General features: G+C 39.1%; 2 protein-coding genes across 5 annotated transcripts; one reads left to right on the top strand and one right to left on the bottom strand.

Moving 5' to 3' along the window:
* Positions 1–6785: 6785 nt before the first annotated feature.
* LOC309665299 (spermatogenesis-associated protein 31E1-like) lies at positions 6786–13471 on the top strand (the record flags this gene model as incomplete). Its single annotated transcript, XM_082478937.1, has 3 exons — positions 6786–8365; positions 8949–9009; positions 9286–13471. The coding sequence occupies exons 1-3, from the start codon at positions 8344–8346 to the stop codon at positions 13469–13471; spliced, it is 4269 nt and encodes a 1422-aa protein (XP_082335063.1). The 5' UTR covers positions 6786–8343.
* A 1231-nt stretch (positions 13472–14702) lies between these two features.
* LOC309665292 (serine palmitoyltransferase 1-like) lies at positions 14703–112493 on the bottom strand. 4 transcript variants are annotated; one of them, XR_014266304.1, is made up of 9 exons: positions 112319–112493; positions 109531–109638; positions 106460–106554; positions 99228–99321; positions 98571–98643; positions 89968–90100; positions 22529–22592; positions 18764–18837; positions 14703–14773 (listed from the first exon to the last, which is right to left on the bottom strand). XR_014266304.1 is itself a non-coding variant. In XM_082478924.1 (8 exons), exons 1-7 carry the CDS (start codon positions 112373–112375, stop codon positions 22541–22543), a joined length of 612 nt encoding a protein of 203 aa, XP_082335050.1. In that variant the 5' UTR covers positions 112376–112493; the 3' UTR covers positions 18422–18837; positions 22529–22540. The 4 variants fall into 4 exon arrangements, 3 of the variants coding, with proteins under 3 accessions (XP_082335050.1, XP_082335051.1, XP_082335052.1); XM_082478924.1 differs by lacking the exon at positions 14703–14773 and having other exon boundaries at positions 18422–18837; XM_082478925.1 differs by lacking the exons at positions 14703–14773; positions 18764–18837 and adding an exon at positions 19587–19678.
* Between the last annotated feature and the right edge of the window lie 31686 nt (positions 112494–144179).

Consider the following 144179-nt stretch of genomic DNA (forward strand, 5'->3'; position numbering starts at 1 on the left):
CAACATTGCAAATCAACTATAACCCAATAAAAATTAATTAAAAAAAAAGACACTCCTATCACCCAGGAAATCACAAGAGCTTCAGGAGCTCTGTGCCAGGCACTGGTGGCAGAGACCAATATATATTTTCCATTATCTCACAGAATCATATTGGAAGGTGATTCCTTGCATGCCCAAGCCTGATTTTCTAGGTCAAGATGAGACTCACATTTCAGTCATAAGTCCCCCTGCAAATGAAGCAGAAATCAGGACCCACCATGATCTCCATTGATTCTAGTTGTCTAAATTAGGGACCTCCATGCTCCTCAGGTGCCCTAGTCGTTCACACTGAGGACTGTCATGCCCCAGTGACAATATCATAAAGGGTGAAGAGACTGTAATAAAAGCAACAGTAGATGCTAGAGACATGTTCTTGAACATGTACATTCATGACAGTATAGCCAAATAAATATTTCACATATTAAGAAAAATTAACCAGCTAGTGATTAAAAAGTACAATCCCTAAGTGAATACCCAATTCCACCTGCCAAAAGGGATGTCCAATGATGTCATAGGGGATTTCCTATAAGACTCAAAGTGCCCTCTCTATAAGGTACAGGCAAGACTCGAAGCTCCAGGGTCTGGAGAGGGTAGGGTAGGAGGGGGAAGGCAAGGTGTATTCTGAAAAAGAGAATATGTGTAGAACACACTAGGGATATCAGAAAAGGCTACTGTAGATGACTTTAACCCAGGCCTTGGTCCTCCAGTCCCAGTGTCTACTCTAAAGATGAGAACCTAAGCTCACCTAACCCATTTCTGACTTCTGGGTGTTCCACACATGTTTCTAAACTCTGGAGAATGGAGACTGTCTATTTTGGGCAGAGTGAGAAGAAATGTGGTCAAGACAATATACAAAAGATTTAGAGAAAATGAGGACATGCTTAATTTTTGGATTTGAATATACTGCATTGGTCCGTCAAAATGTGTGTGTGTGTACAGTTTTTGCGAAGCTTTTCTAACTTCAGAAGTATAAAATGTTACTAACACAAAACATATCATTTAGAGGTTAAATTACTTATCTTTTTGTTATACTTGGTTTTGTAAATTTGAAATAATCATCATTAGTTTGAATTTTTGTGTTAATTATTCTGAGTGAAGTCGGCAAAGGTGGATGGAAACTATAACAAATTAAATATTCAAAATTAAATAAGTATAAAAAAAATTCTATTTCTGGGTTGATGAAAGTAAAAAACTTATTATATGGGAAAAGTGGTGTTCATATTTGCAACAATGTGGATGAATCTAGAGGACATCATGCTAAGTGAAAGCCAGACAGAGAAAGGAAAATACTGCCTATTATCAATTATATACAGAATCTACACAGAAAAAAGTCAAACTCATAGAAACAGAGGAGTGTTTGCCAAGGGCTAGGGTTGGGGGAAATAAGGAGAGGGTGGCAACAGGGTACAAACTTTGTATGAGATGAAAGTCTTAGGATCTAATGTACAACATGGTGACCAGAGTTGATAATACTGTATTGTATAACTGAAATTTGCTGAGAAAGTATTGATACAACTTAAATGTAAATATGCGAGATGAAAAAACGATGGAATTGTGAACAAAGGAGATTCTGAGAGTTAAAATCGTTGGGAAACAGCCAAAATCCTGGGAGAATTTCAGAGCTTCAAAGGCTATGAAAATGGTGGGTTCCAGCCGAGATCCCCAAGAGATCTGAGGAACCAGGAAAAATGTGATTTCCAGGTGGAATGGATAGAAAATTGACTAAGGTCTAGAAGACCCATGAGGGTCGAGGGATAGAGCTGTGGGGCGGATGGTGGGGAGGGGCCGTGGTCCAGCCTCCTCCTCTATTACTCCCTCCCCAACCCTCAGGAGCCCTTTGTGACCAGACCACAGCTCTATTATGTAGGCCTAGGACATCAGTCCCCAAGTACACATCCTGTGCTCAGTTGCCTGAAGCCAGCAATGTGATTCAGATGATGGAGGATCCTCTCTTTTCTCTGAAAAGCACTTTTGATACTTGGCTGTACTCCAGTCGCACTTCCTGGGCGAGTGCCACCATCCTTGGCTTTCTGTGTGGACTGGGGCTCTATTTCCTGTTACTCTCCTACCCCCAGAATAATCTATCTTCACCACCTCCTAGGAAACATGGAAACATCACGAAGGTAAGGAACCCTTGGGCCAGACCCACAAGCACATGCTTCTCCCTTCTTTTCTATTATTATTTCCACTTTTCTGAATCACCTACAGAGACTCCTGAAATGGGAAAGAATTGTTGATTTCCAGTTTTTCCAGATTTTCCTTATCGTAAGGATAGGAGTGATGACTTCTGGAAACTGCTTCTCTTAATGTTAACATCTTATATAACCATAGTACAGTTGTTAATACTAAGAAATTAACATTGGTACTACACTACTAAGTAAACTGCAGACTTCATTCTACTTTCACCAAGTCTTTCCATTAATGTCCTTTGTCTGTTCCAGATCCAAATAAGAATAACATGTTGCATTTAGTTACCTATCTGCCTAGTCATCCTCAATCTGTGAGAGCTTCTCAGTCTTTTCTTGACTTTCATGACTTTTTCAAGTTTGAATATCTCTCATTTTGCTTTTTTCTGATATTTTCTCATGATTAGACTTGGGTTATGGGTTTGGGGGAAGCATAGTACAGAGGTGAATGCTTTTCTTATGCATCATATCAGAGGGTACATGATTTCAAGATGACTTATAATTGAGGATGTTATCAGGACCACTAGACTTAGGTGGTACCTGCCAGGTTTATTCACTGTAAAGTTATTCTTTTTCTCTCTCAAATCTCTGTTAGCTAGAAACCCAACACTAAACCCAATACATGATCAAAATAAAACTCCACTTCTTGGAGGCAGGAATATCTAAATATCTTTATATATTATTTGTAATTTTTCTGTAATTTATTTTTCTGGTCAATGATTTATTTATATAAGTATGGACTCATGGACATTTATTTTATTCTTTGGTTTATAATCTGGTATTTGGTTGTTTGTTTTGTTGCTCAATTTGTTAAAATTGTCTAGTTTAATCTCTGGGCTTATAATTCATTCAGTCTGTGTCTGTTTTAAGTAAATGAATGTCAAGTTGCTGTTTCTCCCTGCAGGTGCCTGTCACTCTCTAGAGTTCCTGTTGGTTGCTTGTGCTGCAACCTCAGTTTTAGGAAGGGTTTGAAAAAAGTCATTAATTTCCAACAACACTCTTTCCAGCTCTCTACATCTCTGAAGTCAATTGTAAAATGTTGATATCTGCCTTTCCTGCCTATCAGGAACACCTTTCCATTTATTCAGAAAAATGTTTCAGAAAAATACCTGGTAAAACATGATCTAAGAACTCACATGAAAATCATGGATGTATAATTACAATATAATTTTTGACTCATTGGTTCTATGTGCTTTGAAGTCTTTTCATCCAGGCTGGTGACATTGAAGAAAATAAAAATGGAGAGATTATTTCTTAGTTTCATTTCCATTCTCTCTCTTTGCATCACTTCCATTTGTCCCTCACTTGATGGAACCTATTACACACATGAGGACCACGACTCTTGGCTTGTTTTACACCCACCTTATCAATCATGCTTTTTTGCCTTACAGCAATATGCTCACTCCCTGCTTTGTCCACAGTGGAGAACATAGTAAATTTTCTAAAACAGAAAGCTCACATTACTCCCATAAAGCACAGAAAACAAGCAGGGGGAATGTTCATGTAACATCCCCATCAAGCAGCCCTCGCAGAGAGGTATAACAGTAAATATCAATGGCGAGAAAAAGTGAAGGCTTTTCAAATGGCCACACCTCCCAGGATCTTAGAAAGAAATGCGACGTGCATTTAGGACTCGAAGAGGTTTAAAGGTCAATACAGGTCAGAGAGAGTAGACCTAAAACCATCTTATAGATTTGAGCAATTACCTGAGGAAAAAACCCATTTCCTAATATACCTGACAGATGCTGAGGAAGTAGTAGGGAAATGTACCATCTTGTATGATAAAACACAATAAAAACGTATTCTGACAGGAGACCAATGACATTTAAATTGTAAAAAGCTGTTTTCATCTTTCTCTCCAGACAACATTAATTAGAAAGAGATCCATACCTATGGAGGGTATTATCCAAATGAACTGGATAATCCGCAGATCACTTGAATTAATAAAAAAAAAAAAACTTTTGTTTGTTGAGGGCTCAAATTATTTGTCAAAAAACAGAAAACTTAAGTTTCTCAATTGAATATTATCACAACATTAAATGATGATTCCAGAATCACTAAAATTGGAAAGGGAAGCAAAAAGTGTACTGTATATTAATGGCCTTCCTATTGTATCTTCAGCTTCTGCTGAAATAAGTAATGATTCAATACGAGAGAAAGGGAATCTTTCAAAATCCCCAAGAGATCTGAGGAACCAGGAAAAATGTGATTTCCAGGTGGAATGAATAGAAAATTGACTAAGGTCTAGAAGACCCATGAGGGTGGAGGGATAGAGCTGTGGGGCGGATGGTGGGGAGGGGCCGTGGTCCAGCCTCCTCCTCTATTACTCCCTCCTCCACCCTCAAGAGCCCTTTGTGACCAGACCACAGCTCTATGATGTAGGCCTAGGACTTCAGTCCCCAAGTACACATCCTGTGCTCAGTTGCCTGAAGCCAGCAATGTGATTCAGATGATGGAGGATCCTCTCTTTTCTCTGAAAAGCACTTTTGATACTTGGCTGTACTCCAGTCGCACTTCCTGGGCGAGTGCCACCATCCTTGGCTTTCTGTGTGGACTGGGGCTCTATTTCCTGTTACTCTCCTACCCCCAGAATAATCTATCTTCACCACCTCCTAGGAAACATGGAAACATCACGAAGGTAAGGAACCCTTGGGCCAGACCCACAAGCACATGCTTCTCCCTTCTTTTCTATTATTATTTCCACTTTTCTGAATCACCTACAGAGACTCCTGAAATGGGAAAGAATTGTTGATTTCCAGTTTTTCCAGATTTTCCTTATCGTAAGGATAGGAGTGATGACTTCTGGAAACTGCTTCTCTTAATGTTAACATCTTATATAACCATAGTACAGTTGTTAATACTAAGAAATTAACATTGGTACTACACTACTAAGTAAACTGCAGACTTCATTCTACTTTCACCAAGTCTTTCCATTAATGTCCTTTGTCTGTTCCAGATCCAAATAAGAATAACATGTTGCATTTAGTTACCTATCTGCCTAGTCATCCTCAATCTGTGAGAGCTTCTCAGTCTTTTCTTGATTTTCATGACTTTTTCAAGTTTGAATATCTCTCATTTTGCTTTTTTCTGATATTTTCTCATGATTAGACTTGGGTTATGGGTTTGGGGGAAGCATAGTACAGAGGTGAATGCTTTTCTTATGCATCATATCAGAGGGTACATGATTTCAAGATGACTTATAATTGAGGATGTTATCAGGACCACTAGACTTAGGTGGTACCTGCCAGGTTTATTCACTGTAAAGTTATTCTTTTTCTCTCTCAAATCTCTGTTAGCTAGAAACCCAACACTAAACCCAATACATGATCAAAATAAAACTCCACTTCTTGGAGGCAGGAATATCTAAATATCTTTATATATTATTTGTAATTTTTCTGTAATTTATTTTTCTGGTCAATGATTTATTTATATAAGTATGGACTCATGGACATTTATTTTATTCTTTGGTTTATAATCTGGTATTTGGTTGTTTGTTTTGTTGCTCAATTTGTTAAAATTGTCTAGTTTAATCTCTGGGCTTATAATTCATTCAGTCTGTGTCTGTTTTAAGTAAATGAATGTCAAGTTGCTGTTTCTCCCTGCAGGTGCCTGTCACTCTCTAGAGTTCCTGTTGGTTGCTTGTGCTGCAACCTCAGTTTTAGGAAGGGTTTGAAAAAAGTCATTAATTTCCAACAACACTCTTTCCAGCTCTCTACATCTCTGAAGTCAATTGTAAAATGTTGATATCTGCCTTTCCTGCCTATCAGGAACACCTTTCCATTTATTCAGAAAAATGTTTCAGAAAAATACCTGGTAAAACATGATCTAAGAACTCACATGAAAATCATGGATGTATAATTACAATATAATTTTTGACTCATTGGTTCTATGTGCTTTGAAGTCTTTTCATCCAGACTGATAACATTAAAGAAAATAAAAATGGAGAGATTATTTCTTAGTTTCATTTCCATTCTCTCTCTTTGCATCACTTCCATTTGTCCCTCACTTGATGGAACCTATTACGCACATGAGGACCAGGACTCTTGGCTTGTTTTACACCCACCTTGTCAATCATGCTTTTTTGCCTTACAGCAATATGCTCACTCCCTGCTTTGTCCACAGTGGAGAACATAGTAAATTATCTAAAACAGAAAGCTCACATTACTCCCATAAAGCACAGAAAACAAGCAGGGGGAATGTTCATGTAACATCCCCATCAAGCAGCCCTCGCAGAGAGGTATAACAGTAAATATCAATGGCGAGAAAAAGTGAAGGCTTTTCAAATGGCCACACCTCCCAGGATCTTAGAAAGAAATGCAACGTGCATTTAGGACTCGAAGAGGTTTAAAGGTCAAAACAGGTCAGAGAGAGTAGACCTAAAACCATCTTACAGATTTGAGCAATTACCTGAGGAAAAAACCCATTTCCTAATATACCTGACAGATGCTGAGGAAGTAGTAGGGAAATGTACCATTTTGTATGATAAAACACAATAAAAACGTATTCTGACAGGAGACCAATGACATTTAAATTGTGAAAAGCTGTTTTCATCTTTCTCTCCAGACAACATTAATTAGAAAGAGATCCATACCTATGGAGGGTATTATCCAAATGAACTGGATAATCCGCAGATCACTTGAATTAATAAAAAAAAAAAAAACTTTTGTTTGTTGAGGGCTCAAATTATTTGTCAAAAAACAGAAAACTTAAGTTTCTCAATTGAATATTATCACAACATTAAATGATGATTCCAGAATCACTAAAATTGGAAAGGGAAGCAAAAAGTGTACTGTATATTAATGGCCTTCCTATTGTATCTTCAGCTTCTGCTGAAATAAGTAATGATTCAATACGAGAGAAAGGGAATCTTTCAAAATCCCCAAGAGATCTGAGGAACCAGGAAAAATGTGATTTCCAGGTGGAATGAATAGAAAATTGACTAAGGTCTAGAAGACCCATGAGGGTGGAGGGATAGAGCTGTGGGGCGGATGGTGGGGAGGGGCCGTGGTCCAGCCTCCTCCTCTATTACTCCCTCCTCCACCCTCAAGAGCCCTTTGTGACCAGACCACAGCTCTATGATGTAGGCCTAGGACTTCAGTCCCCAAGTACACATCCTGTGCTCAGTTGCCTGAAGCCAGCAATGTGATTCAGATGATGGAGAATCCTCTCTTTTCTCTGAAAAGCACTTTTGATACTTGGCTGTACTCCAGTCGCACTTCCTGGGCGAGTGCCACCATCCTTGGCTTTCTGTGTGGACTGGGGCTCTATTTCCTGTTACTCTCCTACCTCCAGAATAATCTATCTTCACCACCTCCTAGGAAACATGGAAACATCACGAAGGTAAAGAACCCTTGGGCCAGACCCACAAGCACATGCTTCTCCCTTCTTTTCTATTATTATTTCCACTTTTCTGAATCAACTTCAGAGACTCCTGAAATGGGAAAGAATAGGACATCTACTCCTAAGAATAGGACATCATCCCTCTAAGGGCAAGCCAGCCTGGGCAGGGGATAGAGTGAACACTAGGATTTGTATCCAAAGATCTCAGACCAGTTGTCCAGGTGTGGTAGAGGGCTCCAGGGCAAGTCTCACACACAGTGACCGGAGGTCGAGGACTGGATACTGAGTTCAGTCTCAGCCAGAGGACAGGCCCATGAGCAATGGATCACCAGCTGTGAACACGTGTCTCGGATGAGGGCTGATCTGCTGGCAGTGCTGAGGCCCTGAGAGCCTCAGAGCGGGGGTTGGAGTGGCCCTGGCCTCGGGAAGCAGAGACCCACCTGTTGGAGCTCAGATGAACCCGTAGTTCAGAGAATGTGTGTGTTTCTTGAGCAGAGGAACAGTGACAAAAGAAATCCAGGGTGAATCTCACATTGAAAATCCTTCTTTATGTTCTTCAGAGAAGGAAAACAGAAAATATTTTTATCCTCTTTAAAAATGAGTGAAAGGAAAGAAAAACCACAGAGCTCTGTTAGTTAAATGTAAAAAGTCATATTATGTATGAACACTGAGTGTCTGATGCTTGTCTAGAGAGGGGAGAGTGAGAATTGGGTCCCAGGTCCTCGTTTTTTCTGTCTCTCAGCATCAGACGGAGTGGAGGGGGAAACACAAGGTTAAGATGAAAAACAGAGCTTTGAAAGGTAAGTTGTGCCATTCAGCCCTGTGTGCCCCGAGGGTTAGGCCCCATCTCTCCCAGCCCTGAGGGCCCACTCCACAGGCTCCGAGGAGGCCAGTGGCAGGGCCTGTGCCTCAAGAAACAGAACCCTCAGGGAGGTTCCTGGGAAGGAGGGCAGAACCCAGATACTTCCCAGATTCCATGTGCACAACGAAGCAGTAAGGGGCCCGGAAAAGGGTGTGGCCCAGCAGGGGTGTGTGGCCTACAGTGGACCAATAGCGCCTGGATTGGGAGGCGGGACCTCCAGGTCCGACCGTGGACAAGTTGTTTAACTTTGCTCAGATTCCTCTGTGATGTGACCCCTGCCCATTGTCCCCCACAGGGAGGATGGGAGGGCAGCAAGGGGTAATGGATATGGAAGTACTTTGTAAATGATAAACCCTTTCATGAGCTTCGCCATCACTGTCAGGGATCATGTGGCCCTGGACGCTGGTGCTTGGGCTCCAATCTCCCAATGGTGTCCCCTTAAAGGGACACAGCACTCAGCCTCCTGTAAGACCCCCTAAGCCCTTGCCTTCACCACCATGACCCAGTCTGCTGTTTTCCAGTTTTCAGAGATTGCCTGCAAGAGCTGGAAGAGGTTCGGGCCCTGACTTCACTTCTACAAAGGTAAAGAACCTTCCCCTTCTCTCCTGGGTTCTTCTTCCACCCAAAGCCTATGGTGTGACACCTGGGCTGCAGGCAGCCTGGGGCTGAGCTGGGAGGGGGAGCGCTGAGGGTGGGGTATGGCCAAAGCCCTGGGGTGAGGGACAGCAGGAGCACTGTGAAGTCAGCATGGGGGCTGTGGAGGGCTGTGGGCCACAGGTGCCCACCCCTGCCTGGCCTGCCCAGCCCTCCTGGCCCTGGGGGCTCCTGGCTGCAGCTTGTGCCTCATGTCTCCTGAAGCCACCTGGGGAGGCTCCCTGACAAGGGCAGCTCTCATCAGCTCTCCTATCAAGACCCCCCTGGTGAAGTGTGCAGAGCAGCGTCTGCTGGAGCCCACCAGCCCTGCAGGGAACCTTCAGAAAAGGCTGTTCCTGCCACGTGCCCATCAGCTGCCCTGGCTCCTCTGACCCAGGGCTCTTTACCTGTGGCCTCCACCCTGTCAAAAGAACCTCAAGACCAATCCAACTTGAAGAGAATCACCCTTGGCACTGTTGCAAAGAGCTCACCTCCAGGTAACTCTTTTTTGGCATCTACCATCGCAGCCATCTTGAGTCTTGGCCTTGCATGCTATCCCATTTTGTTCCTGTCCTTCTGGTGGAAGACTACCAAGGCCTTGTTCTTCCCCACCTCATCACAGAGTGAGTCCCGGCAAGAACACCTGTCCCACCAGCCACCAGGGGCCCCATTCCAGGAAGAGCCCACAGACAAGCAGGTAGAGACTGGTAGCCCCTCACTTGTCAACCCTGAAGTCCAGAAGCTGCTGGAGATTCTAATCACCAAGAAAGTAGAACTAAAGATTCATAAGGGGAAAGAAAAGGATGGGTCATTCTCGGAACAAATGAGCTCAGACTACCACCTGAACACTTTAGGGAATGTGTGGAAATCACTGGGTGCTGAGCAGGACAACACAACCCCTCAATCTTTCTGGAACAGGAAAGACAAAACAGAGCAGCTACCCGGTCCTCGGCAGCTCTTACACTCCGAGGTCTTGAGGGACCACTTGGAACTGACATACACCCACCTCTACTGTGGTCACCCCTCTCTGCACAGCGAGTCCCTGGTGCCTACTAGGAGCTCTACTCAACAGCAGGCACCCTTTGTTTTATTCAGTGGAGTTTCTAATGGCTTTCCAGTTTCAATTCAACCTAGAATACCTTTAGGTCCTTCCCAGGCCGCAGTCTTGCCCTGCCCAGGGGTCCCACCCCAGCCTTTCACTCAAACCTTGCCTCTGTGCCAGTCCTCACCTCTGGCTCAGATCCAGGCCCAGCCCTACCTCCCATCTTCTCTCCCATTCAGACCACCTTATTCTCCACCCCAGATGAGTACCTGTGGACTAGATTGTCCTACATTTCAGAACAAGACACCATATTTTATCCCAACTGAAACTCAATGTCTGAAATGCCCCTTGTTGCAGAAGCAACTGAAAAGTGGGAAGCCTTCATCCTCTGTGGTCAAAAGATCTCAGAAAGGCTTTAGCCAACTCAATCTCAACCTTCCCCAAGAGAGGGGGCGCTCTCAGGCCCAAAGGTCAGTTTCTATTCATCATGAGGACTTAATTGGCCCTGATCTCCAGAAGCAACATCTTCAAAAGAGGCTCATCAAAGATCAAACCAAGAGGGGCCTGTGCCTCAGTATCCACCTGTCTCTGTCTCTGGAATTGAGTTCCTCTCAGTGCCAATTTTTAAGGACTTATCAGGCACAGGGCAAGCAGGGACCCTGGCAGCCCTCTGCTTTTACAGGCAAAAGGAGACTGGACCCACAGAAGATAAGGTCCAGGCACCCTAGGAGATCCCATAGGAAGGGTCAAATGCAATTTCAACCAGGGAAGGATTTCTGCAAGGGTCTAAGGCCATGTCTGAGGAGGATCTCAAAAGCTTCCTCCGGGGCCAGGCTCCCAGGGAAGTTTCTGCAAAGAAACTCTGAAAAGGAGTCAGAAAGATACCTGATGAGGCCCTTGATGAGTGACTCTGGAAACTCTTTACCCAGTAGCCCAGAGAAGAAACATCTAGAAAAAATCTTGAAAGCCCATTTGAGCACAAAGTCGACGCAGATTAATCAAGGTTTGATCCCTGTGATTGTGCGTCAATCCTGGCTTGCTGCCAACTGTGTTTTTTCTAAGCCCCACCCTCACGAGGAAATCAGAAATCTAGCACCCTTGAAGTCTTGGAAACCCTGTGTAAACTCCTCCCGTATGCTTTCCTTCCTCAGTCCAAGCATTCAGCAGATGCTGGAAGCACATATTATAAGGTGGCGGGTAAGGCACAGGTGGGGCCTACCCAAACAGGCCTTTGAGCCCATAAATCTCAAGCCATGTGGGGCTCAACCCTTGTCCTCTCCAAGGTCCACCTTTTCCCCCTCTGCCACCTGGCAATCTGGGGCACACTCAAAAGCCAACTTTGCTAATAAGTTCTTGGGAAAACCTCAGCCCCATCAGGGAATGAAAGTGATAACAAAAGCAACAGTTCCCACCCTGGTGAGTCCCCTCCCTGTTCCCTCACCTGAGCATACAGAAATCCAGAGGGCCCTGGGAAAGACTTCACCTGCTGACAGGTATGGGCCCTCAGAGGCCCCTCTGACTGGACAGGAGGGCAGACTGCCTTATCAGATGCCCACAGTCAACCTCATGGGCAGAAGCTGGGAGAATGGGACTGTCTTGGGGTTTCCAGCCGCTAGCAAAACCCTGTCACTACCAACAAAGTCAGTTGCCCAACATCCAAAGGAGCCATGCCTTAAAACACAGGTGGCTCAAGGCCGTGCCACTGGTGAGCTCCTTCAAGACTCTCACACTGATGTGCTCCTTCCTGCAGACATCTTGGCTTCTCATAGGTCTCTTTCCAGTTCCCAGAGGGAACATGCTAGTGAGGACGCGCCAGCTTTCCAGGTGGTGCCATATGACCTCAACGTGAGTGAACAGAGCAGCCAGGGGCAGCAGAAATTCAGAAAACCAAAACTTAAGGACTCATTTAAGAGCCAGAGTGAGATGTCTGTCCCAACTGAGGAGTGGAGGGGCTTTAAGAGGCTCCAACCTGGAAAGCATGAAGAAATGAGGAGCAGCCAGGGACAAGAGGAACCCAGAAAACCAAAAATTAGGGACCCGTGTAAGGGCCAGTTTGCCTCAGCTGATGAGGGGGTGGTCTGTGAGAGGCTCGAACTAGAAGAGGATGAAGAAATGAACAGCCAGAGCAAGATGTCTGCCCCAACTGAGGAGTGGAGGGACTTTAAGGGGCCCCAACCAAAAGAGCATGAAGAAATGAAGGGCCAGAGGGAGGTGCTCGCATCAGCTGAGGAGTGGAGGGGTTTCACGAAGCCCCAACCAGGACAGCATGAAGAAACAAGAAGCCAGAGCGAGACGCTTGCCCCAGCTGAGGAGTGCAGGAGCGTTAGGAGACTGCAACCAGGAGAACATGAAGAAACGAGAAGCAACCAGGGACAACAGGAACCCTGGAAAGCAAAGGTTAGGGACCCGTGTAAGGGCCAGTTTGCCTCAACTGATGATGGGGAGGTCTGTGAGAGGCTCAAACCAGAAGAGGATGAAGAAATGAACAGCCAGAGCAAGATGTTTGCCCCAACTGATGAGAGGGAGGACGATTGGAGGCCCAAACCGGGAGAGTATGAAGAAAGGTCTTCAGGACTAAAGGCTTCTCAAGCAAGTGGGATGAGCCACGCTTCTCAGGTCAGGGAAAGAGGAGAGTCCCTTGGGAGCAAACACCCCCAGCTCTCGCCAGAGAAGAGAGAGCTTTCACCAGAAAGCCAAAAATGGACAAGGCACTTTCTGCAGTATCTTAGGCACTTTCTGCAGTATCTTAGCCACAATAAAAAAGGCAAAGGAACAGAAAAATCCCTTCAAAAAGGCAAGCCTGTATCAGCCACTGCTCACCACCAGGAACCAATCAAAGGCAAATCTGTTGTAGAGAGCAGGGCTATTGATCCTCGGGCGATTGGAACAGCTGTTGGACAGGTCCTAGTAGACAAACTGGGGCTTCACCAAGGACTCTGTGCCTCAGAGTTAAATCAGCACCCAGAACAGCTCCAGGCCCCAGCAGAGGGGCATTCGCACTACCACAGGGTTCTCTCCTCTTCAGAACAGAGAAGAGTGTTGAAAGATACAGCCTACAGTCACCAAGCCACCCCCAAGGACCACAGCTACCTTAACAACAGCAGGCATACCAGAGGCAGAGGCGACAAGTTGGCCTTCCCACCCAGGGAACTGGAGTCCCCAGTCAGACCCTGCCAGCGTAGACCAAGGGTGGCAGGTGACTCAGGCCACCTGCGCCATCATCCAACATGTCCTCAAAAATGTGTTCCCTCTGGTCAACCAGAGTGTGCTTCTCATGCCTCTCCTGGTAGGAAAGCAGTGCAAGGAAAAGTGCAGGTCATGCAAAGAAAACCTGTTTCTTCTCATGTTAACACATTGTCTATGTGTTAATGGCTTCTTCCTACCACAATTTTTGTTTCCCAAAATAAATGTTTCTTCTCATGAGAGGTGGTGGCCTCTGTCTGTGCCCTGCTGGGGGGAAGGGAAGGGATCAGGGTCCACTCTTCCCAGGTGCCTGCTTTGGCTTCCAGATGGGATGGGGCCATGGAGGGAGGTTGATCCCAGCGTGGAATACCCATCCTCACCTCAATTCCCTCACTGCATTTAAGTTTCCATAATAGCAGCATTACAGAAACAAGCAACAGCATTCAGGACGTGTCAAGGTGAACTAAACCTAAAGACCTCCCCCTTCTCAGGAACCGGCTCAGTCCTCTCCTGCTCTCTCTCTACCTTGAACTTGTGGGACTGTAGGGGAGGGGTCTGCAGAGGCTGAAATTCCCCTCAGGCTCCAGAAAGTGTCAGAGACAAGTTCACATGTCAGAATAAGGAGAGGAGTTTGGGGGCAGTGCTAGCCCAGAGTCCAGACGTGGCAGAAACCTTGCCCCCATGTCTTGGTGGGGATAGATGATGCCTGCCCTGGAAGCTCCTCCTCTCCCCGATGGAGCTGGGATTGAGGTGGGCCGGGAGCGTCACGCGTCCTCTGTCCTTCTCACACTCTGGAGCAGCGGTGAGGAGGAGGACCGCGCACTCCCAGGTCTGAGGGTGTGAGGTGACGAGCATGGAGGCCGCCGAGGGCCGTCCACCCCTGCCCCGGAGGAGAGGACAGCCCTACTCACAGTGCTCCCCGCCCCCTGGGGAACGAGCAGGGGTGTGACTGTGTGTGCAGTCACCTCACTGTCTGTCATGTGCCCCGAGGGTGGGATGCAGGGGAAGGAGGCAAGTGGCAGAGGCGCCCATAAATGGCGCAGTGACCAGGGAGCCCCTGGCGTCCCACCACCGTGTACAGGCCCAGAGAAAAGAAGTCAGGGGCCAGCGGCTTATGGTGGCCCCAGCCCAGACTCTCCCCCTACTCCAGCTCCCAGAGCCCAGACAGAGGGAAGGCCCCTGGAGCTCCTCCACAGAGGGCCAGGCTCCCAGAGGCCGTGGAGCCCCCAAGCAGGGAAGGTTCACTTCCCCACAATGTATTTAATCAACTTTCACAGGACTGGGAGCTCACGACAGACTCGCGGTCTGTGACCTTTACCTACACGCGTGGCCCAAGGAGGCCCCCAGGGGATAAGTGGGACTTAACAGGCTCAGGGACTGTGCTGGGGTCGTAGCAAGTCTCACCTGCTGTCAGCCTTGCTCACCCCACAGCCTGGAGGGGGAAGAGGCCAGCAGACAGGATGTGTCACCCAGCGGGCGGGAAGTGACCTGCGGAGAACGAGGGTGCCGTCAGCTTTCCTCCCCGGCCCGTCCACACGGGAAACCAGGGAGACAGGAGCAATTCTACAGAGCAATCGGGGGCTCTGTGTCACAGTCACTCCCGTGCTGCAGAGTTCTGCTCCAGAGGGTCCCCTGATCCAGGTGACAGCTTGAATGGCCCTGCCCTACGCCTGTCAGGACCCCAACATGCGGGACCAGGACCTGCTGAGGGGGAGCGGCCACAGGCCTGCTTGTGCTGTGGTTTCTCCCTGGAGCCAGGTCTCACCTCTGGGCCCCCTCCTCCGGGGCAGACACAGCACTGGGGGCACAGCCAGGGGCCCTGGGAGGGGCTGGGACCCAGAGCACAGAACAACTTCCAGAGCTCAGGAGAGGCTGGCACAGAGCGGGGCCCCTGAGCCTGACTGCTGCCGGGTCCTCTCAGGGGCACCAAGAGGTGAGTGCTGGGTTTGAGGGTGCTGGACGCCCAAGGCACCTGTCGGGAGAAGTGACACAGAGGGACAGTGACAAACAGCAAGAAACAAGAAGCTGCAAGTCCCTTTGCCCTTCTCCTTCTGTGCGGTGCAGAAAGGCCAGCAATGGAGGGCCCCCCACTAAGAGTCCCCACAGGGGGACCCACACTGACCCCACACGGGGACCCACACTGACCCCACACGGGGACCCACACTCACACGGGGACCCACACTGACCCCACACGGGGACCCACACTCACCCCACACGGGGACCCACACTGATTCCACACGGGGACCCACACTCACCCCACACGGGGACCCACACTGATTCCACACGGGGACCCACACTGGTTCCACACGGGGACCCACACTCACCCCACACAGGGACCTCTCAGAGATAATACATAGACTTCACAGAGACCTCTCACAGGAGCCTTATACAGAGCCCTCGTTGAGAAGAGAAATCTCAAGGCACCTGCACACAGTTCCATGCAGTCCACACACAGGCGCCCAGCGCCCCAGCAAGACCACAGAGACCCTTCAAACAGTGGCCTGACACCCACTCAAATGAGCCTGAGCCACCAGCCGGCTCTGAATGGATCCCAAGCCATGTAGCAAACTGAAGGTGCAGGAGGAGATCAGTACCAGTGCCCCCAGAGAAAATTCTTGTGTAGTTTTTAATTACTTCTGAAAAAGAAGAATTACAGATTCCCCATGAAAACCCGCAAAATCCTTTCCTTCACAGGTTTTAGTTTGCTTGAGCTCTGACTCACAGTTGAAAGAATGACAGACTTTGAAAAGAAGCAAAACTCTGCCAGCATCTAATGAGGGAAAAATCTTTGTCCAATTTTAAATATCGTTCAGTCAAATGGCATCAGGGGGTCACATGCTTTGTTTTGCTGGGGACAAGTTCCTGCACTCAAAGTGACTTCTCTCCTTTGGAAACATGATGTAGAGAGGCCTACAGCAAGTGGGATCCATGGTGAAATGAACCAGCAAAGAGGCATCTAACCCCTACTTCCTAGCTGTGCAAATGGCGTGGGATTTCGCACAGAATAGCTTGTGTCAGGTTTGTGAGGTTTGCTTTATTTTTCAATGAAGTGAGCCACCTTATCAGACACACGAAGCTTATTCACAAATGTGACAGATTTTTGGCAATATCTCTATTACATTATCTGGCATATTTGTACTTAACTGCCTAATATTAAATGATATTGTTTATTTTACTCCTTTTAAAATACAGTAGTACAGTCAAGATGGTTGTATGGTATGCGTGTCTCTAGAACGTGAAAAAATCCTAATGTTCACCTGTGATAACTTAAACTTCTGAACCATTTAGAAGAATTCATATTTTATATAATTATAAGAAACGTGCATTTTCCAAGACTCAGGAAATTTATATTTTATTTATTTATTATAGGGCTACAAAAAGGATACATTGCTTAAAAGAATTTTGAAATCTTAGAAAATATGTCACTTAATTGGTGCTTGAAATATATATTACCTCATATCGCTTGGGAATTGGCATTTTAACATCTGTTAAAGAAAGTATATCTTTAATCAGCATTTCTATTATAATAATAATAGAGGTCTCACTGTCTGCCTAATACTTTCCAAATTGTGCACTCAGTTGAGACTACATATTTCTCATTGGTCATAAATTCTGTTGCCCTTTACATGGTAAAAACTGGATAATGTACAGATGTCAAGTATTATGTCCGGTTAAGTCTCTCAGGTCACTCTGTGGGGTAACAGTGTCATGGTCCTTTCTCTCAAAAGAGAGGAGTGAGCTGATGTGAGGGCCCTGTGTATTTTCTTTAATTAAGAAAAACAAATATTCAGGCTGTAAAATATTTTACAAAATCATAGCTATTAATTTTTTGAAATGTGCTCCCTTTGTGACATTTTCTTATGTTACTGAATCACAGAACTTTGGAAAGTAGCCACAGATGTCCTCTAATAGCCAATCAACAGTATTTACTAACTAGACTAGCTCGTCGTTTTCCTATAGATACCCACAACTACAACATCTCACATTCATGAAAATGACACTCTCTTCTTGGAAGTTTAAGCCAATATTTCTAAACCATGTGTTTGAGATAAAACTAAATTCTAGTAAGAGGCATTATAAAATAATGTAATTCCCAACAAAATACATGAGGATTTAGGAAATACTGTCATCTTTCACAGGAAAACACAGTTGTCTCATCTCATCCTGATAACAAGAAATTTGAGTGACACAGCTCTTTGGTCTAAGCATTTGTGTGTGTGTGTGTGTGTGTGCTTTAGCTGGTCCTCTGGATGGGATGCATTAACATTCTTTTTTTAAGATTTGTGGGCTAGAATATTTTTACATAAGTGATGCATAGGATATGCGGTTTATAAATTAGGCTCTATGGCCATTCTCATCCCTCATGGAATGGAACATGAGGGTAAACAGAACAACCGGCACAAAGTTTCTGGAAAAACCATTACATTTCCTTGAATTTTCCCAGTAGAAGAAAAAAAGGTGGGGACTTCAGGTAGGCAGCTGAGATACATTTGCCCCACAAATAAGTACATAAATTTTAGTCTATTAAAACTGGAAGGACTCCCCCAAAGCTATCTGATGAAAGGATTTGCAAAGAGTAGATCAAGAAGGACAGGCAGGTCTAGGGTCTGCTGGCCACGGCCAGGATACCACCTAAAAGATTTGTCCATAATTGAAGGAGGAACTACAACTTGGCCAAAGTGATGGGTGCTGCTCCTTCCCTCTAGTTACTCCTAGATGACCCTGCCTTTCACCACCCTACATCCTATAGCCCTCCTGCGTTGTCTGTCTGGGGACTTACTGCGGACTTTAGATGAAGGAGATTAGGCGAGGAAGAAGAAGAGGAGAAGGAGGAGAGCAGGAGTGGGGAGGGAACAGGAGAAGGAGGATGATGAAGGAAAGTCATTACCAAAAAATGACTGTGGCCTCTTCTGTAGTCTGGTCACCTAATGAACAAATGGGGACCCTGAGACAGAGAGGGATTCCCCAAACCATACAGATACTCGCTTTCCACAACTGACGCAGACCAAATGCTTCCTCTGCTACATCATATAACCTGTGTGAAAGAATCCTTTTCATAGATCATCCAGATGATAAACCTAGTGTAAATTATTTCCACCACCACGAGGTTATGGCACGTATTACTGTTTTAGCAAAAAAAAAAAAAAAAAAAAAATTCATTGTGCCACTTAAAGTATTTAAGAGTATACTACCCTTCTTTGATAACAGTCTGTTATTTTTCATCATAACATGGCTTAAAAGGAAAAGAATAACAAGAGAAAGAAACTTCCAGGAAAAACAATGCAATGTAGTGTGATCCACATCCACTTCTCTGGATAGAACTCCATCATGAAAAACATTAACTCTCTGAATCTTGAATCCACCTGCAATTCAAGGTCATCCATGCAGATTTTGAGAGTTGAAGGCAAAAGTACACAAAATCCAGTTCCTGGAAATACCATCCCTGCTTTGCCCCCATGTCCCCACACACCCCCTCACCTGAGCAGCATGGAGTTTCACTAAGAGACTTCTTGATGGGGAAGCCCGCCAGTCAGAGTGGACAAGACAGTATGCTAGGAGGCAGGAAGAAAATGTTAGAACTTCCATTTGCATTCCTCCTCATCTCATTCTTTTAAAATTCCTATATCTGTATAATCTTTGTCTTGCATATAAATTACGGAACCATAGAACATGCATTTAATTTGCAAATGCATAAATATACACACTGGATCTTCATGCTCAGAAAACTTTTTACTGAGTAGGAGAAGGATAGAAATGTTGGAGAACACTGACATGAACCAGATTCCTGGCCTTTTCTAAGGAATCAAACCAGAATCCAAAACAGCCATGGGCTCTGGGCTCTGTCAGGCAAAGCACATGTGTGTGGCCTGTCCAGGGAGAAGGAGAACCATGAATAAACTCTAGAATATCTGTTTCACCAAACTCTGAAACTCAAAGGGACCCCGTCAGCCCTGAGTTTCACCTTGTAGGCAGAGGGCAGATAACACAGGTAAGTGAACCATTCTCCCCCCACTTGCCTGCAAACACCATGCAGCTGTGGATTGGTAGGGACCCCAAGTCTGTAGTAAGAGCACAGATCCAGTTAGAATACAGTGCAGGAACTTCCAGACCTTCCAGCAGCATCAGAGCTGCAGGGGGAATGTGTGAGGGTGTAGAAGCAAGGGGGACCTCAGGCAGCATCTAGCAGAGATTGGTGAACAGCAGCACACACCATACCCAGGAGAATGGCTTTTAGTTAAGAATGCAGTGGTTTGCGTTTACATTAGATTGTTGAAAGCATCCTGTTGCTTTCGAGGCAAAATTCTGAAGGCAGTAGTTTTATTTACTAATTTAAAAAACAGGTTTTACATATAGAAAATCCACTGGAAGGTGTTTTGGATCAGGTAAACAGTTCTGAAGAAAGAAAAGAAAAATGGACTCATTAAGTCAAATTTATGGATATAGTGACTTGACTAGTAAGCAGGAGAGTAAAAATATTAGACAAACTTAAACATCAGATCAATATACCTAGGGTGCACAAACACTGATCACACTCACAAGCTGGCATATTGAGAAAGGGTCTCAGCTATTAGGCCAAGCAACTGCTGTGATCCAGCTTAAGCACAGGCAGATCGGATACACTTTCTCCCAATTCAGGGGTTTTAAGCTAAGATGAGGGGAGTTTAGTCAGTAATGAAGTTTTAGTGAAAGCAGCATCGGTAGTTGTCAGCACTTGCCATTGGAAGATAATGTGTGAACAGCAAGTTGAGAAAGAGAAGTATTTCAGTTTTGATGCCAAAACCAATCACTTGAACACATTACTAGATGTAGAAAATGGACTTAAGAGTCTATACTGGTCGATCCACTGCACACTGTCTACATTACCCAGTAATCTTCAGTAGTTGTCAGTATTTCACACACTCTGATCTCTAACACAGCGGGAAGGTCAGATATACTTGTCAAGGTCAAGCTGGATGTCAGTGAAGGACTCAGTGAAAGTGTGAAAATCTTGCAACTTGCTCTCAGATAGATGACCATCAAATGAAACATTTCATGATATGATATATAATAAATGATATATACTATGACATGACATGATTAATGTATCAATACACAAAGGAATGGTAAAAAATACTGATTGATATGATATGATATGACATATAATACAAAATATATGATATGATATGACATGATTGATTTATCAATACAAAAAGGAATGGTAAAAAAAATACTATACATTACAAACTTGAAAAAAGTGTTGCCTGATAATCTCTGGAGACATACTCTATTTTTAATTTCATCCCACATGGCTTCATGGGCTATCATGTCTACACTCTTTTTATTAGGGTAACATTTTTGCTTTTACTCAGTATATGGATAATTTAGCAGTGGTTAAATTTTTTTTATTAAAACACTTTGTATTCAAATTACGAGCAGACTTTATATACAGTTTATTTGTGCGTGTGGATGTCTTCTTTGTTTTATGTCATCCCACTCTGATATCATTTCACCAGTTTCCTACTGAATAGAGTTGGGGAGGTGTACTGATAAAAGAGATTTAAATCCTAAGCAAAGGGAATCAACGTGCCCAGGCTGAGAAAGTATTTAAGGGAAGATGGATGAACTGAAATCTTACTGGTGGTTTTCACATTTATGAATTTTTACTATATCAAAATATAACAAGTATAAAAAATGGGACTAGGGGAGCTAAGCAAATCTTAGAAAATAAATTCAAGCTACCAATGCACTTACTCTGTTAATCTGTTTGTCCTTCATACAAACAGATGTATGGGTTTGGCTAGAAGACCTGTACTTTTCCACTGATTTCTAAAATTCTAGAACGATGCCTTCCAATTGAAGCTAAATGCTTCCCCCATGCTTCATTTGTCTTGTGAGAGAAAAAAAAAAGAAGCAAAAACAACAACAGCCCTGATGATATCCAGAGGTAAGCCTGGACATAAATACCAAAAGGTATCACAGAATACCAATGCCAAGCAAGATTACTCTGAGATAATGATGAAGTGAGATAAAGTGAAGGCAATTCACAACTGTTTTCTAAGTACAGAAAAAGAAGTCACTGTGCCATCCCCCCAAAATACCAAACACTCCATTCTCTTGGTTAAAATGAGTGACATCTACTTTGTTTCCAGTAATGGCTTTATTTTGACTATAGTCTTCCCTCTTGTAGCTAAAATTTATTGAGATGAATTATAGAATTGCCTTGGCTTTCAGCATCCAATTTAAAGTGGCCCATCACTTTCAGACCCTCTCCCAAGTCACCCAACTAAAGCCCAAATCTTGTAGTAGCTCTTTTCTAACACCCTCTTACTGAGACACCCCAGGATTCCCCATGGTGTGTGTCTTCCCTCACTGCCATGAGTAATAAATCCAACTTGTTCTAGACTAAACTGGTTCCCAGGTGTGTTCCTGGTTGTTTTGGCTGGAGAACATAGACGTTGGAATGATCTCATCCTAACCAGCTAACTCTGGCACCCCGTGGAGAACACCCCCATTCTTCAGCCCTTTCACTAAACACTGCTTACTCCAGAAAGCCTTCTCTACTGCCCCAATGAGGACTGGTCCCCTGTGCTGTGTTGCCTAGACCACTTTGCACTTCTCCCCTGTGACAACTACTGCATATCTTTTTTTTTTTTTAACATCTTTATTGGAGTATAATTGCTTTACAATGGTGTGTTAGTTTCTGCTTTATAACAAAGTGTATCAGTTATACATATACATATGTTCCCATATCTCTTCCCTCTTGTGTCTCCCTCCCTCTCACCCTCCCTATCCCACCCCTCTATGTGGTCACAAAGCACCGAGCTGATCTCCCTGTGCTATGCGGCTGCTTCCCACTAGCTATCTATTTTACATTTGGTATTGTATATATGTCCATGCCACTCTCTCACTTTGTCACAGCTTACCCTTCCCCCTCCCCATATCCTCAAGTCCATTCTCTAGTAGGTCTGTGTCTTTATTCCCGTCCTGCCCCTAAGTTCTTCATGACCTTTTTTTTTTTTTTTTCTTAGATTCCATATATACGTGTTAGCATACGGTATTTGTTTTTCTCTTTCTGACTTACTTCACTCTGTATGACAGACTCTAGGTCCATCCACCTCACTACACTGAAAGCTCCTTGCAGGCAAGAGAGAGGAGTGAAGCATGTCTGACCACATTGCCAGTACTTACTCTAGTCCCTGATGAAAAGTGTTTATTAAAAGTTTGTTAATTAATGGACACAAGAATTAAAGTTTTCTAACTTACCTTCTGTATAAATCACAGGAGTGTAATGACATCTCTCAAGTAGCCAATATATTTTGAGAAGAATCTGTAAGAATAAAACAGCATTAAAAATTGATGTTTAATAGGGCAAAGAAAATTCCCAATTATTGAATTTATCATTTATTTTATATTTCAAATATGGATATCCTTGTAGGTTTTGAAATTTTTCATTGTGAAATTTAGGTGTTCACAGAATATGGATTAAAAAGCAAATTTACTTCGAGGTATTGTTTCTATTTTGACACAAAGTCATAAAAAAAAAACTATTACCAAAGAAGATGTTTAAAATAATTTAAATATGTGACTTGTAACAGCTACATATATTGTAAATCTACTGTTCTAAAAATAAGGAGCAATTAGCCCTTGTTTACTTTAACATTTAATATGCTGAACAGTCTGGAGAACCATTTATTTACTAACAAATATATGTAAAATAGGGTAGTGAAAAACAACTCCGTGTGCTTTTTTGACTGTTTGAAAATTATATTTGAATTATTGAAAAAACTGAAAATGTTTCAAAACATCATTTGAAAGATGTGTAAGAGAGAGGATAGGAAAATATGCCTGCATATTTATTGCCTAACAATTTAAATTACAAATATGGAGAGTACAAACTTTCAGTTATAAGATGAGTAGTTCTAGAAATTTCATGTACAGCATGGTGACTATAGTTAATAATAATGTACTGTATACTTGAAGTTTTCTAGAAGAATAGATCTCAAGTGTTCTCACCACACACACAGACACACAGGCACACACGCACACAAAAGATAACTATGGGAAATAATGAATATGTAAATTAGCTTGATTATGGTATGATTTCCTGATTTCACTTTGTGAAATGATTGTGGAATCATTTTCACAATGTGTATGTAGATCAAAACATTATATTGTACAACCTAAAAATATACAATTTTTATTTGTCAATCATACTTCAATAAAGCTGGAAAAAATACACAGACGTATATATAGATATATACATGTATACATATATATGTTTTGTGTATGTATATATGCACATACATATGTGTGCGTTTTAGCATCCTTAAATTTGCATTACCTATTCCAGTTTTTGCTGGAAAATACTATTTTTATTGTTCCACAAAACATAGCACACCAAGGTTGATCAGCAGATTTGAATCCCAAGTAACTGTCCTCTCTCTCCAGCAGTTTCTGACAGGTTTGCCTGTCTTTGGGTTTGGTGAATTCCCTCCCTGCTCTCACCTCCACTGGCAGAATCCCCAGCTTACCCCGACCCTCTAGTTACAGCCCTAATCCTCCAAAAATTTCATGAACATAAAGAAAGGTTTCTCCTCAGGAAAACACTGCATGGCTCTACTGTTGACCAACTATGGGTTTATAATATGATCAATTCATGTGATTTGTCTATAAACCTGGAAGGGCAAATTGAATACATTTTATTTTTTCTCAGAATAAGTGAAGGTACACATCAATCTACAATTGAAAATAAAATTTCATTAAAATGTACTTAAAAAAGAACTCCTTGCCTAGCCCTAGATCCCAGAGGTTTTCTCCCAGGATTTCTTCTAAAAGTTTTATAGTATTATATTTTATATTTAATTTTGTGATCCATTTTTGAGTTAATTAGTGTGAAAGGGGTGAAGTTTGGGTTGAGTTTTTTTAGCCTGTGGACATCCGTTTTCTCCAGCATCATTTGTTAAAAAGACTAGGCTTCCTCTCTCAGAACGAAATTAGTAAAGTGAAAAAAAAAATGAAACATAAAACTGAAAGTGAAGATTTTTATTCTTTGTAAAAAAGTTTTAATATCTCTCCGTTAATAAACAAATAACAATTTATGGATAGAGTTATGTTAAACAATAATTTTTCAATTGAATCATGCTCAAAATCAACCCACCAAGTTTGAGAAAAAGACCTCGTTAACTGAACCGCTATGGAGACCAGCACAACTCCCAGGTATATTGGTGAATTTGAGAGAGAACTTGATAGCACATGGCCGCAGTTTACTTGGCTGAGTGCCACCTGCATAGGCACAAATGACCCAGTTCTGAAACTCATCTGGCTCCTGAGCAAACGAAATGTAAAGGACTATGTATTAGTTTCCTGTTGATGCATAACAGATTACCACAAGCTAAGTGGCTTCAAATAACACCCATTTATTAACGTATAGTTTACAGCAGGCTGGATTCAATGGTCAGGGTATCATAAGGCTGAGAGGAAGGTGTTAGCAAGGCAGATTCCTTGTCTGGAGGCTCTAGGAAGACATCTGCCTCTAGGCTCATTTAGGTTGTTATACGGTTCCTTGCTGTTGGAAGTGTTAGGTCCCTTATTTTCTGGCTGTCACCCAGAGTCCTTTCTCAGCATCTTAAGACCACCCACATTCCTTTTCATGTGTTTTCCTCTGCCTTCAAGCCAGCAATGATCTATCAAGTCACCTTGTACATCAAATCTCTCTGACCTTCTCTTCTGCTGCCAGATGGAGCAAACTCTGTACGCAAAGTGCTTACCTGATTGGGTCCAGTCCACCTGGATAAACTCTATGTATTAAGATCAATCCATTCAGTTTTAACTACAACTGCAAATTCTCTTCACAGCAGTATCCAGATTAGTGTTTGAATGAAGAATCAGAGAACAGGAATCTTGGAAGACCAGGTTTAGAAATCTTCCTACTATAAGCCTGTAATGAGTTAAGTGCATTTAAGCCCTTCTGGGATTTCCCAGAGGGGTCTTGTAGTTGATGATGAAACATTCTAGTTAGTTACCATGTGATATTTACACATTAATCCTCTACATCTTCCTGGAACCTGCGATGTCCTCCAGCTCTTCCACATTCATCAGGTTCCATAAAGTTCCTCAAAGGCACTACAATCCTCACCTGGTGTGGCCGAAAATTCCACCAGTGGCAAAGCAGATTCCTTGAGGCGCCCCTTGATGAGGGGCAGGAGAGAGGACATGGTCTTCTTTTCTGCTTTGGTTTACAAAATTTAAAGACGTATCAAAATTTCAGAGCTTTTGTTGACAGTTTTTTTGTTTTCACGTCTAACTCTTTGTCCTCTCCTCCATGGGACTCAGGCATCAATGAATGGACCTGGTCCAGGTGATGAATCTAACTAACAGGAACAACCAGGATTTGACCCGGACCAGACCTCCTCTAAGATGTCTAAGTTTTGGTCTCACTTTAACTCACGACCAATAACTTCACAAGGGCCCTCATTGTTGCCCAACAATTCTAACATATTCCTTTGTCCGTTCACTCTCTCATGCTCCTAAATTATTTCATACTTCACATCTTCTCTTTCTGAAAACTTCCCAAGTCTCCTCCTCAGTGACCACCCTCAGCTGATGACTTGCTTCTGCTGACTAAAAACAATTGCACAGCGTGAGAGTTGTGAGTTAAGTTTTATCTGGGGCAAAATGAGGACTATAGCCTGGGAAACAGCATATCGAATAGCTCTGAGAAAGTGCTCCAAAGAGGAAGTGGAGAAGGTCAGTATATATGTGATTTTGGTGAAGGGGGAGTACATGCAATCAAGCAGATATTTTTTGCAGAAGGTTCTGCTAGTTTCGTGAAGGTTACTGCTAGTCATGAGGAGCAGACATCACCATGAAGAATTTTTTAGTGCTTTTCTAAATATGAGGAGATGCAAGAATTGGGCTCATAAAATCATCTCCTGAAAATATCTAACTGTCTAAGGACCTGTTCTGCCAGTTTTTTCCAGAGCACAGAGTGCCTCATTTCTGATCTCCACCCTGAATTCCTTTCAGGGGGTGTTGAAGGTCAGCAGATGCAGTGGCTCATAATTTAATTTTTGTAGAGGTAGATGGCAAGTGCCAATTTGTATGTGACATTTCCATAGGCCTGAGAAGACAGAAGCAATCGGAAGGCAACTTCCCTATTTTCCCCACATCTGCCCACCTACAGGCCATTGTGTCCATGCACCCTGCCTTCCCTCCTGACACAGTGGATTCACCGTCCATGCCCCGTTCAGAGACCAAACCTTCCACTTTGCACCAGAATCTATCTACTCTCTCCAACAAAAAGATACAAGGCAGTATACTGCCCCAGATATTCAACACCACCACCTCATGAATAAACAATAAAAATTTTATTTAATCATTACAATCAGCATACAATGGTACCATACTTTTTGCATCTTAAAAAATAAATACATAATACCTCTTTTGACCTCCATATCCACCTCTAAATACTCTCCATTTCTCTTCTCCAACTTACATATATACTTGAAATTTTCTTTTTTTAAATTGAGGTACAATTGACATAGAACATTATATTAGTTTTAAGTATACAACATAATGATTCAATATTTACATATATTGCAAAATGATCACCACAACAGATCTAGTTAGCATCCATCACCATACACAAGAATTTTTTCTTGTGATGAGAACTTTTTTTTTTTTAATTTATTTTCTTTTGGCTGTGCTGGGTCTTTGTTGCTGCATGTGGGCTTTCTCTAGTTGCAGCAGGCAGGGGCTTCTCATTGCGGTGGCTTCTCTTGTTGTGGAGCACGGGCTCTAGGCACGTGGGCTTCAGTAGTTGCAGCATGTGGGCTCAGTGGTTGTGGCACATGGGCCCTAGAGCGCGCAGGCTTCAGTAGTTGCAGCACGTGGGCTCTAGGGCACACGGGCTCAGTAGTTGTGGCTCACTGGCTTAGTTGCTCCAAGGCACGTGGGATCTTCCCGGACCAGGGATTGAACCCATGTCCCCTGCATTGACAGGCGGATTCTTAACCACTGCGCCACCAGGGAAGTCCTGATGAGAACTTTTAAGATCTACTCTCTTAGCAACTTTCAAATACGCAGTACAGTATTATTAACTGTAGTCACCATGCTGTACATTACATCCCTATGACTTAATTATTTTATAGCTGAAAATAAATTTTATTTTAAATGAATTTTATTTTATAGCAGATGCAAACTATTATATACAGGATGGATAAACAACAAGGTCCTACTGTATAGCACAGGGAACTATACCCAAGCACAGGGAACTATATCCAATCTCCTGGGATAAACCATCATGGAAAATAATATTTTTAAAAATGTCTCTATGTGTATAACTGAGTCACTTTGCTGTACAACAGAGATTGGCACAACATTGTACATCAACTAGACCACAATTAAATAAATAAATAAATAAATAAATAGGATGGCAAAGAGTAGAAATCAATCAGTCTCCTTCCTTTATTTTTAAAAGTAAGCATGCTGTTATGTTAAACAAAATTCAAAATTGAAATTATGTAAAAATTTCTACAGAATTCATTCTGCAGAAGCGGCTGAGGAAATAACAAGCATGGCAGCCATAGCAATACAATAAAATATGAGTCCTATGGGACCACAGAGCTCTTGCTATCATTAGCAGTTGAATAGAAGTGGAGAGTCAACATCAAATAGCAGCTACCTGGATCTGTAATAGCTAAAATAATACTCATATGATTATAAATATAAATATCACAGGGGAGAGAAATGGGCGTGGGTTTAATAAATTGAAATTCAAGTATAATTCCAGAATGAAAACCAATTCCTTAGGACTGATTATGGCAAGATAGTTGTACTTTATATACTTTATCTTTTGGTACATTATTAGAAACTTGTGCAAACATCAGAGCACCTTATTACTTTTCCAGCACAAGAATTATTGATTATAAGAGACACCATTAATACTTTAAGAGGACTAAAAGAGGAAAAGTAAATACTAGATTAAATATGCACTTTAATTTTAAAATTCATACTGACTAGTAAGTATGAAATAGTAAGTATGAAGAACATGTCTAACCACTGAAGGATCACAGCAACAGTCTCAACATACTGATTAGTAATTAGACTATTTTAGTAGCTTCAGTCAGGGTGAATACCACATTACAAAAGGCACATTAATGAACAAATGTAGCTCTAGAGGAAAACAAACAGGAGATGAGGATTCTGAAAATTTTTCCTTAGAACTCAATGGCCATGTCTAAGATTGGCTGAGAGTATAAGACCTAAAGGAGGAGTAGTAACATATGGAAGTAAGATCCAACTAGCTAAGAAAAGATAGGTGAATACCACGGACATTGGTTTTCAAAGAGGGATGTTTGTAATGAACCCAGACTCTCCTGGTCTGCCTGGAGCCCTCTCAGCAGAGTTGGACAACACTTGCAGGATGCTATACAAAACAACATCTGTGGCACAGAAAGTTTAACTAGAGGACTGACATGTGTGTGACCAGAGGACATGCATTTAAGAGGGACTTTAAGGATATCTAGTGTGACTCCACAATTCCACGGATGAGTTAACCAAGGCCCAAGGAAGAGAATAATAATGCAGTTGATAAGTAGCTGGGCTTGGTCTAATCCAACTTTGCAAATTTAGTGATAAGACTAAAATTCTAGAGGGTCACCACTTTTCATTCTGAGAGCCTTGAATTTCAAACTCAGAGCTGTTTTTTCTCAGGAGATGGGTTCTCAGGCAGCTGCTTCCTGAAGAACATACACTGCTAATAAAAGACTAATACACAATTAAACATTCTAGCAGTCCTCATTTATTTGGCTTACATCCTCATATTCCCCTTTAATATTTTTAGACACTATCAAGGTTTACAATCCTAATCCAGTATAAACTGTAAACACACACATATACATACACAGACAGGAAGTTTCTTTCAGAAGTTTCGTAATTTTCTACGGTCTTTATTACAAAACTGTATCCCATGAAGTGCACAGCTTGGGAAGTCAACGGCATTTCCTTTCTAAATCCCTCTTTGTTAAGTCATGCCTTTAAGTGCACTTATAGCACCAAACTCAGGGCTATTAAAGGCAAATTGATAATTTTTCACGCTGAAATCTATCTATACTTACCCACCCATTTTTACCATGGTGGTACTCTCCAAAACTTTGAAGTCACTCAAGCTGATTTTTCCCAGAAGGAACTCATTCTATTAGTAAATGTTAATGCCAAGAATATAGATAATCACAACAAAAAGAATAAAATACCTAGGAATAAACCTACCTAAGGAGGCAAAAGACCTGTACTCAGGAAACTGTAAGATACTGATGAAATAAATCAAAGATGACACAAACAGATGGAGAGATGTACCATGTTCTTGGATTGGAAGAAGAAATATTGTGAAAATGACTATACTACCCAAAGCAATCTACAGATTCAATGCAATCCCTATCAAATTACCAATGGCATTTTTTACAGAACTAGAACAAAAAATCTTAAAATTTGTATGGAGACAAAAAAGACCCCAAATAGCCAAAGCAGTCTTGAGGGAAAAATACGGAGCTGGAGGAATCAGACTCTCTGACTTCAGACTATACTACAAAGCTACAGTCATCAAGACAATATGATACTGGCACAAAAACAGAAATACAGATCAATGGAACAAGATAGGAAGCCCAGAGATAAACCCACGCACCTATGGTCAACTAGTCTATGACAAAGGAGGCAAGGATATACAGTGGAGAAAAGACAGCCTCTTCAATAAGTGGTGTTGGGAAAACTGGACAGCTACATGTAAAAGAATGAAATTACAACACTTCCTAACACCATACACAAAAATAAACTCAAAATGGATTAAAGACCTAAATGTAAAACCAGACACTATAAAACCCTTAGAGGAAAACATAAGCAGAACACTTTTTGACATAAATCGCAGCAAGATCTTTTTTGATCCACCTCCTAGAGTTATGAAAATAAAAACAAAAATAAACAAATGGGACCTAATGAAACTTAAAAGCTTTTGCACAGCAAAGGAAACCATAAACAAAACAAAAGGACAACCCTCAGAATGGGAGAAAATATTTGCAAATGAAGCAATTGACAAGGGATTAATCTCCAAAATATACAAACAGCTCATGCAGCTCAATATCAAAAAAACAAATAACTCAATCAAAAAATGGGCAGAAGACCTAAACAGACATTTCTCCAAATAAGACATACAGATGGCCAAAAAGCACATAAAAAGATGCTCAACATCACTAATTATTAGAGAAATGCAAATCACAACTACAAAGAGGTATCACCTCACACTGGCCAGAATGGCTGTCATCAAAAACCTACAAACAATAAATGCTGGAGAGGGTGTGGAGAAAACGGAACCCTCCTACACTGTTGGTAGGAATGTAAACTGGTACAGCCACTATAGAAAACAGTATGGAGGTTCCTTAAAACACTAAAAATAGAGCTACAATATAATCCATCAATCCCCCTCCTGGGCATATACCCAGAGAAAACCATAATTTGAAAAGATATGTGCACCCCAATGTTTTTTGCAGCACTATTTACAATAGCCAGGACATGGAAGCAACCTAAATGTCCATCAACAAAGGAATGGATAAAGAAGATGTGATATATACACAATGGAATATTACTCAGCCATAAAAAAGAACAAAATAATGTCATTTGCAACAACATGGATGGACCTAGAGATTGTCATACTGAGTGAAGTAAGCCAGACACAGAAAGACAAATATCATATGATATCACTCACATGTGGAATCTAAATAAATGATACAAATGAGCTTATTTACAAAATATAAGTAGAGTCACAGATGTAGAAAACAAACTTGTGGTTACCAGGGGATAAGGGGGGGGGAGGAATAAATTGGGAGACTGGTATTGACATATACACACTATTATATATAAAAGAGATAACTAATAAGAACCTGCTGTGTAGCACATGGAATGCTACTCAATACTCTGTAATGGCCTATATGGGAAAAGAATCTTAAAAAAAAAAAAAAAGTGATACATGTATATATATAACTGATTCCCTTTGTTGTACACCTGAAACTAACACAACATTGTAAATCAACTATATTCCAATAAAAGATTTTAAAAAAGAACATAGGTAAATTGCTCTCCTCAAGAACCTTTATACTTTTTAAATTATTTCATACTGCATGACAGTTAGTAATAGCAAAGAAAAGTGATTTCAGTTACCCCACAAATTGGTACTATAGTGCCGTGAAGACACTTGATTGACTAGGATGTTAGTGCACTGTAATTTTCTGATTAATTAAAATATCTAGGTTTCTTAAAGTTATATATTTAATGTAGCCAATAAACGGGTGATAGACACTAAATTTAATAAAAGAGGAGAAAATCAGGATCTCCAATACAGGGAAACCAAAATGGTTTAAAAAGTTACCATGCATTACTATTAAGATTCAACCTCAAGGGAATGAAGTCAGGGAAGATAGTGAAGTTGGAAGCACCAAGAATTCATCTCTCTACCTGGACAGCAACTGTACTAGGAGAAACTATCAGAGGTGGATATTTTGGAACTTTGGAGTTTATTTGAACACTTGTAACTTCAAGGGGATAGCTTGGCTAGGACATTTTCATTAATTTTGGTTTATTTCAACCATTAGGGTGGTTGCAGCTACTCAGCCCCCTACCCCAGCCCCATACCAGACAGCTGTGAAGAACGTAACCCAAATTTCTGGAGCAGCTTCCTCTGGAGCCAGGGTGGCCAATAAGATCCTTGTCATCCACATGTAGGTTCTTCGTTCTAACTGTGAATTACTGCTCTCACTGCTGAAGTGTGGATATGGAGGCTGGCCACCAATGTTCCAACTTCCACCAGCTGAAGTAATTTCCAGGAGATTTAAAAGAGCCACCTGTTTTTTTGTTTGCTTGCTTTTTGTTTGTTTGTTTGTTTTTGATATTCAAAAGCAACTATGTATATGGGGGAATTTAGAAAGCCACCATGCATACCTAGGGAAATATGGAGCTCAGAAAAGACATGCAGAAGATCTTAAGCTTTTACTCCAATACAGAGACACCTTATAGCAACTTTTTAAAGTACCAAACTCTGAGGAAAAGGGAAAATCTGATTTCCCCAGTTTCCATGTTATCAAATTCAAAAGTCCAATTTTCAATAAAAAAACAACAAGGCATACAAAGAAACAAGAATGTATAGCTGATTCAAAGAAGCAAAATAAAGCAACAGAAAATGTACCTGAGGAAGCATAGATGTCAAAATTACTAGACAAAGATTTTAAAACAACTGTTTTAAAGACACTCAAAGAGCTAAAGGAAGACATGGACAAAGGAAAATAATATATTAAAAAATATCAATGAAGAGATTAAATTATTTTCAAATAGAACCAAAAAGAAATTTTGATGCTGAAAAGTACAATAACTGAAATGAAAAATACCTCAAAAGGGTTAAAAAGCAGATTTGTGCAAGTGGAAGAATAAGTGAACATAAAGAAAGAACAACTGAAATTATCAAGTCTAAGGAACAGAAAGAAAAAAGAATGAAGAAAATTGAACAGAGCCTAAGAGACCTGTGAAACACCATCAAGTGGACCAACATAGGCGTTGTGGGAATGCCATCAGGAGAAGAGAGAGAGAAAGGAACGAAATGTATAACGCCTGAAAACCCCCCAAATTTAAAGGACTGAAATTGCAATAAATGCATCTACAAATCCAAGAAGCTCAAAAACTCCAAATAGAATAAACTCAAAAATACTCACACTGAGATACATTATAATCAAAATGTTGAAAGACAGAGACAAAGAGACAATCTTGAAAGCAGCAAGAGAGAAGTGACTCATCACATACAAGTGATCCGCAATGAGGTTATCTGTCAATTTCTCATCAGAAAGCTTGAAGGCCAGAAGTCAGTGGGTTGATATACTCAATATGCTTAAAGGAAAAAAAACTGTCGATGGGCAACTTTATATCCAATAAAGCTACTCTTCAAAAATGAGGGAGAAATGACACCCCTAGATTTTAAAAAGCTGAGGGAGGTCATTACCACCAGACCTTCCCTCCAAGAAATGTTAAAGGGAGTGCTTCAGGTTGAAATGAAAGGAAGATAGTAACTTGAAGCCATATAAAGAAATTAGGGTAAAGGTAAATGCATGGGCAACTGTAAAAGCTACTATTACTATAATTTTGGTTGAGCCTGACTTTTATTTTCTAAAGGGTTTAAAATACAAATGCATAAAAATTATTAATCTATTTTATTGTATACAAAATGTGTAATGATGTAATCTATGACATTACTAACAGAAACTGAGGGTGGTGTGGTATAGTAGTAGAGCTTTTTTATGTCACTGAAGTTAAGTTGGCATCAATTCAAATTAGATTATTATAACTTTGGGATATTAAATATAATACCCATGGTAACCACCAAGAAAATATCTATAGGATATACGTATAAAGAATTGAGAAGAGAATTGAAATATTTCACTATAAAAAGTTAACTAAAAATAAAGCAGGAATGGAGAAAATGAGGGACATAAAAACCTATAGGCATATAGAAAACATATTTGTTTTCTGAAAAATGGCAGAAGTAAATCCCTCCTTATCAGTAACTACCTTAAGTGTAAATGGATTAAACTCTCCAATAAAAATACAGAGATTGGCAAAATGAATAAATATTTATAATTCAACTATGTGGTCTCTATCAGAGACTCACATTACTTCTAAAGACAAATAGGTTGAATGTAAAATGACAGAAAAAATATTTCATACAAATGATGATGAAAATAGGGCTGGAGTGGCTATACTAATATCAAACAAAATAGACTTTAACTTTAAAAAGTTTACAAGAGACAAAGAAGATGTATCTTAATAAAAGTCTCAAGAAATAATTTAAGTATTCATCAACAGATAAATGGATAAAGATGTGGTATATATATACTATGAATATTACTCAGCCATAAAAAAGAATAAAATTCTGCCATTTGCAACAAAGTGAATGGACCTAGAGAGTACTATGCTTAGTGAAATAAGTCAGACAGAAAAAGACAAATACTCTATGTTATCACATATGTGGTATCTGAAAAAATAAAACAAAGGTATATACCAAATTAGAAACAGACTCACAGATATGGAAAACAAACTAGTGGTTACCAGTGGGGAGAGGGAAGGGGAGAAGGGCAAAATAGGGGTATGGGATTAAGAGATACAAACTACTATATACAAAATAGACAAGCAACAAGGATATATTGTACAGCATAGGGAATATAGCCATTATTTTGTAATAACTTTACATGGAGTATAACCTATAAAAATATTGAATCACTATGTGTACACCTGAAACTAATAAAATGTTGTAAATCAACTATACTTCAATAAAAAATTAAATTAAAAAAGGTTCGATATCACAATGAAAATAGAAATTATAAACATTTATGCACCTAATAAAATACCTCAAAATATATGAAGCAAAATATTGATAGAACAGAAGGTGAGAAATAGAGAGCTCTATAATAATAGTGGTGATTTCAATGCCCTGCTTTCAGTAATGGATAGATCAGTCAGACATAAGAGATGTAAGAAAATAGAGGACTTGAAAAATGCAATAAACCAACTAGATATAAAAGATATATAGAACACTACCCCAAAATAGCAGAATACAGTTTTTTTTCAAGTGCACATGGGACATTCTACAGGACAGATCACATGTTAAACCACAAAATAAGTCTGAATAGATTAAAAGACAGATATCATACTAAGTACCTTCTCCAATCACAACAGGATGAAGTTAAAAATCAGTAACAAAGAAAACAGGAAAATTCACAGATTTGTGGAAACTCAACAACATACTCTTAAAGAAGCCATCACAAGATAAATTAGAAAATACTTAGAAACAAATAAAAACACAACATACCAAATTTATGGGATGCAGTGGAAGTAGTGCTCAGAGGGAAATCTATAGATGTAAATGTTTACATTGTAAAAAAATGTAAGATCTCAAATCAACAGCTTCATACCATAAGGAACTAGAAAAGGAAAATAAAGCCAAACTCAAAGCTAGCAGATGGAAAGAAACAATAAAGTTTAGAGCAAAGTTAACAAAATAGAGAAATAAAACAATAGAAAAATATTAATGAAACCAAAAATTGGTTCTTTGAAAAAAATAAACAAAATTGACAAACCTTTAGCTAGACTGACAAAATAAAAAAGAGAAGACACAAATAACTAAAATCAGAATAACAGTGGAAGTATTACTACAAACCTTATAGAGGCAAAAAGGAATTATAGAAGAATACTATGAACAACTGTAAGCCAACAAATTAGATAACCATTAGAGAAATGGGCAAACTTCTTGAAACACACAAATGCCCTAAACCAACTCACAAAGAAATAGAAAATCTCAACAGACCTATAACAGGTAAAGAGATTGAATTATTAATCTAAAACTTACCAGCAAAGAGAAGTCCTGGACCAGGTGGCTTCACAAAAGAATTCTACCAAACATTTAAAGAAGAATTAATATCAATCCTTCTCAAGCTCTTCCAAATCATTGACAAGGAGGGAACACTTCCTACCTCATTTTATGAGTCCAGCACTAATTTATATCAAAGCCAGAAAAAAAAACAAATACCACAAGAAAAGTAAATCACAGATCAATAGCCCTTATGAAGATAGATGCAAAAATCCTCAACAAAATATTAGTAAATTGAATCCAATAGCATTTTAAAATAATTACTTACCATGACCAAGCAGCATTTTTTCCTGAAATGTAAGAGTCGTTCAACATAAGAATATTAATCAATGTAATGTGTCACATTAATAGAACAAGGAAAAAAACCACATGATTATCCCAATTGATGCAGAAAAGGCATTTGACAAAATCAAACACACTTTCATGATAAAAAACTTCCAGAAGTCTGGAAATAGAGGGAAAATCCCTCAACATATTAAAAAATATTTACAAAAACCCACAGCTAACATTATAATCAATGGTAAGGGACTGAAAACTGTCCACCTAAGATAAGGAACAAAAACAAGAATACCCACTTTCACTGCTGCTATTCAACATTCTACTGGAAGTTCTAACCAGAGCTATCAGAAAAGAAAAGTGAATAAAAGGCATCCAAAATAGAAAGAGCTAAAACTATTGCAGATGACACCATCCAGTATATAGAATACACCAAGTAGAAACTAATAAATTCAGCGAAGTTGCAGAGTACAAGATCAACACGCAAAAATCAGATGTGTTTCTAAATACCAGCAATAAAAAAGGCCAAAAAAAATTTAGGAAAGCAATCCTACTGATAATAGCACCTAAAAGAATTAAATACTTTGTAGTAAATCTAACCAAGCAGGTGAAAGAGTTGTACCCTCAGAACTACAAAATAATGCTGAAAGAAACTGAAGAAGGGACTTCCCTGGTGGCGCAGTGATTAAGAATCCACCTGCCAATGCAGGGGACAGGGGTTTGATCCCTGGTCCGGGAAGATCCCACATGCTGCAGAGCAACTAAGCCCATGCACCACAACTACTGAGCCTGCATTCTACAGCCCACGTGCCACAACTACTGAGCCCACGTGCCTAGGGCCCCTGCTCTGCAACAAGAGAAACCACCGCAATGAGAAGCCCGCGCACTGCAACAAAGAGTAGCCCCCACTCACCGCAACTAGAGAAAGCCCGCTCGCAGCAACGAAGACCCAACGCAGCCAAAAAAATAAATGAATAACTAAATAAGAAACTAAAGAAGACAAAAATAAATGGAAAGATATTTATATTCATGGCTAGGAAGACTTAATATTTTTATGATGTTAATACCACCCAAAGCAAGCTACAGGTTCAATGTAATCCCTATCAAAATACCAATAGTTCTTTTCACAAAAATGGAATTTTAGGGGGCCTTAAATAGCTAAAACAGTCCTAAAAAAAGAAAGAAAACTGGAAGACTCACACTTCCTGACTTTGAAACTTACTGCAAAGCTGTAGTAACCAATACAGAATGGTATTGGCATAAGGACAGACATATAGACCACTGGCATAGAATAGAGAGCTCAGAAATAAACTCTCACATATATGGTAAATTGGTTTTTGACAAAGGTGCCAAGACCATTCAATGGGAAAAAGAAAGTCTTTTCAACAAATGGTGCTGGGAAAGCTGGATATCCACATGCAAAAGAAGTTGGACCCTTACCTCATATTAAATGCAAAAGTCAATTCAAAATGGATCAAAGATCTAAATTTTAGATCTAAATTTAAGAGCTCAAACTGTAAAACTCAGGGAAAAAAATTTTTAAGTCTTCATTACATTGGATTTGGCAACGACTTAATGACTATGACACCAGAGCACAGGTAACAAAAGAAACAAATGATAAATTGGACTTGATCAAATTAATGTTTGTGCACCAAAGGATACTATCAAAATATATAAATAAATAATAAATAAATAATGGGGTAAAATATTTGCAAATAACATCTGATAGGGGATTAATATCCGGAATATATAAAGAGCTCCCACAACTCCATAACACCAAATAACCCAATTCAAAAAATGGGCAAAGGACTTGAATAGACATTTCTCAAAGGAGATATGCAAATGGCTAATAAGCACATGAAAATGTGCTCAATATCATTAGTCATTAGGGAAATGCAAATCACAGCTACAATGAGATAGCATTTTATACCTACTAGGATGGGTTAAAAAAAAAAAAGAAAACAAGTGATGACAAGGATGTAGAGAAATTGGAACTCTTGTGCATTGCTGGTGGGAATGTAAAATGGTACAGCTGCTGTTGAAAACAGTTTGTTGTTTTTTCAAAAGACTAAACATGAAACTACCATATGACCCGCAATTTCATTCCTAGGTATACATTCAAAAGAATTAAAAGCAGGGACTTGAACATATATATGTACACCAATGTTCATAGCCAAGTTATTCTCAATAGCCAAAAGGTGTAAATAACATGTGTCCTTGAGCAAAGGAATGTCTAAACAAATTGTGATATATACATACAAAGGAATATTATTCAGCCATAAAAAGAAGTGAAATTTTTATATATGCTGCAACATGGATGTATCTTGAAAACATTATGCTAAGTGAAATTGTCCAGATACAAAACAACAATCATTTGGTGATTCATAGAGACAGAAAGTAGAATAGAGTTAAAGGGGAAAGAGGAATTATTGTTTAATTGATACAAAGTTTTTGTTGGGGATGACCAAAAAGTTTTAGATATAGTGGTGATGATTACACAACATTGCAAATGTTATTTGATGCTACTGAATTACACACTTTGGAACAGTTAAAATGATAAATATTACGTTATGCATATTTTACCACTATAAAGAAAAGATCCTCAATTTCTTTGAAGTTAAGATAAACAGGTGAGAATACTGATTTTTAGGAAAAAAACTACAAATATATGTTAATTGAGAGAAAGTTTTTTTGGCAATAAATTTTAAAGGAAGTGTTTAAATTGGACCTATACAGTAAAAAATGATAAACATAATAGATAAAAATCCTTGATAGAAGTTTCATAAGTCACAGAAGTACTTTTTAAAGTTACAGTTTTTAAGGTCACTATGCTTCTCCTTACTTATTTTCATTTTGACTTTATGTCAACCTGAGAAAAAATAACCAGATATGTCCAACAGTAACTCCAGAAAATTAAACAACACAATGCTGGAAAGGTAGAATCCAAGGCACATAAGTACAGTTGCTATACTGTTCTGAATGAATTACTGAAGTTTTAACAGAAGTATTCTTTTAAAAAGCATTTGACTGAAATGACCACTGGACATCAACTCAAGGTAGAAGAGGCATATATAGGATTTACCATCTCTGATTGTTTCCAGAATTTCATGGTGTATATAATGTAATATCCCAACTCTAGAAAGAAGACCACATTGACCAAGAGAAAGGCTGCTTTCTTAATCTTAGTTTCTGATCCAAAATTTTCAGTGGTTTTTCACAGTCTAAAAGACAAACCCAAATTCCTTAATGCGACATTATCTGGGGCTCAAAATATAATATTGCCAATCACTCCCCCAAGTTCTGAAATCCTCCTAGAGTCAAATTGCTTCTGTCAAGCATTCATCACAGATGTGATTCTGCTCAGATGTGTGATTATTTAATTTCTCCCACTGTATTAGACTGAATTTTTGCTCAGCACATATCCCCAGTGCTCAGCAGTAATTAATTAATTAGTTAAGACTATTAGAGCCATCTGTCTATGCATCATCCTTCCTATAAATCCCCTTCTCACCTTTCACCTCCTACCAGGCCTTCTCACCTCTAGCCTCTTACTACTCATCCCATATGAAAACCACCTTCTGATGAGTTTGCTAAAACCCAGTTACATCACATCCTTGTTCCTCAATAAGTTGTATTCAGATCTAAACTTTCTTGGTTCTCCAGATCTCAACTTTCTTGGTTCCTGCCTTATATTTTGCTCCACTCATCTGGCAAACTGGACTATTCACATTAGTCCCAAACATTCCTCCACACATTAGCTAATGCCATGCTCTCTGTCACAAGAGCCCCTGTGCTTCTCTGCCCATTAAAATAATACCCAAATTTCAAAGTTGGCCTAAATGTCACTTCTTCCAGGTAGCTTTCCTCTTATTGCCCTACCTGAAAATGAGATTCTTGTTTTTAACTTCTCTGGCATTGGAGACATACCTCTTTCAAGGCACGCATTATATGGCATACTTACTTCTCTTAAAATTCTCTTGAAATCATGGATTGGACTGGGTTTACCTCTCTGTCTATGGCACCCTGCAGAGAGTCGATGCAGGCTCAGAGTGCTGGACAAGCTGGAGAAAAGGCCCCTGAACTGCACCAGAGAGCAGGTGAAAGATCTAAGAGAAAGTGTGAGAGCCCTCTGACCCAGGCATTCTAGGCAGATCTTCAACTAACAAGTTGACCTCAAGTCATTGTCACTGCTCATCATTTATCATTGGTGCGCTTAAAGAAATGTATCCATACCATCTCAATGGGCAAATGGCGCTAGGGAAATGCATATTTAGCTGATAAATTTGAGTTTTTACTTAAGATACAAGGATCACACATATTACACACACTTCTCTTTTTTTCATTTCTAACACACATGAATATTAAAGAGAGATACACTTTATTAGTGCTTGTTGTCACCAAAGAAAGTGGTGGGCAAAAGCAAAAACAGCAGAGATGCTCTGAGTGTCCTTATTCTAGACTTTATTGAATTTTAAAAGATTCTAAGGCTCAAACTAGTCCAGTAGAGGCCAAGACATATGCAACTAAAAATCTCATTGGGTACATATTCTATTGTGTAAGCATGGCAAGTGGTGAAAATACACCACCTTACATTCATTTGGAGGTCAATCCAGTACCATCATATGAATTCTTTAGCAATTTGGAACATTTGGGTCAGGATGTTTATTTGCTGCATTTGAAAATAGGAAAAGAGAGGATCTGGACAGAGAAAAGATCTTGATTAGAATATGTTGGAAGTCCTTTCAAGTCCAAGTTTTGAAATTCCCATTTGAATGATTGGAAGAATAGCTTATTTTCATGATAGAGCTCTTTTCTTGGAACCAAATTCCACAGCTCGGGTACAGGGCAGAAAGAAACAGCCCAGCCCCACCCACTTTATAGCTTGGTGGTGGTGGTCTGGTCTCTGATTAGCAAAGAAGCTGAGGCAACAGGCTACAGTTATGGCAACACTTGGCTTCCTGCAGGTTTCCACAGATGAAGGAAGAAAACAGGGGTGATAGTGCGCACGGGCTGCTGTGTATGGATGGCTGTGCATGCTTTTCATTGTACAGTCTGTGCATCGAATATTGCAGCAGCCCTGGACAGAGCTGGGTAAAGGAATACTTACTCGTTTCTTCATCATCATGCATCCTCCGACCTGGAGAATGTGAAGCAAATTTTCAAGAGGTAAAAGTTTACTACATCCAAAGAACAAGTGAATAATGTTATCAGAAATTGTACCCAGATGAAGAAGAGGTGGAATTATTGTACAGTGCTCCTACTGAGTGGTGTATTAAACTGACGACATATTTTAGTCTCTTTGGTGGAAAATCATGACCCATTAGGATTTCTGCTCATAAATATTACTTCTTTTGTGCTTTTCTTTATATTTTTCTGTTTTGTTTATTTATTTACTTATTTACTTATTTATTTTTGGCTGTGTTGGGTCTTCATTGCTGCGTGCAGGCTTTCTCTAGTTGCGGCGAGAGGGGGCTACTCTTCGTTGCTGTGTGCGGGCTTCTCATTGCAGTGTCTCCTCTTGTTGCAGAGCATGGGCTCTAGGTGCGTGGGCTTCAGTAGTTGTGGCATATGGGTTCAGCAGTTGTGGCGCACGGGCTTAGTTGCTCCGTGGCACGTGGGATCTTCGCAGACCAGGGATCAAACCCGTGTCCCCTGAATTGGCAGGCAGATTCTTAACCACTGCGCCACCAGGGAAGTCCCTTTTTGTGCTTTTTTTTAGCCTAGTTCACTATAAAATTAGACAGATGTTCAGAGAGAAAATTAAGCACTGATATCGGATTGAAGCATTTAGTGTATTTCAAATGAAATACATAGATAATCCTGCCTATTCATGTATGTCCAAGTTGAAAAACAAGTGATTTGAAGGAGTTTAGCCCCATTTTATGCTGGAGAAATTCTACAACCTAAAACAAATTCAGCTCTATTTATTCTGATTCAAACAGAAAACATTTAGGTATCTACAAACACTCATATATGTAAGGTGGTCAAGCAAGTCCTTAGGTGTATTCATCCAATGTAGAAAAAGTTCTGGAGATCACATTCATATCCAGAGACCATACATAATGTAACCCACAAGAAAGATCTTCAGCCACATACCTATTCTTCCCACCAGATATTAAATTATATCTTTATACAAACTAAAAGTTATTTTTTCATGATTTATGTAAATAAGTTAAGCATGGAAATGGTATTCAAAATATATTTATACATATGCATAATAGAAAATTTTAAATTGAAAATGGCTAATCAATTTTATAAGGAAAATTAAATATGATAAAACTAAGAATATAGTATAATTTTTGAAGCAAAATATTGTTGTCTATACCATTTTTATTTTAGATATTTTTAGTTTTTATTGAAGTCACTATAGTTTGTCAATGACTTTTGGGAAATTAGAAAATATTTTAATATATTTACAATCACTATGCCACCATTACTCAGGTATCTCTAAAGGGAAAGAAAATCTGTATTTTAATTCTGGGAGGAGGAATAAGACCTTGGTCAAGGCTGAAGTTGGTAATTCAGAGTTCCCCTTTTTGCATAACCGACATTTCGTAGCTCCTATTTCTGAGTGATCAGGTTATATAGATTCTCATACTTCTCCCAGTCCCTCCTTATTTCTGTCATCAACCATTTCCCCTCCCTTATTGTTTATCTTAAATTGCATGGCCTCTACCAGGCTGCTGGCCTTTCCAGTGGACCTTAGTCCCTGGGCTTCATTCTCCCCCTCCATGTCTCTCCTCACATTTCACACTGCAGGGCACAGGTGCAGATTCACACCCAGACACACCTTCGCACCACACTCACACTTCAAAAATTAAAAAAAAACAGGACATTAAAAAAAATTACCATTGGTATTTTACAGGCTCAAAAAAAACAGGTTTATTTTACCATTTATTTATATATTTCCTCTATGGTGAAGTTTCTATACAAATATTTTGCCAATTTCCTTACTGGATTTTTTTCTTCTATTGCTGAGCTGCAAGTCTTCTTTACATATCCTGAATATAAATCCTATGTCCAGTATATGTTTTACAAGTATTTGCTTTCAGTCTGTGACTTGTCTTTTTAATTCCTTAACAGAGTATTTTGAAGAGCAAAAGCTTTTAAATTTAACAAAATCTAGTTTATTAGTATGTTGTGTCCCATATATCAATAAAAATTTTTATGAGTCTGTATAGAAACTCAGAACTACAAATATCTTCTTATATTTTTTCTACAAGTTTTATAGTTTTAGCTCTTCCATTTAGGTCTATGATCCATTCTGAGTTAATCTTCATATATGCTTTGAGGTAAGAGTCAAAGATCATTTTATTGAATATGTATATCTAATTGCTCTAGCACCATTTATTGAAAATATGTCTTTCCCCTTTGAATCACTTTGGCACATTTGTTGAAAATCAACAGACCATCCCTTTATGTGTGGATTTAATTCTGGACTCTATTCTCTTTCAGTGATTTACATATCCATCTTTACACGTCTCATACTGACATGATTATAGTAAGTCAAAATCAGTTGGGGTAACATTCCCAACTTTGTTCTTATTTATCACAATTGTTTTGAACTAACATCTTAAAAATATTGTTTTCTTGGCTATTTTGGCCCTATTTCTGCCATATACATTTTGGAATATTCTTGCCAGCTAGGTAGGTACCACCTTTGGGATTTTTATTAGAATTGTATTTAGACACATTTGAGGAAAATTGATATTCCTTTAATAATGTCTTGGGACTTATCCAATGTTTTTCAATAAAATTTGAAAATGTTCTTCCATAAAGCACATATTCTTTTAGATTTATTCTTGGGCATTATATATTTCTGTAAATGATGTCTTCATGTTTCCTAATAATTTGTTGCTGTGATATCTAACTGCAATCGATTTTTAGGGTAATATTCTTATATCCTGCAAACATGCTGAACTGTCTTTGAAATTCAAAAATTTGTTTAGAGTTTTGTTTCCATGTTGACAACTATTTTATCTACTGCTAATAATGATTTTGTTTCCTCCTTTATATTTCTTATACATGATAGTTTCATTTCTTGTCTTACTACCTTAGCTAGGCTTCCTAGCACAACGTTGAATAGAGCAGTGACAATGGGCATTCTTTTCATGTTCCCAATTTTAAAAGAAATGGTTTAAACCCTTCACCTTCCAGTATGATGTTTATTTTGTTTTGTTTTTTGATTTTTGTCTGTATCAAGTTAAAATAAGTATCTTTTCATTTCTAGTCTGCTGAGGTTTATGTTGTTGTTCTGGTTACTATGAAAGGATGTTAAATGGTGTCATGTGTCGTTTTCTATAAATACTGAGATAATCAAAATATCATGTCTCTTTTAATCTATTAACAGTGGCTTACACTAATAATTTCTAAAAGTTTTATCATTTTTATTCCTGAGGCAATCCTTGTTTTTGTCTTTCATTGGGTGTTGATTCTTCTTGAATATTCTGCACACCACACCCCATCCTCAACATCTACTTCCAGAGAACCCAACCAGTGACAATGGTTGATTACTGCATTTTATGACAGTTTCAAGCCACCTGGTTATGACATTCTTAAATACCCCTAATCCTACTGGCTTCCAAACTTCTTGCCTGACACTCCCTCTTCTGCCACCTTATAATCTTACCTATAGGTATATCCAGGTTAAACATTACAGTTTCCACAAAATCTCTTTTTAGTGCCCCTCAACTTCCTTATGGCAATGACCTTCCACTCTGCTCGCAAAGTACTTTGTTGTGATATGTAAGTTAAATTTATGAATAAAAATCAAATAATTACCATAAATTTGCTGTCAAGGTTTTTAGAGACTAGAGAAAATAGATAGGAGAATGATTGGACATAGAAGGGAACAAAGCAAATAATGAATGAGAAATTAGGCACCTAAAGTAGAAAACATATTTACAGACTAATCCGTGATGGTTGGTACCCAATGGCCTGTAGTGTCAAAACAAGTCATGTGGCCAAGTGAATTGGGAGAGCAGGACAAGTAGGAGTGGTGTGTTAGAACTAAGAATATGTTCACAACTACATCTCTGAGGATGATTACCTCTCCTCCTGCCTCACTGTAGAAATGTGTGTTAAGTAATGCCACTGAGTAAAAACGTAGGAGTTCATAATCCCTTTGGATGTCGGTAATTAGCATAGACACGACCTTAATTCTCCCCAGTGGTATTTCTTTAATAATACTGATTCCATAATCTGTGTGTCATTTCTTATGGCTTAGCATGGTCCTCACTCTGGGGCTCTACACCTTAGGTTGAATTGGTTTTGCCAGATGTTTTTAAGAAGAGGAAACACGGAAGATAACATAAGAACACTAAGTGACTTGCAGAGAGCACAAAAGGAAAAAAAGCACAGAAGAGGCAGCTGGAATGCATGACACTGCAGACCAGAGCTCTACTGTTGCTTCTTACCCTACCTTGAGACCTCTTTGACTGTAAACATTACATTTTACTGTACTGGCTGACTCTGCCATTTTCTTTAGGAATTATGAAGCAAACAACAACAAAAACTTATACAGTGTGGTCCTATCTCTTTTGTTAGTCACCTTGTCTTGCAATTCTTCCCAAATCCTATGACTAGTCATTTTGAAAACTTTTATTATTGCCTAACGCACTGTTATATTTTTGTTGTTGTTGATTTCCTCTCCCCACTCTGTGATTTCTAGTGTGTCTTCTAGGAATACCTATCCTTTTCACCTGGTGAAGTCACACTGCAATGTTTGGACCAAGACGTGCATGGCCTCACCTGAAATGCTTTCTCCAGCTCCCTCAAGTCAGAGCAAGTGACCACCTCTTCCAGATGTCCTTACGATTTTCTGCAGACCTTTAAGTTTTCTTTGGTACACTGTTAATGTCCATTTTCCCCAATTCGTCTTTGCTATCACCCCTCTCCACTTCAGCATGTAACATGGGGTAATGCATATGGCAGACAATAATGGGGGCTGAGTAAATCAGTAAGAAAATAAATGAATACTTAATGATACCAAAGCACACTTCCAAAATGATATATTCATTACAAATCAAAATCTCTCTTTCACATTCCTTAGTAGATAGTATTTCTTCTTGTCTATTTCAGAGAAAGAGGGTGGACTTTCCTCTTTGAAGGCATTTGATCTATCTTTTAATTTGTATCAAGGATGCAGGGTGCCTTTAGTCTTTTATTAGCATAGTATTACCTTGTCATCAACAATAATTCAATTTCAGCTTTCCTGATTCCATAAGAAATATTATTCTAAAGTATTACCGTGTCGTCAACAATAACTCAATTTCAGCTTTTAGTAGAAAAGCTGACATTGAGTTATTGTTGACGACACGGTAATACTATTCTAAAGTCTTAAAGAAATGTAAGTGTAACACAAGTTGGAACTTGGCGAGAACACGGAAATAGCTATGGATATATAAACAATCAAGCAAGCAAACAAAGCCCTAATACGGATTTGATAGCTTGGCAAAAAGTTGTGGTGTGCATCGTATAGTCACGTGATACAGACAGAAAAGCACTAAATTCCTTAACTTGAGATATCTGGTTTTCCTTAATTAACAATAATCTTTTGATGTTCAGACTACCTGCCCTTTGTTACAAAACTTCTATATAACCTGGCTCCCCGCCTTGCCTCCTCGGAGCAGCTTCTCAGAGCTATCTGAAATGCTGTCTCTCGGTCTGCAGTCCTCATTTTGCCCCAAATAAAACTTAACTCGAAAAAAAAAAGAGCCAAGGGACGCATTTATTGGAAGCCATGTAATCCTTTTTTTGTTTTAGAGAAACAGAAAACTTTATTGTACATATATGAAAGTGTTATTTAGTTGTATTATCGAAGTCACATAATTCTTAAGCATTTATTCTGGAATTATCAAGTTGCTTTGTTCAATTTTCATATTATATTTTCCATCTTTATAATATGTTAATTTTAAGATATTCACACTCTGCTTTAAAGTCTGCCTATGGTATACTTGACCCCATAGGGTTCTGTTATTGTTGTTAAAAATCACACAAATATGAAAAAACTTATTGAAAGAAAAAGTAAAATATTTATGTGGGTGGATATATATACATATACATGTACATGTACATGTTTATATGTATAGATGTGTGTGTGCATTTTAGATCCCTGTGTATGTATGAATTTTCCAAAGTTCTAAAGGCAACAGAGAAGGCATCCAGTTGCTCTGACTGAGAGAGCTGGAGAAGGTATCTCAGGCAATGTGACACTTGCATTGATGATAAACAATGCAGTTGGGAATTACCCAGATGCAACATACATAAAGTGCCTAATATCTATTTTTTATTGCATGAAAATAATAAGCATCCCATGAATCAAGAACCATCAATAAACATAAATGACATGAATTCACAGCAGAAGTAAACAAATACTGCAGATCTACCATGAGTGAGGCTCCGTACTGATCCCGATTAAAAACACCGAACACAAACATTAAAAGGAAACGTGAAAGGCATTGGCTTGATGTTCCATCTAAAGCTTATATTCAATACAACATCTATGACTCCTGGAGGAAAAGAAAAAGCCTTTTCTTAAATTCATACAATAAGGAATACACTATCTCCCTTTTGGACTGATCTAATTGTTACAAAACAAGAACTATTGTGATGAAATTTGCTTCCAAAAATTATGCAGTTTTCAAAATTGGCCCTAATTTTATTTTCTATTCTGTATTTTAAACACATGCACTTCCTTAAATTAATAATCACTTGACTTTGTTTCTAGATAGTCTACCATGTGGGTCACTTTATTTTAGAAATATTCAATGTCTCTCTTAAAATGCAGAGTGGATGACTGAGCAAAGTAGTAGATATGATCTCTTTCTACACAACTTTTTGGCATTCTTCTACTTGTCTTCCCCCACTAATAGATTTTCTTATATTTTGATAACATATTTATGACAAACACAGAGTGGTGTATTTTCATTTTAAAGGGTCATTTTCTGTATAGGTCCCTAGAAGTTTTGGAAGTCCATTGAAAGCCAGTAAATGAATAAAAAAGTGTAAGTTAAAATTTTTTGTGTGTGATCAAATGTCAATTCATTTGATGTCATTATTATAAAGTATCATTAACACTTTACAAAAAATTCAAAGTACCCAAAGGGCCTACAATGCCTCAGGCTTCTTTGAGACACTTAAAAGAAAACATATATAAGTAAAAGTCAAAAGAAAGATGCTTCTTAGGAGAATTCAGTGATCACATGGCTGTATTTGTGATTTAAACATCTTACCATGACCTTCAGGAGACATAGTGGGAGTCTTTACAGCTCAAAACCAAGTTCCTGAAAGGGCAGCTCCCATGGAGTGTAATGTGCATGTCTGCATAATCATTGATTACCTTTGGGAATGAAAGCCATAAAGAATATTTAAAACTGCATGAGGAATTAAAAAGCAGGAAGTTCTAATCTTTGGGTACAGTATACATGTGTTTCTTTTCTCTTTTTGCTCAACAAAAGTCTTAGAGTTCATTGGAACCATTTGCATAAACATAATTATAAATTGGAGTATCATCAGCAAAAAACAGTTTTTAGGAGAGTCATGTTACTCAGACTGGAAGCCTGTGGTAAATGTATATATGTGTGTATGTACACACTTATTTTTGGTAACCAAATCAAATGTCCCTTCTCGTTAAAGTCTATCCTTTGTGGAGCCCTCCTACACTGTTGGTAGGAATGTAACTTGGTACAGCCACTATGGAGAACAGTATGGAGGTTCCTTAAGAAACTAAAAATAGAGCTACCATATGATCCAGCAATCCCACTCCTGGGCGTATATCCAGAGGAAAACATGGTTTGAAAGGATACATGCCCCAAAATGTTCACTGCAGCACTGTTTACAATAGCCAAAACATGGAAGTAACCTATATGTCCAACAACAGATGAATGGATAAAGAAGATGTGGTACATATATACAATGGAATATTACTCAGGCATTAAAAGGAACAAAACAGTATCATTTGCAGCAATATGGATGGGCCTGGAGATTATCATCCTAAGTGAAGTAAGTCAGACAAAAAGACAAAGATCATATGATATCGCTTATATGCAGAATCTAAAAAAAAATTGATACAAATGAACTTATTTACCAAATAGAAACAGACTCACAGACTTAGAGAGCAAACTATGGTTACCAGTGGGGGAAGTGTGGTGGGGGGGGCAGACTGGGAATTTGGGATTGACATGTACACACTACTATATTTAAAACACATAACCAACAAGGACCTACTGTACAGCACAGGGAATTCTGCTCAATATTCTGTAATAACCTAAATGGGAAAAGAATTTGAAAAAGAATAGATACATGTATATGTATAACTGAATCACTTTGTGGTACACCTGAAACTAACACAATATTGTTAATCAACTATACTCCAATATAAAATAAAAACTAAAATAAAGTTTACCCTTTGTAAGATGAAAGCAACCTCTCTCCCTCTCAATGTAGTGAAAATAATTGGTGTTGGTATAGTCTTGTCTCAAACAATATTGTGGATTGGCTGTTTCTTTTGATGAAAACCATACATCCATATTTCAACTCAGTTCAGTTTGACTCCAAAGCCAAGAAAAAAAAAATCACAGTATGCAGGCAAAACAACATTAATGAAAGATTTAACAGCGTCTTTGAAGACAAAAATGGGTTGCGATAGAGGAATGGTGAGGATCAGAACACGGTCCTGATCTTCCTCAGTCATGACATGCAGAGAAAGGAGGGCTGCCAGACTGATCCACATGTGCTTCCCTGTGGTATCAGCAAAATTTGTGGTAATGGGGAGCCGTCCTCTTTACCACCAAGCTTCTTTCTGAAGTACAAACATCATAGGTCAGAAGACAGACACTCAGTGCCAAAAGGGAACCTGAAAGAAAGCAGGAGTGCAATGCAAAGAGGCATGAAGAAGGTAGAGCAGTGGTTCCCAAGGGTTGTGGAGGACTGAACCCCATGGGTCATTTGGAAAAGTAATGAAATTATGTGTGTTTGGCCCAGTGATAGGCACTGAGTGGGAAAGGGTCAGGGATACTGCACATCCTGTCACACATGGAATTATCACAGTCAACTTCTGATTGTCCAAATATACATTCATATGGGTGAAAACACTGTGTTTACATATGTTGTGACTGTCCCAGCCTTTTGATAATGATCCTCTTGTCTAGAAATACCTGAGGCACTCACCTGGGTCCATACTGCTCATAACAAGCCCCAAAGACAGTTCCCCCACTCAGGCCACTGCTGTGGCTAGACTGGCCCTTGTAGTTCTTGTTATGATTGCAGGACACATCTTAGCAAAAACCATCAGGGAACTTTGAGAAATAATATTTATTACTCACAGGTCCTGAAGGATACACAGCATGCCTGAGGGCCACACAGCAAGCTAGTGGGTTGAGAAGGAGAGTGGGGACCTGGGACTCTGCATTTATTAGGGTCAGAGGGTGGGATATCTAGAATTTTGCAGGTTCACTCCTTATTAGCTAATTTAAAGCATAAGAGTGCGAATTAGGGCACAGGGAGGAAGAGATGGGATCACTCAAGTGGTCAGTTATCTAGGTTATGCAGGGCTATCTGAAAGGGGAAATTCATGAGTGAGGGCAGCCTAATTCCTTATCTGGTTGTTTTGCTGGTAGCTGTGTCATACAGCTGGCAATATCTTTATTCAAGAAGGATGTCTTTTGAAATGGATGCCTCGGCAATCAAAAGCTTAATGTCAGGCCCTTACACTACAGCAAGAATCTAGTACCAACTCTGTTTTGTGTATTTATAAATGATTTTTACATGTGTATAATGTATGTAGAAATTTTAAGGAATGCAACTGCCACTTATATCAAATGATAATTCTTTATTTGTTTGAAATTTATCAACAGTTGTTTGCATTTTGGAAAAATTACTTCACCGGTGACCCTGAGATATTTAAGCCAAGACCCCTGCATCATTCTGCACTCAACACCACATTCATAGTTATTCCCCTTATAGATGAATGCATCTGACCACTGCATGATGTCTTTAACATACTTATGGCTGAGCATATTTTATTGAAAATTATATATTTTAATTTTTCATTTAGACACTACAAATACTTACATAAATACATATATGAGGTGTGTGTGTGTGTGTGTTTGTGTGTGTGTGAGAGAGAGAGACAGAGAGACAGAGAGACAGAGAGAGAAATGGTAAAAGGTAAAAAAAGGTGTGGTGTGCCAGTTATCAATTTAATGATTCTCTACTATAAATTTTTATTTAATTGCCTAATCCGAGACAAGGTAGTTGGACATTTTAAATGTTCCCCTTGCCAGCTGGCTTGATGTTAAGTTTTGTCAGGAGAGTGCTCTGGAGAGACACTGCAGGAATAAGAAGTTTTCCTTCATGGTTCCTTATGCTCATTCACCAGCCTCTTGGAGAGTATGATTTTTTCTTTACTATTGACTATACAGTTTTCTCCAGTGCTCCATGCCTCAGGGTGTGGCTTACACAGCACTTTTTCTCCAACTCTTGATTCAGGCAACAGCAGAAGAGCAGGGAGCCCCAGCGAGCAAAGGACTGCCCCAGCCCAGGTCATGGCTCCCTAGCACCCACTTCTCGACTAGGTAAGCCACACCAAGCTGGTGTAAGCTAACCACTTGATCTTCATTCCACACAGTGGACCAGAACCACCCTGGCCTGGGCCATACATGTAAGTATGCTTGGTTTCTGCAGACCAAGGCCAATCCAACTCCAAGGTCCAAAAGTGTCTACGGTAGTGCCCCAACTCCCTCTGCATGCCTGCCTACAAGCTTCTGCTCATGTGTGTCCCACCCAGAGTGTTATTCTTGCTTTTTCAGTGACTACGGACCAGCTCTAGCTTGGGCAATTCAGTAAACTTCTCTCCAGTGGTGGTCTGGAACCACATCTTATTCAACAAAGTCCAAATTCCCCTTCCAAGTTTGGCCTGCCTTGGGTCCTCTTCCTAAGCCCTAAGGTACCCTTTAGAGTTCTCCTTCCATTTCTAGAGTTATTTTCCTATCATAGTATAATAATTCCTTATATTTCCCCTGTTTACACTTGTGTAGTTTCTGTCTCCTGATTGGGTCCAACTTGATAGTGAGAGTGGTGTTAGAAGATAAACCATAAAGATGGGTTTGGGAGTTAGTTTGCTCATGCTTTTGGGCTTGGCATGGTGCTGAGCTCCTGCCTAATGAAGATGAGATGCTAGTAATCCATGGCATGCAATGACATAAAATTTAATTAATCCACACTAACCACCCATGGTTAATTGTGATGATGCACCAACTGAAATATGTGCTTTGGGAGCCCAAGTGACTGTTGCCTTTGACCATTACAGCAGTGATGATGACTGTGGTGTGGGATGAATTAATTCGAGTATAATTATTTATATATTAAAAAGAACAAGCTCAGGTGTTTTAATTCTCAGCTCAGATGGTCTGAGAACCAGATGGCTTCCACGTCATCCCTAAAGAAACATCTCCGATTTCTTGTAGCCACAAGACTGATACTGCTGAAAATTAAACACAAAATTTAACTGTGTGCTGAATCACATAATAGTTTAATTCATAGCCTCACTGTGAAGTCCCCCCAAAGAGTAGTGAGACTTATTCCTGATCTTACAGGGAAAATAATCAGTCATTAAGTATGATGCTATCTGTAGAGATTTTTATAGATGTTCTTTATCAGGTTGAGGATATTAGTTTTCTAAGAGACTGGGTATTGATTATTCTCCAATGATTGTTCTGCATCAATTGATAGGATCATACTGTCTTTCTTCTTTGTACTGTTTCCATAGTAGATTACACTGATTGATTTTTAAATACGAAACTAGCTTTGCATTACTGGAATAGAGCTAACTTATTAGACTTAATAGGGTCAAGTTAAATCCCAGAACTGACATAAATCATAGAAGATTCTATAAAGACAAATCAAAAGCACTGAAGAAGAATTTGAAATAAAAAAAAAAAAATGCAAACAGCACAAGGATTCTATGAAGGAAGGAGAATTAAAATTCTGGGGTTTCTGAGTCGGACCTAGGCCAAATCCAGGTGGTTCTGGGACACAGCTTGGAAAAAAGAAATGCTCAGAGTCTGAAAGCTCATGAAGCAAAGCTGCTAAACAAGGACCAGGATCCAGGGGGATGTCCCCACACCTCCAGAGGCAGCGAGCAGGCAGCAGCTCAAAGGGGCTCAGCAGCCATGTGGCTGACAGGGTCTTGGTGCTCCAACCGGGTGTCAGGGTAGTGCCTCTGGGGTGAGAGAGCCAAGTTCAGGACATTGGTCCACCAAAGACCTCCCAGCTCCACGTAACATCAAACAGCGAAAGGTCTCCCAGAGATCTCCGTCTCAACGCTAAGACCCAGCTCCACTCAATGATCAGCAAGCGACCGTGTTGGACACCCTATGCCAAACAACTAGCAAGAAAGGAACACAACCCCACCCATTAGGAGAGAGGCTGCCTAAAATCATAATAAGGACATAGACATGCCAAAACACACCATTGGACGTGGTCCTGCCCACCAGAAAGACAAGATCCAGCCTCATCCACCAGAACACAGGCACTAGTCCCTTCCACCAGGAATCCTACACAACCCACTGAACCAACCTTAGCCAACGGGGGCAGACACCAACAACAAGGGGAACTACAAACCTGCAGCCTGCAAAAAGGAGAGCCCAAACACAGTAAGTTAAGCAAAATGAGAAGACAGAGAAACACATAGAAGTTGAAGAGCAAAGTAAAAACCAACCTGACCAAACAAATGAAGAGGAAATAGGCAGTCTACCTGAAAAATAATTCAGAGTAATGATAGTAAAGATGATCCAAACTCTGGGAAACAGAATGGAGAAAATACAGGAAATGTTTACCAAGTACCTAGAAGAACTAAAGAGCAAACAAACAATGATTAACAACACAATAAATGAAATGAAAAATTCCCTAGAAGGAATCAATGGCAGAAGAACAGATAAGTGACCTGGAAGATAAAATAGTGGAAATAACTACCACAGAGCAGAATAACATAAAAAGAATGGAAAGAATTGAGGACACTCTTAGAGACCTCTGGGACAACATTAAACACACCAACATTCGAATTATAAGGGTCTCAGAAGAAGAAGAGAAAAAGAAAGGGGCTGAGAAAATATTTGAAGAGATTATAGTTGAAAACTTCCCTAATATGGGAAAGGAAATAGTTAATCAAGTCCAGGAAGTGCAGAGAGTCCCATACAGGATAAATCCAAGGAGAAACAGGCCAAGACACATATTAATCAAACTATCAAAAATTAAATACAAAGAAAAAATATTAAAAGCAGCAAGAGAAAAACAAAAAATAACATACAAGGGAATCCCCATAAGGTTAACAGCTGCTCTTTCAGCAGAAACTCTGCAAGCAAGAAGGCAGTGGCAGGAGATATTTAAAGTGATAAAAGGGAAAAACCTACAACCAAGATTACTCTACACAGCAAGGATCTCATTCAGATTCGACAGAGAAATTAAAACCTTTACAGACAAGCAAAAGCTAAGAGAATTCAGCACCACCATACCAGCTTTACAACAAATGCTAAAGGGACTTCTCTAGGCAGGAAACACAAGAGAAGGAAAAGAACTACAATAACAAACCCAAAACAATTAAGAAAATGGTAATAAGAACATACATATCGATAACTACCTTAAATGTAAATGGATTAAATGCTCCAACCAAAAGACATAGACTGGCTGAATGGATACAAAAACAAGACCTGTTTATATGCTGTCTGAAGCGATCCACTTCAGACCTAGGGACACATATAGAATGAAAGTGGGGGGATGGAAAAAGATATTCCATACAAATGGAAATCAAAAGAAAGCTGGAGTAGCAAGTCTCATATCAGACAAAATAGACTTTAAAATAAAGATGATTACAAGAGACAAAGAAGAACACTACATAATGATCAAGCGATCAACCCAAGAAGAAGATATAACAATTGTAAATATTTATGCACCCAACATAGGAGCACCACAATACATAAGGCAAATGCTAACAGCCATAAAAGGGGAAATAGACAGTAACACAATCATAGTAGGGGACTTTAACACCCCACTTTCACCAATGGACAGATCATCCAAAATGAAAATAAATAAGGAAACACAAGCTTTAAATGATACATTGAACAAGATGGACTTAATTGATATTTATAGGACATTTCATCAAAAACAACACAATGCACCTTCTTCTCAAGTGCTCATGGAACATTCTCCAGGATAGATCATATCTTGGGTCACAAATTAAGGCTTGGTAATTTTAAGAAAATTGAAATCATCAAGTATCTTTTCTGACCATAGTGCTATGAGACTAGATATCAATTACAAGAAAAGATCTGCAAAAAATACAAACACATGGAGGCTAAACAATACACTACTAAATAACCAAGAGATCACTGAAGAAATCAAAAAATACCTAGAAACAAATGACAATGAAAACACGATGACCCAAACGTATGGGATGCAGCAAAAGCAGTTCTAAGAGGGAAGTTTATAGCAATACAATCCTACCTCAAGAAACAAGAAACACCTCAAATAAACAACCTAACCTTACACCTAAAGCAATTAGAGAAAGAACAAAAAAAAACCCAAAGTTAGCAGAAGGAAAGAAATCGTAAACATCAGATCAGAAATAAAAGAAAAAGAAATGAAGGAAACAGAGCAAAGATCAATAAAAGTAAAAGCTGTTTCTTTGAGAAGACAAACAAATTGATAAACCATTAGCCAGACTCATCAAGAAAAAAAGGGAGAAGACTGAAATCAATAGAATTAGAAATGAAAAAGGAGAAGTAACAACTGAGACTACAGAAATACAAAGGATCATGAGAGATTACTACAAGCAACTATACGGCAGTAAAATGGACAACCAGGAAGAAATGGACAAATTCTTAGAAAAGCACAACCTTCCGAGACTGAACCAGGAAGAAATAGAAAATATAAACAGACCAATCACAAGCACTGAAATTGAGACTGTGATTAAAAATCTTCCAACAAACAAAAGCCCAGGACCAGATGGCTTCACAGGCGAATTCTATCAAACATTTAGAGAAGAGCTAAACCCTACCCTTCTCAAACTCTTCCAAAATATAGCAGAGGCAGGAACACTCCCAAACTCATTCTATGAGGCCACAATCACCCTGATATAAAACCAGACAAAGATGTCACAAAGAAAGAAAACTACAGGCCAATATTACTGATGAACATAGATGCAAAAATCCTCAACAAAATACTAGCAAACAGAATCCAACAGCACATTAAAAGGATCATACACTATGATCAAGTGGAGTTTTTCCCGGGAATGCAAGGATTCTTCAATATATGCAAATCAATCAGTGTGATACACCATATTAACAAATTGAAGGAGAAAAAACATATGATCATCTCAATAGATGCAGAAAAAGCTTTCAACAAAATTCAACACCCATTTATGATAAAAACCCTCCAGAAAGTAGGCATAGAGGGAACTTACCACAACATAATAAAGGCCATATATAACAAACCCACAGCCAACCGTGTTCTCAATGGTGAAAAACTGAAACCATTTCCCCAAGATCAGGAACAAGACAAGGTTGTCCACTCTCACCACTATTATTCAACATAGTTTTGGAAATTTTAGCGACAGCAATCAGAGAAGAAAAAGTAATAAGAGGTATCCAATAGGAAAAGAAGAAGTAAAGCTGTCACTGTTGGCAGATGTCATGATACTATACATAGAGGATCCTAAAGATGCTACCAAAAACTACTAGAGCTAATCAATGAATTTGGTAAAGTAGCAGGATAGAAAATTAATGCACAGAAATCTCTTGCATTCCTATACACTAATGATGAAAAATATGAAAGAGAAATTAAGGAAACACTCCCGTTTACCGCTGCAACAAAAAGAATAAAATACCTAGGAATAAACCTACCTAAGGAGACAAAAGACCTGTATGCAGAAAACTATAAGACACTGATGACAGAAAATTAAAGATGATACAAACAGATGGAGAGATATACGATGTTCTTGGATTGAGAGAATCAACATTGTGAAAATGACTATATTACCCAAAGCAATCTAGAGATTCAATGTAATCCCTGTCAAACTACCAATAGCATTTTCCACAGAACTAGAACAAAAAAGTTCACAATTTGTATGGAAACACAAAAGACCCTGAATAGCCAAAGCAATCTTGAGAATGAAAAACGGAGCTGGAGGAATCAGGCTCCAATCAGGCTCCCAGACTTCAGAATATACTACAAAGCTACAGTAATCAAGAACATATGGTACTGGCACAAAAACAGAAATATAGATCAATGGAACAGGATAGAAAGCCCAAGATAAACCCACTCACATATGGCCACCTTATTTTTGATAAAGGAGGCAAGAATATACAATGGAGAAAAGACAGCCTCTTCAGTAAGTGGTTCTGGGAAAACTGGACAGCTACATGTAAAAGAATAAATTAGAACACTCCCTAACACCATATACAAAAATAAACTCAAAATGGATTAAAGACCTAAATGTAAGGCCAGACACTATAAAACTCTTAGAGGAAAACATAGGCGGAACACTCTATGACATAAATCACAGCAAGATCCTTTTTTACCCACCTCCTAGAGAAATGGAAATAAAAACAAAAATAAGCAAATGGGACCCAATGGAACTTCAAAGCTTTTGCACAGCAACGGAAACCATAAACAAGACAAAAAGACAACGCTCAAAATGGGAGAAAATATTTGCAAACGAAGCAACTGACAAAGGATTAATCTCCAAAATATACAAGCAGTTCATGCAGCTCAATATCAAAAAATCAAAGAACCCAATCCAAAAATGGGCAGAAGACCTAAATAGACATTTCTCCAAAGAAGATGTACAGATTGCCAACAAACACATGAAAGAATGCTCAACATCGCTAATCATTAGAGAAATGCAAATCAAAACTACAATGAGGTATCACCTCACACCAGTCAGAATGGCCACCATCAAAAAATCTACAAACAAGAAATGCTGGAAAGGGTGTGGAGAAAAGGGAACCCTCTTGCACTGTTGGTGGGAATGTAAATTGATACAGCCGCTATGGAGAACAGTATGGAGGTTCCTTAGAAAACTAAAAATAGAACTACCATATGATCCAGCAATCCCACTACTGGCATATACACTGAGAGAACCATAAGTCAAAAAGAGTCATGTACCACAATGTTCATTGCAGCTCTATTTACAATAGCCAGGACATGGAAGCAACCTAAGTGTCCATCGACAGATGAATGGATAAAGAAGATGTGGCACATATATACAACGGAATATTACTCAGCCAAAAAAAGAAATGGAGTTATTTGTAGTCAGGTGGATGGACCTAGAGTCTGTCATACACAGTGAAGTAAGTCAGAAAGAGAAAAACAAATACCATATGCTAACACATATATATGGAATCTAAAAAAAAAAAAAAAAAAGTTCCGAAGAACCTAGCGGCAGGACAGGAATAAAGACGCAGACGTAGAGAATGGATTTGAGGACACAGGGAGGCGGAAGGGTAAGCTGGGACGAAGTGAGAGAGTGGCATGGACTTATATATACTACCAAATGTAAAGTAGATAGCTAGTGGGAAGCAGCTGCATAGCACAGGGAGATCAGCTCGATGCTTTGTGACCACCTAGAGGGGTGGGATAGGGAGGGTGGGAGGGAGACACAAGAGGGAGGAGATATGGGGATATATGTATATGTATAGCTGATTCACTTTGTTATAAAGCAGCAACTAACACACCATTGTAAAGCAATTATACTCCAATAAAGATGTTAAAAAAATTAAAAAATAAAAGAATCTGAACAAATAGTTTAAAAAAATAAATAAAATAAAATTCTGCCACAAGAAAACTGAAACAATAAGAATTTGTGAAAATGTAAAACATGAATGAGACAATGGACTAAATATGTCAGAATAAGAAATGAAGGTCTAGAGATAATCACAAAGAAATAAAATCAAATTAAAAAGAACAAGTAAATTCAAAATAAAATTTATAGTCAATAAAATGAAAAACTCAATTGACATTCAAAGAATAAAATTAAAATAACTGAAGCAGGTCTGGTGAAGAATGGGTTAAGAAATTTAGCCAAGAACTAAACCTACATAAAATAATTAAGTAGGAATTTTAGGACTTACAAATGTAATAATTGAAATTAGGAGCTTAGTGGATAGGTTAAATGAATAGATCAGACAGAATTTGAATCTAATGGACACATCTAGGAAGAAAACTGTGTCCAATTCTTCAGAATACATATTCTTTTCATATATATACATAGAACATATGTGAAAATTGCCAAATGCTGTTCCATAAGTCAAGCCTCCACAATTTCAAAGGAATGAAATCATGGAGTACTTTCTATGACCACAGTGGAATTAAGTTAGAAATCAATAATAATCAATAAATAATAATCAAAGTGGGAACTAAAAACATTTTTATGTTAGAAAATTGTGAAACAGCAATCTAAATAATCCAATGGTCAAAGAATAAAACGCAAGAGATATTTTTAAATATTATGAGCTGAATGATAATGAAATAATGGAAAATCAAGACTTGTGGGATGGGGCTTCCCTGGTGGCGCAGTGGTTGAGGATCTGCCTGCCAATGCAGGGGACACGGGTTCGAGCCCTGGTCTGGGAAGATCCCACATCCCGCGGAGCAACTAGGCCCATGAGCCACAGCTACTGAAACTGCGCGCCTGGAGCCTGTGCTCCGCAACAAAAGAGGCCGCGACAGTGAGAAGCCCGCGCACCGCGATGAAGAGTGGCCCCCGCTTGCCGCAACTAGAGAAAGCCCTCGCACAGAAACGAAGACCCAACACAGCCATAAATAAATAAATAAATAATTTTTTAAAAAAAGACTTGTGGGATGGCTTAGAGGGACATTTATAATAGCTTTAAATGTGCATATCTGAAAAGAATTTCTTAAAAACAATAATCTAAGCATCCATCTGTGTAAGCAAGAAAAAGAACAGCTAAAGCAAAAGAAAGAAGGAAAAAATAAAGATGAGAGCAGAAATCAATGAAGAAGAAACACAATAGTTTTAACATTGCTAAAACTAGTCCTTAGAAAGACTATAAAATTAATAAACCCAGTGGCATTTGGTAAATTTTTCTTATAATCTGGAAACCTTCTATCAAGGGACATTTTGAATCTGGATCTGAAAGATCTTCCCACCCTCCACACCCCATCATATATAGGGCTCACAAAACTCTGTGCTGTCCCTCATTTCACGTTTTTTCCATTCCAGAGCATTTATTTTAGAATGCAGTTAATAATGGAAAAAATGAAGATGCAACTAATTATTTCTGGGTTTATAAAAATGTGAGTTAGAATGTTTCATCCATTCAAAATAGCCAGTTGTGAGATTAAAAACCTAATTCATTCATTTAATGCTTTTCAGCAGACATCACAAGACTGAAGACATTCTCATAGCTCAAAACCTATGTCCAGGACATTTTTTCTTGCTTCTGATTTCAGCAGCTATGGAGTAAAAACTCTTTTATCTCCAGGGATTGTGTCACTTAACATAAAGCCTCCAACAATAACAACAAAAAGAAGTAGAAGAAAACATGAATTCAGCATACTAATAGTGATCATAGGTATGAAGATATATATTTTCCAAACCTGATAACTGTAATACTGTTCAAGTTACTATGTTTTTAAAATAAAAAATTACCTTTCTGAAGCCACTTGACTGATATAAGAACAAGAGAAAAATGACATCCACGTTAACAGGAGCTGTCAACAAATGGATTAGTCAAATGTACAAACTAGATCATTCGTTTTGTAACTTTATGTCTTCCAAGCAACATGGTGCAGAAAGTTGAGGTTATAGTGTTCAGAAAATATAACAAACATGAAAACTTTGATCCTGTGGTCGCTGTCACATGCGTCACATTTGTGACATTTGAATGTATATGCCACAGAATAATTACACACACACATATCCACACACATACACACCCACTTACACACAAATACTCACATATGTACACATGTATATACACATGTAAACACAAAAACAAACAGAAACGTACACATAGATATATACACACATACATTTCCACTTACACACATAAACACCTACTTATACACATGAACATATTTATACATATGCACACCTACTTACACACACATACACCCATGCATGCATACACATACTACACACACATACCCTACCACACATACACACACACTACAGGGTGTGTGTATAGATGTCCAAAAAATAATTTTTAAGATTGGGGTTTTGAAAATATGGAAACATCCCAATAAATGCTGCATTAAAACCAAGTAAAATATGTAAATGCTCATTTGGACAACAGAACCTTTAGCAAAAGAAATGTCCTTGAAAATATTGTGATTATTATGAGCCGTGAGTACAAATGTACCCTATAATATAAAGCTCAAATATTCTCATTTGTAGAGCTGTTCCATTTCATCCTATCATCTTTTCTTATTCTGTCTCTGCCCCAGTTCTCTCTTCTCCCCCCACGATGTTTCATCCTTGACTTGAAAGCAGCAGAAGTTTAATGCTGAAAGTAACCAGCATTTTACAGGCTGATTGCCATTGCTGGGCTATTAGTAGAAATAAAAATGGCTTAATAAACTCTAGCATTCCACTCTAGTTAATGTCATTCCAGGTGTAGAGAGAAAGAAAGAATTCTATGTCTTCATTGTAATGATATTAAAACAAACTACTGTGTATTAAATCATGCTTGGAAATGAGCAGACACTGCAGCTAGAAGCAAGCTCAAGAAACCATGGGAAACTATTTTGACTACTTCATCCAGTTTCCTTTTGAGGGAGAAGGCTCTGTATAAGGAAATGAGCTGCCTCAGAGCCCCATCTTGACTTACACAAAGACCATCACTGACTTGCTGTGATTCTCAAACACTCAGTGGAAGAAACAGGGGCAGCATGGAGAGGAGATGCAGAGGAGCACGAGGATGGACCACTGGGCAAGCAGTGATCAGAAGAAAAAGCTTATTTCTCTAATATGCAGCAATTCCTAGTCATTTGTGTTCTAGGCTTGCTCCACCATAAGAACTGAAACACTGCCAGGAAATGCACAATATTAGATTCCTTGAGAGAAACTTCCTTGGGCCTGGACACATGTGCACTGTCTTGGGTCATTTTACATTTATCCACAGAGCTCACAGCAGAAGACTGAATAGTTAAAAGATACAACTAATCTTATTTTTCACTTAAAGATTCTTAAATTCTACCAGTGCAGCGTGGCTAATAAATTGGGAAAACAAATCTAACTTTAAAGCAGTGCAATCCTCTATAATAATTTGAAAAATCAAAACTCTTTCCTCTCTGGAATTTTAAACAGATGATAGACTCAAAACCATTTAAAAATATGTTATGTTATGGAAATTGACAAATAATTGATTATCAGCTTAAATTGAAATAACAGTCTACTCTAAATCCAGGACTAAGTACAGATGAAAAGCTTAACTTTGGGGCCTTATTTTTGGACATTGAATTAAGACAGACCAGGAGCAGCAGGCGTGTAGTGTAGGGAAAGGTGGAAGGGAGGCATAAATACTGGGAGTGCAGAGGAGGAAAAGTCGACACCTGTTTCACCCTCCCCCTCTATTTCTACTCCAATGTTCCTGGCTCGGGTACTACCATCTTTCACCCAAATGACTCATGGACCCCACAGCTGCCTCCTTAGCTGATGTTTTGTTCCATTGCTTTCATGTACAACAAAGTAGTGGATACGCTCTGCTTTATGTAACCTTTTTGTATTTTCGGCAGTCCTCGGTGCAAATCTGTTTTATTAAAAACTCTGAATAAACATGGAATTCAGTAACTGCCCAAATTCTAGAAGGAAGTAAAAAAAAGATGTAGGAGGGATGATTCATAGTTCAAGTTGTTTTTTAAACATAATTTCTATAAACTCTGTACATACTGGAAAAAATAGAATCAACGCCTTAATCCTTCGTTAGTGTCTGGCTGTGTCCATTAAGGACCGTGCATAAGCACAGACACATATGTTACCCAGCTGTCTGCTTTGTGGGAGTCACAGGCCTCCTATGTCTACGTGCCATCATCCAGGGAGAAACAGGATCACGCCATTTCAGAGAGGCCTTAAGGCTGTTGAGCACCCCTTCCTCTGACAGCTCAGGATTGGTAGTGAGTGGTCAGAAAGAAGTGTTCATTGAGTAAGTTTTTTAAGGACTGGATGAAATGTTTTACAACAACAACAATACACATTTGGGGCATAAAAGAAATAGCTCAAAACATTAAACATGCCAATATTGGAAAATATTAGCATTTCCAATCACTGCTAAATTATCCTGATTCAGCTTCCCAGTGACAGTCCTATTTCCTTCACTTTTTTGCTGGATCATATGGTAGTTTTATTTTTAAATTTTCGAGGAACCTCCATACTGTTTCCCATTATGGCTGTACCAAATTACATTCCCACCAACAGTGTACAAGGCTTTTCTTTTCTCCACACCCTTGCCTTTTTGGAACTTTAAGGTAATCCAAAAACATTATCCCTGCATTGTATGTATGCAGTTAAGGTAGAAGCACCAGGGAATGGAGAGAGCAACAATCTCCTTAAGTCAGTGTTTGCATCTGAAAAAACACGAGGGGATTTACGCCTGCCATTATTTTTTAAAAGGGCAGTAGAATGCTGATCACACACAGGTGGGATGCTTAAAGTAAATCCTGCATGTGGACTAAAAAGGAAGAGGCTCCGCCTGGCCCTTGCATGGAATATTCTACCTATTCTTTTTTTTTAAATTTTTATTGGAGTCTAGTTGAGTTACAATGTTGTGTTAGTTTCAGGTGTACAGCAAAGGAAATAAGTTATATATATACATATATCCACTCTTTCTTAGATTCTTTTCCCATATAGGCCATTACAGACTACTGAGTAGAGTTCTCTGTGCAATACAGTAAGTTCTTATTAGTTATCTATTTTATATATAGTAGTGTTTATATGTCAATCCCAATCTCTCAATTTATCCCTCCCCCCCCCTTTTCCCCCCTGGTAACCATAAGTTTGTTTTCTACATCTGTGACTCTATTTCTGTTTTGTAAATAGGTTCATTTGTACCATTTTTTTAAATTTCACATATGATATCATATGATATTTGTCTTCCTCTGACTTACTTCACTCAGTATAACAATCTCTAGGTCCATCCATGTTGCTGCAAATGGCATTATTCTTTTTTATGGCTGAGTAATATTCCATTGTGTGTGTGTGTGTGTGTGTGTGTGTGTGTGTGTGTGTGTGTATATATATGTGTGTGTGTGTGTGTGTGTATATATATCTATGTGTGTGTGTGTGTGTATATATATATATCTGTGTGTGTGTGTGTGTGTATATATATATATCTGTGTGTGTGTGTGTGTGTGTATATATATATATATATACACCAAATCTTCTTTATCCATTTCTTTGTTGATGGACATTTGCTTCTACTGATTCTTAAAGTAGTCCTCTTCCCGACCTAACAGGTTCAGTGGTGGTTACATGAAGCATATTAGCTATTACATACCTTGTTCCTCTGTTTCTCATTAAGCAGAAGCCCTTTTGGAGTGGGAAATGTCCTGAAGTGAAAGAATTTATTCTAAGATGACTCTCATTGTCTTATAGATAAAATGTCAATACGGCATCAATTCATTAAACAAAAAATATAGATTGTGAAGCAGTTTCCATGAGGTTTCAGGATTAGAGTCACTCCCTAAAACATGCTCAAGTGAAGACGAATCCTTCACCTCTCCAGGATGTGCATGGCCAGCCTTCCTAGCAGTCCCTTGTAGGGGGCCTTTAGGCAGCTCCCCCAGAGCCTGAGGGCCAGGACAGGCAGACTGAATTTTGATCTCCCACAATTAACCACTTCTACACTTCATTCAGCCATTTCTTTGTGGAGCACTTCTGAAAGCTGAATTATGTGATGTGGAGAAGGACAGTGACTTTAGCACCAGCCAACAGAAGTATAATTTCTTCAAGATTACAGTTTTCTCCTCCAATGTTTTAATAGTTTGAGTATAAATATTTCCACAAAGAACATTTATGAGCTATTTTATTCTTTGAATGTGCTCTGTACAAATGAAATCGTCTCTAGCCTCACTGGGATAATAATTTTGGCTATAATTTAATTGTCATGCAGAACCTAGAGCAAACCAAGCATTGAAGAAGAGAAGAGGAGAAGGAAGAAAAGACTTGTAGGTGTGGGAAAAATAAAACTAAAGTAGCATTGTTAGTATATTAATGTTCTTGCATTTTTCTAGCAGCTTTTCTTTTTCTAATAATCTTGAAGTATTTCATGAACTGTTGCTGTAGGAAAGCCATGAGATGCAGATTATTAAGAAAAAAAGACATCAGGATTATCCTAACACCACGATTCTGCATGACCTTTGCTACAGTTCCTTTGACAGATAATTACGTGAGAAGGAGAGAAGTAACAGCCATGTGCTGAGCGCCTCTGAAGTCCAAGTATTTTCTCCAGCATCTTCACTGCTAACCTCTACCCTGTGAGGCAGCTGTTACCGGCATTTTACAGAGGTTCCCAAGAATCAAGAAAATGGCCCCAAGTGATGTGTGTGTGGGTGTATGTGTGTGTGTATATATATATATACACACACACACACACAATGGAATATTACTCAGCCATAAGAAAGAATGAAATAACGCTATTTGTGGCAACATGGATGGACCTAGAGATTATCATACTAAGTGAAGTAGGCCAGACAAAGACAAATATTGTATGATATCACTTATATGTGGAATCTACAAAAAATGATACACATGAACTTATTTATAAAACAGAAATAGACTCACAGACATAGAAAACAAACTTATGGTTACCAAAGGGGAGGGGAGGAGAGGGACAAATTAGGAGTTTGGGACTAACTTATACACAGTACTATATATAAAACAGTTAAACAACAAGGGCCTACTGTATAGCATCGGGAACTATACTTAATATCTTGTAATAACCTATAATGGAAGAGAATATAAAAAAGAATACATATATTTATATATATGTATAACTGAATAACTTTACTGTACACCTGAAACTAACACAAAAATGTAAATCAACTATATTTCAATAAAAATAAAGAAAAGAAAACAATAAATTAACCAAATCACATTAAGAAAAAAAAAGAAAGAAAATGGCCCGAGGTACTCTGCCTTGTGGATCTTGGGAGAACAACTGAGCTCCAAATCAGTGCGTATTTCCTTCTCCATTTATGCTCATCCCTCAAATGAAATATGAGACATGTAACTGCTATTTGGCAAGGGTATAGGGCAGGCAGGCTCCAAAATGCAACATTCTTGGCATTACAAAAAGTTGAGGCGTATGCCAATTCCAGAAGACTCAGAGGGAACTGAGCAAGTGCTCAGACTGACCAGTATCACTGCCCAAGGTGACCTGGACATCTTTATGCCAAGGAACAATGTACAGAAATGGCATCGATGGCAGAGGCCAGCAAGGCATGGGTCAGGGGCTCCTTTCCACCCCTTACCAACTCCCCATTCCATAATGCATGTAAGCCCCTCGCATAAAAACAGATACACAAAGAACTTGGATTCCCAAGCAAAACCTTACACTGACTGAGAAATTTCTGCAATGAATTGAGAAATCTGAAATTGACTAGATTATTTTCTACTGTCAAGGAGAAATGAAATGTTATGATGAAAAATGAGATATTTTTTAAATTACAATTTTGCCTCCTTTACTGGCTTTTTGGACTGCAACTATGAAACTTAAGCATGGTTTTAGACTTATTTTCAAAACAGAAATGTTTTAAAACCTTTAATGAAGTAGCAGTAACATAAAATAAACTGCACTTACAGTGTACAGTTTCATAGGTTTGATATATGTGTGCCCATGAAGCCATCAGCCTAATTAAGATAGTGAACACATCCATCACCCCCAAAAGTTTCCTCATGCCCTTCTGCAACCCCTTCCCACTCCCCTCATTCCTTCCATCCCCAGGCAAACATTTAACTACTTTTTGTAATGACAGATTTATTTGCATTTTCTAGGGCTTCATACACATAGACTCATACAGTATTTTTTTCTAGCTTCTTTCTCTCAGCATAATTGAGATTAATCATGCTGTTGTGTGTACCAATAGTTTACTTCCTTTTATTGTCATGTATTATTCTACTGTAGGGATATATCATACTCTCTTTATCCATTCACTTGTTGACGGATATATGGGATATTTACTGGTTTGGGCTGTTACAAATAAATCTGCTATGAACATCCATACACAAGTCTTTGTGTGGATATATGATTTATTTGTCGTGGGTAATATCTAGGCGCAGAATGGCTGGATTATATGATGGCTTTATATGATGGATTTCTGCTTGGCTTTTTAAGAAACTGCCAAACTGCAAAACAGGTACCTTCTAAGAATATTAAAATCAACTGACTGATTTTTGCCAAATGCCAAAGGAAAGTGTACGATCTTCTTTTTATCCCTTTGTTTTTCTACTGAAATGTATTATGTTTTCACTTTGAAAACAGGATTCCCCTCCCCTCTTAATACTGAAACATTTTACTGACCAAAGCAGGCAATGTAAAAAGTATCTCATCCCTTTTAATATTATAAGCCTTTGATTGTTACAACTTTTTTGCTCCTCAGAAAGCCATCCCCTGCTATTCCAGACCCACAGATATGGGAATGGAGTACTGTATCAAGCAGCCTCCCAAGGAACAGGACATTAACCACTGAGACAAGAAAAACCATGGCCTAATTATCATTAATCCAAGTGCACCTCTATTCTAGAAAAACAGAGTGCCGTGAAGGGCAGAGAATATGCCCATTCATAACATTATGTCCCTACTAAGTAACTCGTGATCTATTTCAACTTTTCTACTGATACCCCAAGTCCAGAGAATTACTCTCTGGTTTCTACCAAGGGCCTGAAAAAATAACTTTTTTCCCCACTGATTTTCTTTTTCTGACCCTCAGAAAATTCTATCATATTAAGCAGGTATGATTGTATTTTCAATTCCTCTGCAGGCTCTTTCTGCTTCACCGTCCCCCTGTGAGGTTTCGCAGTTCATCCGTAATGTTCTTCTATGAGTGAATTACACTCAGTGGTTGACATACACTTACCTGTCCCCACCACTTCTATTATCTGGCATATTCCCTAAAATAGGTCTGCCTCCATTTTCCTGGTACTCTTACCTTACTAAAAGAAAAGAAAACATAATAAGTGCCAATGTTTTCACTGGTTTCAGTTAAGGTTGAAGTTCAGGAATAAATCATAAACTTTTTAGTGGGGATTTGTTCTTCCCTTTTTTTTTACACTTAAAATAATATTTATACTACTTTTTCCCCATGGAATGTGTTTTTTTATGCCCACTATTTGGATCGTTTACAGCTTTCAAGACAAATCAATAGAATCTTAGCTTTAAGATAAGTCTCAGATTTAAATCCCAACTTTGTTGACCTGCTAATGGTGGTGATTGTGCAAGTTACATAATCTCTCTGCATTGTGTTTATTTCTCCATGAAGCTGGAGTACCTCCAATCACAGAACTCCCTGAGGGCAGGTATCTTGGGCCATTTTGTTCATTATTATATAGCTGATGCCAAGAATTGTGCCTGACATATGGGAGGCACTAAATAAATAATGACTGAACGTATAAAACAAAAACAGCAATTATAATAACATAACCACCTTCACACAATTTGCTGCACGAAGCCAGTGGATAAACAATACTGTTTAACTTCCATTACATACAAAAGTGTTCTACCAGGAAGAGAGCAAAGTAAGTGATGATTTCACCATCAGAGACTTTAGAGGGAATGATTTCCAGGGATCCTAGACCTGGGATCTGTGATTTATTCCTGACATCAATCTTAACTGAAGCAAATGGAAACATCAGCACTGATTGCCTTATCTTTTCTTTTCTTTCTGTAAGGTAAGGGTACTAAAAAATGGATCATGACAGACCACATGAAATTCTATGCTAAGAAAGTAAGAATTTTACATGCCAACCTTTTCCGGTTGTCACATAACAAAGTGCCACTTTTTAGAGAAATACACCCAGGTCCGTTCTAGTAAAGTGGTTAGGACACAGGGCCTGAAGCAATGCCCAAGACACCCAATATATGGCCAGAAACATAACTGAATTGCCTTCCCAATTTCAGAGCAGAATTACTTGTAAAAATGGAAAGAAGAGATCCCAGAGACATCCTCAGAAAAGAAAAAGAACTCACCTCTAGGCGGGGCTCACTGTGTCTGAGAGTTACTAGGTAAACATATTGTGCCCCTTCGACAAGATTTGTCCAGCATCTACTGCAGCAGATGCTACACACCTTGAAACCTCCTCCCAATGCTATAGCTCACATGGAGAGCAGTGGCTCAGAATATGCAATGGACCCAGTAATAAACAGAAACCATGGCCCTAACTCATCATCAGAGGACAAGGCGGCAGGTAGCAGCACCTTGAAAAGTCTAAAATACCTTCCCAAACTACATAAGGGATAAATAATGAAGACAGCTTGGAATTAACTTCTGATGATGCATATTTTACTATTTATATGTTGTTCAGGATGCATTATATTTATAAAACCAAGGAAGAAGGACCCGGAAAAAAAGTATGATGACACAGGCAGGGCCACCAAGTCAGTGAGCAGAGCAAGAACTCTGGTTCCTGGGAAAAGAGCCTGAGGAGCTGCACTGGAAGTTACAGGACAGTGGTGGGTCTCAGGGCTCCCAGGAGAGGCTCTGATTACAGCTGCCACAGTTGTCAGCCACTTCTCCAAAACTTGGAGTCGCTCTGGCTTGACTGATTTTTAGAAGGTCTTCTTACTCTGTATACCCCTGAGAAAGACAGATTCTCTGTACAAGTGAGATGAAAAGGAAGGAGAATAGGATCCTTCTGTCTCCTGAGGGACAGCTATTCCTCCTGCCTGCTCTCATCCTCCAAGAATGGGAGAACCTAGTCACCAAAGGCACATTGCAGGGTTTATCAATTAAAAACACTCTAAAGAAATGTAACCCTTCTAGGTTTCTTTCTTCTAAGAACCCCTCCCAATGTCCACTCCCAGGAGCATCCATTCCTGAGGGCGAAGTGAGGAGAGCCAACCCCACCGTGCACACAGCTCTGCAGGTCCGGCCCAGACTGACCCTACCTGCACACACACCACCACCCAGTCAGAGAAAGAACAATGCCCATGTTCACATTAATCCTGACTGAGCCAGCCCTTGATTTCTGGCAATGTTTCATCTTTCTCTTTGTGAATGCTTCCTTCAAATCCTTAAGGGTTTAGCATTTCTTGTTTTTAGGTACCATGTTTCTTTCCTGTGTGCATGGAACACTTTTGCAAGGAAAGGTCATTCTTCCTCGATTAGTATGTTGTAGGCTCTTTGTACTGTTTTTGCTAATGGAATTTAATTCATATCAACCCTCCATGGCAAATGTTATCATTCCTATTTTAAATATGCAGAAGCTAAGACTCAGGGAGATTAAGTAAGTTGTCAGTGGACACTCCACAAATAAAGAGATCTAGGTCTGTCCAATTCTAAAATCCCCATTTTTTCACTGTGCTAAGCAGTGTCTGAGAACAGGAGGCACATACATTTAACAAATAAATCTACTAAATTATCTATAACATACCACAATTAAGCCAGGACAGAGAATAGTTCATAAATGGACTAAATATCTCATATGTATCATATGTTCATAATGAATAGAGAAAGGTTTTCAAAGTCATAGGAATAGAACTTCCGAAAAAACAAACTCATATGGCCAAGTGAGAGTTTTAAGAAAAGTTTTCTTGCAAAAATATGTTATTTTCCCATTCGGATATTTTTCTTCTAAAGAAATCTTGTTTGGTCTCTTTATTAGTGGCATACAAGATAAAAAGATAATGATAAGGACATATATATTATACACCCTGTCCCTTCAAACTATAAATCAAGAAGTATTTTTTATCCTCCAACCTAATAAGAAAAGAGGAGTCATGTTGATGTTTTTTCTTACTTTGAAGGAAATAAAGGCAAATTCATTGCTTAAGAATTTTATCTGCTTCAGAGTCATTACGAAATAACTAACAAAATAATGTAGAGTATTTTTTATTAGGGTATAGTTGCTTTACAATGTTGTGTTAGTTTCTTCTGTACAGAAAAGTGAATCAGCTATACGTATAAATATATCCCCTCTTTTTTGGATTTCCGTCCCATTTAGGTCACCACACAGCACTGAGTAGAGTTCCCTGTGCTATACAGCAGGTTCTCATTAGTTACCTATTTTATACATATTAGTGTATATAGGTCAATCCCAATCTCCCAATTCATTACCCCCCCTCACTTTCCTCCCTTGGTATCCATACATTTGTTCTCTACATCTGTGTCTCTATTTCTGCCTTGTAAATTGGTTCATCTGTACCATTTTTCCAGATTCCACATGTATGTGTTACTATATGATATTTGTTTTTCTCTCTCTGACTTCACTCTGTATGACAGTCTCTAGGTCCATCCACGTCTCTACAAATGACCCAATTTTGTTCCTTTTTATGGCTGAGTAATATTCTATTGTACATATGTACCACATCTTCTATTTAGGGTCTTTTGTGTCTCCATACAAATTTTAAGGTTTTTTGTTCTAGTTCTGTGAAAAATGCCATTGGTAATTTGATAGGGATTGGACTAAATCTGTAGATTGCTTTGGGTAGTATAGTCATTTTCACAATATTGATTCTTCCAATCCAAGAACATGTATATGTCTCCATCTGTTTGTGTCATCTTTGATTTCTTTCATCAGCGTCTTATAGTTTTCTGAGTACAGGTCTTTTACCTCCTTAGGTAGGTTTATTCCTAGGTATTTTATTCTTTTTGTTGCAATGGTGAATGGGAGTGTTTCCTTAATTTCTCTTTCTGATCTTTTGTTGTTACTGTATAGGAATGCAAGAGATTTCTGTGCATTAATTTTGTATCCTGCAACTTTACCAAATTCATTGATTAGTTCTAGTAGTTTTCTGGTGGCATCTTTAGGATTTTCTATGTACAGTATCATGTCATCTGCAAACAGTGACAGTTTTACTTCTTCTTTTCTGATTTGGATTCCTTTTACTTCTTTTTCTTCTCTGATTGCTGTGGATAGGACTTCCAATGCTAGCATGGAAGTTAGTAGAAGGAAAGAAATCATAAAGATCAGAGCAGAAATAAATGAAATAGAAACAAAGAAAACAATAGCAAAGATCAATTTTTTAAAAAGCTAGTTCTTTGAGAAGATAAACAAAATTGATAAACTTTTAGCCAGACTCATCAAGAAAAAGAGGGAGAGGATGCAAATCAATAAAATTAGAAATGAAAAGGGAGAAGTTACAACAGACACCACAGAAATACGAAGCATCCTAAGAGACTACTACAAGCAACTGTATGCCAATAAAATGGACAACCTGGAAGAAATAGACAAAGTCTTAGAAAGGTATAACATTCCAAGACTGAACCAGGAAGAAATAGATAATATAAACAGACCAATCACATGTAATGAAATTGAAACTGTGATTAAAAATCTTCCAACAAACAAAAGTCCAGGACCAGATGGCTTCACAGGCGAATTCTATCAAACATTTAGCGAAGAGCTAACATTTATCCTTCTCAAACTCTTCCAAAAAATTGCAGAGGAAGGAACATTCCTAAGCTCATTCTATGAGGCCACCATCACCCTGATACCAAAACCAGACAAAGATATCACATAAAAAGAAAATCACAGACCAATGTCACTGATGAATATAGACGCAAAAATCCTCAGCAAAATACTAGCAGAGAGAATCCAACAACACATTAAAAGAATCATACACCATAATCAAGTGGTATTTATCCCAGGGATACAAGGGTTCTTCAATATACGTAAATCAATCCATGTGATACACCTTATTAACAAATTGAAGGAAAAAAACCTCATATGATCATCTCAATAGATGCAGAAAAAGCTTTTGACAAAATTCAACACCCATTTATGATAAAAACTGTCCAGAAAGTGGGCATAGAGGGAACCTACCTCAACATAATAAAGGCCATATATAAAAAACCCACAGCAAACATCTTCTTCAATGGTGAAAAACTGAAAGCATTTCCTCTAAGATCAGGAACAAGACAAGGATGTCCACTCTCATCACTATTAATCTAAAGTATTTTTAAAGTGCTAAGAAATAGCTGTCTAGTGCTAGTGTAAAGATGTCCACAGAGGGCTGCTGCAGAAAGTCTACACTCTGGATCCACATGGAGCAGGAGTTAAAGATGCTGATTAGCTGCATATAAGAGCATTCCATACAGGAGTCCAAGAAATTACAGACTCAAAAGTTCTAGGGACAAGCAGAAAAGAAAGAAAACACCATGTCTTAGCAAGTCTTAAGATGTTTATTGTATGTGGATCTTTCATTTTTATTAATATTCCATAAGTATCTAGTCCATATGCCTCCATTGCATCTATTAAATCTACAGAAGGCACAATCCTGTTTGTGACAGAGGAACTAACAAAAATAAGGCTATTTCTGACCTTGAGAAACCCTATTACCTGGTTGGTGAGGATGTGGAGAAAAGGGAATCTTAATACACGGTGGTGGGTAAATTGGTGAGCCACTGTGGAAAACAGAATGGAGGTCGTCAAAAAACTAAAAATAGAGCTACTATATGATTCGGTTATTCCATTTCTGGGTATATATCCAAAGAAAAGAAAAACACTAATTCAAAAAGATACATGCACCCCAAAGTTCATAGCAGCACTATTTACATTAGCCAAGATATAGAAGCAACCTAAGTGTCCATCAACAGATGAAAGGATGAAGAATATGTGGTATATATATATACAATGGAATACTACTCAACCACTAAAAACAGGACATTTTGCCATTTGTAACAACATGGATGAACCTGGAGGGTATTGTGCTTAGTGAAATAAGTCAGACAGAGAAAGACAAATACTGTATGTTCTCACTTGTATATGGAATCTAAAAAATAAAGCAAACAGATGAATACAACAAAACAGAAATAGACTCACAGTTATAGAGAACAAACTACTGGTTACCAATAGGGAGACAGAAGGGGAGAGGGGTAAAATGGGGTAGGGGATTAAGAGGCACAAACTGCTATGTATAAAATAAGTAAGCTACAAGTATCTATTGTACAGCACAGGGAATATAGCCAATATTTTATAATAATAACTTTAAATGGAGTATAATCTATAAAAATAGTGAATCACTATGTTGTGCACCTGAAACTATTGATAATATAATATTGAAAATCAAGAATACTTCAATAAAAAAAAGAAAAAGAAAAAAAGAAACCCTATAACCTGGAGGTGCAGACACCTACACGTCAACATGCTTTCAACTGGAGAGAGAGGTGGTTGCTAAGTGTATGAGCCCTCCTTTAAGGAAACAACTCCGTTAGAAATAATAACCCATGATAACATCTGTGTCCAAGGCTCCAGATCACTCAGACTAATTGCTTTGTGGTATAAACTGCTGTCAGTCAATCCTTCCACAGCTGCCAGCACCAACAGGCATGTACAGAAATGCTCACTATGAGCCGTTAGAATTGTTATTGCAGTGTGATTTGGAATAGCCAAAAACTGGAAACTATAAAATGTCCATCAAAAACATAAAGGAGAATAAATTACAAATGTAAAGTGGAAAATAACACAGCAACGAGCATAAATGCTCTACCACTATGTCTAATAATACAGATGAATACAAAAACACAATATTATGCAAAAGGAACCCATGACAAGAGAGTACATGCTGCACCATCTCACTCATATAAAGGACAAGAACAGGAAATATCAAGCTACGTGCAGCTCAATGACAAAAAGACAAACAATTCAGTTATAATATAAGCAAAGCACTTGAATAGATACTGTTCCAAAGAAGACATACAAATGGCCAGCAAGCACATGAAAAGATGCTCCACATCATTATTCATTAGGGAAATGCAAATCAAAACCATAATGAGATACCACTTTACACCCACTAGGATGGCTATAATCAAAACAGTGGAATATATCAACTGTTGGCAAGGATGCGGAAAAATCACAACCCTTGTCCAATGCTAGTGGGAATAGAAAATGGTACAATCAGTATGGAAAACAGTCTGACATTTCCTAAAAAAATTAAACTTAGAATTACTGCAATTCTACTCGTAGGTATGTATTCCAAACAGGTGTGTAAGTAAAAACTTCTATATAAATATTAATAGCAACACTATTCACAATAGCCAAAAGGTGAGAACAAACCAAAACAAAGTTTGGAAGGACTATTTTTAATATCAGCCAAAAGAAAACATCTGTGAGATTTGGAATTCTGGTCTATGCCTCGCATGCTGAGGTCATCAAATTGTACTTTCCAAAAATCTTTGCATGTGATGTTTATCCCCTCAATCCATATTGAACTAGGAACATCCAGCAAACTTGTAATTTTCCTAATTCAGACATCTGGAGGTCACAATCTAAGTGAGATCTAAATGTATTTCATTTAGGCCTAGGGTCATACTTATCTGGTAAAAGGAATGCTTTTCCATCTTCAGAGCGGGCTTGTTCCCAGAATCCTCTTTCACTGGCCTGATGCTAATGATTCACGTGCGTGAGTTCTAGCTCTTTAGGTGGTCACTAGAACGTGCAACCCCCTGAAGAGAGTACCTGCTTCTAGATCCTTCCTAAATCTCTACCACCAACATTCTTTTCATTAATTCCAAAGTTTTGACTGCATACATTATATGACCCTTAATGAGTATGTGGGCAGTCCATACGTCACACATCAGTCACTTTCCTCTCTTCCTCAAAACAGAGGGTTGTTTTGTTACTTTAAAGAATCTAACAGGGAATATCCAACAAAGCCAGAGGGGATTTTCTGAACACAATGGGACAATGCCTACAACCCAAGAGCCCTGCTGGCTCTTCCCGACTACTTGGCTGTGCTTCTTGCTCACTTTCAGAACGGAAGTGAGGCAACTTGTTCTCACATCTCCTTCAGAACCCTTCCAGTCCATCATCATCACAGTGGAGGTCCTCTTCTTAAAGTCACCTATTCTAGTAGGGGACAGAGGGCATACTGATGAGTATTAAGAAAAACATGAACTGTCAGGCACTGACAGGAAGAGCAGGAAGCTCTCCCTTTTGTGAGATGGAGCCCACTAGCAATGCATATTTCACTTTTAAACATATGCACCAACTGGAGATTTTAAAAGGTAACTTACAGGGCTTCCCTGGTGGCACAGTGGTTGGGAGTCCGCCTGCCAGTGCAGGGGACATGGGTTCAGGCCCTGGTCCGGGAGGATCCCACATGCCACGGCACAATTGGGCCCGTGCGCCACAACTACTGAGCCTGCGCTCTAGAGCCCGCGAGCCACAACTGCTGAGCCCAAGTGCCACAACTGCTGGGGCCCACGCGCCTAGAGCCCGTGCTCCGCAACACGACAGGCCACCGCAATGAGATGCCCGTGCACCGCAACGGAGAGCGGCCCCCACTCGCCGCAACTGGAGAGAGCCTGCACACAGCGGTGAAGACCAAGTGCAGCCAAGAATAAATAAACTAAATAAATAAATTAAAAATAAATTTAAAAAAAAAACCAAAGGTAACTTACAATTATCTGTTCCTGAAATGGTGCTCCCCTTCTCACTGCAGAAGTCTTAGAGTACTTGCAGTTACTTTACCATTTAACATGCAGTGGTCTGAGCCAGGAATTCATTGAAGGTGATGGATTCACACTGTACTTTTTTGGCTCTCACAAAAGTAAAATCATTTATTTTTGTATATAACTTTCCTCTACTTTTCCTTGACAGAGATTAGAGAAATAAGCAAAAGGCATCCATCAATCCCAAGAATGCATTGATTATCTGCCATGGGCCAGGCAGTTATCTGGATCCTGGAGTCAGAGAATGAGTTACCTGCCAGCAAAGACCATAGACTCTGGCAGAAGCACAACAAAGATGTACCCAATCAATCAATAATCGCCCACTGAACAGTACATGTGGAAGGCACTCTACTGAGAACCGGAGACTGAAAGATCAACAAACGATAGACCCTGTAGTCTTTTTGTCTACAAAGAGAGGACGCCAGACTGGAAGGAGAGGTATTATTAAACACAGGGAGGTAATGGGAGTCATATAGTGGGATTGGCTAATACATAAAATGCCTTAAGAACAGCTGATTGTAAGTTGATAATGCTGAGCTTTCCTAACCATGTAGTACCTTACAACAGTTGATCAAAAACAGAAAACTAGTTAAATGGAGCATTTAAGAGAAACAAAGAGCAAGATCATGAATTCTTAGTCCTTTTACTAGACTTAACCCTGCATGCTGGCATTTAGAATAACTGTGTTAGGTATCTATCACTGCATAACAAAGTACGCCAGAAGGGGCTAAAACAGGATTATATTTGCTCACAATTCTATTTGGGCCAGGCTCAAGTTGTGAAAAGAACTTTTGAAAAGTTCTTTTGCTTGTCTCATCTGAGATTATTCATGTGGCTGTTCAACTGGGGACTGATTCATCCAGAGGGACCTCAGCTGGAAGATCCCATCTCAGCTCCACGTGGTCTCACCCTTTATGAGGCTCTACCAAGCTTCCTCACACAGACACACTACATTCTATGGGGTAAGAGGAAGTCAAAAGTCCCCTTGAGTCCTAGATCAGATTGTCACAAATATTACTCACTCCACATTCTTTTGGTCAAAGCCAGTCACAAGGCCATTCTAGGTAAATAAACGGGATAAAAGACTCTACCTCTTAAAAAGATGGACAGTAAAGCCATGTATTTCAAAGAGGTGTGTCTACAGGAAATGGAGACTTGTTGTAGTCATCAATTTAACAATGTCTTAACATTTAGGACTCCAAATATCTAATTTGCACAACTGAAAGATCCTTTCTTCTCACTTCTCACTATTCACAGTGTAAATATTCCTAATTTCATATAGAAATCTCTAAACTCTAAACATACTAGCTTTATCAATAAACATGTTTATACAGCACCTGTATTGATAACTTAACATTTTTACCACACAGGCTAAGTACAGTACTCTTGCCACGTGAATTACTAAAGTAGGTAATAAGGATAATAAGGTAATAAGCGTGTTCCTTGTTCCAAAATTATTCCCTGCTACTAGGGCCAGCATCTGAGGACTTCTGATTAACATAACACTTTTTTGTATTTGACATTAATTTTAAAGGCATCAGTTAAAAGTACAAATGCTATATAATTAGGTTGAAACAACTTATTTAAACATGTAACTTTTCATGGAGACCCACCTGTCAACAATACTTCCCCTCCTCCTTCAGACACTTGAAGGTAAGTGACCATGAACAAATGAGTAATTCTGATTTTTATATTACAATGTGCAGTTTCTGTTTCCTTGACAAGAGGGATAGAAATAAGAAAATATTGGCATTTTTGAATCTCCTAATTAAAGACAATGTGTTTTGCGTTTGTTTATAACTCAAACTGACTATAATACTTCAAGCACAGTGAAATTCACTTACTATTGAACAAGAGATGACTAGTCTCAAAAATAAACTTCCAATGTTCTTCCAAGGTAATTTTATCACAATTGTTTCTGCTAGAAAAGAGGGAAAGTCCAGGTAATACACTCAAAATTTCCATTAGGAGAGGCAGCCCAAATAGTATCCTATCACCTTATGATTTTCATGCTGCTTTCACCCACCACAGGGTCGCTTGGCAATGTTCTGAGACAGCCTTCTCTGATTTCGCTTGGCAGACTGAGGCAGTGTTTCTACTCTGTGATTGACTGCAGCATTACCTGGATAGTCTTAGTCCAAGCTCCCCTGTGAAAGTCTTGAATAATTTGTAACTCCTGCCATGAGCTCAGCACCTGATTTATTACACCTCATTATTGCAGCTGCCTGTCTGTGTACAGAGGCAGCAGGTAGTGAGAGCACACAGAGTACAGGGAAGAAGACAGTCACCATCCCCCCAAAGCAGCCTAAACAAGACGGACAATGGAATTAGAGTCTACATTACAAAACTCCAAACTAAACACAGAAGTTTTCCTGTTAGAGACTTAGTTAGTGTGGACCTAGCCAATGCCTCCACTCTATCTTTCTCATAACATTCATCTTACCTGTGTCCTAGCCAAATGTTAGACCCACAGTGAAATTATCCCCCATTTTGTTCAATCGCAAATAACCCCATTTTGAATTGAACTGAATACAAGAAAACATCCAAAACAATATAAGCATACAAGTGGCCAAGACCTATATTTAAACCAACAAAGAACAACAGCCAACATTCATTCAGAATTATCTATGAAGCATTTCTCACAAAATCACCTAGGTGTCTAGTTCACAGCATCAGTGTTCCTGTTTTTGAGCTGGTGGTGTCATTGTCACTAATCAATTCTCTTTATGTGAGAAAGATCCCCAAACATTCTCTTTTATCACATTTTTGTTTCATTTAAGAATAGCCTTCCCGCAACACTTACAAAGGGACTCCTCTGTTGAACTGTACACTTGAAATGGATTAATTGCATGGTATGTTGATTATATCCCAAAAGAGGCCTGAGAGGAAAGAGAGAGAGAAAGAGAGAGAGTTTCCTGCCTGCCAAGTTTTCTCTCAGGACTATTGAACTCTGATTCTCAGAGAGGAGTTGTTAACCCTCTCCCAGTGTACAGGTGCACACATCCTACATTAGCTGGGGATGTGGGCTCTATGATTATCTTAAAATCCAATGATAAATGTGGGGGCGATCACCTGTTATGTACTGAATGTTTATGTACTCCCCAAATTCATATGTTGAAGCCCGCAAGTAATGCTATTTGGTGGCAGGCCTTTAGGAGGAAATTAAGTTTAGATGAGGTCATAAGGGTGGGGCCCCCATGATGGGATTAGTGTCCTTATAAGAAGAGATAGAGCTTGCGCACTCTCTCTCCACTGTGTAAGGACACAGCAGGAAGGTGGCCACCTGCAAGCCAGGAAGAGGGTCCTCACCAGGAACTGAATCTGCCAGCACCTTGATGCTAGATTTTAAGCCTCCAGAATTATGAGAAATAAATATCTATTCTTTAAGCTACCCAGTCGGTAGTGTTTTGTTAAAGCAGCCCAAGCAGATTAATATGTCATCTCTGGGCATCTTTACAGTGCGTTACCTTCTTTACGCTTAAGTGCCTTTACCTAAGGCATTGGGCATCAGATTGTTAGCAAAGTTTGTAGTGCTTAAAAACCTTCCACCCAAAGAGCAAACAGAAGACATCTCTGTCTTGACAGTCTGTACTATTTTGGGATCCTTTTAGGCATATTTTGTAGGGAGAAAATGGCATAGGCTTTTAAGATGTCCTGGGTAGAGTCAGAGAAAAAGTCGTTTAAGGTCAAGTTAATAAAGAAAAACGTTCCTGGCGAGAATTTATCTCAATTTCACTAAACATGGCAGTAACAAAGTATTTAATTAGTTCCTTCTTCTTGATACACCTGCCCTCTCCACCAACATCAGAAGCATACTTGAAAAATAGCCTATGAGGTGATCCTGAAGGAGGCAGGCTTGTAGCCTGACTCAAATTTTGATCTGTAAGCTACTGGGTCACAATCCTATGCATAGTTATTTAATGAATACAGAGTTACCTGTTAATATCTGTGTCTCTAAAGTTTTTTTCTCCTTTTGTCTACAGGATAAAACTGTTTTTAGATTTCATAAAAAGAAGCTGCCACATCTACACCCAAAACAGTCAGGTCTCACGGTGTCCTGCTTCTTGCTATTCTTTGAAGGGGATGCTCGCTGCTTGATACCCCATACCACCCCCACATTGTTTTTATTTTTGAAAAAATTAAATAATTGCCAGTAACAACCAAGGTCTTTTATGAAGAATAAAACATTCCATGTGTTTTAATTAATGAAAAACAAGGATGTTATGCTTGAAAAACCACAATGATTGCCCTAGGAAGAAAATTAATGTAGGTCCATTTCTCTACACTGTTATTCTAATGGTGTAAAAGGTATGCCAGCACTTCCAAAGCGAGGTGCTAGGCACAGAGGAGGTCTTTAACAAATAAAAAGGAGGAAGGAAATAGGAGAGAATGACCAGACACCTAAAGTAATTACTAAATGACTACAGTCATCTAAAGTGATAATTTTGACTGAGCATAAATCTCCCTAGAAAATACTCATCACAAAGACCTACTACAGTATAGGAGAGAAAGAAGAGTTTTTGGCTGGAAGCCCCAGGAAAACGTCTGTAGCAGTAATTCTCTAACAGTAACAGAAGGGAGATAAGAATTTATGGTAACATAATGCAAAACCACAGCACAGAGGCAAGAATATTTGGGGTAGCGCAAGGGAGGGCAAGTGCCCATACAGGTAGAAAATGAAGGATTCATTAGTGAGAAAGGCTAAAGAAGTTGCTGGGGTAGTATGTGAAGGTCTTAAGCGCCAAGATAAGGCTGTGGAACTGCATCCTGCACTCAGGACCAGCACCTTGGAAGTGAGTAGCTTGAGCCATATGTCACCATAGCCAGTAGCCTTGCTTATATACAACAGAACCCTGGTAAAGATCATATCTTTGCTTTAGAATGACAACTCTGCTAACAGAGCATAGGATCACAGAGCAAAGAAGACAGAAAACTGTAACAGCAAGAATGGTTAACGGCCTCCCTAGAGAATTGGTTGTACCAACAGAGTAAAATGGCAGAGCAGCCATTAAAATCATGATCTTAAAAAAAAAAAAAATGCTATTTGTAAAAAGGAACATGTTTAGGATAAGAAAAGAGAAAATCAGAATACTAAACGCTGCTATTTCCAATTTGTTTAATTATTCAAGATAAACACAAGAAAAATCTTAGTAGTAGACAAAACACATAAAGTCCATTTCCAGGTTGACAATGTGAGAAGCTCCATGAACCCATTCATGGACCCTCTGAGGTTTCACACTGCTTCACACTGTGGAAGAAACAGACTTCACAAAAATAATCTTAGCCAAGTCACAAAACAAATAAAAAAGCAAATAACAACAAGCCAGGTGAGCAGGGAGGGGAATCAGTATCCAGAGTTGCTATAATACATTACCCAAAATGTTCAGCTTTCAACAACAACAAAAACAACCATATGAGAAGTGCAAAGGAAGAGGAATGTTTGACACATACTCAGGCAAAAAAGCAAGCAACAGAAACTGACTTTGAGAAGGACCAGATTTAACAGACAAAGACTTCAAAACAACCATTGAAAAATATATCAACAACTAAAGTAAATCATGCTTAAAGAAGTAAAGCCTGATATGAAGACACAGTTTCATCAGAGATACCAATAAAGAGGCAGAAATTATTTTTTAAAAAATGGAAATTTTGGTATTGAAAAGTAGTATAAATATTAATAAAAATAAAAATTCATTGGAAGGACTCACCAGTAGATTTGAACTGAGAGAAGGAACACTCAACAATCTTGAAGACACATAAATGGATAGAGATTATACAATTTGAAAAACAGAAAAAAATAGAATGAAGAAAAATATCCGAGCCTCAGAGAAATGTGGACATTTGGTATCAAATATACCAAAATATATGTGATAGGAGTACCAGAAAAGAGGAAAGAGAGAAAGGAACAGAAAAACTATATTTTAAATGGCTGAAAACATCCCAAATTTGCTGAAAATTATTAACTTACACATCCAAGAAGATCACCAGCTCCAAATAAGATAAAACACAGTTAAAATGAGATCCTCATCCACCAGAGGGCAGACAGCAGAACCAAGAAGAACTACAATCCTGCAGCCCTGTGGAATGAAAACCACAATCACAGAAAAATAGACAAAATGAAAAGACAGAGGACTATGTCCCAGATGAAGGAACAAGATAAAACCCCAGAAAAACAACTAAATGAAGGGGAGATAGGCAATCTTCCAGAAAAAGAATTCAGAATATTGATAGTGAAGATGATCCAGGACCTCAAAAAACGAATGCAGGCAAAGTTTGAGAAGATGCAAGAAATGTTTACCAAAGATCTAGAAGAATTAAAGAACAAATAGAGATGAACAATACAATAACTGAAATGGAAAATACACTAGAAGGAATCAATAGCAGAATAACTGAGGCAGAAGAACAGAGGAGTGACCTGGAAGACAGAATGGTGGATATCACTGCTGCAGAAGAGAATAAAGAAAAAAAGAATGAAAAGAAATGAAGACATCCTAAGAGACCTCTGGGACAACATTAAACACACCAACATTCGCATGAGGGGTCCCAGAAGGAGAAGAGAGAGAGAAAGAACCTGAGAAAATACTTGAAGAGATCATAGTCAAAAAATTCCCTAACATGGGAGAGGAAATAGCCACCCAAGTCCAGGAAGTGCAGAGAGTCCCAGGCAGGATAAAGCCAAGGAGAAATACACCGAGACACACAGTAATCAAACTGACAAAAAATAAAGACAAAGAAAAATTATTAAAAGCAACAAGGGAAAAATGACAAATAACATACAAGGGAACTCCCATAAGGTTAACAGCTGATTTCTCAGCAGAAACTCTGCAAGCCAGAAGGGAGTGGCACAATATATTTAAAGTGATGAAAGGGAAGAACCTACAACCCAGAATACCCTACCCAGCAAGGATCTCATTCAGATTCGACAAAGAAATCAAAAGCTTTACAGACAAGCAAAAGCTAAGAGAATTCAGCACCACCAAACGAGGCTCTACAACAAATGCTAAAGGAACTTCTCTAAGTGGGAAACACAAGAAAAGAAAAATACCTGCAAAAACAAACCTAAAACAATGAAGAAAATGGTAATAGGAACACATATATCAATAATTACCTTAAATGTGAATGGATTAAACACTCCAACCCAAAGACACAGACTGGGTCTTCCCTGGTAGCGCAGTGGTTAAGAATCCACCTGCCAATGCAGGGGACGTGGGTTCAAGCCCTGGTACGGGAAGATCCCACATGCCGTGGAGCAACTAAGCCCGTGCACCACAACTACTGAGCCTGCACTCTAGAGCCTGTGACCCACAACTACTGAGCCCATGTGCCACAACTGCTGAAGCCCACGCGCCTAGAGCCTGTGCTCTGCAACAAGAGAAGCCACCACAATGAGAAGCCCATGTACTGCAATGAAGAGTAGCCCCAACTCACCACAACTAGAGAGGGCCCACATGCAGCCACAAAGACCCAACACAGCCAAAAATAAATTTTAAAAACTAAAATAAAAATAAGTAAATTTTACAAAAAGACACAGACTGGCTGAATGAATACGTAGTGGTCTGGATAGAAGATCAGGCCAGCCACAACATTCCCTTAAGCCAAAGCCTAATCCAGAGGATGGCCCTAACTCTCTTCACTTCTATGAAGGGTGAAAAAGGTAAGGGAACTGCAGGAAAAAATTAAGCCTAGCAGAAGCTGGCAAATAAAGTTTAAGGAAAGAAGCCTTCTTTATAACATAAAAGTGCAAGAGGAAGCAGCAAGTGCTGATGTGGAAGCTATAGCAAGTTATCCAGAAGATCTAGCTAAGATGATTAATGAAGGTGGCTCCACTACACAACCAGTTCTAATGTAGATGAAATGCTCTTCTATTGCAAGCAAGAAGATGCCATCTAGGACTTTCATAGATATAGAGGAGAAGTCAATGCCTGGTTTCAAAGCATCAAAGGACAGACTGACTCTCTTGTTAGGGGTTAATGCAGCTGGTGACTTTAAGTTGAAGCCAATGCTCATTTACCATTCCAAAAATCCTAGGGCCCTTAAGAATTACACGAAATTGACTCTGCCTGAGCTCTTTAAATGGACCAACAATGCCTGGATGACAGCACATCTGTATAAAAATATGGTTTACTGAATATAAGTCCACTGTGGAGACCTACTTCTCAGGAAAAAAAATTCCTTTCAAAATATGAATGCTTATTGACAATGCACCTGATCACCCAAAAATTCTGATGGAGATGTACAGTGAAATTAATGATGTTTTCATGCTTGCTAACACAACATCCATTCTGCAGCCATGGGTCAAGGAGTAATGTTGACTTTCAAGTCTTATTATTTAAGAAAGGCATTTTGTAAGGCTATGGCTTCCATAGACAGTGATTCCTCTGATGGATCTGAGTAAAATCAATTGAAAACCTTCTGGAAAGGATTCACCATTCCAGATGCCATTAAAGACATCCATGATCCATAAGAAGAGGCCAAAATATCAACATACACAGGATTTTGGAATAAGTTGATTCCAACCCTCATGGATGATTTGAGGGGTTCAAGACTTCATTGAAAGAAGTAACTGCAGATGTGGTGGACGTAGCAAGAGAACCAGAATTAGAACTGGAGCCTGAAAATGTGACTGAATTGCTGCAACTCCTTGATAAAAATTTAATAGATGAGGAGTTGTTGCTTAAATGAGCAAAGAAAGTGGTTTATTGAGATGGAATCTACTCCTGGTAAAGACACTGCAAAGATTGTTGAAATGGCAAGAAAGGATTTAGGATATTACATAAACTTAGTTGATAAAACAGTGGCAAGGTTTGAGAGGACTGACTCCAATTTTGAAAGAAGTCCTACTGTGGGTGAAATACAATCAAACAGCATTGCATGCCACAGAGAAAATGTTGATGAAAGGAAGAGTGAATCGACGTAGCAAACTTCATTGTTGTCTTAATTTCAGGAAATTGTCACGGCCACACCAACCTTCAGCAACCACCACCCTGATCAGTCAGCAGCCATCCATGCATGCAAACCCCTCCACCAGCAAAAAGATTGTGACTGGCTGAAAGTTCAGATGCTGGTTACCATTTTTTAGCAATAAAGTATTTTAAATTAAGGTATGTACATTTTTTTAGACATAATGCACACTTAATAGACTACAGTATAGTGTAAACATAACTTTTACATGCACTGGGAAAGCAAAAAAATTGTGTGGCTTGCTTTGTTGTGATATTCTCTTTATTGCAGTGGTCTGGAACCAAACCCACAGTATCGCCAAAGTGTGCTGGTAATCCCATTCATGAGGGCTCCATCCTCAAGATTAAATCATCTCTGAAAGCACTTACGTCCAAATATCATCACATTGGGGATTAGCTTTCAACGTATGAATTTGGGGAGGGAGGAACACAAACATTCAGTCTATAGCACTCACCAAGGAGAAGAGAGGGACACAGTAGGAAGAGACAGTTAAATGTTCCTTACTTTCTCAGCATGCCTAAGACTAATCCTGGTCTCCACGACTATCCTCTAGGTCCTTCACTTTTCTCCTCAGATTGATTTACTCGTATTCAGAAACACATCATATTATTTAGAAATACACAATGGATGATTTCTTTTTAAGAAAAATCCAGACTGGTGGTTGCCAAGGGGGAGGAGGCTGGGGGAGGGATGGAGTGGGAGGCTGGGGTTAGCAGATGTAGGCCTTTATATATAGAATGGATAAACAACAAGGTCCTACTGTATAGCACAGGGAAATATATTCAATATCCTATGATAAACCATAATGGAAAAGACTGTTTTTAAAAAAGAATGTGTGTGTATATATATATCTGAATCACTCTGCTGTAGAGCAGTAATTAACATAGCATTGTAAATCAACTAGCCTTCAATTTAAAAAATGAAAAAAGAAAAAATCCTAAAATCAATTTGACTCTCCTGTTAGTTTTATGGGAAGATTAATTTTCTTTGTTGGATGTTCAAATGTCAAGCATAAAGTTTTTTCCACCAACACTTCAAGGACCTGAGGGTATGCAGGTAGTGAGAGGTTTCCTACCTGGAGAGCAATAGAGGCCCATAAGGGTAGTCTCAGTTCTCCAGGAACAACTAATACCAAACCATCAGAAGGACAGCTTCATGCTTTATAGCCACATGAATACTTTAATTTCTTCTCTAATGGTTCAGAAATGGTACTTTGAGGACAGTGAATGACTGTCTTTGTGTGTTACGACATTTCCTCCTCCCTTGATTTGCTCATTATGAACTTGGTTTTATTTTTGGTCTTTGCGGATGTCTTATTTCTCTCCATTTTTCCTGATCATTTGTCCTAAGTTTAAGCCATTCTATTTTTCTCTTGGTACATCTGTCACCTGTGATTCTTCTTTTTCTCATTTTCAAGTCTCATTTCCCTAATCAGTGTCTCTCCTGCCTTGGCCATGAGCTTTGGTACTCACAAGAAAATTCTGGCATTTTCTCTTTTGTTCTGTGTGAAAGTGGGCAAACTCTTATATTTTACCAAAACGCACAGTCACAGAATGAGAGAGACTAGGCACCTATGAAACTCTGTACCTGTTTTGTTCTTTTAAGGATTATCCTTTCTGGTGTTTTTGTGAGGTTTTATTTTTTCCAACTTGAAAATATCCAGACATCCCTGGCAGGCCAGTGGTTAAGACTGCACACTTCAACTGCAGGGGGCAAGGGTTCGATCTCTAGTCGGGGAACTAAGATACTGCCAATCACGTGGCACGGACAAAAAATAAAGATTGAAAATATCCAAAGAAGTGTCCATACTCCCTAACATTCCTGCAAAGTTGGAGCTCAATAAGTACCTGTTGACTAGCTCACTGAGTCTTTAAAATCACCCACCATAAGAGAAATTTTATCTTACCTAACTCAAAATTGTTTCTACTATTAGTAGTTGCCAGGGGCTAAAGAGTGGGTAGGGTAGAAGGGATATGGGTGTGGCAACAAGAGGGATTATCTTGACTTTATCAATGTCAACATCCCACTTTTCAAACTGTATTACAGTTTTGCAAGAGGTGACCATTGGGGAAGACTGGGTAAAGGGCACATAAAATCTCTGTATTATTTCTTACAAGTGTATGTGAATCCACAATTATCTCAATATAAAACATTTCATTAGAAAAGGGTACACAAAGTAATATAAAGACAGAGCGACAAGGAAAGACTTACGTATATAAACAACCATTGTTCTGAGACCTACTGGCAAAGCATTATCACTGTTTACTACAAAAGAAAGAAAATAAAACATCGAACATATTGTCTATGCCTAATGAAATTATCAAAAACAATTTATCAAATAATTTACTAAACACCATTTCTACCTCTAGTGTTCCTACTTTCAAATGAATTTCAGGTGGAATATTTAAAATTATGTATAAGGGAATAATTAAGTTGTCTAGTGACTCATTAGAAACTGAAGTTCTAAGACACCAGGCATAAGATTTGAAAGTGAGTTTAGACTAGGTTTCCTAGCAGTGAAAACCAAAAGGACAATATAGTATTTATTATCTGACAAAGGAAGCATACAAGTTCAACTGTAACTGTAAACTTCTTCTGGACTTTAAACTCAAAAAGGAATTTATGGTGGGGGCTTGTATAAAGCGATATTGGCTGACACTGTATTGTAGTTGTCTGCATCTATGCTTTATTAAAAACCTAGAATCACTGTTTAAATCACTGGCTCTCAAATTTGTGATGAGTCTTTATTATTATTGATTTTTTAAACTATGTGCAAGAAATTAATAGAAACATTCATTTTCATGGTCACATTGGGAAACAATTCTACTCAGGCCCAGGCCATGTGCTGGAGTGCTCCCAGGTAACTGTCACAGGGCTGTGGGGAAGAATGGGACACAAGCGCGCTGAAAACCCCCAGGAAGAGCCAGCCCTGCAGCGTGTGCTTGAGCTTGTTGCACTACAGGTGCTCCGACAGTGAGTGAGAAGCAACAGGATGGTACAGGGACTGAGGTGAGCTGGGCTCTGAAGTCCAGTCACTTGGACCCCTCTTTTGAGCTCCAGCCTCCATTCATTCTCTTACTGAAGGTATTTATTGAGCACCACTAAATGGCACATGCTATCCTAGGCAACGGGCTGGTATGAACTGTTGAAAGTGGTGTAAAAGAGTACAGTGAGCGTGAGGCAAGCTGAGCCAAGAGCAGACGGTGCGGGCGCACATGAGCACACACGCACACACCTGCATATGCAAGTTAAGCGAGGCTTGAGAAACAGTGATTTTGACAGGCACGTAAATGCCTGCATGGTCATGGATTCACAAGGATACCAAACTCCTCTGGCTGTAAAATTTTCTCCACATGCAGCAAGGGGTCTTGACCTGGTCTGAGAGCTTGGGGAAGGCTTTCCTGCAGAGGTGGTATGTGTGCAGGATGAGCAGGAATTAAGTAGGAGATGAGAGGAGGAACAGTGTTCTAGGCGTAGGGACTTAGGGTCTTAGCACGTGCAAAGGCCTTGAGGGGAAACTAGCATATAAGGCTGGTAAGGCTACACAGCATGACCACCTAAGGGGAAATGGCAGAAAACGGGCCTAAAACAGTAGTCTAGAATGTACAAGATCGTAATAAGAACTTGGATATTTATTTTAGGAACAATGGAAGCTCTTAAATGGAGTGTCTGGCTATGGTGTCAAAAAGGAAAAGAGGAAACAAAAGTCACTCTGAAACCTAAATTAAGAGAGTCATTTAATAGTCCACTCAAAAGATAACAGAGGCTCGGGCTAGTGGCAGGTGCTCCTGACGGGTATAACCAGGTGCCTGGGCTATGCCAGCCCTCACTCTACTCCTCTCTGCTCTTCCCCTCCACAGTAAAAAGCAACACCATACATCTAGTGCACATGTATGCAAGTGTGTAATTTGTTCCTGGGAAGTTAAGGAAGTCTGCAACTCATGACTTCTATATTCTTAACAAGCCATGAAGCAAGATCAGCAGAGACCAAGAGTTGCAGCGAGGGTGCTGAGAAGTGGAGTGACTTTATCAGGTAGTATGAGTGGCTATGTGGGCTACGACCATGGACTCACAAGGACACCACACTGTCACAGAGCTGCACAGGGAAAACAGAGGGCTGGTCCCGTCCTACATAAGTTTGGCCTTCCCAACATCAATAAATAAAATCATAATGGCAGATAACAAAGTACCGACACCTTAAGGCATCCTTCCAGTGGAGGTCTCACTAATTCTGCAGAACTACTTGGCTGGGTGACTATATATTTCTTTAAAAATGAAAAAAAAAAAATCAATATTATTTTAGGCAGATGACCTCTAACAAAGGAATTCTCTAGGAGGGCCAATATTATTTCCAAAGGAATTCTGATAAGAAATGTCAGTAAAGATTACTTACACAAACACAATGTCCCCTCTCTTAGAGTAAGCAGGAATAGCACTGGCTATGGTGGCAAATCCATATGAGTATATAATGGCTTCTTCTGTCTTCATAAATTTTGCCAGGCGGTCTTCCAAATCCAAGTGCACATCTAGTTCAAGAGTAAAAAGTTAAATGGTTAAACTGTCTCATAATTCTTTTTCTTTGACTAAAGAATTAATAAAATAACATAAGCAGTTTAGTTATTAATACTGTCACCTTGTGGTCAAAATGTAATTGTTCTTAAGTTACAAGTCATACAATATCTACTAAGATAATTCTGGGCCAAAACTGTTTCTATACTCTGTGAGCTGAATCAGCTACTCATTTGTCTATAAATATGTGACTGGGACAGCTCTGACTCTAGGTTTTGCTTTTATATCACTCTAGCAATAAGAATTCAAGGTCCAGTGACCTTGCCTGCTTTAACTTCCCTCAACCAACAATGCCAAGACTTTACCAATGTACGACATTAACTTATTAACGCCGTTTTGCATTTTAGTAGAAGTGACCAAACCAGGCATTAAGACAACTGTCAACCAGCTTTTAAAAGGAAAAGAAAGAAAAAAGAAAAGTAGTTACGTTAAAAAGAACCCCACATACTCTGCATCAAGAGATAGGAACTTTTTCAGTTGTGGTGGTCACTCCTCTAACAGTTTGTGTCAGCACTTAGTTGTGGCACCTGCCATCACTCTGCAGTACTGAGTTTCTGTCTAAATTTCTTTTTAAGTGTACTGGTGAATTCAAATGTATAGTACAAAGAGAAATATGGTCCTTTTATGGAAGCAGCTTAAGAAGAATGTTGATGTAATTATAGGGATAAACTGTAATTATTAAACTGGTATTTTTTTTTCTCTCTTACATCATCGTTCCATATAGCCTTTCACCTTTCCAGGCTAAGCCATGAGGCTTCACACCCTGGGATGGAGGGACCAGCGATGTCTAAAATAAATAGTGTACCAGCTGGCTGTGAACTGGAAAACTTCCAAGTGTCTTAAAATGAGGCAGAGAAAATTTTTTAAAACTTTCTTTAGCTCTTTTAACTACAGCAGGACCCAAGTCTGGAGAACAAGATCAGAGTTTTACCACATGCTCTGCGCAAAGAGAACTCAGAAGTTGATACAGGAAGGATGCAGCCAGGCCCCTCCAGCCTTGGAGCTTCACGGGAGAAACGAGGAACTCTGAGGAGTAAAGGCAGACTTTCAGAGCCGTGGCATGTCCACTGAGGGGAACTCAGAAGTGTAGGCAGTGGCAGGGGGACCCAGACGTTCCCCAGTGAGGGGCGGTGGAGAGGGCTGATGGCCCGGCAGAGCCCTCCAGCTCAGATGTCGAGGACCTGTGGCTGGGAGCCTCGCTCCAGGAGACCCCTTCAGCATCAGCCTTCCCTCCAAGTATGCCCCTCCCTACCAGAGACATTCCTAGTGAGAAGGGGGAGAGGGAAAAGACCTGCAGGACTGAGATATACAAAAGAAACAACTTAACCCAGCTGGATACAAGGCTGGACACTGAGTGGACTAAATATTTCCAACAGAGACCTGGTTAGCCGTTAAGTGTGAGATTTCCACCAACTTCCGGGGAGGAACAAGTGAGTAAGGTCAGCTCAGCAACAGGAATAAACAACTTTTTAGAACATTTGAATAAAGTGTCTAAAATCTGTAAACCCACTCACTGATTTATCAGAGGCAAGTTAATCTTACTGTGATGCTTTTTAACTAGTAAAAGACAAAATTAAGAATTATAAAAGATACAACTTCACAAAGGACTAAATTTTAATAAGTAATTAAATGAGGGCTGTCCGACAATCTCATTCAATTGTTAATCAAACATTTAGTGAGTATCACATAAAAATACTCTGATAAGCACTGGATCAAAGAGAAATATAGGGTTTCTGCCACTTGACAAAGTGAGACAGCTAAGAGAAGCATCTGGCAGCTGTCAATGGAGAACTCGGAGCCCAGAGGGCAGATACAAGGCTAAGCTGTGCCTTCACTCCCCTGGTCTGAAGCACCTGGGTCCCTTCTACACTCAGAACTACAACACATTCAGAGTGACTTCTGACTAAAGGCACAGAGGTCCCTCGATTGTGAACCAAAGGCTGCTGGGGTGGGCGCCAGCTATTGAGTGAGAGATGAGAAGACACAGAGGGTCCGAACTAAATCTCAATTTGATGGCAAGAGAGGTATAGTGAGGAATTAGAAAATTTAGCAGCAATATCCAAATAATAAAATAAATTGAAGACCACTTCATTTGTAGACTTCTTAAAGGATGATACAGAATTGTGAAAATGAACTATTTATCCCATTCCAATTTATCCCATCAAGTAATGATAAACAACTAGGCATGCTTCTTCCCATTTATAAGTTAAAATGTATACCAACATAGCTTATTACATAAAAAACACATGAAATACCATTTGATTTCCATTACCAATCAGGTAGTCATTTTTATAGAAGTGACACTTTCATTAGAGCAACACTAAATAAATATGAGGTTTCACAGTAACGTGTAGAAGAATGCATCCCGGTTGATCAAAATGGCACCAAAAGAGTGCTTAGCTCTTCAAGCATCACATCTGTGACATCAACACCACCAAGTCTGAAGACTTGATCCTGCTCCTGACTGCCCGCCCTTCCACGAGATATGCTGCCAGGGAAGTGTTGCAGGCAAAGTCTGGCAAGAACGAGGAAAGCAGCAAAGCACCAGAGAACCAGCTACGTCCATGCAGCTGAGCACGGGCGTGTCTCAGGCATGTCTTCCTTTCCTCTTTGTTAGTGCTCTCTGAGCACCCTGCCCACAGATAGGTCCCCACCACTCTGCTGCCTCTCACTTCTGATGAGACAGGAGGGCAGGTCCCCCATAGGAGGCCTCCTTCAAATTACAATGCTGCCTCTGAACTGGGAATTATCTATCCCAAATCTCAACAATTTAGCTAGCAGATGGACAACCCAAGCCACAGTGAATTGCTCTCATTCAGTATCTCCATTTTAAAAAGAAAAAACATGCTATGGATACAGACAAACTGTTTTTGCCAACTACAAAAAAGGATTTTAAATCATTCTGTAGCTCTAAATGACTCTCTTCATTGATTAGCAATAAAACAGTAAAACAATCTTGGCTTTGTTTTAGGGCTTTAGAGTTAGCTACCCAGTTGATAAAAATTATGTTAGTATTCTCATTATACATACTCATAGCCATTTTTATGTCATTGCCATAAAGTGGTAAGAAGAATCCCTCTACAATAAATCAATGACTTACTGGTTCTTGCCTAGTCCCAAAAGTTTAAAAAAGATGGGCCTTTCCTCCTCCTATCTAAAGACACTGGGTTTTAGCTGATGTCAGCCTTGCAAAGCAGGTTTTGTGACAGGTAAACATGGACAGTTGCATAACTTCTTTTGAAGTCTGATAGCTACTCTGCAAGGAAGAAACTCTTAACCCAAGGGCGGGGGAGGCAGCAAACAGAAAAACTACCAGGGCATGTTCTTTAACTTTGGATGCCTATCTTCTGTGTGTATGATCCATTTCAACAATAAGTGCCACAGATTTGCATGCGTCATTCTCTCACTCACTGTTAGGAACCAATATGGTAGGCAAGAGGCCACGGAGGAAGGTGACCAGAAAGCCTGTGTCTTCTCAGCACTTGCTGCCCTTTCTGGCACCTGCTCCCTCACCAGAACGTAACAGATGGGAGGCAAGGCCAGGGCAGGATGCCCCACACCAAACACAAGGCCTGGCCATGGCAGTCATCACAGGGGGTTCAGACCTGGGCTCCCTCATTGCCAGGTGTGAACCATGGACAGGCCCAAAACTGCTCTGTGCCTCTCAGGTCCTTCCCCTGTCAAATGGTTAACACTTCTACCTGCCTCAAAGGATTGTTAGGAGAACCGCAAGAAAATGCTTATAAAACACTCACAACAATGTCTGGCATCGAAAAAGCAACATGCTGGTGTTTGTTCAATTAACTCAATATTTGTAGAATAAAAAAAAGTAATCTTTTAGAAGGAAAAAAGGTACGCTATCTGCTAATTAAGTTATCCAAATCCTGGATATTTAAGGACTATCTTATATTAAAGCCACTTGTTCAAGTTCCTATTTATCAGAATAAAAGGAGGTATTATGGCCTTCTTGATTGTTTTTCAGAGGAAAGACTATGAAATACCCAACTTTAGAACAGTTTAAAAACAACCAACTATATTTTCTCTTAAAATCTCCATATTTTTGTGTTACATACTTTTTTTAAATCCCTTGAGACTTGGACAATTTTCTTAAAAGTACAAATATCACCTATGTACTCATTAGAACTTTAAAAACAGTGCTGAATGTTTTCCAAAATGTTTTCACATACGGTATCTAATGTGATTCTTACCAAAATGTTCTAAGTTGTGCAACTAAGATCATTCCCTGCCTACACTGCGAAAACTACAATTCCATGACTGGTAGGAAGAAGTGGCAGATCTAGGAATTTTATGACCAAATGCCCTTTCAACTAAAACATGCAGTCATGGTCCTACAACAGACAGAAAATATTTTTTAAAATAAACAAATGAACAATTGTTTACTATTGGCTCTAGAACACAATTACATGCCACTATCTCTCACCATGAAACTCTGCCACTAATTGTCTTTTGATTTAGTTTAAGACCAAAGAGTCAAGTAGGCAACATGTATGCAAAGCAGATCCCAGGCACAGGGATAAACCACATGTAAATGAGATCTGAATGCATTACAAACAAAACAATCAGAGAGGTTCAACAAGAGAAACTATCAAAGTGCATAGGGGCCCCATTAGCCTTAGAGGAAAGGAAGGCTCCACAACCTGATAAAATCACTTGACTGATTCTAAACTACACATTAAAACAATAAGATGAGAAGGTGGAAAACTTCGGATCCACACAGTCCTCACAAGACTATTTTAAGAACCTGCTGGGCCTTCAGGAGGCAGGAGAACATTTAGCCTAAGAAACTAGAAGAATTTTAATTCAACTGTCAATTTTCTTTTTCTGTGTTAATCATCTAGTATCATCTAATATGTTACTATGAAATAATAAACAGAAAATGTTTTAATAAGGAAATTTACTTTTCCAATAAGTGATTTTCATTCACTATCGGAAAAGTTGAGAAAAGAGCTAAAAGAGGGAGCATTTTCATCACTGAAAACAGATGCCTGAGTGATATTAGTACTTCCAGGAAAAGAAAAAGCCAAAATCAAAAGCAACCTTTTGGTGGGCCTGGGAAAGAGACCCTAGCCTCACATGTAAGCTACTAAAATGAGAGGAAAGGGAAGTACACTTCTGCTTTAATGCTCAGTACAAAGGGCAAATGTACCCTAAATATTCAGAATAATTTAATTATAGAGGGTATTTTATTTTTTTTATTTTTAAAATAAATTTATTTATTCATTTTTGGCTGCGTTGGGTCTTCATTGCTGTGCGCAGGCTTTCTCTAGTTGTGGCAAGTGGGGGCTACTCTTTGTTGCAGAGCACAGGCTCTAGGCATGCGGGCTTCAGTAGTTGTGGTGCACGGGCTTCAGTAGTCATGGCACACAGGCTTAGTTGCTCCGTGGCATGTGGGATCTTCCTGGACCAGGGCTCGAACCTGTGTCCCCTGCATTGGCAGGCAGATTCTTAACCACTGCGCCACCAGGAAGTCCCAAGGGTATTTTAGAGATTTAAAATATAGCCTTAGCTGACCTCAAGTAGCTTCTTGAACTTATCTAACACTGAAATTTCAAGGTAATTTAACACAACTACAGTAATTTAAATGATTAGTTCCAGAATAAGGAAAAACACAGAAAATACCCTGTTGGAAAACCAAGTAAAAATACATACGATATACACATAAAGAAAGGAAAAAAGATGATAAGCAAGCATGGGCAACTGCTGAAAAGGAACAAAACAAGTTTACAGGAAGGACAATGTACTCAAAAAACAATACACATTATTCCAAGCTGTAGGTTTGGTGTCTTATTACAAAACCATCACACTGCCAATTAACCTTCAGCCTTTGTCCAGATACCACAGTCTGTTTGAACCTTCAACTACATTAGGATAAGGATGACACAGTGACCAATAATGTAGTTCAGAGTAGCTAATACACAATTACGTGTTCATTATATTGACTCTGGTGGCCCATTCAGACACTTGAAAGATGAAATCCAATTTAAATTTAAAACGCACTTGAACAGCACACCACATGTATGTGGTATGCTACCATTTTTGTAAAACGGGGGGGAAAATGTATGGAAGTGGTTTGCACACACTGAAAAAAGCCTGGAAGAATGAACAAGAAACTACTGATAGCAGCTGGCTTTTTTGGGGGCGGAATGGCCGTGGGGAGAAGACTTCACTATCTCTTTAAATCTTTGAGGTTTATATCATGGATTGAATTATTCCATCAAGAAAATTAATTTAGGATGGATCAAGAGGGTTTTATGAAAAGTGAAATAAGTTGGACAGAGAAAGACAAATAGCATATGATCTCACTAATATGTGGAATCTAAAAAACAAAACAAACAAAATAAAACAAAATGAAAACAGACTCATAGATACACAGAACAAAGGGGTGGTTGCCAGAGGGAAAGGGGATCAGGGGTGGGGAAAATTAGGTGTAGGGAATTAAGAGGTACAAAGCTCCAGTTATAAAATAAATAAGCAATGGTGATGTAACATACAGCATAAGGAATATGGCCAAAAATATTGTAATAACTTTGGGGACAGACAGTTACTAGACTTACCATGGTGATCATTTCATAATGTATGCATGTCAAATCACTATATAGTATACCTGAAACTAACATAATATTGTATGTCAACTATATTTAAATTAAAAAAATTTTAAATCATTAATTTAACGACCCCCCCAAGTTTAGAGGCACACAGCATCCTATTACACATATTTCAGGTGATCCAAATGAAAAATTGACTGGGCAATTAAAACAACATATTTCCATAGCTCTGGGAAAACTGGTCTTGAAGATTTGAAACTTTTTTTCCACTAAATTCAGCAATAAATCTCTTATCGGTCTTCTCAGATTTAACTCCCGAGCAAGAGCCAAGGCCACACATGCAAATAAAATCTACTAGAAAGAGAGGCTTTTAAGAAAAAATTTCTTTACCCCGCAAGCAGATCATGGAAAGAAAGCCTTGTTGATCAGATTACAACAAACAACCCTGTAAAAAAAATGCCTTTTCTAGTTTTCTAATTCTTATGAAGGAAATAATACCCTACCAATAAAAAGCAGGCAAACAAATCATGTTTGCACTAGGCTAGAGGAAAGAGGGAGCCTCTGATCTGAGCTCTTTTAAGTCTTTGATCTTGCCATTAATATTGCAAATCAGAATACTTATTTTCTAGTTTTAGGGCTGAAATTAATTAGCTATGTGACCATGAGGAAGTCACTTAACCTCTCTGAGCTTTCTATTCTTCTGAATAGCTGGGATGCTGGAATACAAGATTTTAAAGATCCTTTTCAGCTGTAGGATTCTTGGACACCAACTCCCATCATCTGTTTCCAATAAAAATAATTTAACCACTAAATTAGCTAAGGGATAAAGAAAGGTGCTCCCTTAAATAAAAACATCTTAACTGTTAAAGTGAAAAAAACAAAGACCCAGAAATGAAAATGAGTAGAGAAGACAAAAGAGACTTCCCTGGCCCCATTGTCCCTACCCTCTGACATTTTGTAAACCAGAATGTTATTTCCAGTAATACACTCATTTGGAAAATTATTTAACAACATTTTTGAAATTTTCAGAAGCAAAGAACAATATACATTTAATAAAAAACCACCATAAAATTCCAGGGTCTTCTTTGATGACTCTGATTTAGGGAGTTCATAGTGTTTGAAATCACAACTCTCATGCTAATATGTAGTTAGCCCATCTCCAGGTCATTCACACACAAGGAAATCAATGATCCTTTGTCCTCATTCCAGAAAGAAAAGGGCTACACAGTGTATGACCTGCCCCATCCCCCAAATCCGTTCTCACTTTCCTCCCGGCACGTGGTGGCCGCCCAGCTAGAGCAACTTTCCAGTCCCTCTGCTGGGAGACGTGACCTGGGTTATGTTCTCACCAACAGAATATGGGCAGAATGATGAGCAACCCCACCCGCCCACCTGAACAGGTACCAATGCCCTGCACGCCTGCTCCCCCATACTCATCACCTGGCTTCGGCCACACAGACAAAGATGGTGCCCTCAGGCCTAAAGCAACGAGACAGGGAAAATCTGGGTTCCTGCCCGACTACCAAGAGCAGAGCCACTCACAGCCGGACGCCTCCCCTTACAACTGTCATGCCCGGCAGAAACAGTTTCCTCACACCACTGTCTCCTGGGGCAAATGCAACAAGAGCTCGGGCTTTGCCCTACTGAGACAGTGTGCCTTAGGTACCTATGGCTCTTCTCCACAGGGACAGTCAGCCCCAGACCAGTGCATCTCCTACCAATGATCTCAAACACAAAATCTAGAAAGTTCGCCAGCTTATTACCACAACTCATTAAGGATACCTTTTCCAAGGAGTTCTGAAATCAAACTGAATCTTAATTCTTGAGAGCAGTAGTCTGAAAAATATGACAGAAAACATACCAAATGTGCCATAAAATCCTCTAGGTCCACAAGTTCCCACACCATACTTCTTTAGAGATGCCAAAGCTGCTGCCTTTGTGAAAGTAAAAAAAAAAAAAAAAAAAAAAAAATTAGACTGTAATAATATATCTTTAACAGTTTAAAAATGACATTTCCTATTCTTTAACCCACATAGCTCCCCAGTACCCTGGCTTTCCCTTTCTTAGTACTAAGACAATTCTAACAGGATATAAAGAAAAGAGGGATAGGAAGACTTAGGTATACGACTTAAAACATGGAAAAGTTATATTAGCTTGATCATTAAAACCTGGTTAACTCAATGCATTCGCACTTTCTGGCATTTGTGGGCATAGGTCTTTCCTCAAAAAATGTTTACTGGCCCACAATCCCAACAGGAGATGAAGCAATTTCCTAGATACATCTCCAACTATTACCTGGGTCTGGTTCATATAGTTCTCTGGTTGTCACCCAACACTAAGCCACATTAGGACACCCTTGCCTCCCTTTGTTGAAAACTAGGTTACAGCTCTGTCACTAAAGAGTAAAGAGTAAGTACTTACACAGCCCTTTCTGATATTCTGCATTTGTCTCTTATTTTATGTCCAGATGCTTATGTCAGTCATGTTATCTGTCCACTTCAGCATATGTGCTACTTACCTTGAGCCTAGGGTTATCCAACAATCCAAGAAAATTGAATGAGGCAAAGTTTATGCATTCTTTTCCATTCACCACAATGTTATGGCTTGGAGGGCTGGGGAAAGAGACAAGAGTGGTATACTTCAGCAGTCATTCTTGTTACAGGACACACATTATCAGCTGTCCAGAAGAGGGAAGGCGACAGGACACACAAGTGTTGCCATTCTACTCTGTTTGCATTCTAGCCTCCTATCTCTCTTTTTATTCTTAAAAAGTAAAATTAGACAATAGTATATTAAAAATCAGATACTCGGTCATTAATTCTACTCTTAATAGGTCACCCTGTACTACTTAAATAAAAAAAAGTGAGCTAGAATTCCAAGATGAATAGATTAATGGCACACCGTTGCTTTAGTTTTAAAACTCACTTAAGAAAGAAGTTGCTAAATAAAGTACCTGGAATGAGACAAACAGGGAGGAAACATAAAAAGATCAAGATCAAAGGTATGAAGAGGCAGAGCAAGCAACAATCTTACAGTTAAGTGGTTTAAAAATACATGTTACTAGGACTTCCCCGGTGGTCCAGTGGGTAAGACTCTGCGTTCGCAATGCAGGGGGCCTGGGTTTGATCCCTGGTGGGGAACTAGATCACGCATGCACGCTGCAACTAAGAAGTCTGCATGCAGCAACTAAGAAGTCCGCATGCAGCAACTAAGACCCGGCGTAGCCAAAATAAATAAATAAAAATAAATAAATATTAAAAAAAAAATTACATGTTACCTACAGGAAGCCACCAAAAGAATAAGTAAGCGCTGTTCCCAATTTCTAAAGTTAATGCTGGAATACCATTTAAAAGGAATCCCCCTCATCCAAAAAGGGGGGAAAATAGAGTGGCCAGTTGCATAGGAGAAGCATGGATTGAGTTCAGCTGAGACAAGAGATGGGCTCTTGAGGAGACAACCTATTATGTCCTCTGCTGACAAATACTCTAGCTTTAAGTCATGCTTCAAAAACACTGGCCAAACTATGGGACGTGAGCTATTAAAGGGTTGTGAGATCAATTTACTTAATCACAGCCAGCCTATTTCACCTAAACTAAGCCATAAGAATAGAACGGAATGGAAATGCACCAACAGGGCCAGGGAAAGGACGGTGGCACGGAACTGTTCTACACATGCATTGCTCTGTGCACTGGGCTGCTCTGTAAAATGCACTGTGGTCAGAAAAGACGGGGAAACACCACTCTCACTGGTATGTTTTAACAGAACTGGTTTTCTATGAGAAAAATAGCGAAAGATGCTGGGAAACCAGGGAAGGAAAAGAATGACTACTTGAAGTAAATTCACAAAAGCAGATGAACTCATACAAGACTCGGTGAAAAGAACATGGTTGTGGAGTCAGGCAGATCCCGTCAGTATTATGGCTACTGACCACTTCAGAAACTCAGGGATGTTACCTGGCCTGCATAAGCCTCAATTTCTTCATCTCTCAACTTGTCATTATAAGAGGTGTTCATTACATATTTTCTTCTTTTTTCCTATTGCTTCAAGAGCTTCTTCTCTTTCAAATAATCCACTGTTATTTAGTTTCCCACTTCTCAGGACTTCTTTAGTTTCATAAGTCCTCCCTGATGTGGAGGTGTTGGCACCCACAAAAAGATGAAAAAACAAAATATCCACGTAGACAAGTCTGTACTAACGGTTGCTGCTGTGAAAGTTGAGGCCATTCTACAAAAACTGTGACACACAGAGAAATCAAACTATCAGGAATAAGTACACCCAAAGCCCCTGACCAGAGTCGATAAGCTGCCAGCATGACGTAGGGATGCAGACATCTTGTTTCTGCCTAGCACATGGGGCAGGAAAGGAAAACAGTTTCCATGAGAAGTGGAAGGCTAACACCTGTGCCCCATGCAGGCTTGCAGCAGTAAGCCAGACAGGGCACTTAACACAGGAATACTGGAGCTGAAGACACTTCAAAGTTCCTCACAGAAGCAAATAAAACCGATACAGAAAGACATCTCCACAACAAGGCTTCAGAAGAGTCAAAGGAGGGAAAATAAAACCCTTCCCAGCCAAAACCCACAACCACACTATTAGTGAGAGTCAGTAATTACATAAGTGAACTTAGAAATAGGACAATGGTGCTTTACCAGAAAGAAACAAATACTACAGACCCCCATTAACAACAGGTTTGGCACTTGAGGGAGAACAGACAACTGGACGAATGAAAGAATCCAGAACTCAAGAAAACTGTGTATACAGGAACACCTCAGAGATACTGCGGGGTCGGTTCCAGACCACTGCGATGAAGCAAGTATAGCAATCAAGAGAACCACATGAATTTTTTGGTTTCCCAGTGCATGTAAAAGTTATGTTTACTCCACACTGTAGTCTATTAAGTGTACAGCAGCATTATGTCTAAAAAACAATGTACACACCTTAATTAAAAAATAATTTATTGGGACTTCCCTGGTGGTGTAGTGGTTAAGAATGCACCTGACAATGCAGAGGACACAGGTTTGATCCCTGGTCGGGGAAGATCCCACATGCCACAGAACAACTAAGCCCGTGCTCCACAACTACTGAGCCTGCGCTCTAGAGCCTTCGAGCCACAACTACTGAGCCCACGCACCGCAACTACTGAAGCTGCACGCTCTAGGGCCCGTGTGCTGCAACTACTGAGCCCACATGCTGCAACTACTGAAGCCTGTGCACCTAGAGCCCTCAACAAGAGAAGCCACCACAGCAAGAAGCTTGTGGACCACAACAAAGAGTAGTCCCTGCTTGCCACAACTAGAGAAAGCCCGCGTGCACCAACGAAGGCCCAACGCAGCCAAAAATAAATAAATAAATAATAATTTATTGCATTGGGAGTGGCCAAGATGGCAGACTAGGAAGACCCTGAGCTCACCTCCTCCCATGGGCACACCAAAATTACAACTATTTACAGAGCAGCTATCAATGAGAATGACCTGAAGACTAGCAGACAAGATCTTCCACAACTAAAGATATAAAGAAGGAATCACAATGAGATGGGTAGGCGAGGTGCAGACATGGTATAGTCAAGACCGATAACTGCAGGTAGGTGATCCACAAATGGGAGAATAATTACAATTGCAGAAGCCCTTCCCAAGGAGTGAGGGGTCTGAGCCCGACAAGAGGTTCCCCAGCCTGGATGTCCTGCACCAGGAAGATGAACCCCCACAACATTTGCGTTTTTTTAAAAAATTTATTATTTATTTACTTATTTTATTTATTTTTGGCTGCACCGGGTCTTAGTTGAGGCATGCGGGATCTTCATTGAGGCATGCGGGATTTTTCGTTGTGGCACGTGGGCTTCTCTCTAGTTGTGGTGTGCAGGTTTTCGCTTCTCTAGTTGTGGCGCGCAGGCTCTGGGGTGTGTGGGCTCTGTAGTTGTGGCGCAGGGGTTCCAGAGTGCATGGGCTCTGTAGTTGGCAGCACGTGGGCTCTCTAGTTGAGGCGCGAGGGCTCGGTGTAGTTGTGGTGCATGGGCTTAGTTGCAACACTGCATGTGGGATCTTAGTTCCCTGACCAGAGATTGAACCCGGGTCCCCTGCACTGTAAGGTGGATTCGTACTAGACCACCAGGGAAGTCCCAAACATTTGGTTTTGAAGGTCAGTGGAGCTTCCTCTAGGGAGAGCCATAGTGCTGTGGGAAACAGAGACTGCACACAAAATCTCAAACACTCCAGGACCCAGGGCAGAAGAAGTAATATGAAAGGAGCTACTATGAACTACTTCATGAACTACTTCTATGAACTACTTCATGCCAATGCATTTGAAAACAAAAGAAGAAATGAACAATTACTAAATGGCAGTAACAAAAACTTACTCAAAAAGGAAATATGAACAGCTTTAAAAACTCACTGAAGACATTAAATTCATGATTAAAAATCTATGCTCAACAGAACAAACACAAATAGTGTTGCCAGGAAAACTATAAGACTAATATACCTCTGATACCAAAGCTGGGCCAGCACAGTAAGGGAAAAGAAAAAGACTAAACTCATTTTTCAATACTGATGCTAAAAATACCAAATATTAGCAAAAAAAAAAAAAAAATCCAACAATTAATAAAAATTAACCAAATAGTCATGCTTAAATAGGGTTTATCACTGAGTTGTAAGAGTTCTTTTTATATATTTAATATTTTGGATACTAGCCCCTTAACAAATATATGACTTGAAAATATTTTCTTCCATTTTGTGGGGTTTTGTATCATTTCTCTAGTAGTGGACTTTGAAGCACAAATGTTTTTAATTTTAATGAAGTCCAGTTTGTCTATTTTTTCTTTTGCTGCTTGTGCTTTTGTGTCATATCTAAAAATCTCTGGCCAATCCAAGATTATGAAGATTTACTCTTTTGTTTTCTTTCTTCTAAACTAAGAACTTATAGTTTTTGCTCTTAAATTTAAGCCCATGATTAATTTGAGCTAATTTTTACACATGGTGTGAGGTCAGGGTCCATCATCATTCTTTTACATGTGTATATCCCCTTGTCCCATCACAATCTGTTAAAAAGAGTATTCTTTCCCTACTGGATTGTCTCAGCATTCTGTTGAGAATCAATGGACCATAATTTAAGGTTGTCCACACATTTTTAAGAGTAAGACACTGAAATGCTAATTGCAAGCACTGTGTAAATGGGCTTGGCTTCTTTGTAAATGGTGGGCTTCACTCTATGATAATGAGACACAGACTTGTTTATTCATCTGTGGAGACCCCAAACTCAAAATTTTCTGTTTTTATTCTCTTGACTTTGAGTTTCACCAGAGAGGAATCCTCCAGTGAGGTGTACATGAGGATATAAATCTGGTTTCCAACTTTCTGAAAGCTGCGTTGGAGGAAACGGGATTAGCATCCCATTATTCATTATATACTTGCTTTGTTTTTAGAATGGCACCCGCCTCCTCACACATTCTTAGGACTTCCAATTTATATTTAGCCTTTCCGGAGAGTAAATCTCCCATCTTTCTGCAAGTCTACAGAGCTGAAATCTGGGGTGAGGATGAGTGGCATGGTTGCTTGCAATTTTTCTCGTAAAAATTTATGTATATGCTTAATTAATGTAAAAAAAATCGATCAGTACAATTTAATATAGCAATGAATTAGAGGAGAAAACTCACAACCATCTCAATAGATAAAAAAAAAATTTAATAAAATTTAACACTGACTTTAAAACTAACAAAAAGTTCCCTTAGCAAACTAGGAAGAGAAAGGAAGGCCTATAACACCATACAGGTTATCCCTTAACAGCCATCCGGAACAGGATACAGAGGCCCTTGTTACCACTCCTATTCAACACTGCATGCTAGGTATCCTAGCAAATGCAATAACACAGAAACAAGAAGAAAATGATGCCTCATGACAGAAGTGAAAACTCTCTGGAACCCAGAGACGAAGCTATTAAAAGATATGCAATGTTAATTTCCTGGTTGTGATACTGTACTATAGTTAAGCAAGATGTTACCACTGGGGGAAACTGATGAAGGGTATATGAAATCTCTCTGTATTATTTCTTACAACTGCATGTGAATCTACTATTATTTCCAAATAAAAAGTAGGGAAAAAAAAGTTAAGCAAAATCTTTATGAAGAACGTTATGTAACTTCTCTCAGAGACATAAAAGACCTAAGTATACAAGTGACACACAAGGTACGTGGTGAAGAGATTCAGTATTAGCAATATACCAATTCTCTCCAAATTAATCCATAAATTCAATGCATTACTAGTCACAAACCCAAACCCATTTTCTGGTCAAATCTGAGCAGCTAAACCTAAACTCATAGTGAAGAGTCAAGGATAGCCTAGACAATTGTGAAGAACAAGGAGGTGAAGGACTCACTCTAGTCAAGGCCTATTATTAAGCTGTGGTATAAGCGAGGTTCTGGCACAGGGAGAGATAAATATACCAAAAGAATAGAAATAAAGCCAGAAACAGATCCTTTATAAGGAAACTTGACATATGAAAGAAGGGAAATTTCCAATCAGTAGGTAAAAAATGGACTATTCAACTAATAATGTTGGGACAACTAACTGTCATACGGAAAACAGGCAAATTAGACCTTTGTGGTAGGAAGGATTTTATAACCATAACATTAATGATTGGTAAGTCTGATTTCAGGACAAGTAAAACTTTCATGAGACCAAAGAAATTCACGAAAGTGAAGAATACAAGCCTCTCTCAGATCAGACCAGAAGTAGAAGGACATACTCAGGAAAATATCCTACAACATATTTTTAAATAGAATACTAAACACTTTCATGGCAACAGGCATGCTGTGGCAAAAGTATAAATATAAGCAAAGGAAAAACATCTACCAACTTCAAGATGGTGGTTATCTTGCCTGGGAGGCAAGAGTAAGTGATAGATGGGAAGGGATTTCTTTAGTGATACACTTGACCCCTGAACAACATGGGTTTGAACTGTGCAGGTCCACTTATACACAGATTTTTTTCAACAGTAGATACTACTGTACTACATGATCCACAGTTGGTTGAATCCATGGATGTAGAACCACATATCTGGAGGAACTGGGTATCTGGAGGGCTGACTCTAATTTATATGCAGGTTTTTGACTGCCCAGAGGGTCAGGGCCCCTAACCCCCATACTGTTCAAGGGTCAACTGCATTTCTAATGTTTTATTTCTTTTAAAAAATAGATTTAAAGTAAAGAGAGCAAAATGTTAATACCTATTACTTCTGGGTGGTAGATACATATGTGCCTGATATTTTCTGTATACTTCAATTTAAGAAATAAAAATAAAAATAAATAAAACACTGGAAGCCAGGAGGTAGGTAGCATAAGTGAGCTGAAGTTTCATAATTCATATTGTGAAAGTCAACAGGCACTGCCTATCATTAATCAATCAAGAAACAGTAGTGTAAGCATACTGCTAATATCTAGTTATGAAGGTAACCTCCAACAGATCTAAAATCAGAAACAATCCAGGTGGGAAAAAGTAGGAATGCTGTTTTTCATTTTAACTGTCTTCCCATTTGAAATATTACATGTGTGTATTACTTTAAAAAATATATATATATATTTTTAAAAAGGGACAAACTCAGAAACCCAAATTGGAGACTATTAAAAAGCAGTTTCTGATCTCCAGAAATTTCTAAAAATCTTATTTCAGTTAAAAAAGGAATACTATATAAACCACTGGATACTTTGTTGAGTTTACCTACAGGAAACCAAATATAAGCCCTTGACTAGCAAAAACAATTTACCCTGAAACGATGTTGTAGTTGAGAGCAGGATGGTCTTTTGAGACAGGAGGAACAAGAGGTTCTGGTTGCCACTCTTCAATCAATTCTTCCTTTTCCTACAGGAGAAAAGCAGTTAAAATACAGTGCAGTGCTAATTACTGGACAGCAACTCTAGCGGTATCTAAGCTGTTCGTTGTAATGGAACCATCATAATGAACACACTGCTAGACACAGACGTCCAGCTGCTGTGCCTGGAAATGACACAGAATCACTATTGAGTTTTGTGCACGTAACCCCTCACCTCTTTCCTTATCTCAGGCTAAAGGCTCTTTTTCCATGAAGCTTTGTGGCTGACTGGAAATTTCTTAAAAACTGTATTTCTATGTTCAGGATTTTTCACTGTGGGAAGTAGGAAGTATAACTGCTACTGATGATAAAACAAAAAGTCTATAACACAAAGGTGAGAGGCATGACTGCAGGTAAGGGAGCTCAGCCTCTACTGCAAGATATGACAGACAGCCATGCCTTAAGTTCTTACAGGCATGACTGTCACAGGAAGGGATCAACTAGACTACAAAGCACTGTTTCTACAAGCCATTGGCAAGGATTCAGAAGTAACTGAAATATACCAAAAGACTCTCTTATAATAATTATTGTAGTAGGATTTAGTTGTTTGGAAATTTCTCATAAAAAAACCACTTTATTCTTTTTACCTGTTATTTCATGCATTCCAAGTATTTTGACTATTTTGAGTTTCTTATCCTTTCTTGAACTAGAAAACAATGTAATTTTGAAAATGTAGTCTGGATGTACAGGATGAGATGAGGCACCTGATGAACATGACAGCCACAGCAATTCTTGCCTTACATAGGCCCACTCTCAATACTTCTGTTTTCACACTCCTGTTAAATGCTTCCGTGCACTTTTCTCCTAATAGGCAATTCTAGGGCATGGCTAGGAGCATATTCACCTGATGCTCAGGCACTCAAAAATGCTGGCTGAGTAAATCAGCCAGTAAATTCCTCATCTCTTTCTGCCAATGACTGCACAGAACAGCAGCCTGAACAAGCCTGACGTATGTATCATGCATACTGTCCACTTGCTACCACAGAGACAGATCTGAGAATCAACTCAAGACTGCCTGGTATTCAAGAGTCTCTGCAGGGGACTTCCTTGGTGGTGCCGTGGTTAAGAATCCGCTTGCCAATGCAGGGGCTATGGGTTCAAGCCCTGGTCCGGGAAGATTCCACATGCTGCAGAGCAACTAAGCCCGTGCACCACAACTACTGAGGCTGTACCCTATAGCGCGTGAGCCACAGCTACTGAGCCTGCCTGCCACAACTACTGAAGCCCGCACACCTACAGCCCGTGCTCCACAACAACGGAAGCCACCATAATGAGAAGCCTGCGCACCTCAACGAAGAGTAGCCCCGCTCGCTGCAACTAGAGCAAGCCCACGCGCAGCAACAAAGACCCAACACAGCCAAAAATAAAATTAATTAATTAATTAATCATAAAAAAAGAGACTCTGCAGACCTATAAAACTGAGAAGGGCATTTCTTCTTTGTTGCCATAAGTTAAGCTTTAGAAACACTCATGTAGTTTTTTTTTCTTCCACAGCTTTTAGGGTAAGATGTCAGTGATTACTGAATCTTGCTCTAGGTAAATTCTGCTTTTAGAGGGTTAGCCTAAAATTATGTTTCAGTATCCTTCTTTTAAAATGCATATTTGTGTGGATTGACTTGTTTAAACTTAAACTAAGAATATTAGGAATGATCAACCCCTTAAAAAGTTGGGCTAGAAATCTATTCCATGGCCTCATAATCATTCACATGGAGTTCCTAAATACTAAGGGAAAAAAGTAGAGACAGGATTTCTGGCCCAGATAGCCCAATCTTACTGCAATACTATCAAAAGTGTGTTCTATGGCACACTAATCTCACAAGGTATTCATAAAAAAAAGGCAGGGGTGGGGATCTATGGTCAAGTTTAGGGCAGTTCTCCAAACAGCAGTTCAAATATCCACTGTCATATTAAAGGTTACAAGAAATCATGCAATGAGACACCTCTTTAGTCTCTTTACCCAGGTTTCCAAAACTTATTTGCCCTAAGAACCATTTGCTGCATATCCCATATCCCCTAGGGGGGATACTGCCTGACCATCTCATGACAAATATTAATGATCAGGACAGCAGGGGCAGCCAGTGAAACCAGGGAAACAATCGCCACATTGCTGTAATTCCATTCCACTTGCACTTCCTTCTGTGAATGCTCCAGAAGAGAGCAGTGCTCCATCATTGTGCCGCACTCAATGCTGCCTTGTGAACCAAAGTTTCAGGCATTTTTGTGGGAAAACATCTCTCACCGTCTCTGTATCCCTAAGTAGTATTCTGGCACACTGCTACAGAGGCTGGATAAGGAAACAATCCAAGCTACAGAAACCACACTGCAGTCAAAACTGCTCTTCCTCTCACACCTGGGGCACAGTTATTAAGTGTTTCTACGTGCGTGAGAAGGTAGGGGATTCCACAAACCCCTTGGTCCCTCATACTAACAGACTCGAAGTGGGCAGGACTGCAAGTCCTCTCGACACTTCTGCTTCCTAAGGTTTGCCTAGCTTGGGCTGGAGCTGGGTCCCTTACCATACAGAACACATCAAAATTTGATTTGGGGTGGGAAGGTGGAGAGCAGTGGGATGGGGAGGATTCTTTCTAACTCTGAATTTCCTTTATAAAGACCACAGGGAAAACTTTCATTCAGGCTTCAGGAATAGTGGTGCTTTTCCCGAGCAACTCATGTAATCTTTCTTGTATACGGACATTTGAAATGCAGCATGCATCCATGCTTCCCGTCCAGCATCTAGTACGTTCCCAGGCTGCTGTTTACTCCTAGCAAAGTATAAAGGCCTGTAACATGGTACTGCTTTGTGTATTCACTTTATCCCTGGCTTCCCCGTATTTTGCTTACCCTGATTTCCTTACATTCCAGAAAATATTTTAACATTGATAGTTGAGCCACCACAAGTCCTTTTTCGAAAGATGTAGCAACTATAATCATACACCAAATAATAAAATAGAGATTTAACTTCTTACCTTGACTGTAAGATCAGATCGTTCTTGTAACTTGTAAGTTTTAGAGAAAAGAAGTCTGATTATCCAGAGTATTAAAATTCCTTCCAAAATAAGATGATAAGCAGGAGCCTAGGAGTCAGTCAAAAACAGAAGCAAACAAGAAGTGAAATAAACATTTCCAAAACCTGCACATAAAATTTAATTCACTTGCATATACTGCTCCCATGACCTTTAACCTATTTATTACTTCTTAAAATTTACTTTCAAAGCCCACTTCATTTCTACTCATTCCTTTTCCCATTTCTAACAGAAGGCAATTTCTCCTACATGAAAAATCTCTAAAACTGCAGCGTTAGGAATAAAAACATCTTTAGGAATAAAATTAATTTTTAAAATTAAATCTGACACAGAATTCCAATAGTCAAACAATATCAACTATCAGATCCTTCAGGTAATTTATATTTTTACTGGTGGGAAATGACTGTAACAAACATTTCACAGCTTCACAAGCCTTCTACAACCCCCACATACCATGGATAAATTGAGAATTATTTGGACACCAGTTTCCATAATTCTCAAAAGACTTTTGCACAACTTACTATATTTCCTGTATCCCCAATAGGCCTCTTTAAATTCTCCTTGGAACGTGGCAGAGAAAAAAAGACTTTATAAGTGCTTAAAGAAATAGCAGGTCTCTTTTCTACCACAGTTCCCCAAAAGTATGTAGTGTTTTCCGTGTCAACATCCACAAAGGTACCTTAATGAAATTATCCACATCAGGTCTTCTTTTCAACTGAACATTTCCAGGATAAAAGCCAGGCTGACTTCTATGTCTTACACAACTAGATACAGTAAGTGCATATAAAAGATTCCAGATATCAACTAAACCTCCATAAGTCAGTTATCGGGTGCTACATTCCAAGAGGTTGTCATTGAAAAGTCATTTAAAAGAGGTATTTATGCAAGAGGGAAGATATATGTACATGTACAGCTGATTCACTTTGTTATAAAGCAGAAACTAACACACCATTGTAAAGCAATTTTACTCCAATAAAGATGTTAAAAAAAAAAGAGGTATTTAGAAACGTAAATACAAATTATTTTCAAACATTAGACAAAAAAAAAGCAATGATGATTCACAATAGTTAAAAAAGTTCAGAAGGGGGGACCAGGGAAACTGCTGACTATTTCATAAATAAACTTTCAGGTCATTGGACAAATAACTTTAAAACTCCATACATGTTACATATGTATGGGTACACAGCAAGACTCCTCAAATTCTGCATACACCGTGCACAGAAATTAGAAGCAAAACCAGAAATCTAAGACTATTTTTAAAATTTGCTGATCCCTCCTGACTATAATTCATTTAAGAATGAGGACTCGACTAAAAAAATCCTTTTGGTTTTATCAGTAATTGGATTATAGTTGACAAACATAAGTCCAAGTCACTAAACATTCCACTCCACAAAGAAATCCTAAGAAAAGTTGAAATGTCTACTGAATTAATAAAAATCACAAATGTGGCTTCTTTTCTTCCCTAGGAAATGTTACATCAAGGAGACCTTCTCTCAAGTCCCACTCATGGTCAATACCAGGGTATGAGAAGTTACATAGTCAAAGGGCAGTCTTCAAAAAGGCAGCAACAACATATAGTAGAAATTATTCATTTCTAAAAAAGAAATCTTAGATTTTAGTGGTTCTTCTTAGTCACTATAATCTACCTAAGGCTGGACATCACCTAAGCTCTATTTGCTCTCTTAACTGTTTTTTTTCAAAAAGTCCTGATGGGTTTTGCAATAATACATCTTGCATCAGCACCCTTACCAGTAAACGCTATATTAAGTTTTAAGAAAATTATCAAAAGGAAACAGATTCACTTTAAGTGAATGTAAGCTCTGTAAGCACAGGGACTTCTACCTGTTCCCTCATTGCACTATTCCTAGCATCTAGATCTCTGCTGTCCAATACTGTAGTCACTAGCATCATTCAACTATTTAAATACACATCTAAATTAAATTAAATGAAAAATTCAGCCCCTCAGTTGCACTAGCCACGTTTCAAGCGCTTAACAGCCACATGTGGTTAGTGGGCTACTGTACTGAACAGCTCAGAGAACACGCAGAAAGTTCCATTGCACAGTGCATGGAAACTCACTAAATGTCAAATGAATGAACATTCTCCAAGACTGACATTTAAATTTCATATTATTTTACCTACTTGAAACAGCTGGCCTTTCAAAAAAGCTCCTAACTGGTCTTTCTTTAAATTTTTACTAAAATAATTTTATCTTTACAAGACAGAAGATGGGACGTAGGCGGGAAGAATGACAAACTATTTCACATACCTAAATCATTCGGCTTCCTTTCTAACCCCACGTCCCAACAAAAACAAAGTCCAACTTATTACAATTCTTTCCCCTATTCCCTGCTCCACAGTTCCGAGAACCTGTCTTCCCTGGGACCTCTCCAGACTGAGATTTTCCACTCTACTTTCATCACTCCGTTTTACCATCAGTCCCAACTCTTGTTTTTGACTAGCCTCTCTCCTGTATCCGGGCAGGACCTGGAGAGGGCTCCGCGCTCGCAGCAGCGCAATACGAGACCCCCGGCTCCGGCTCCCGCCCGTGCCTCCCTACATTCCGCCACTGGGAAATGTGTGCGCCTATGAGCCTTTCCAGCGAGGGACGCCGGGGGTCCGGGCGTAACCGGGCCAGGCCTGCCCAGGCCTCAGACCAAAAATCCACACAAAACGTCCCACCTCCCCAGGGCTGGGTGTGGTCGTGGACCCCTGGGGCCGCCAAGCTCACCTCGTAGAGCGCCTGTACCATCTCCACCAGCACCCACTGCTCCGCCACCGTCGCCATAGTTAGCCGCCAGGGTTTCCTTCCGGAAGGCGGGCCGCAGGCCCGTCAGATATTGCGCGGCGCGGTCCAGTGACGTCTACACGCCCGGAAGGCGGGGCTGCCGTGAGTTGGGCCCCGCCTTCTCGCGCCTGCGTACTGGGCGGCCGGTGGCTGCGCTGGCTGAGGAAGGTTTCGGGGTGGAAGGTCAACTTGAGGTCTCGCTTAGGTGAGGGGAGGGGTGGGAAGCGGCAGGCTGGTCCCCGCAACAGGTATTCACAACGTGGCCATTATGTGCCAGACCCTGTGATAGGCTCTCAGGATGGAGAGATTTTAATAAATGGCCCTCGTGCTTGTTAGGCAGTTGGGTGCAGGGAGTTATTAATGCAATCGCAAACATATTCTTTGCTTTTAAATTACATAAGTAATGCAGGAATGCATTATCGTAAAAAAAAATAGACAACTCTTATATAGCACTTACTGTGTATAAAGCCTAGTCTAAGGATTTGCAGGTATTAAGCCATATAGGAGTTTGGTGTGGAACCTTCAAGAGCCTCTGTATCCCAACGTGGTGTGCACACACACTTCGGTTGGATTTCTTAAATATAACCGGGAGCATAGGGACAATATTGTTCTACAATTGCTTTTCTTCCATTCTTTTTTTGGCTATAAATCTTGTGTTTTTAATCAACGAAGAAGCCTATTTATTGGAATAATTTGTTATGTGTATTTCTCTTTCCATTTTATTTAAACATTTTCCTATTGGTGAACACTTAGGTTTTTTCTACTTTTTCACCTATTACAAACAATGCTACAGTAAACATTGATGTGCCCTATTGTCTTTCTGTGCGTGTTGGGGTATATCTGACAAGTTTCCTCAAAGTCGAATTTTACTCAATATGCATGCTAATGTCGATAAATACTGCCATACTGCTCTCCAGAATGGCTCAACCAATTTTAAATGTTTGAAAGTGTATTCACGCTCTATCTCATGATGGATATTATCAATCTTTTAAAATTTTTGGCCAATTTAATTTAATGGAGATAAAATGTCTCCACTGAATTTTACTTTCCATGCTGCTGGTTATTCATGGTTATTCTTATATGTTTATTGGCATTTGTAGTCCGTTTGTGAATCATCAATTCATATTCTTTGCCCAGTTTTCTATTAGTTATTTTTCACTTTCTAATGGATGTATGGAAGTTCTTTATGCATTCTGAATATCTTATATTTTCCTATTTCATATGTGACAATTATTTTTGCCCAATTTCTGTCTAGTTGTTTACATTGTCTTTTGTCATACCTATATTTTAATTTTTATGTAATGTGTCAGTCTGTTCCTTTATTGCCTGTGGGTTTGTATCTTGCTTAGAAAGACCATCTTCACCACACTTAGGTTTTCCTCCCACGCTTCAGTTTGTTGTTTATAGTTAGCTCTTTAATTATTCTGGAAATGATATTTTTGTATGATGAGAGGTATGGGCCTTTATTTTTTCCTAAAGGAATAACAATTTTTCTCAGTGCCATTTATTTGAGTAATCCTGATTTTCCCAAATTCTGTGAAATGGCACCAGCACTATGCACTGCACATGAAGTTGCCACTGTGTACCCGATGGTGTTGGTGCCCTGGGATCCAGTACCATGCTTGCGCACGCTGCCTCGCCCAGGTGCATTCACTCCCAACAGCCAGCTCCTGCAGTTTTCAGAGGCCTACCTTCAGGCTGCCAGAACCCATGTTTCCTACTCTCATGGAGAACTGGAAGGATCTGAGAACATGTTTTCTCAGGCAGCCCTTTACTGGGTGGGTGACTGATGGTTGCTGGGGTGTAAAATATTGGAGCTTCCTGGCGGCACAGAGCAAGACGATTCGAAGGGGTGAACCTCACCATCTCCTCTAGATTGAGTCAAGGGTACTGTGTGCAAATTCTTTGACACACCCATCAAGAGGTAGAGTCTATGTTCTCTTTGCTTGAATCTGGGTGTACCTTGTGACAACTTCTACAGTAGATTGCTGCTGCCATGTGGAGAGATCATGTGGGTACCTCATACACAGGAAAAGAGATGGCGAAGTGACCCCACCTGCTCCAGCCCCCTGCTGTTTGAGTCTTACCAGTCCAGGTGCCAGACATGTAAGGGAAGTTGCCTTCAAGATGACCCTGGCTCTAATCACCCTCTGGTTCAACCACCTGAGAGACTTTGAGTGAAAAATGTCTAGCTAAGCTCAGACAACCCCAAAATTTGTGAGCAAAACAAATGATTGTTATTGTCCTAAGCCACTGCTTTGGGATTGGTTGCTATGTAGAAGTTATCTGCTACAATAGATCACTGGAATGTGTACCCTGTGGAACCTTTCAGGCTTTTGCACTCTTGCATGGTCCCTGTATTATTTTCCTAAGGTTGCCATAACAAATTATCAGAAACTGGGTGGCTTGAAACGACAAAAATTTATTCTCTCACAGTTCTGGAGGCCAGAAGTCCAAAATCAAGCTGTCCACAGGGCTGCACTCCCTCCAAAGACTCTGGGGAATAATCCTTCCTTGTCTCTTCCAGCTTCTGGTGGCTCCTGGCATTCTTTAGCTTGTGACTGCACAACTACAATCTCTGCCTCTGTATTCACATGATCTTCTCTGTCCTATATGTGTCTCTTTACACACACTTGTCATTGGATTTAGGACCCATCCTGATAATCCAGGCTGATGTCATCTCAAGAGCCTTAATTTAATTACATCTGCAAAGAAACTTTTTCCAAATAAGACCATATTCACAGGTTCCAGAGATTATGACATGGACATGTACTTTGGGGGCCCACAATTCAACTCAGCTACAGTCCAATCTCTGGCCCACAATTCACATCTGTCCCACATGCAAAATACATTTGCTCCGTTCCAACATTTCCAAAAGTTTCAACCCTCATCTAAATCAGTTCAAAAAGTCCAAAATCTCATCATCTAAGTCATCTAAATCAGATATGAATGAATCTCTAGGTATAACCCATCCAATGGCAAAATTCTCCATCTATTGACCTGTAAAGCCAGAAGATCACATACAAAATACAAGGGTGGGACAGGAATAGGATAGACATTTCCATTCCAAAAGGGAGAAAATGCAAGGAATAAAGGAGTCATCAGTCCCAAGAAAGTTAGCAATCCAGCAGGGCCAGTTTCATTTTGTTTCAAGACCTGAGAATAATTCTCTGTGTTATGAAGCTACATCATCTGGGCACACAGCTCCATAGGCCTCTGCACCTATGGTAGATTGGTAGGTCTCTGCTGCTACACCTCCAGCTTCTACCTCTTGAGTCCATGGCTCTGCCCTTATAGTCATTCTTCATTTTTCTTGAAGGGGAGCATATGCTTATAGCTAAGAAGCTTTAACAGCCCTGTAGAATTCTGGAAATTCAACAGAATTCTGGAAATTCAACAGCACTCTTTCACTTTGTCCTGTCTCTGTCCCTTCAGGCCAAGCTGACCGTGTTTCTGCTGATACAACATTCTCAGAAACCTTGTGGGTCTCCCATGTATGTCATGAGACTGTGCCATAAACAGAGAGTCCTCCAGAGATCTTTTCTGAATAACCCCATCTCTACTTCTGGCTCTGCTGAGATGATTGAGTGGATCCATGAGTCACATATTTAATCTCTTTACAAAAAGTTTGTCCAGCTGCATCCTTGGCCCTCTCTCCAGAGCATACTTTCCCAACAGTGACTCTACTAATTTTTTCATCCTTTGCAATATGGATAACCCAAGAACCTCCCAAGTCATCAAGTGCTGTGTTCTTTTTTGCCTGACAGTTCCTTCCTCAATTTACCTCTTTCCTCTCATATTTTTGAAGAAACAGCATGAAGGAACCAGACCACACTTTCAACACTTTGCTTAGAAATTTCCTCAGCTAATTATCCAAGTTCATTACTTAAAAGTTCTGCTTTCCACCGTAGCTACAGGACACAATTCAGTTAGGTTCTTTGCCACTGTATCACCACGATTGCCTTTCCTCTAGTTTCTAATAACATGTTCCACATTTCCTTCTGAGCCCTCAACAGAAAGGACTTTAACATCCATATTTACTAACATTCTGGTCATGATGGGATCCCCATTCTCTAAGATGACAGACATTTTCTCTACCATGCTCTTCACTTTCTTCTGAGATCTCACCAGGATTATCCTTAAAGCCCATATTTCTACTTGCAGACTCTTCAAATCTTTTTCTCTCATGCACCTCAAAATTCTTCCAACCTCTATCCATTACCTAATTCCAAAGCCACTTCCATAGTTTTAGGTATTTGTTACAGCAGCACTTCACTTCCTAGTACCAAAATCTGTATTAGTTTCCTAGGGCTGTCATAACAAATTATCACGAATGGGGTGGGAGAAAAAAAAAGAGAAATTTATTTTCTTATATTCTGAGAGGTCAAAAATCCAAAATCAAGCATTTGCAGGGCTGTACTCACTTTGAAGGCTTTAGGGGAGAATGTGTCCTTTCTTCTTCCAGGTTCTGGTGGCTCCATTCATTCCCTGGCTTGTGGCTGCATCATTCTAATTTCTATCTCCATCTTCACATGGTCTTCTCCTCTTTCTCTGTGTATGTCTCCTCTGTGTTTCTTATAAAGATACTGTCACTGGATTTAGGACCCATCTGGATAATCTAGGATGATCTCATCTTAGAATCCTTAATTACAACTGTTACAGCCCTTTTTCCAAATAAGGTGACATTTACAATGTAGGATTAGGATTGGGATAAGACCATGTCTTTGGGGGCCACTATTCAACTTACTACGGCCTCCTTTCTTTTCTGATTCTACCACCAATCTCTCCCACCAGTTTTTCCCGAGAATGCTTCTTAACAAATCATTTTCACACATATCCTTGCCTCGTAGTCTGCTTCTGGAAAACCATACTTGATAGAGTTTGTATCTGGAGCATCTATTTGATTCCATTAATCTATTTTATTTGTGCCCATTCTGATACAATATTACTTAAAAAAAATAAGTTACTTATTTTGAAATATTTTCAGGTCCATATGGCATTGTAAGAAATAAATCAGAGAGATCTCATGTCCCCTTTACCCAGTTTTCTTCAATCAAAACATCTTGCAAAACTATGGTACAATATTAAAACCAGAATACTGACATTGATACAGTCAGGATACAGAAGCATTCCCTTGCCACAAGGATCCCTCATTTTGCCTTTTTATGGCTACACCCACTTCCCCTTCTCCCTCCTCAGTCTCTGTCCCCTGACACCCCCTAATCTGTTCTCCATTTCTATAATTTTGCATTTTTAGAATTTTATATAAATGGAATCATACCATAGGGGAAATTTTAAGATTGGCATTTAAATTTCAGCGTAATTCCCTAAGATTCATCCAGGAAGTTGCATGTATTAATAGTGTTTCCCTTTTCATTACTGAGTGGTATTCTGTGATATGGATGTTACGTCATTGTTAGGCCATTGTTAGCTCTGCTCATTGTTAGGCCATTCACATGTTGAAGGACACTTGAGTCGTTTCCAGTTTTAGAGCTCCTATTAAGATTTGTGTACAGATTTTTGTGTGAACATCAACTTTCATTTCTCTGGGATTCATACCCAGGAGTGAAATTGGTGGGTCATATGGTAATTTTATGTTTAGTTTTACAAAACCTGCCAAACTATTTTGCAGAGTGCCTGTACCATTTTGCTTTCCCATCAGCAACATATCAGTGATCTAGTTTCTCTACATCCTCACCAGGTGTTGTCACAATTTTTTACTTTGGCCTTTCTGATAGGTATGTAATTATATCTCACTGTAGTTTTAATTTGCATTTTCCAATTTTCATATGTTTATTTGTTATTAAATAAGGATGAGAGAGGTCTGTATATCAACCTTGGTAAAATGTCTATTTATGTCTTTTGCCCCTTTTCCAACTGGATTTTATGTTAACTGTTCAGTTTTAAGAGTTCTTTGTGTAATCTAGATACTATTCCTTTGCCATTAAGTGGTTTGCACCATGTTTTTTTTAATTCACTGTAGTTTTGTGGTATTTTGTTCTGGTGAATGTAGCAATTCAGTTGGCTCATTATTTCTTATTCATAACAGTCAGTTCTTCTTTCATGAGGTTACATTTTCTTTTCATTTACTCTTTCAACTGATATTTAACCAGTACCCACTATAAGCCTAAGGAGATAGGGACAAAGAAGTGAACAAAATCTTCAAAGATCTTTTTCTTCCTGGAGCTTATATCCTACTAAGGAAACCAGAAAGAAACAAGACAGACAAGGAAAATATATAGTGTCTTAGATAGTGATAAATGCTAGAGAGAAAGTAATAAAGCAGGGAAGGGGGTTATAAATTGTTTGCGAGGTTGATATTTTAGATCGGATGACCAGGGAAGGCTTACTGAGAAGTTAACTTTTGACTTAAATACTAGTTGCAAATGAAAGAGCTAGCCATGCAGATACCTAGTCAATACTATTGTCTTTTGTGCTACACACTACAAAAATTTCTCAGCTCCTATGAACTTTGCAGGTAGAGAGACTAACAGGTGCAAGGCCCTAAGGTTGGAGCATTCTCAGAATGCTCAAGGCAGAATGAGGGGCCAATCTGGCTGGATTGGATTGAGCCAGAGGACAGAAGAGTAGGAGGTGAGGTTAGGAGTGAGGAAGAAGCCTGGTCTTATGGGGATTGTAGGTCGCTCTCAGGACTCTGCCATTTCCCAGATGACATGGGGGCTGTTGGAGGGTTCTGAACAGAAGAGAGACACGCTCTGGCTTGCATTTGCCAGGATTTCTCTGCCAGCTCTTTGAAAATTGATTGATGGGATCATTTTAGAAGCAATGTATCAGCTAGGGTCTAACAAGGAAAAATAAACCACTTGAGTGGTGAGAAAGCAAACCTGACACTTTGCTCTGAGTCAAGTTTGCCCTGCCTGAAGTTCTTTAGCACTTTTAATGGCAGCTGCCACCTAAGTAAATAGCTCTGCTCAGGGGCAACCTCACAACAACCTACGTCTAACAAATATTGCTAGAGGCAGAATAAAGAAGAATCAAAAAAGGAAGAATCATGGGATTCATCACAGAGGAATGAAAATCTTTTGATAATTATTAAGAAGTGGGATATATAAAACAAACACTGATGTGGTTACTTACTCCCCTACTCATCCCCCCAACATTAAAGGGCCCCAAACAAGTCTGCTCTATTTACCTCAGTTTGGAGAAAATGGGAATATTTGAATGGGCTTTATGTAAAATGGTTGTGTCTCTTTTGCCTGATTGTTTTGTGGGAGTGAACTTTGTGTCTCACTGTGGAATGCTTCCCCTGCCTGGTATTGTAAGACAGGCCATATAAATCCACCTTTTGGGCAACGTCATACGTGAATTGAACATACTAAAAGAAGTCAGTAGGGTTGCCTGATCCCACGTAGTGTAAGGTGGAAACTGGGGGTTGACAGGAGTAGTAGCGGAGGATTTTTATCCCTAGGGTGAACTGGTTTAGGGTTGACGTATGCACTCAGATAGAGGGCCTTTGTTGAATGCCTTGTGCAGATTTTTTAAAGATGTGGTACATAAACCCCGAAATTCTAGAACATAGAAATATTTTGATTTCCATTTTAGTTGTTGGAAATCTCCTTGATATAAAGAAGCAAGTGAAAGAAAATGTAATTGGACCAGCAAGTCAGCCTTTTCATATCATTTAGGCGGCAACCCAGTTCTTTGGGGAAATTGAAAACATTGTCTTGTAATCTCTACCTAATCAGAAATGTAAACACAGCTCACTATTGCCTAAGACTGAGCCCTGTGACCTCAGTCAGGTAGTACCTGAAACCAAAGGGGGAAAAAAGAGGGAAAGAGAGCTTTAAAAAAGTACAACCTGCTGGAAAGACTTCCTTGCCCCAAAATCTAATTCATACTCTCTGTAAAGATTTTTCAAGGACAAATGCAAATTTTAAAAGTCTCTTCCACAAATAGTAAAAAACCTTAGTCTTCTGAGCAGATAAACAACTTATTCCAACTGTTATTTATAAACTAGTGAGTTTTATATTGTAATACCTGATTCATGACTAAAGTTTTAAAATGAAGCTATGAGATCACTGGTTGTGTCTGTATGTCTGTGGTGTATGTTGGAGATACGGTATTTTTTTCTACCTCTGATAGTATTATTGAAATTAATTTGTAAAAGAGCTCTGTTTACTTTGCTTAAAAGTGCTTACAAATTAAATATTTTTAAATGTAATAGAAACAAACGCAAATATTTTTCAAGTTCATGTGATCCAGGATTAATCTTTAACAAATAAAAGTAAATTTAAGGTTATCAGTTCAATTAAAATAGGCATGTGTTTAGAGTTGTCAGCATTAAATGTAAAACTTTTATTCAACCTAGGTTTATTAAAAGTCAAGGGGGCTTCCCTGGTGGAGCAGTGGTTGAGAATCTGCCTGCCAATGCAGGGGACACGGGTTCGAGCCCTGGTCTGGGAAGGTCCCACATGCCGCGGAGCAACTAAGCCCCTGTGCCATAACTACTGAGCTTGCGCGTCTGGAGCCTGTGCTCCGCAACAAGAGAGGCCGCGATAGTGAGAGGCCCGCGCACCCCGATGAAGAGTGGCCCCCGCTTGCCGCAACTAGAGAAAGTCCTCGCACAGAAACGAAGACCCAACACAGCCATAAATAAATAAATAAATAATTCCCCCAAAAAATGTATTAAAAGTCAAATAAGTTTATGTTATCTCTGATACAAAATTTGCCAGCAAGAAAAATAGCTTGGGATGTTGATCGGCTTTGTCTAATGTCTCCTGAAGTTTTCAAGGGTGATCTAAACATGATTTTTGGGAACAAGTGATGTAGATAAATGTAAGTAAGCTAAATCTTAAAAACAGCTTCCAAAATAATTTGGTAACAAAACTGTACAGTTTTGCTAAGTTAAATTAAATGATGAAAATTCATCGAATGTCTAGATCATTTCCAAATATGATAAATTGCTGAAATATTAATTGCTAAACAAGTATAAATATACCTACTTTTTGTCTTCTTATTACAGAAAAACTAAATATGTTTAGATTTATTAGAAACATGTCATGTACCACATTGAAAAAAATTATTATGTTATGAGGAAATGTATGTTTCTAGAAATTATGAAATGTATTCACATGTTTGCCAACCAAAAAATACTGGTATAACAAACAGGTCACAATTGCTTACTCCTTAGTTTTCACTAGAAATTAAGGTTTCTATGGGTTAAGAACTCTAATTAATATAAATAATTAAAATTATCAAAATTAATAAGGAAAACATCTTTATATGTAAGGGGAAAAAAGTATAAGGAATGGAAATGCATTTTGTTAAGGGGAAAACAAGTAATTTTGTCCTAAAAAGAAGTTAAAAAAAAAAGGAGAGAGAGAGAGAAAGGGAAAGCATAGGACAAAATCTGAATATACAAAAGAAAGGTGTTATAGAGGTTTACGGAAAAGAAACCCTGAGAAAAATTTTTGTGCGTGGTTAGGACTGGCTAAGAATAAAATAGAATAAATTTAGAATAAATATAATAAATTTAATTGAGCGAATGAATTTTAATATTAAAACTAAGCTGTTGCAAAACTAGAATTTGAATTTTTCTCTCTGTTAAGTGGACAAAGTTATCTTGCAATATTGATCTGTTTTTGATAGCAGATTGTAAAATTTCTTTACCTTTTAAATAATCTGTTGTAAGTTTCTGTATTTGCCTTTGAAATATCTTATTGTCACTTCGGTTAAGTGAATAAGTATCCTTTCACAGTGACCTATGATCCTATTTGACCAAGTGTTTTAAACCTTTTGATATCTTTGAGAAATTTCCCCAAATCAAATTCTAGATGAAGTCTTTTTGACCTCTAGCTAACTTTGAGGTTTTCAGAGGGCCCCTGAAAAATCTCAAAGAGAGATATTAAACTTATTAGGCTTATTTGGTATGTTAAATTACATGGAAAGCATTGTCAAATGAGTGATAATTTGAGATAAACCTTAGGTTATATTGTATGAATGAATGTTACTAATATAAATGTTATAGAAATTATATAAAATTCTATATAAAACTCAGATATGTCCTGGTATAATATCAATTACAATTCTAGTTATTATTTTATAATGTTGTATGTCACAGAAATAACCAAATTTCCTTGTCAATTGCATTATAATAAGATCTTTAACCATACCATTTTAAGTATTTTGTCATTTATAGACAGTTACTGTTTTACTCTGATGCTTTTACAAAAATGCTTCATGTTCAAGAAGATTTATAGAAAGAATTTTTTGACATATATACCTTTCTGATAACTTTCAAATCATATACTTAACTGAGTAAGAAATTACAGAACTCTAATGAAAACCCTGATGGCTTCATAAAACTGCTAACAAAGATCAATGTCAATAAGAATTAATTATACCAAACTGAATGAACTGATGAACATGATCATAAGTTTTATGACTTTTCATCTGAACTATTACAGGCTTTTTAATCTTTGCTTTCCAGATATAAGGAAATCTTTCCTCTTAAGCTGACAATATTATAGCTACTTGGTAAATTATACATTTGTAAGTAGAATTGAAACATTTATCTTTTTTTCTCCCTACCTGATTGCTCCAGAATTTGGAGACTCTTAGTGAGTATTCTTATTTTCATGGCAATATAGTTATTTGTATAAGTTCACTAAGAATATGTTCCCCTTATAACAGGACCCAATTGGAAACTTTGGCTATGGCTTTGGCTGGAAAGTCATATTTGAGAATGTGCATAGAATCAGATACAACCAGACAGCCTTAAGGAACTGAGGCTGACTTTAGGGAGCCATAAAATCCCTTGGAAAGTTAGCCTGGTACCCTGCTAACAGGTTCTCAGTGGCCTTACCAGGTGAGTAAGGAAGGTCACTTCCTGGCAGGCACAAGAATCTCAGAATATTTTGGGGACCTCAAGAAGAGAGGAATTCACCCAAATATATAGGTATTACAGGCAAGTCAGATGGCAAGTCCTTGGTGTGGCTTCATGGCTTCCTGGCCTCCATAGGCTAATAAAAATTTAATCTGGGATTCCTTGTGAAAAGTTCCAGGGAAGCAAATTTAAAATAGTCTTTATGGTCAATCACTATTCTTTCTGGATTTAAGTAATCAGGCTAGGTTTAATGAAACTAAATTTATTTGGCAAACAAATTAAATGTTAATTCAGCTATCTTTGTTAGAAATGAGGATGACTTTAGAGAAAAAAGTTGTTTTTCAGTAGAACTTTAATACACAGTCATGGGTATTAGATTCTAGTTCTGTTAATTGTCTTCAAGGTTTTGCTTTTCCACTCGTTAGCTGGTCTGGATCCTGAATTCTTCTAGTTTACTCAAATCTTTTACTACAACTTTTCAAACTAATGTTTCCAATTTTTCTCCCACTTTGGACTTGGAATCGTTGAGAACTAAAACTGCCCTTTTCCTGAAGCCCTGTGAACTGAAACTGAACAACTTGATATAAACTTAAGAGAGGTTACCTCAATAGCCCATGTTTAGACCATCTCTGTGCTTATTGCTGTGTAAGGCACTCAGAAAGTTTACCTGAACACCTGATGACATCCTCAGAGACATTTCAAACTGCAAAAGATGCTTCAATCCTGACATCGAGAAATCTTCTGCACTGGCAGCAATCAGAACTCACTCAGACCGTGAGTTTATAACTTGCTCCAATCATTAACCATTGTTTTTCTTTTGTCTCCGTAGAAATGCCTCTTATTAAATACCCAACTTCTCACACCCTATAGGCCTAGCTTTGGGAGCCCACCTGCATCTCTGCTTCCTGAAATGAGTAACTGAACTGACCTATTATCAGGACTAAGATACTGGTTCAGTGAGATAAAAAGCAATCTATCAACTTAACTTCTGGACTGTGAAACTTAAGTTTCAAAAGTGGGACTACAGAGGAGCAAAATTTCTCACCCCAAAATGTTTCTTTGGCATGCAGATTATTTTGAGCTGAAAAAAATCAAAGCCCAAAAGACTCAGGAAGAACCTTTGACCTTCCTCCTAACTGCCTAAAGAATGTAGATAGAGGACTGTTTCAGGAAGGGAGCTATCACCATAGATAACTATGGTATGAACTTGGTGTGTACAGAGGGAGGAACCTAGCAGTGTGTTTTTTAAAATTCCTCTCTGTCTCACTGTCTCTGCATGGCCAGCAAACATTTGTTTACCAAACAGTTGCTTTTCCATCTCCATGTAAATTGCCTTCCCCCTCTTTGAAGTCCCAAACTGCTATCCCCAACATCCTATTTTGTCTTTAGCTGAAGATGATATGTAAGGTGAGGGTTCCTGCCATTTTGGTGAGTTATCTGGTTTTCCTGGGTCTCTGCAATGTATACATGTTATTAAAATTTTGTGTGATTTTCTCCTGTTAATCTGTTTCATGTCAATTTAATTCTTAGACCAGCCAGAAGAACCTAGAAGGGTAGAGAAAAATTTCTTCCTCCTGACAGAGTGAACCTGCAAAACCCTACACACCCCAACCTTGGACCCTAACAAAGGCAGAGCCCCTGATTCTTGCTAGATTCTCTCTCTCTCTCTCTCTCTCTCTCTCTCTCTCTCTCTCCCGCCATCCCTCCCTCCCTGCCTCCCTCCCTCTCCGTGACCTCACAGTGTGGCCCTGGAGCTTGCCATGTACCCTCCAAGACCTGTGAGTAATAAACCTTGTTCCTTAAAGTTCCCTGATGGTTTTTGCTGAAGTGCATCCTGCAATCATAATAAGTACTGCAAGGACCAGACCAGCCACAACATTGGCTCAGGTCAGGGAAATGTCTGTGGGGACTGGCTGCTTGTAATATAGGCCCTGGGCAAGTGTCTCAGGCATTCCTAACCATAAGCATCACTATCAAGAGTCTGAGACTAACACAACACACACACACACAAGTATTATATGTAGTAATGTTAAACATTTTTCATTTATTTTGCTGGGTACTAGGTGGTTTCTTTCAAGCTGAAGCATTATGTCCTTCTTCAGTTCTAGAACAATTTTTTTGACTATTTCTACCTCATTATTTATGTTACCTTTAAAACAGTTTTTTATTTATGGGAGAAAATATTTGCAAACTACATAAATGATAAGAGATTAATATCCAGAATGTATAAAGAACTCCTGCAACTGAACAAAAACAACAAAACAAACAACCAAGTTAAAAAATGGGCAAAGGATTTGAACAGATATTTCACCAAAGAAGGTATACAAATAGTCACTAAGCACATAAAAGGATGCTTAATGGTGCTGAATTATACACTTAAAAGTGGTTAAAATGGTAAATTTTGTTATGTATGTATGTTTTACCACAATAAAGAACTCCTTTTTCTTTATATGTATGTATTTAAATTTTATATAGATTAACTTTTTTTCCAAAATTTCCAATTTTTGTCCTTTTAAACTTCATTCTGGTAAAATTCCTGGTGTCAATATTCTAGTCCACCATTTTGTCTTTAGTTGTGGCTATTCAGCCCATCAGGTCATTGATTTAAAATCTAATTTCAGTGACCATTTTTAATTTCTAGAGAAGTAAATTATTTAAAATTCTAGATGTGGAATTCATCAACATTTATTTATTGAGCACTTACTTCCTAAGGCACTGGAGCATAGAAATGCACAAAAAATGTCACATCCCTGCCCTCCTGGTGCTTACGCTGTAGTGGGTAGACAGGTAATAAACAGATAAACAACAAAATATACAGCTTAATGTCATGAAATGTTATGAAGAAAGGGAAAGTATGTATAGAGATAAAGAATTACAGAAAGTGGACAGGGAAGGCTCTCTAAAGAGTTGTTGTTTGGGCAGAACTTTTAATAAAGGAATGAAATTTATGAATGTTTGGTGAAAGAGTGTTATAGGTAGGGGAAAGACCAAGCGATGAGAAAATATTTTGGGAGTTCAAGAAATACCAAAGACGAGAGTGTGGCTGGTGTAGGGTGAGGGGAGCTACTGCAAAGGTCCTGACTTAGTTAGACGCTGGTGGTAGAGTTGGATGAGGTGAGAAGTCATCATACCAGAGACAGTTTCAAGATAGAACTGATAAGATTTGCCACTGTGGGATGGGAGAGAAAAGTAGATCAAGGATTCTCCAAGGTCTTTAGCCTGAATCACTGAGTGAATGGCATTACCATTTTCTGAGATGGGGAAGACTGAAGGTGAGCAAGTTTGAAAGCAGATGTTAGACATCTGCATGGAGATGTCCCATAGGCAGGTGGATGTTTGGATCTGAAGTTCAGAAGAGAGGTAAGGAATAGAAATGGAAATGAATGTAGATACAGGAGAAAAGAGGTATAAAGGCTCTGCCTTAAAGCACCACTTACTGGGTATATTAACTACATTTACTTTAAGATGGCCTCCTGTTTTCCCTATTAACCATATTTCCTCAGATATTACTTCTATTTGGTCATATTAGGTATTAGTTTCCAGTACATTTGAAAAAATTTCTAAAATTTAAAAAATTTTTCTAAAATTTTAATTTTTTCCTACCTTGGACTGCTGCCCACTCAGACACTGAATAAAGTGAATGTTAATATAGTGACAGACTTTACCATAGTCACTGAAAAGACTTTTTTATTAAAGCCCAGTAAAATCCCATTTACTTTATATATCAGGATTTTCCTAACTCTTAAATATTAATGGTCATCCAAGAGTCACCGCAGAGTTGAAAAAATAATTTAACATGAAAGAAAAACACCAAAACAAAGAATAAAAAGAGCTTGGCACAACTGGCTTTGCAGTTGTGACAAATGCACCATACTAGTATAAGCTGTTTAATTATAGGGGAACTAGTTGTGAGTTATATAGGAACTCTACTATCATCACAATTTTTTCTGTAAATCTAAAACTATTGTAAAATAAAAAGCTTATTTTACAAAAAAGGAACTTGGGGAAACAGGGTTAATGTGAAATGAAGAAGGAAAAAATATAGTTTCATGGAAAGAAGAAGAATATAATGCAACCATGAGGCAAGAGCCATATGTCATAAAAAGGAACATCTAGGTAATAAGGAAGAGCTCTTGGGAATTAAAAACATGGAAGCAGAAATGAAAGAATGTGTTAAAAGTCTTGAAAGATAAAGTTAAAGAAATGTCCCAGAAAATATAACAAAAAAACAAAGAGATAGAAATTAGGGACAAAAGACACACAGATGAGAGAAACAGTTTAGGAATTGCAAGATTCATATACTTGAGTTCCAGAAAGACAGCACATAGGAAAAGATGGAGAGGAAACAATCTAAGACATAATAGAAGAAAATTCCCCAAAGGACATGAGTTTCCAGATTGAAAGGCTCCCTCAAGTGCCCAACATACTGATTATAAGAAGTCCCACAACTACTTATACCATTGTAAAGTTAAAGAAAAATGAAAATAAAGAAAGCTCCTAAATCTTCTAAAAGGGGGGATAGGAGGACGGGTCATATAAAAAGGATCAAGTGTAAATATAGGGTCAGACTTCTCATTAGCAATATTAGAAGCCAGACAGCATAGACCAATGTCGTCAAACTTTTTTTTTTAATTAATTAATTTTATTTATTTTTGGCTGTGTTGGGTCTTCACTGCTGCGAGCAGGGGCTACTCTTCCTTGCGGTGTGCAGGCTTCTTATTTCAGTGGATTCCCTTGTTGTGAAGCACCAGCTCCAGGCATGCAGGCTTCAGTAGTGGTGGCACACGGTCTCAGTAGCTGTGGCTTGTGGGCTCTAGAGCACAGGCTCAATAGTTGGGCACATGCGCTTAGTTGCTCCGCAGCATGTGGGATCCTCCCGGACCAGGGATTGGACCCCTGTCCCCTGCATTGGCAGGCGGATTCTTAACCACTGCGCCACCAGGCAAGTCCTCAATGCCTTCAAACTTCTGAAGGAAATGATTTCCAGCAAAGAAGTCTATCATTAACTATTACTCAATAATAAAAGTAGAATGAAGACATACAGTGTATATCAATTAGGATCAGTTAGGTGATGCTACAGTAACAACCATCCCCCAAATCTTTGTGGCTTATTATAACAAGTTTATTTCTTGCTTATGCTACACCCCTTTGTAAATCTGAGAGTAGGGGAGATTCTGCAACACTGCCCTTTTTCATGATCCAGGCCAACACAACAGCCACCATCCTGGACATCACCTATCATTGTGTTAGTGCCAGTTTCACACTAGCAATTAGTGCTGTGACATGAAGGTGACATGCCACTTCTACTCATGTGGCGAGGAGGTGTGATGTTACTCCATGTCTGGAAAACAGAACAGCACTGATGCCTGCACACAAGTTCTTAATAACCGATCCACCTTGGTACTCTTTCTCAAGAAACTCCTGGGTGATATGCCACTCCCAAATGAGTAGCAAAACAAGAAAGAAGATGACATGGGACACCTCACACAGAAAAGAAGGGAAGGAGATTCCAGGATGACAGCTGTGGGCAGGCCTAAGTGTGACTAGGCCAAATTGGATTAACGGGATGGAGGACAGAAGGAATGGATCTAAGTGGGTCCAACATCAAGAAAATTAACAAAAAGAGGCAATTAAACCCAGAAGAAAAATGTTACAGAGAGGAATCACTATTTGGCTTGACAGTGAACAACATTTAAAGTCATTTAATAATAGAAACACTGTGAATGAACTTAACTGAAAAATGGGTTCAACTATATTGAGAAGATGGGAGTTGGTGAAATGTTGAAATGTGTGTGAGGGATAATGTTAAGACACCTGAATCTTCATCTTCTATAACATGTTGTTAATGAATAACAGCAAAATGAAAACATCATAAGTACAAGAAGAGCAAGCTGCTTAAAAATATAAAGAAATTTTTAGAAGTAACTAAAAGAAGTAGTTGCCTTTTGGAAATGGGAATCTGGGGTGGGGAAGGGTGGGCCAGGACAGATTTTTATTTTTATAAACCTCGTGCTTTTATCTGAATTCTTAAGCTATAATATACGTAAGTATATATGTATATGTGTATATAGTATATGTGCTAAATGGGAAAAAAATCAAACTTAAGCAAAGTTGCATCTTTAATTGTTCTTTATAATATTTTACCTAACGTATTTAGCATTATGTGTCAGTCTCTGTTATCAGTGATTTATGTGTATTGAACAGTGGAAAAATATCTTATTGTGGGATGTAGAAAAATTTCTGTTTGGATCTAAAATCAAATAGATTTGTTGGCCTAATATTAAAATTAACTGAAAATCCCTTAAATCTCCCATTACCCTGCAGTATATCAAACAGGTAGTTTTGTATACACACCCTTGAATCCATTCCTGCAACCCTTTCTTAGATAATATTTCTTAAGGGCTCTCAATTCATTATTATTATTTTTATTATTGTAGGGGTATAAAGTTGAGTTATTCAGACTGCTAAGTTTATAAATCACTTGTAGTCTCTCTATTCATCCATCCATTCGTTTCCCCCCACTTTGTCTCCAGTCCCCACTCCCATTCTCATCCCTTGTCCTTCTGGACACCTGCTCTAATGTCTTTAATTATACCTGTAGCCTTGCAAAATATGCAGTGATAATCAATCAATCAAATAATTTGTGAAAAATTTAAAAAGTGAGGTTCAGGTCATCCCTGGATAACTCCAGTCCTGTGGCTCAACAAAGCTATTGAAGCCTCTGGTTCTTCTGAGATCTTTGTTCCACTACCCACAGTATCAACTTCTTTGTAAGACCAATATCAAGATAATTTTAAGACCAGTACTCCTCACTGGCTATAAGACAGCAGCTGATGGTAATCAGTTCTGCATGATTCCATGTTCACGTCCAGGCAAAGAGAGAGACTGGTTTCAAGAGGTTTTTTCTTAAGAGCAAGGAACGAATTTTCTAAGAGACCCTGAGAGTTCTGCTCAAGTCTCCTTGGTCTACATGACTTGGATCTGTCCACACCTGAATCAGTCAGTGTAAAGGAGAGAAGGGATGATTTGCTGATACACAATGGGAGGAACAGAATGGATATTGGAGTCAATCACAATCCTCGAAAGCCACTTCACTGGTCTCCCTATTTTATCTTCCTTTCCACCGATCCATTCGATACAGCAACCATCTGACTACATCACTCATCACTTAAAATCCTTCAACAGTATGGCACCTAGTCTTCAAAGATGACCCTCCCACTGAATTACACCTCCTGGTATTCACATCTTGAATCTGGGTTGGCTCTGCAATTTGCTTTTGACCAGTGATGCCATGTGGCTTCTGAAAGTGGGTCATAAAAAACGTTACTGTTTCTGCTAGAACACTGTTTTTTAGAATACTCCCTCTAGGAAACCAGCCACCATACTGTGAGCTGCTAAAGCTGCGTGAAAAAGCCATGAATAGGCACAATGGTTGACAGCCCCAGCCGAGCACCCAGCCAACATACACGTCAGTGAGCCACCTTGAGCATCCAACCTGGTCGAGTTTTCACATGACTGCAGCTTTTGTATGACGGCAACCACCTGTAAGACTTCAAGTGAGAACTGCCCAGCTGGGCACAGTCAACCTACAGAACTGTGAGAGATAATAATAAATGGGTGCTTTATGCCATCAAGTTCTGAGGTGGTTCATGACTTAACAATAGACCACTGAAACAAATGTCTTCCCCCACATATCAGTTTTGGTTGCATCTGGCTGTGAATAAGAGGACCTGAGCAATAATGACTTAAACAAAGGCCTTCCATGATCCTACATATCAAGGAGCCTGGGGGAGGCAGTTCCAGGGTTTGCTCAGAGGCTTGGAAATGTCAAGGACCCAGATGCTACTTTTCCACTCTGCCATCCTCCACCCGGTGGCTTTGTGTTGTTAAGATTGTCATGCATTCCAGATGACCACAGTGCCGCACTGTCACATACAGTCAGGACAAGAGGGGCAAGGCAAAAAGGATGTCTTCTCTTGATCTCTGAGGTTTTATTTGGAAATCTAATTTTTCCCAAGAACCCTCCAGCATTCTTGCATTTTTCCTTTATTGGTCAGAACTGGCCACTTGCCAACCCCTCTCCGGTCACTGGGAAAGGAGGCAAAAAATTAGCCAACCGGTTATGACTTTTCTTTTGAGTCTGGGGACTGGGCCTGCCTTCACTGAGATCAAGGGGTCTCTGCCCACTGCCTCAATAAAGTGGGGTTCTGTTTTCGGGAAAGAGGGAGTAGAATTGGATGTGCCACTGTGCCAGCCACACCATTACCTAAAGCCCCATCCTTAACCATCCTTCCTTCTGTGTCCCATCCCCACTAGCCCTTCCTTTCCTCTTCTGTGCATCTTGGCACATGTACCTGGAATGCACACTCTGTACCGAGAATGCTCTCATCTCTCAACCAAGATCTGAGATATATATCCTTCAGATCTCAGCTCAAACATTACTTTCTCAGGGAGCTCTCCCCTCCCTGAGTTATAAGCTCTCTTAGGACTCTGCACTTCTTTGTTTTTCAGGACTCTGCACTTCTTGGTTTCACGTAATAAAACCTAAGTATGTAGTTGTGTATGTATGAATCAATGTCTGCCTTCTCCATTGACCAAAGATAGGAGCTGTGACAATATTTTCATCACTGTATTCACAAGTATCTAGTGCATACTCAATAAATAATTATAAAATATATGAGCACTGTGTTTTGCTCTCTCACCTTCACCCACATCTCCCTGTGCTGGTGTTGTATAAACACTGAGTCATTTAAAAATGTTATTTTGAATCCTAAATCCTGAAAAACTTCAAAAGGGTGATCTTAGATTGTCCAAGCAATGATTGTCCAGCATTTTACTTAAACAAGAGCTTATTTTATGCTTGGTGAAATTATTAAGTTTCAGTTCAGGATACTACAAATAAACAATTTATAATGTTATAGAATCCTATTCATCTTTCAAGTTTTGGATAACTACGTTACACATTTTTTTTAAAAGTGCAGATTAACATAATTAGGAGAGCCCTCTTAAAGAAGGATAAATTGTTCTAGAAACGAATGTATTTTATAGTATACCCAACCTGAGGGTCCTGGGGTGACACTTTGACTAGGTTTCTTGGGGAACAGAATCTTAGTATTGGAGGAAGTTTTGAAAGGTAGATGATTTGGTATTCGAAAAATTTCTGTGCCAATATTCTACAGATAGATGTAAAAAAATAGTATTTCCATACTTTATTTTAAAGGAGAAACCCAGTTCTAAGTTATCGTTTGTGCTTATGAATATCCCTCCTATACATACCAGCTCTGTGACCTTGGGCAAGTTGTTTAATCTCTCTGTGCCCCAGTTTCCTCAATTGTGAAATGACATGAGACCGTTGTGAGGATTAGGCGAATTAGTATATGCAAAGTGCTTAGAACTGTGTCTGGCTCCTGGTAAGTGCTGTGCACCTGGGGTTGTTACTCCAATGTCTAGCATAGTGGCAGGATCTCAACGCAGAGCCGCCAAAAGCATGGGCTTTCAAGGTTTGAATCCAGGCTCTACCACTTAACCAGCTCTAGGAACCTTGGTAAATCATTTATTCTCTCTAAACCTCTGTATTCCCATCTGTAATGGGGATATTACTATCTACCTCATGAAATACAGTTTAAATTAAATCAAGTTGTGGCTGCAAGTACCTGGTACACCATGCTGCTCTCACTTGATGCCTCAGCTGCCAAGAAGCCATCATCCCCACATGGCAGCCCAGAGTGCCCGGGACTGCGGGGCATGAAGGGCATGCAGGAGCCATCAAGTTCAAATTCAGTCATTTTTCAGAGGGAACAACTCAGGGGCGGAAGGACAGGGGATAAAGTGACTTGTTCAAAGTCACCTAGCTAGTTAGAGACAGAGACACGTTGTAAAAGAAAAACAGTTGTGCACCTCTCTGTTTTAGGATAACATTTTACTTTATTATATTTACATTGTGTTAATTTGTAATCCCCTTCTTTTCTAGGAGTTGCAAATACTTCCTGTGGTCCGGCCATTACCCATCAAGGTACAGAGAGGCAGGAATAAGTTAGTTGCATGAGCTGGGACCCCTTAACCCCTCACTGTCTTTTAGGAGACCTTTTATAGACAGGTTTTCTCCGCTTCTCTGAATAGGAGGAGTCGATGGATGGGAGCAGCTCTGGGAAACACTGTGGCAGAGGCCATCCTGGTTCTGAAGCCACTGAGAGGACCCAGGGCCAGGAGTCCTTGGTCCTTAGCAAATTCTATCTCTGTTCCCTATAATGAGCAAAATATAAACATTCTTTCCAATGACTATATTAGTTTTTCATTAAAATGTCTTCTCTTAATTGGTGATCTTTAATACTACTACTATGCACCTGTAGAGAATATCTTTATAAAGGGCTCAAAGGTCATATCAGATAAATATCTGGAATGTAGAAAATGATTCTAGTGGCCTACCTTCTCTTGAAGGTTCATCGAGCCAAATAGGGGAGCCCTGAATGGCCCCTGCGTGATCCCTGAGTGAGCTGGCCGTGTCTGAACTGGAGGCAGCTCCAGGGCCCACTGCAGGGCAGTGCTTCTGCCAGGAGTGAGCGCTGGGCCCTGAAATGCATCTGGGCCAGCAAGGAGACTCACCCCAGCAGCACTTGAGGGATTTTCATCTCTCAGATGGACGGTTGCCCAGTGCGGTTGCCCCTGAATCAGGCACTGCAGCTAACCCAACGCCAGCCTGGAATCAGCCCAGATCTTCCCTGGGTTCTGCCGGTGAACTTTTCTCCACTTCCTGAGAAGAATAGAATTTTACCTGCTTAAAAGTGTTTTATTCTTTTCACTGCTTTCTTCTTTCAAAGGAAACAAAATTTAATCAAAATCCTGTTTCCAAAACAAAACAAAACAAATCTAATTTACTAGGGAAGGAAAAAAGAGTGAAGAGTTCACGTGAGTTCTGAGGAGTCCAATTTAATAGAGAAACTGCTTATAGGAAACTTGAAAAATGAATTTGAACTGCTAAAATGAATACACTCAAGAGAAAAAATGCTGTTGATAATGTTTGTTGTTCTCCTGTGTTGTGCTTTTGTACTAGGCAGTGGGAAGCATGCTGTTTAAAGGGAAGTCCCAGGCACACTGCAATTCTCAACTCTGCTGGTCATACAAACAGAACTGTGAACTTAAAGTCACCAGGGGCTTTGGGCTTTGGGCTTTGGGCTTGGACAAAAGGAAATGCTATTTTAGATGCAAACTATTATATATAGGATAAGCAATAAGGTCCTACTGTATAGCACAGGGAACTATATTTAATATCCTGTGATAAACCATAATGGAAAAGAATATGAAAAAGGAGATATATATATATATATATATATATAACTGAGTCACTTTTCTGTGCAGCAGAAACTAACACAACATTGTAAATCAACTATACTTCAATAAAGTTAAAAAAAATTTTTTTAAAAAGGAAATGCTATTTTGAAGGTGAACCTTCTGACCTTACAAGATCTGTGCTTCATGTTGGGGAGAGCAAGGGGGTGCAGAGTGGTCTGGAGGATGGGTTAAGCCCCATACACCCTCTTCCTAGTTGTGTGCCTCGTTCCCTCATCTGTCAAGCAAGGATGATGGTGGAACTCATTTCCAAGGATGACCGTGGGGGAATAAACAAGACAGAACAAGACAGCACATGCTAAGTGCTCAGAACTGTGCCTAACACGTAACCTACATTCACCTAGACCCTTACTACTATTGTGTGGGAAAAAAAATCCAGGTGTTTTAAAATGAAACATTTCTACAAGAAACTTACATTTTTGCTTTTACTTTGCTTCCTGTTCTATGTTATTTCCAGCATAGTCATAGCAGTCTTCACTGTTGAGTACCTATCATATTTTAGACTTAGTGCTGGGAGCTTTTATGTCACTTATCTCCCTAACTCCTCATGACAATCTCAACAATAAATAACAGTAAAGAAGAACTCATTGTATAGGGTTTCAGACAAGAAAAGAGTTGTGAGCTTGTGTTGATCAGGAAAAAATTTCCTGGAATAGGAAGACTTAAGTTGGGCCGTTTAAGGAGGAGGAGGATGAACTGAGGGGTTGAGTAGGGAGTTGGGAATGAGGTTTTCAGGAGACAGGAACAGCATGGGCAAAGGCACAGAGGCAGGGGCGGGGCACTTTCCACCCAGCACAGTTAACGACCTTCCCCAGTGACAGGGAAAAAGAGAAGTCAGAGCTATTCAGATCCCACCAGGTGATCGTGGGATGCCCAAGTGTCCCCTCTTCCTGTTCCACTGGTTGAGATGGATGACTTGCATTTGTCATTCAGGAAGCATCTTTTCACATGCATTTAGCATTTCCAGCTCAATGACTCACAATCTTGTACAACCAATCCTTACTAGTTTTATACATTAGAGTCAAATATATACATTACATATATATTCATGTCTACACACTCCTGCATATATACATGCATTCGTGTGTTTGTATGTGCATGCATGTGTGTATGTATATGTATGCATGTATGTATTGATGCACTGCTTTGCACTACTATGAATACCCCCAGGGTAGTGAGATAAGCCAGTATAGGGAGGTTTGCTTTAGTATCTTTCTCTCTCCCTTCCTCACTTCTCCTTTCTTCTCTCTATTTTTCCATCTATTACATTTCTTTATTAGATGAAGACCCTGAAACAAAGTAATCATATCAATCTTCTTTATTAGATAGTCAAGGAGCCCCAGGCTCTGGGTCTAGCTTGGGTTCCAGGTGTGATGTGTTCATGGAATAAAAAATAGATTTAAGTTTGATTCTTTTGGGAAGGCTGCAGGCCCATGTCTGGGAGCTGGAGTGGGGACAGAAGGCCACAGTCCCCAGAGCGGGGGAATGAGTGTAGTCCAGGCCCAGCTGAATGGGTCTGGTCTCCTGTCCTAGCTTTAACCTTCTCAGCACATTTAAAAGAATCCCTCTGCTTTCTTAGTTTTCTCATCTGTACCATGGAAATGGTAATTCCCTCTTGGATTATCATGAAGATAAAATGGTTTAATAAATATGAAGCACCTAGCACAGTAATAGACAGGAATAACTGGCAGTTATTGTAATCATTGGAGAAGTTCCAGTTTCAGTGGTGACAGAAGGGCAGGGACCCATTGCCTGGAAGTTGGAGGATGTGTTCAGAGCCAATTTAGGGAGTTACTAGGTGACTTGCCAGGATCCCCAGCAGAGGTGGACCAGACATGCACACCTGTGGCTTCAGCTGGGTCATCTAGGTTGAAGAAAGCACGCATATGTACCCTGAACAAAAATATGATCAGAGAATAAGGCAAAAGGACTCTCTGTGTCATGTTTATATTTCACGCCCTTTCTTCCTCCCACCTCAATCGCAAGGTTTAAAGGAAGGAGTCAGAGAGCTGGCACAGTTCATCCTGGCACGGTGAACAAGGGTAACCTACTGGTGACGGACCTCCCTTCTGGGCTTGCTGCTTATCCTCTTGGTGTCCTCAGGCGAGTCAGTCCACCTTTCTTAACCTCAGTTCCCTGATCTGTAGGTGAAGGGGTTTGACAGGGTGCTCGCTAACGTTGCTGATGTCACTGGAGACACGGAAGAAACCAATCTATAGTAAGAATAGAGGAGAGTTTTATTCAAGCCACACTGGGGACTATAGCCCAGAAGACAGCTTCTCAGATAGCTCTGAGGAAAGGCTCCAGAGAAGCATGGTTTTCAGGACAGTTTTATATTTTGTCGGAACAGAACATCAAACCTGATGGGGGTACATTTCTTCAAGGTTTCAAAAAAGACAGATTGGCACATCCACAGCGAGTCGGTGTGGCCTTAGCTCGTAGGAAGGAAGCCTTATCATCAAAGGAGTCCCAGGAAGGGAGGCATTTGTCTCTGTCTTCCAGATGGACACTCTTTACCCCTGGGCAATGCACCCTTTTCTTTAATGGTTAAAGCAGATGTACAATGTATGTTTCATAGACCACAAGACGGCTTGTTCTAGTTAGCATAAAGTTCAAGCCAAATTATGTATAGGGCAACATAAAAGCCCGTCATGAGCTGCCATGTTGGTCCAAGTGGTAGGGACTCAGAGAGGCGCTCAAAAAGGAGGTGGTGGAATCAGGGCAGTGCCAAGCGGAGGCCAAGGGGGGCTCTAAACTCCTTATAGTCCCTATTCTCCTCGTTCCTCATAATTACTTGATTTGAAAGTCAGCTTGTTCTCCATGCTGAGCAAAGTGCCCTCCAAATGCAGGGTCCAGACCCTCCTAGGTGGAGCCCCGAAATCTTTCCTTCTCCCAAATTCTGGACCGAGTTGTGTTCAATCAGATTTTTAAAATGAAATCCTATTGTGCTTTTTGTCTGCAACCTTGAGCTCTCAAACTGAGTTTGTTTGTTTGTTTTTTATGTCACAGACTGGAGGAAATTAATAACCACTCCTTCTTCATTCCAAACATATGAGTGTTCGGGTGTGTGGCAATGCTGGTCCTGAGCCCAGAGCACATCTTATTTGTGTTGGAAATGGGGAAGGAGCCAAGGAAAGTAGGAATGTCCTGTGTCTTCTTGAAAATCTTGATTAAAATTAAGTGCCGGGTTTCTGGAGTCAAACATTCAGGATCCACAGGGAGTAGGACGAGTTTGACAGCATGCCAATCCCCTTTGCTGGATTTCCTTGAGCTGGATTTCTCAATGGCAGGTTTGCACAATAGTGTTTAAGACGTTTGCAAGGCTACCCACTTAACACTGTGTTCCTTTTTATTTCCGTGATTAAATGTGGATTTAAATCCTAAAGCTGCATTTCTGTGGAGAGTAAGTGGTTTTCCCAATGAGTTCTAAAACCTCTTAGAATTCCCAAGGGAATGAGCAGGTGGTTAGAAATTTACTAATATATCTAAAACACTTCCTCACTTCCTGTAAGGAAAATTAACAATGTAATCACCATAAAAATAACAACAGAACAATACTGTTCATGTCTTTGCTACCTGTGGTTATGTTTTTTTTTTTTTAATGAATAAGTTCTTTTTTAGAGCAGTCTTAGGTTCACAGCAAAACTGAGCAGAAAGCACAGAAATTTCCCATTTACTCCCTGTCCCTACAAGACACAGTCTATTCCACTATCAATATCCACTATTAACGTCCCCGACCAGAGAGGTCTGTTTGTTGCAATTGATGAACCTACACTGATACATCATTATCACCCAAAGTCCATAGGCTATATTAGGGTTCACTTTTGATGTTATACATTCTACTGGCTTTGACAAACTTATAATGACAGGTATCTACAATTATAGTATGATACAGAAGTTTTACTGCCCTAAAAATCTTTTGTGCTCCAGCTATTCATCCCTTGTTCTCTTCTAACCTTTGGCAACTGCTAGTCTTTTCACTGTCCCCATAGTTTTTAGTATTTCCAGAATGTCATATACAGTAGTTGGAATCATATGGCTTGTAGCCTTTTCAGGTTGGCTCCTTTCACTTAGAGATATGCATTTAAGGTCCCTCCATGTCTTTTCATGGCTTCATAGCTCATTTTTTTTAGTGCTGAATAGTATTCCATTGTGGATGTATCACAGTTTATTTGTCCATTCTCCTACTTAAGGATGTCTTGGTTGCTTCCAAGTTTTGGTAATTATGAATGAATAAAGCTGCTGTACACATTTATGTGCAGATTTCTGCATAGTCATACATTTTCAGTTCATTTGAGTAAATACCAAAAAGTGCTATTGTTGGATTTTTTGGTAAGAGTATGTTTACTACATACACATACATACACACATGAGCATACATAACTGAATACCTTGCTGCTAATATTATTTTGAACAAAAGAATAAGAAAAATATGTTTTTATTTCACCTTCAACTTATTCATTCTCTGATACTCTTTATTATGTAGATTTGAGTTTCTGACCTGTATTATTTTCCTTCTCCCTGAAGAACTCCTTTTTTTATTTTATTTTATTTTTTAACATCTTTATTGGAGTATAATTGCTTTACAATGGTGTGTTAGTTTCTGCTTTATAACAAAGTGAATCAGTTATACATATACATATGTTCCCATATTTCTTCCCTCTTGCATCTCCCTCCCTCCCACCCTCCCTATCCCACCCCTCTAGATGGTCACAAAGCACCAAGCTGATCTCCCTGTGCTATGCGGCTGCTTCCCACTAGCTATCTATTTTACGTTTGGTAGTGTATATATGTCCATGTCACTCTCTCACTTTGTCCCAGCTTACCCTTCCCCCTCCCCATATCCTCAAGTCCATTCTCTAGTAGGTCTGTGTCTTTATTCCCGTCTTGCCCCTAGGTTCTTCATGACTTTTTTTTTTTTTCTTAGATTCCATATATATGTGTTAGCATACGGTATTTCTTTTTCTCTTTCTGACTTACTTCACTCTGTATGACAGACTCTAGGTCCATCCACCTCACTACAAATAACTCAATTTTGTTTCTTTTTATGGCTCAGTAATATTCCATTGTATATATGTGCCACATCTTCTTTATCCATTCATCTGTTGATGGACACTTAGGTTGCTTCCATGTCCTGGCTATTGTAAATAGAGCTGCAATGAACATTTTGGTACATGACTTTTTTGGAATTCTAGTTTTCTCAGGATATATGCCCAGTAGTGGGATTGCTGGATCGTATGGTAGTTCTATTTTTAGTTTTTGAAGGAACCTCCATACTGTTCTCCATAGTGGCTGTATCAATTTACATTCCCACCAACAGTGCAAGAGTTTTCCCTTTTCTCCACAGTCTCTCCAGCATTTATTGTTTCTAGTCTGATCTTTAAAATGAGGAAGTAAGGGTCTGCCTTCTGCACAGATGACTGTGAGGTCCAAGCAAAATCATCAACATGAAAGCACAGGGAAGACTACACTCCAGATCTCATACTTCCAAGCTCTGAAGGCTTGAGCAGTCCCCTCACCCACACACCTGTTTTCAGGAACTCAGCCACTCCCTTGCTCTTTTTTATTATGGTAAAATACATGTAACATAATTTTTGCCATCTTAACCATTTTCAAGTGTACTGTTCAGTGACATTAAATAGATTCATATTGTTGTGCAACCATTCCCACCATCCATCTCCAGAATTCTTTTCATCTTGCAAAACTGAAAGTCTCTACCCATTAAACAATAACTCCTCATTCCTCCTTTCCCCCAGGCCCCCAGTATTCTACTGTCTGTTTCTATGAATTTGACTACCCCAGGCACTTCATATGAGTGGAGTCACACAGAATTTGTCTTTTTGTGACTGGCTTATTTCACTTAGCATAATGTCCTCAGTGTTCATCTGTGTTGTAGCCTGTGTCAGCATTTCCTTCCTTTTTAAGGCTGAAAGATGTTCCACTGTATTCATACACCATATTTTGTTTATCCATTCATCTATCGATGGACACTTGGGTTGCTTTCATGTTTTAACTATTTTATTTGTGGTTACCTTGGGGATTACATTTAACATCCTCATGTTAAATCATTCTAATTTGAATTTATGACAGCTTAAATTCAATAACATAAAGCAACTCTGCTCCTTTTCAGCTCTGTCCCCACTCCTTTCAGTTACTGATGTCATGAAATTACATCTATACATTGTGTGTCCCAAAACATGAACTAATAATTTTTTTAAATGCATTTATCTCTTAAATTATATAGAAAACAAAATGTGGAGTTACAAACCAAAGTTAGAATAATATTAGCATTTAGACTAATAACTTTTTATGTATTAGTTTCTTAAATCATGGAGGAAACAGAAAGTGGAGTTACAAACTGTTGTTAGAATAATACTAGCTTTTATAATTGCCCATATATTTACATTTCTTGAGGATTATTTCTTCATTCAGCTTTAAACTACTGTCTTGTGTCCTTCCATTTCAACCTGTAGGACTCCCTTTAGAATTTCTTGCAAGGCAGGTCTAGTGTCACAAACTACATTATTTTTTGTTTAGCTGAAATGCCTTAATTACTTTCTCACTTTTGAAAGACAGTTTTGTTGGTTATAGGATTGTTAGCTGTTCATTTTTTTTTTCTTTTAGCACTTAGGAATGTATCAGCCCACTGTTTCTGGCCTCCAAAGTTTCTGATGAAAAAAATCTACTGATAATCTTAGATAGGATCCTTTGTATGTGACAAGTTGCTTCATTCTTGCTGCTTTCAAGATTCTCTCTTTGTCTTTGTCTTTTGAAAGTTTAATTATAACGTGTCTTGGTGTGGATTTCTTTGAGCTCATCCTAGTTTGAGTTTGTTGAGCTTTTGGGATGTTTGTATTCATATCTTTCATCAAACTTGGTAAGTTTTCAGCCATTATTTCTTAAGATAATTTCTCTGTCTCTTTGTTTTCCTCCTAGGACTCCCAACTATGGGTATGTTGATCTGTTTGATAGTACCCCATAAGTCCCATAGGCATTTTTCACTTTTCTTCAGTCTTTTTCTGTTCATCAGCTTCAATAATTTCTTTTCTTCAAGTTCACAAATTCCTTATTCTGCCTGCTTAAATCTGCCTTTGAATTCCTTTAGTGATTTTTTTTTGCCAGTTGTTGTAATTTTCAGCTCTATGATTTCTTTTTGATTTTTTTTATGTTTTCTATCTCTTTATTGACATTTTCCATTTTGTTTGTACATTGTTTTCTTGACTTTAGCCACATCTTCCTTGAGTTCTTTGAACATCCTTAAGACAGTTATTTCAAAGACAGTTGTCTTTGTCTAGTAGATCCACCATCTGGTGGATCATATGGTATTTCTAAGTTTAACCTTTTGAGGAACTGCCAGACTTTTTCCTCCTTCTTAAAAATTGTGTTAAAATACACATAACGTAAAATTTACCTTCTTAACTACGTTTAAGTGTAATGGTATTAAATACTTTCACATTGCTATATAACCATCACCATCATCCCCTCCAACAAATCTTGCAAATCTGAAACTCTATTACCTATTAAATAATAACTCCCCTTTCTCCCTTCCCTCTAGCCCCTGGCAACCACTATCCTACTTTCTCTCTTTATGATTTTGACTACTCTAAATACCTCATATAGGTGAATCATATAATATTTGTTTTTCTGTGACTGGCTTATTTCACTTAGTATAATGTCTTTAGGGCTCATCCATGTTGTAGGATATTGCAGAATTTCCTTCCTTTTTAAGGCTGAAAAATCTTCCACTGTATGTATGTACCACATTTTGCTTACCTATTCATTGGTGATGGACATTTGGGTTGCTTCCATATTTTAGCTGTAGTGAATAATGCTTCTATGTACATGGGTGTGAAGATATTCCTTGAGACCCTGCTTTCATTTCATTTGGATATATACCCAAACATGGAATTGCTGGATCATATGCTAATTCTATTTTTAATTTTTCAAGGAACCTCATGGTGTTTTCCACAGTGACTATACCATATTGCATTCCCACCAACACTGCACTGGGTTCCAATCTCTCCACTTCACCACCAACACATTGTTTTGTTGTTGTTGTTTTAGATTGTAGCCATCTAAATGGGTGTAGTGTCGTATCTCATTGCAGTTTTCATTTGCGTTTCCTGAAGGATTAGTGAAGTTGATCATCTTTTCATGTGCTTATTGGCCTTTTGTATAGCTTCTTTAGAGAAATGTCTATTAAAGTCCTTTACCCATTTTTGAATCAGGTTGTTTGTTTTTGTTGTTGAGTTTTAGGAGTTCTCTGTGTATTCTGGATAATTATCCCTTATCAGACATATGATTTGCAAATATTTTATTTCAATCTGTGGGTTGCCTTCTTACTCTGTGAATAATGTCTTGACAAAAAATTTAAAATTTTCATGAATTTCAATTTGTCTACTTTTACTTTTGTTGCCTGTGCCTTTGGTGTCATATCCAAGAAATCACTGGCAAATCTAAAGTTGTGAAGCTTTTGTTCCATGTTTTGTTTTTTTTTTCTCAGAGTTTTACTGTTTTAGGTCTTACATTAAATCTTTGATCGATTTGGAGCTAATTTTTATATACGGTGTTAAGTAAGGGTCCAATTTTCCAACTTTATTCTTTTGCATGTGGATATCCAGTTTTCCCAGTACCTTTTGTTGAAAAGACTGTCCTTTATTGAATGGTCTTGGCACCTTGTCAAAAATCATTTCACCATATAATAAAGAGCTTATTTCTGGCTCGTTATTCTATTCCTTTGATCTATATGTCTGTCTTCATGCCAATGTTGCACTTGTTGCACTGTTTTGATTATGATAGCTTTGTAGTAGGTTTTGAAATTAGGAAGTGTGAGTCCTCCAGTTTTGTTCTTTTTTTTTCAATATTGTTTCAGTTATTTGGGGTCCCTTGAAATTCTATATGAATTTTAGGATGGATTTTTCTATTTCTGCAAAAAATATCTTTGGAATTTTAATAAGGATTGCATTGAATCTGTAGATCGCTTTGCATAATACTGACATTTTAACAATATTAACTCTTCCAGTCCTTGAATGTGGAATGTGTTTCCACTTATTTTGTCATCTTTCATTTTTATCACCAATATTTTGTCATTTTCATTGTATAAGTCTTCCATTTCCTTGGTTAAGGTTAAGATAATTCCTAAGTATCAATATTTAATTCTTTTTGATGTTATTGTAAATTGAATTGTCTTTGTAATTTCCTTTTCAGGTTGTTCATTATTTGTGTACTGAAATGCAAGTAATTTTGTGTGTTGATTTTGTATCACTTGGTTGAATTCATGTATTAGTTCTAACAGCTTTTTTTGGGGTCGTCAGGATTTTCTACATGTAAGATTGTATCATCTGCAAACAGAGATAATTTTACTTTTTCCCTTCCAATTTGGATGCCTTTTTTTTCTTTTTCTTGCCTAATTGTTCTGGCTAGAACTTCCAGTACTATGTTGAATAGAAGTAGTGAAAGTGGGCATCCTTGTCTTGTTTCTGATCTTAGAGAAAAAGCTTTCCATCTTTCATCACATGTTTACTCTGGGTTTTTCATATATGGCTTTTATTATGTGGAAGTAGTTTCCTTCTATTCTTATTTTGTTGACGGTTTTTATCGTAAAAAGATGTT

Source organism: Balaenoptera physalus, assembly GCF_965194825.1.
Source record: "Balaenoptera physalus genome assembly, contig: SUPER_7_unloc_4, whole genome shotgun sequence".
Classification (NCBI taxonomy): domain Eukaryota; kingdom Metazoa; phylum Chordata; class Mammalia; order Artiodactyla; family Balaenopteridae; genus Balaenoptera; species Balaenoptera physalus.

What these genes read in the sequence shown, in the direction of transcription:
- LOC309665292 (XM_082478924.1), bottom strand. Translation starts at nt 112,375, where the DNA reads ATGGCGACGGTGGCGGAGCAGTGGGTGCTGGTGGAGATGGTACAGGCG. An exon ending in TGGTACAGGCGCTCTACGAG is followed by an intron (nt 109,639 to 112,318) that starts GTGAGCTTGGCG and finishes ACTGACTCCTAG; the next exon opens with GCTCCTGCTTATCATCTTAT. An exon ending in GATCTGATCTTACAGTCAAG is followed by an intron (nt 106,555 to 109,530) that starts GTAAGAAGTTAA and finishes TTTCTCCTGTAG; the next exon opens with GAAAAGGAAGAATTGATTGA.